Source organism: Leiobunum rupestre, chromosome 2, assembly GCF_980474605.1.
Source record: "Leiobunum rupestre chromosome 2, qqLeiRupe1.1.hap1, whole genome shotgun sequence".
NCBI lineage: Eukaryota > Metazoa > Arthropoda > Arachnida > Opiliones > Sclerosomatidae > Leiobunum > Leiobunum rupestre.
The window spans coordinates 82,684,647-82,793,176 of NC_143385.1; the positions used below are offsets into that span (position 1 = coordinate 82,684,647).

General features: G+C 34.8%; 7 protein-coding genes across 13 annotated transcripts; 3 read left to right on the forward strand and 4 right to left on the reverse strand.

Annotated features, from left to right (window-relative positions):
- Window positions 1-515: 515 nt before the first annotated feature.
- On the reverse strand, window positions 516-9,815 carry LOC149959704 (uncharacterized). 3 transcript variants are annotated; one of them, XM_090166523.1, is made up of 6 exons: window positions 9,544-9,815; window positions 6,700-6,878; window positions 5,274-5,404; window positions 4,212-5,204; window positions 4,017-4,106; window positions 516-1,784 (listed from the first exon to the last, which is right to left on the reverse strand). In XM_090166523.1, exons 2-6 carry the CDS (start codon window positions 6,809-6,811, stop codon window positions 1,440-1,442), a joined length of 1,671 nt encoding a protein of 556 aa, XP_090022649.1. In that variant the 5' UTR covers window positions 6,812-6,878; window positions 9,544-9,815; the 3' UTR covers window positions 516-1,439. The 3 variants fall into 3 exon arrangements, with proteins under 3 accessions (XP_090022649.1, XP_090022647.1, XP_090022648.1); XM_090166521.1 differs by having other exon boundaries at window positions 4,212-5,404; XM_090166522.1 differs by lacking the exon at window positions 9,544-9,815 and adding an exon at window positions 8,866-8,958 and having other exon boundaries at window positions 4,212-5,404.
- A 3,910-nt stretch (window positions 9,816-13,725) lies between these two features.
- Window positions 13,726-33,366, forward strand: LOC149959705 (apolipoprotein D-like). Of its 4 annotated transcripts, XM_090166525.1 has the most exons (5): window positions 13,726-13,946; window positions 28,809-28,939; window positions 29,158-29,243; window positions 31,575-31,682; window positions 32,958-33,366. In XM_090166525.1, the coding sequence occupies exons 1-5, from the start codon at window positions 13,821-13,823 to the stop codon at window positions 33,260-33,262; spliced, it is 756 nt and encodes a 251-aa protein (XP_090022651.1). In that variant the 5' UTR covers window positions 13,726-13,820; the 3' UTR covers window positions 33,263-33,366. The 4 variants fall into 4 exon arrangements, 1 of the variants encoding a protein (XP_090022651.1); XR_016478598.1 differs by lacking the exons at window positions 13,726-13,946; window positions 28,809-28,939; window positions 29,158-29,243; window positions 31,575-31,682; window positions 32,958-33,366 and adding exons at window positions 24,840-25,403; window positions 25,464-26,720; window positions 27,199-27,442; window positions 27,502-27,631; XR_016478599.1 differs by lacking the exons at window positions 13,726-13,946; window positions 28,809-28,939; window positions 29,158-29,243; window positions 31,575-31,682; window positions 32,958-33,366 and adding exons at window positions 24,840-25,403; window positions 25,464-26,720; window positions 27,199-27,442; window positions 27,485-27,517.
- LOC149959706 (uncharacterized) lies at window positions 18,600-19,834 on the reverse strand. The gene is made up of 4 exons (XM_090165175.1): window positions 19,663-19,834; window positions 18,993-19,593; window positions 18,787-18,932; window positions 18,600-18,724 (listed from the first exon to the last, which is right to left on the reverse strand). Exons 1-2 carry the CDS (start codon window positions 19,809-19,811, stop codon window positions 19,344-19,346), a joined length of 399 nt encoding a protein of 132 aa, XP_090021301.1. The 5' UTR covers window positions 19,812-19,834; the 3' UTR covers window positions 18,600-18,724; window positions 18,787-18,932; window positions 18,993-19,343.
- Window positions 19,825-20,627, reverse strand: LOC149959707 (THAP domain-containing protein 5-like). The gene is made up of 3 exons (XM_090165269.1): window positions 20,137-20,627; window positions 19,896-20,075; window positions 19,825-19,854 (listed from the first exon to the last, which is right to left on the reverse strand). The coding sequence occupies exons 1-3, from the start codon at window positions 20,485-20,487 to the stop codon at window positions 19,825-19,827; spliced, it is 561 nt and encodes a 186-aa protein (XP_090021395.1). The 5' UTR covers window positions 20,488-20,627.
- LOC149959708 (transmembrane protein 138) lies at window positions 33,250-39,899 on the reverse strand. Of its 2 annotated transcripts, XM_090166527.1 has the most exons (5): window positions 39,764-39,899; window positions 39,276-39,447; window positions 39,133-39,205; window positions 37,882-37,957; window positions 33,250-33,456 (listed from the first exon to the last, which is right to left on the reverse strand). In XM_090166527.1, exons 3-5 carry the CDS (start codon window positions 39,160-39,162, stop codon window positions 33,314-33,316), a joined length of 249 nt encoding a protein of 82 aa, XP_090022653.1. In that variant the 5' UTR covers window positions 39,163-39,205; window positions 39,276-39,447; window positions 39,764-39,899; the 3' UTR covers window positions 33,250-33,313. The 2 variants fall into 2 exon arrangements, with proteins under 2 accessions (XP_090022653.1, XP_090022652.1); XM_090166526.1 differs by lacking the exon at window positions 39,133-39,205.
- Window positions 39,900-45,193: 5,294 nt separating this feature from the next.
- LOC149959709 (uncharacterized) lies at window positions 45,194-51,338 on the forward strand. The gene is made up of 6 exons (XM_090166528.1): window positions 45,194-50,333; window positions 50,413-50,510; window positions 50,581-50,791; window positions 50,870-50,955; window positions 51,017-51,099; window positions 51,216-51,338. The coding sequence occupies exon 1, from the start codon at window positions 45,194-45,196 to the stop codon at window positions 49,367-49,369; it is 4,176 nt and encodes a 1,391-aa protein (XP_090022654.1). The 3' UTR covers window positions 49,370-50,333; window positions 50,413-50,510; window positions 50,581-50,791; window positions 50,870-50,955; window positions 51,017-51,099; window positions 51,216-51,338.
- Window positions 51,339-63,084: 11,746 nt separating this feature from the next.
- Window positions 63,085-68,927, forward strand: LOC149959710 (uncharacterized). The gene is made up of 8 exons (XM_090167378.1): window positions 63,085-63,219; window positions 63,273-63,533; window positions 63,810-64,118; window positions 64,172-64,381; window positions 64,435-64,545; window positions 64,635-64,777; window positions 64,837-64,978; window positions 68,905-68,927. The coding sequence occupies exons 1-8, from the start codon at window positions 63,174-63,176 to the stop codon at window positions 68,925-68,927; spliced, it is 1,245 nt and encodes a 414-aa protein (XP_090023504.1). The 5' UTR covers window positions 63,085-63,173.
- Window positions 68,928-108,530: the final 39,603 nt, after the last annotated feature.

Here is a 108,530-nt window from a genome sequence, read left to right on the forward strand (position 1 = left end):
AGCATCTATTAAGTATTATAATTATATGATCAGCAAAAATTTTGTTACAGGTATTTAAAAGATGGCTAAATCATTCGGTATTTGTAATTAGGGAGACCATAGTTAGACCATTTATCCAAGATGACCACCAAAACCTACTCTTAAATATTAGATCAGTCTAGAGTGGTAATGTTTTGTGTCAGCACAAGCATATTAAAAACAAAAATTGCACAAACCATGAAGGTAATAGCTCTTAGGTGACCAGTAGACTTAACTAGTATCTATGTAAGATCTAGATTGGTCGTGATGATCCTTGCAATATTTACCAATTATTACTTGTTTTTTCAAAATAATAATAATAATACACTAATTTTGGGTATAGCTTCTTGAATAACTTAAAAACCAAATATATTTACACATCATCTTTTTGTTTAAATTAAGGGAAGCGTCAGTTCCATAAGAGCAAGTCAAATTGTACATTTTTCAAAATGCACCAAAATATCTTGCAAAAATATTAAAAAATGGTTGCACAAAAATATGAAAGAAATAAATCTTAATATAAAATTATTTTTAAGGCCCAATAGTCTTTCAAAATTTCTTTTGTAATTCCATCTTTAGGTGTACTATTTTAGTGCTTGAACCTTATCTATTTAGTACCCCAAAATAAAAATATCTTATTTATCTTCTGAAGCACGAGTAATATTGCTGAAGTGGGCAGTTGCGAGCGAATAGTAGTAGTTATATACTGTAACAGAGAACTCACTTTATAGACAAGCTTTCAATGGATTAATGCGACAGCAGTGCTCCTTTCTGAAACTTCGACGGACCCAAGAATCACCTCAAATCACTAGTATCACCATGCCATTTAGACTCACGTGAGACAACTAATCGTTTATCAAGTATTACTATCAACCCCCTGCTCAAAAATTAAAATGTAGCCCAGATTCTATTTGGTTTAGATTTGTACAAAAAATGGAATCATTTTGAAGCATTTACACTTATTTTAGGTGGTATTACTGAGATATTTAGGCAGGGTGTGATGGGGGAAAAGGAATGACCTCTAGCTTTTCACTATTGGGTGCTTGCTCGTAGCGCCGTAAGCGTATGTCGTAGCTAAGCCCCACCTTGAAACAGCGGCCATGACATTTATTTCACATCACAGATCACTAGATAGGCAAAACACCACACGATCTTGTGAAATAATCACGTGACCAGCAGGGGCGTCTTAATGTCATGGATGACCTATACGCGTTACCATGGCAACGAACACAAGCCACACCCATGAGCCAGCAAGCTACGAATGCTGATAGTCACGAGAATACTCAACATTCTTAATTGGGGTTTTTTAACACACAAATAAGGCAATATATTGATAAATTAGTATCAAATAAAGTAGAGGATTAACAACTCTCCAATCAAACTTTGAAAAGCTATACATATATAAAAGTATATACTTTAAATTAAACAGAAACAGGTGCACTCTCTTTTTTTTCATATTCATCAATATACCACTGTTGATTTAAGTACACAAACCGAACCAGTAATTTGTATATTGTACTACGCGCCTTGACTTCAACATACATTGCAACAAAAAAAGCTAAAAAGAAAAGAACACCACAAACGAGTGTCACTATTTCTGACTCGGTTAGCTCTGTACGGTCTGGGTCTACTTTAGTGCCTCTGTCTTGTTTAAAGCACATAATTGTGATAGTGGCACATCCAATCATTATTAGTACGGAAATGAAGAAAAGTACATGCAACACTTTGTCTCGCCTTGAACAATGAGGAAACTGCCAGTGTCGAACCTACAAATGGAAAATTAAATTAAATAATAGTCAAATAAGCACTATAAAGTTGTTAACAGTCTGTACATAGTGTGAAGTACTCATTCAATAATAGCAAAGTTAACTTTTAATGCAATTTTGAACATAATTAGAACTAACTAAGTACTAAGCAAGAATTTTAAAAATAGACCTGTGACCTGAATAACACTATAGCTACTAATGATATTTCTAACCAATAAGGATAGCACATTACGCGCAAAGTAGTGCATTTGTAGTATTCCGGTCCGCGCTCAAGATGAAAATTTTGAATTTTATTCCCTGGCAACCATGTCACCGCCTCGCGATTTCAAATAGTCTCTCTGTCAAATGCTGACCATTATTTCCTTCGATAACGGTTGATTTTAATTAATAATTACTATATCAATTGTAAAATAAACAAAAATAGCTCGTAGCTAAAGCTATTATTTCAGTTAAACTTGCAAATTGTTAGGCCTTAACATCGTAGATTTACCAATTAGTCCCGATCTCTGCTCTTAGATGGCGCCACGCTCTCCACGATTTGAGTGAGCATAATTCTAGTTACGGTTTATTTATTTTCAAAAGTCGTGTTATTATTTTTAAAATGTCGCATTTTAGTTTCTATCATATATCTACTTTATTTAGGAACTAAATTAACCAAATTATCGAAAGCAAAAGTTTAATATTCACGTATTTCATAGAGAACTATTTTTCATCGTGGCGGAGTACAACCGATACCTTTTTGTCCCTGTAAAGAGGCGAGGGGGAAGTCATTTCCGAAGCCCAAAAACTTTACCCCTCAAATAAGACGTCGTGGGGTTGGACCCAAGTGACAGACTTTCTCCCCCTATTTACTTTTGCTTACAATTAGCCTTTTTTTAGGCTAAATCAAGTCTTTTCCCCAAATATCTTCCCCTTTCTGTATGCTACTTTTGATGATATCAATGGTTCACTAACAAGGAGAGTACCCGAGGTGTTTATTGCCGATTTAGTTCAAAGTCGGCCATAATGTAGACCTATATGAGATATGAAATTCCCCAAAAGATGTTGCACTACCCATTCGATTTGCCATGGCAACCAAAAATGTTTTTGACCACTTACAACCAAAATAAGATTTTTACCTTATTTTACCCAAAATTTCTTACAAATTTACCCTAAAAATGTTGAAATTTACCTAAATGTGTGTATTTTTTATTATTTAATTTTTTAATTTAATTTAAAAAATTTAACATTTTTGGGTATTTTCACATTTTTTTGTTATTATTTTTGTTGTGTCATAGACCTTGTCACGTAGATAGCGTGGGTATTTTTTATTTTGGCCGCAAATGATTACTTAATTTAATTTAAAAAATTGAACTTCTTTGTGTATTTTAACGTTTTTTGTTATTATTTTCGTCGTGTGTTCGCCGACACTTGCAGTTTCGGTAGCCCACACCACGTGTTGTTCACTCCAAATAATTTTCACGTGATATTGCGCTACTTTCTTGTTGTTATTTGCGTTGTTGATTCACATAATCTCCACGTGACATTCCGCGAGTTTCTAATAGCGTTTTCCATTGGGAACCTCCGAGTGTGATCCTGATTTGTTGAATTACGTCACTGCTCTCTGTAGGAGGCGCTCGGGAGGATTCACCCTGGTAACTCCCAATGAAATACGAAACGTTTTCGGAGCACTTTTCTGGTTCCCTCAGACTCTTGAGTTGGGGCAGCTGGGAGCACTCCGGGAGGGAGTACCTTGGTCAATGGAAGACGATCCTCCCTCTCAGAGTTGCCCCTTTTTTACGATTTTGATTTTGGAGCACTCCGGTAGTGCTCGGAGGTTCCCAATGGAAAACGCTATAAGAATCTATTATGTTTCCCACACCCGACAATACTTGGTAGGTTATGCCTAGGTACTGTCCTCACGGTTGCGTTATAGAAGGCCCATCGCTTTTTTAGTATGCGCCCCCAGCACGAGAGCGTAGCGAACGTTCGGCGCCAATACTTATACTAACACGAAAAACTGTTCTTTAGCAATTTTTTAAAACACACGAACACACGACAAAAAGAATTTCAACAAAAAATCTAGGAACTTGCAAAAATTGCCAAAACTTTACAATTGAACTAAAACATTAAATCTTCATTTGTGGCCCTAAAAAAAATACCATCGTAATCTCCGCGTCAAACTCTATCGTATCCGCCGAAAATAATTATAAAACAAGATGGGTTGCTGTAGTTTACTTTTGGCGAACAAACCTTGAATTTCTTGTGCCAGTGATATTGGTACTGACATAATTCACAGCTGGGAGGCTTCCTTGATTTTTTGCTTGATATTTCGAGCCAGTGCTATAAATAATATACATTAAGTACGTAAATTATACTTATTACCAGTAAGTAATATTATATATGACAATATGAGAACTGTATAATTCACGAGATATATTGACATACCATTAAACAGCCACAATGAATAAATTGCATAGTTCCGGAACAACGGCATGGTGATATTAGTGGATCTCCATCTTTGGATGTCATATGACAAATTTTACAAATTGGAGCACCCGCATCAGTAACAGTGCTGGCTAAACTTAATTGAGCAGCAGAAGGTGAAAATGGTAAAGATTTATTGAGCAATGGTGCTGATACTGTTTGAAGAGTTAATTGATAGTCTAAGTTATTCAAACAATTGTTTGAACTAGAATACACATTGCTGTAATCACAGTTGATGTTGCACGTTTCACCTCTATTTACTCCACTAATCACTTCTTCATCACTTGATGATTCAGTTTCAAAAACTGACAAATTTACCCTAGGCGTTAAAGTATAGCTGTTAGGTTGAAGCTCTCCTTCCACTGATGAATCATATTTACCACTTTCCCGAGGAGGCTTACTTCCATTAAACGTTTCAGAGTCAAATACTTGATCTAAACACGAACCAGAATACATGGTTGAAAAATTACAATCGTAATACAAGGTTGGAGTGCTATTTGCATTACAGCACGGTAATTCTAATTCAGTGGAGCTTTGAAGGGTTCTAGGATCCAGAACTCTATCATCTAAGTTTTTAATAGTAGAAAGACAAGACACAATATTATTTTGTAAAGTTGGAAGATTTTTAGCGGTACAGTCCAAACTTCTACATTTAGTTCGAGAAAACTTCCATCTTTTCAGTTCTTTATCCGAACACGTACACATAGTTGACGGATCGTGTGCCAAAGCATCATCCTCTGTAGTTAGTTCGATGAGATCAACAGATTTATCAAGTAACACTGAGCAACCACCACCTTTAGATGATGATGCTCTAGCCTGAGAACCATTATCCGCAGGTACGGATGTTCCTCTGTAAGTCCTATATCTATGATCTACTTCCTTCGGAGTACAGTACGGATAGCTTGACTGCTTAAGACTAGATGAAGAGAGTGCAGAACGATCATCACCAATTGCCTGTAATGGCAATACATGAATGGAAGGCAAATCGCAAGTTGGTGCGTGATAAGAATGCTGATTCTTTACAGTTATGGATATGTTTGCCGAATTTGATGGACAATTTGGTAGCATTGGTGAAGTTTCACTTGAGTAATCTGGCTGATTTTGTCTTGCATCTTCCCAAACATCCATATCACAATTTCTGTGCTTGTAACTGCCTGTAAAAAAACTACATGATAAATGTAATTTTTAGATGGTATTAGTCTAAGCTATTCGGATTAGACACATTTTTGCAACTATAGACAAGTCTGGGGCACCTAAATCTTTTCTACAGAGATGTCTACAGATTTATAGGTTTTTAATTTTAACTGTAAAACGTTACACACTTTTGACTCAAACATCTAAGGATATGGACTAAAATAAATACCCATTAAAATTATACTAAATAAATTCAGTTTATATATGAATATTTTGAAATAAAAAAAATATTAACTCTAACAAAAGTGTATAATATTGTTACTGAGAGCTATTCACGGGCTTCGTCGCCATTTTGCGTCCACTTGCTAACGCGTCACACGTAGCCTTGACAGCGCCTCATAACTTTGCGTTGGAAATAGGACTTCTTACCTAAGGTCAAAGTGCATGGCTTTCCACCCCTTTCAAATAATAATTGACAGCGCCTCGCTAGGGGAAGATTTTCTTCTTGTGATGATGTCACTCCGTTACTAGCTCTCAGTAAAATACTCCCGAAAGTGACAAACTTATGGAACAATATTATAGACTTATGACTCTAATAATAGCTCTAGCAACAAAAGCGGCAACTTGAGTGACAAATCCTGCTCAAAAAGCACCGACATTGCAGCTCAATACATTAAGCATAATATAAGTATTTTATCAGTGGCGTAGCTACGGGGTAGTCCACCCTGGATGGAACTTTTTTCTCAATACAGAAATGTATTGAGAGCAGCAGCATAACTGTATTTAGGGCCGACAAACAGTTGCACACAAAAGTGTGTCTACTATCTTCTCTTCTGCACATTTAATTTTTACTGATGACCATTTTTTGAATGACCAGACATATTTGGTGGACTTCAGAAAAATTCATTAGACATTATTGGGTGCTTGTTCGTAGCGTCGTAGGCATACGTAATAACTAAGCCCCACCTTGAGACAGCTGAAATTACGTTAATTTCACATCACAGATCACGAGGTAAAACGCCTCATGATTCTGTGAAATAATCAGGTGGCCTCCATGGGCATCTTAATTATTGTCATGGCTGACCTATACGCGTTACCATGGAAAAAAACACAAGCTACGAATTTTCACAGTAAGCATTTGCTAAGGCCTAGAATTGATAATTTGATTTAAATTGTATTTCTTAAATCACTCCATACATAGCCATCAGGTACTATTACCACTAATTAACTGACAAACTTATGGAATATAATTAGAGATTTATGTAATAAACCCACACAGTACAGAAATATCAATACAATATTAAGGTACACAAACCACAATTATTAGTGTCTACACTTTTTATTTGATCAGCTGATGTTTCGTGTTTCATGCTACCATCTCCAGTGCATTTTGGCCCTCCATCATTTTCATGTGCTCCAGCTGTCATCTTCCGTGTGATGAAAACTCCTCAATGAATTTGATTCCAATGGTTGTTCATGCATCAATCCAAAAACCTTAAAAAAATTTAAATCAATTAAAACAATATATACTATTACTTATCAATTGTTTAGAAGAACACCATGGCAGTTGAAATCATGGATAAGTTTAACAAAAAATTATAATCAGCTAGACTAACATCCAAGCCATCTAGGGACTTTTAATGCCTTTAAATCATGCAGTTGGGTCGCTATTCCCGTTAACCTCTATGGAACTCCGTAGAAAACCCCTTTAACCAGTGGAGAGATAACTTTCAGACTCAATGCAGGAGTTGTTAGTTTTAACCCAGTGCTACAAGCTGGGATCGAATCCGCCTCCTCTTGCTGCAAGGTGAAAGTGCTAACCACTCTCCCTTAACCCCACATTTCTTTGTTAACTTGAATATACCTCAAAGAGAAAAATATTTGATAAGAAGAAGAAATCTACCAGTAGAGGGATTTCCATGGTGAAATTTTCACACAATATAGCTACGGACTATACTTTTATGTAATTCCACACAAAATAGATCAAGTGATAAGCACATTGTGAAAAAAATAATGAGAGGTAAATAACAGTTTTAAATTGACCCTCATAGGAGGATGGTGGAAAGCCCTTCAAGGCACACAAACCAACAGCTCCATACACTACACTAACTATTAACATTAAACCTCAACAAGTTTTTATAGAAAGTGGAAACTAATTTAACCAGTGGGGAGAGAGCTTGCAAACTCAATGTAGGAAGTGTTGTTTAGAGTTTTCATTGAGTACCCCAAGCTGGAATAGAACCTGTCTCTTCTTGCTGCCAGGTGAAAGACAAAGAATTACCCATTTCAGTTTTATCTATCTGAATTATTACCCCACATCCTTGATTATATCATTGTTTCCCAATAGTGTGCGGATTTAGGCATGGTCTTTATAGGCTGCAGCCCAGGGCCCCTTCACAGTCAAAAAAATAAAACCTTAACAAATTAAAAAATTTAAGAAAAATAAAATTTTTCATTTACCCTGCAAAATGCATATGATATCCCCAAACTTGAGTTAATTGGATAGGCCACAAACAGTGTTAGTCCAGGACCCCCAAATTTAACAGTTCACCCCTGGTTCCAATAACTTTTTTGACCTAGTTCCAAGTAAATCTTTTTTTTAACTAAATTATAATGAGTGGCATGGAGAAAGCTACATGTAAGAACACTGAAACTAGCACCGTTGGTGTTGTACAGCAGCGATACAGGAAGACTTTCTTTGAACTATATCATGCCACCTTTTCCCCCCTTTTGTCATTGTCACGGTGCAGTTTCGACAAATTTAGTTTTCCCCACACCACTTCTGTTGTCTTTAACCTTCTTAATTCTAATTTTCAGGAATATAATACACTTTCCTACAGTGCTTAAGATAGTTTTGCCAATTTTTATATAAAAATTTAATAAGTTATAGCGTATTAAAGCAAACCTCAAGGCACAAAAGATGTGGATTTGCTCAAAACTAGCCTTGAGTTTTAGCTTTGTATCTTATTAGCTAACCAGTTCTGACAACCGAATAATTGGCTATGCGCAAATGTTATCATTTCTGAAAGCGATTACTTTCTTTAGTTTCTATTTTGCTCAATAAAGAATTTGACGCCCTATCACATCAAGACCATATGTATTCGGCATTCAAGTGTCGATTAGATACATATAAAAACTGGGGCTGAACTGTTGTTCATTTCAGCATTACTTACAATTAGCCTTTTTTTTTTTAATTTTATTACTGTCGCTTCATATGTATCTTTTTTTTTGTGAAATTCTGTTTTTTTATTTTCGTTTTTCGGGCACTATCATTGTATCAATTAATATATGTATCTTTTGTATCGCGTATCAGGGCCCAATAAGTATACAGCTTTTTTATCCTGAATTAAAAACATTATTATTATTAAGTAAGTTAAGGTGGGCAGAAAATGCTTTTCGAAATTGGCCACGATAAGGGTTGAGCTTTAAACGCTCAGCGAGGCATTTCCAAGCGTAAATGTGTAGCTGAAGGAAAAAATACTTCTGTAATAAGCGATGAAATCCAGGTAGGCTGAAATGTTTTTTATCCTTCTGCCTTGTGCCAAATTCAGATGCATAACGCCTTTCACACAGGCATTCCTACTATTTTTAATGGTAGACATTTCATTCAAAGATTTTGCTGAACAACTCACTGAGTAACCTTGAGAAAAATATCTATCATAATCCCTGCAATATGCAAAAATGAGGTGTCTGACTCCTTTACACTTAAAATCAAAATATTTTGAAGATAGAAAAAAAAATGTACCAAGTCTAGTCAAGCTGTTTATTGCTATTCTTAAATAGTAGGAAGTTTTAACATTTGTAAAGCAACTGTAACACAAAATTTTTTATTCATTTATACTAAGTATAAATAAAATTAGGTGGAAGGTGTTCATTGTGGAACATTAAAAACTTCGAAGTTCGAACCAATGAAAAGTTTTATTAGGAAATTTTCACACTAACAAAAGACTTAAGTGAAAAATATGTATTTGTACTGCTTTATAAGTTGAAAATGTTCCATATTTTAAAACGAGACCACCAACTACCAATCCTGAAGAGTCAAACTATTATCCAATAATGTACATTAAATTACCGAATCACCTCAGCTTTGATTAAAATCCATAAGACCAAACCAGCTGATCGAACCCCGAATCTAACGTAAAATTCAATATCAACTCACCAACGAAAATCCCAGATTTTTGTTAGTAAGAAATGCACCGTGAAAAATAGTTACGATAAAATACAATTTAAAATTTTAAAAACGTCATTGAGCTAATTATTTCGCAGTGAAACAGGGTCGTGATCACGTCCACCAATATTCACAATCACAACAAAAACAACCAGAAGAGTTACCATGGACCAATATACTGTATAATATGTTTGTCCACGGCCAAGCTGACGAACGTAAAACGCATAAGCATGGCCAGAGCCTAAAGCCCTTAACAACAACGGAGAGCTTTCACCTTATTGGTCGAATGAAAGAGAACTTAAACAAATGTAACCAAGCATTAGGGTCACCAGATCGCGAAAATCGAGTTATTGTACGATTTTTCGATTTCAGAAAGAAATATCGTACGCATGAAAATGGGCGGTATATTTGAATTTTGTCGGATTATATCAACTCAAAGTTATTTCATGAGGAATCAAAACTTTTTATAAACGTTAAATCTATTGTTGGTGTACCGTCACGTAGACGTCACACTTAGCTCGAGATTAGGTCCGAACCTGTCTCTGACGTTATAGATCTCGCCTCAATCGACTAGAGTAAAACCGCAAATGAAACTTCCCATTGTGAGCGCGAATTTTTCATGAATAGGTAAAAGCATGTGTGACGTAGCACTGCCATTACTCTATACCATGAATTTATTCATTTTAACCTTGAATATTGAACTACATTAGGTAGTCTGGCCTCAGTCGCTAGCATAGAAATCTCATAGGTAACTAGAATGCTGCCGTGTAACTGGCAATGGCCCAAAGAGCGGTTCTGCCAAGAATTTAATGTCACCGGAGAGAATGACGTCACCTATCTATAGTAACGGAACCAAGGAGGATTATTATCCTTCTTGGCGGAACCACTCTACGGCCTCTCATTGGCTGAAGGTTCAAGGCGAACTGGCGTCAAGCTCGGCCGTAGGCGGCAGCATTCTAGTTACCTATGAGATTTCTATGGTCGCTAGGATGGGAGGGGCTTAGTTATTATGACGTTGGTCACGCGCCACCACCCAAAAATTGTATTGAAGGGCAAGGATTTGAAACTTGACTAGATTTCAGTGCCAAGGTTTAGCTCAAAATTTAGTTACTAAAATCTTAATTCTTAATAAACATCTTTTTGATTGAACGAAAATAGGTAAGAATATTAATAATAAATTCCTTTAATTATGATTATCAAGTTATTTGGTTAGAGTACAGGAATTTTTCTAAGAACCACGAGTCATTTTCTTCGCCGGTTAAATCCCGTAATACCCGAAACGTTTTGCGGATCGAGTCAACGACAAATGCTTGCGCTTGGTTGTTTTTCGTCTGCTCGTAATTTCAATTTTCGCAATGGCGTTTTCTATTGGGACTGCTCTGAGCGTGATCCGGATTTGCCTTCTACGTCATCGCTCTAACACGGAGAACTCCGCTAGGTGCTCGGAGGACTAGACTTCCAGCCCTCCCAATGGAATACGAATTTTTCTCGGAGTCACTTTGCTTAAAAATTGCTCATTTTTGGTTGCCCCGTCCCTCAAGTTGGGGCAGCTCAGATCAATCCGCGAGGGAGCAACAGTGCCAATGGAAGACGTGCCTCCTTTTTGGAGTTGCCATTTTTGTCCCAATGGAACACGTTTTATATTTAGGAGCGCTCAGAGGACTCCAATGGAAAACGCCATAAAAGGAAGTGAACAGGCAAAGATTTGCTATGATCTCGATCTCGATCCGTTGATCTATGGAAATCGGGAGATCGGCTTAGGTGATCTCGGGGCACCCGAGAGCAGGAAATGGAACACTCGAGCAGATCCGAGCACACAAATGGAACATAAAATGTTGATCAGAGCGATCTAGAGCAGTCAAATGGAAAATGCTATTAGCAAAAGTCTGATAAGACTTCATATGAAGTCTTACCAGACTTTTGATATTAGTGCTTTGAACATTTTCTATCATAAAATGGGGTGATTTTTCAAATAAATCACTGTTTAATCATATTGGCAATAGATTTGGCGATATTAAGAAGAATAAAATATAGATATTTATTTTTAAAAAAGGACTATAGTTTTCAAATATTATTATTTGTTATTTAAATGAACTTGAAATAGACGCTTCAATAAATCATCCTCCAAGGAAATCGCCAAGAAGTAATATTTCAGAGAGCCAGGACTTGGAGGGCACTCTTTATATAGTGCTTGTCAAATTAATTGAAATTTTTCACCCTTAACAAGCGTTCCCCATGGCTTTCTTTTTTTAACCAGGTAGCTTTTTTGACATATTACAGCTTGGCAAAAACACGACGTTCTGTTTACAGGTGAAAAGTTTCCATTATTTCCACAAGCACTATTAAAACAATCCCTTTCTGGTCCTGGCTCTCGGAAATATTCCTTCTTGTCGATTTCCTTGGAGGATGATTTATTTAAGCGCCGCCGCCTATTGACATATTATTATTTTGTTTTAAAAAGTGCGTTTATTTTTATAGTGAGAGCGCATGGTTACAAAAAACACCCGATTTGTTCGGAATTAGTATACAGCTCTGAAATTTGATATACACGTTCCTAGAACTATACTCTCGACTACCTAATTTTTATTTTTCAAAAAAACCTACTGGAGAAAAGTTTATAAGCAAAAAACCGGCTTGTTGCCGAGGGCGCGCGCATCTTCGTTTAACGGTGTTTTTCAAATTCAATTATCTAAGTTTCATGGCCTCTCCACAACTTTGAAAATAAAAAATGCTTAATCGCGTGTAGCTCGGTTGGTGAAGGTTGGAAAGTTGTGAATATTTTTACGGTGATACGAGTCATGGTCATTGTAATACCAAAGAATATAACTTTACCACCTTTACCACCCGAGCTACACGTGATTAACCATTTTTATATGTAAAATTGCGGAGATGCGGTGCAACTTAGATATATTATTTCAAAAAACACACACATACGAAGATGCGCGCGTCCTCGGCAACAAGCGGGTTTTTTGCTTATAAACTTTTCTTCAGTAGGTTTTTTTGAAAAATAAAAATTAGGTAGTCGAGAATATAGTTCAAGCAAAAGCAACATAAGACCCAAAAGTTTGTCAACTCTACCTTGGGGCTCTTTAAAATATTTACTGAGAGCTAGTCTCACAATAGACTACATAACCTACTAGTAGGAATAGTACTAGCAACTTTATATTTAGTGTAGGTCTGGCGCGATTTTATCTCTTCGATTTATTCTCCCGTAGACATACGTTCTAAAACGCCTCACATTATAGTGCTTGTTGAAATATTGGTAAATTTTCACTTGTACGGTATGCAACAAGTGTTTCCTTTTGACCAGCTAGGTAGCTTTTTTGACCTATTAAGGCTTCGCAAAAGCACGACGTTCTATTACAGTTGAAAAGTTTCCATTCATTCAACAAGCATTATGTAAACAGTAACTTGCATGTTCTGGCTCTTGGAAATATTACTTCTTGGCGATTTACTTAAAGATGTTTTAATTAAGCGCCTATTGATCTGATAATATCTTATTTCCTCCAGTCAGATAAAGCGGCAGTAAATTTTTGTCAGAGGTATCGCCACCTGCCAACTGTGTTATAAATTCAAAGTGTGGAAGCTGTCTGCTCTTTCAAAATTATTTCAGTTAAACAACTGAAAGTTTCAGCCTAAAAAATTTAAATCCAGAAATAGTGTACTATAGCCTATATCCTCGCACATTTTGTTGATAACTTGATAGCTATTAAAAACCGTTGGCGCAATTTCGTCTAAGTTTGAACTCTAAAACTCGCCATTTTAATTCAAAAGCGCGTTAATTATTAATAGTTTGAAGTAGTTTTCTGATATTCTTTATGACGTACCACGATTTAACTAAAATACAGACTATTTTGCGGTTTATCAATTAAAAAATATTTGTTACTTTTGATATAAAAAGGCTCTTCAAATTTAAAAACTGTATCAACTCAACCCGTTTTAAAACTTGAACTTGAATTAGGTTCACATGGATACTTTGTATAGTGCTTTATAGCGTTATAGCAATCGTACGGTTCGTACCCCAAAGAGGAAATATTTTATTAAAATATCTCACGTTTTAAAACTAGCCCACTCTAGAATAAAATTTAAAAAAAAGGTAGCTGCAGGGGGTCTTCAATCATCGGTGAACTCTTGGAATTATTTCGCTCGCTCATCTCAAACCCGGAACAAAAAGTTATGTATAATCGTGAATAGAAGCCACCCAATAAATACTATAAATTTAAACTCTTCGATCGTCACCTTCATAAGTTGAGGCGCAACAGTCGGAGATGGGTTTCAGCGCGTTTCTCGTGGTTTTAATAGCTGCCGAATCCTTCCGGTACGTTCACCTTCAAAGCGTTCACGTTGGAAGTTGCCCTACACCAAAGGCCAAGGATGATTTCGATTTTAACAAAGTAAGCAATTAATATATCGATAAATGCCGTCTTTTAATACAGATATTAAGCACCCTCAAAAGTAACATAATAACAAAAAGTAATTAAGTATGACATTTCCTATAGGCGCTTCAATAAATCATCCTCCCAGGAAATCGCCACAAAGTAATATTTCCGAGAGCCAGGACCTGCAAGTGACTGTTTATATAGTGCTTGTTAAAATAATGGAATTTTTCACCTTTACGCCAGCAACAAGCGTTCCCCATGGTGTTTCTTTTTGATATATTAAGGCTTAGCAAAAACACGACGTTCTGTTTACACGTGAAAAGTTTCTATTATTTCCACAAGCACTATATAAACAAAAACCTTGCGGGTCCTGGCGATTTCCTGGAAGGATGATTTATTTAAGCGCCTATGGCTTTAATGCTGATTTCCGGACCGAACGTTTTTTCGACACTGACATTCTCGCCGAGCTCCTACTTGGACTGGCACTTGAACTGATGTTATCGTCTTTGGTAGTAGTATATTTCGGCTTAGGCATAATTAGACACTAGGGAGCTCTGTGACGAGAACTAACCTAAATTTCGCTATAACTCAGAAAATCTGTTTAGTGATAATTTTTACTAATTTCTACTAATTGACCGTGCGCAAGAACAGAAGTTTATCATATCAAGCTAAATTAACTCTGCGCAAAGTCTAATTGAGAGTGCGCAAAAACAGAGATGTCTGGTATTATCTATCGAGGCCTTAAAATGAAACATGCACCTTCCCAGGTGCTAATTTGCGATAATTTCCCATCAAAACGCTGACATATATACGACAACTTAGGTTTCCCTTTGTTGTGACAAGTTTAAGCTGGTTCCTTGGGTATTAGCCTAGCTGATTATTATAGTAATTTATCTGTGGTACCATAGACGAAACGCAAACCACTGAAATTATAATAAAATGCAAATATTAACATTTTATAGCTTCTATCTCATAATGCATCATCATGCGTAATTCCCCACCATGATGAGAGCAGTGCCTGCTAATATGCTACCTATCTAATTTTCTACGGAAACCAAAAGTGGGCGTAGCGATAGTTTTCCTATGCGAATAGGTGCCTCCATAAAATCCCCATCAAAGTCCAACATAAAGTTTGTGCTACCGTGACTGGACTTACAATATGTTTTTCGTTATATACTGCCTAAGCTGTCATCAAAGTTCTAGTAGCAGTGTTCAGCGGAGGGCAAGACAGTTGAATATGATTTTATATAAAGATCTATAGAACGAAATTCACTGAATTTTTAACGAGCAGAAACCTTTGGCACAATTGGTGACCGAAACGAGTCTAGGTGGCGTAACGGCGTTAGCTTCTCCAAGGTAGCGCCTATGATCTAGCGTCTGCTACAGACACATTAAAAAGTCATAAGAACGTTTTGTTTTTAAATAAACTTATCAAAAAATAAGCAAAAGATGCGAAAATTTTATTAAAATGAAAATATCATTATTTATAAAATCAAATTTACCAACAACGATGAGGAAAAACTAATAGTGTCTGCTTTAGCCGCTACCTATCTAGGTTTCAATGGCAAACCAAAGGGGGCGTAGCAATAGGTTTAGGTCGCGAATACTTAAACAAGCCTATGAAAAGTATATAAGTTATAAGGAACCACCTATGGACTGCATTGTAAAGGATGATAAAATTAGCGAATAAGTAGATTAGTCCATTATGAAAAGGGATAATAAAGCTAAACCCTAAACAAATTTGAAGAAATTTAAAACTTACTAATAGCTCGTACCGATAGGTCTTCGAGCAAACAAAAAGACGCGAGCCACGGTACTGACGAGTCCCAAATAGGACGAAACCGGTCTACCGTGGAATTTCTGGCTATTTTATTTAATTTAATTTAGTTTTTCACTCGAAAACCTATTTGGTCCGACTTTCGCGTCTTTTTGTTTGCTCGAAGACCTATCGGTACGAGATATTAGTAAGTTTTTAAATGTCTTCAAATTTGTTTAGGGTTTAGCTTTATTATAACTTTTTATAATGGACTAATCAACTTTTTAACTAATTTATCATCCTATGAAAAGTATTTCGAGGTTTTAAAGCTGAGGATTTGCGTGGAGTACTTCGAGGGAGTATATATTTCATCAAACTAAGTAAAGTCATAACCTTCCTGGAAGTTAGTAGGCATAAAGTACCATCTATGAATTAACCGATAAATTGGTTAAGTTGCTATTCCTCTTCTATATTTTCTATGATCTTAATTCCACAACTAGTGTCCCGTCCCTATCCCCAAATATCCCACAGTTGACTTTCCCTTGTCATATGAAATAAAATAAACCCCCGATTTTACACGGAGCACCGGTACCATTAAGACCTAGCAGTAGTCAGGTAAAAACTGCGTAAAGCGCCTTCTATCTTTAATTTTCTTTATTTATTTTAAAATAATATAATTTACGATTTGTCTACCTTTCATTTTCTAGGAATATATTTATTTGCATAATTAAAATTAAATAGCACCTTCATCAGATTACCAAAAAATCCTTTTCTTGACTCCCGTGACCTTCGTGAAATCACGTGGGATTCTATAATTTCTTATTAACGCTAGTTTTAATAAAATAATCCACGTAAATAAATAGTTTCATTCATGGCTCTCCGCACGCGCTTAAAATAATATTTCGCTGTGAGTAGCGCACAAACGTAAAGTTTTGAAGATAATGAAAAATTCACGCGCTTCGAAAACTGGCATCGGCGCCACTGAAGGGATTGGATCCAAACTCCGGTTGTTGGTCTCAATTGGGATACTATTTGAGCCAAAAGTATGAAATGGTTTAAAGGGGCTCCAAAGTTCGGTGGCAAAAAAAAAGAAAATTGATGCATGCTTTACATTCCCCCCAACCCCTCACTCGGCCTTGGCAGAGGCGGGCAGAGTCAACCGTAATTTTCGCACTTTACTGACTTTACACACATTTTGCCACCGAACTTTTGAGCCCCTTTAAATGAGTCTATTGGTCATTATCACTCCAATTGGAGACCTTTTCATATCGAATTAGTTCCAATTGTGTTGCGCATACTCCCATTGGAATTTTCATTATAACCATTGGTTTCAATTGAGGTCAGATTGGTACCAATTGTAAATTTCATCTCCAAGTGTTCGCTAATTGGCCTCTAACATATCCGAATTGGTGCAAATACGATCCCAATTTGAATTTGATTGGTTTTGAATGTTTTTTTCGTAAGGGAAAAGGACATATATTTTACAAAAACCAGTTCTGCGAACTGAAAAACCTGTGTTTATTCTTGTTAATATTACGGCTAAGAAGGGACATAATATTAAATATTCTTAGAATTTGTTTTTACGAAACAAAATGAAAAATACTTGAAGGCAAATTACATCAGGAAGGGACTAAACGTGACGCGGCTGTGTTAAAGGTTACATTTAATAAAAATAAAAACCTATTTTTTCGTGAAGCTTACAGTATAATATATCCTAAAAACAGTTCATTTATTATTTTGTGACCGTAATTAATTTTTAATTCGCATTAGAAAGTGGATATTTAAGCAGATGACGCGATTCACTCCAAAACGGGAAAACGCTAGTGGTCACGTGTTTATATTAAGGCCGACGTCACAGGCGGGAAACTGCATAAGCGCCTAAGCGGCAATTTAAACCTCGTAGTCGGTAGTCCTAAATTTCGAGTGATTTAATTTTACATTTTAGCGATGCAACAAATAGAACCATATAGATTTGAGCCAGAAAGAAATAGTAGTAGTTCTAGTGAGTCTGATATATCGGAAAATTATAGTTATAATGAATCAAATGATTCTGATGAATCAGATGATTATGGCCACCGCTTAGATGCAGATGTGAATACCTGGTGAGTGTATTTATTTTCAATTATTCAATTATTTAATTGGTTTCAACCATGTGATTAATTTTAAATGAATGCCAATTAGGTGTAGATGTACAAATTGTAAAGTTATGGCAACGGAGGATGAGTGTACGTGCTGTGTAGAGCAGAGAGAAGTTAGAAATAAAATTTAAGAAGTCTCGTGCATTACTCTACACCCTGGATTTGAGGCAGTGTGCCTAAACATTTATGTTTTAAACACAGCGTACCGATTATATGCCCGGAACTTTATAAGAAGGCTTGGGTTACCTAACAATGATCCAAATGCGTATGTATAACCATTGACAAATAATTTGTCAATGTATAAGTTTGGTTTTCATTATTATATTATAAAAATTATTTCATTATTATTTTTGTTTTTAGACGATTCAGATATACAGCCTACAGGCAATTTGTTGGCATGATTTACAAAAATCTGGGTGAGCGATTGAGAGTAGTGATTCCATCATGTGTTATCTCTCGCATTCGTGCAAGATTTCCCTCACCAGATGACACTTACCAAGGATATCTACATGTTTAAATTTTAGTGATTGAGATATAGTCAAATTCTTTAGAAAAGGTTCAGTTATATTTGTCATGAAAAAGTAAATGCTCCAGGAGTTTAATAAACTGGTCTCATTTTTAAAATAATTTACAAGGGTTGTCATTTTTAAAACTTTTTACAAATTTAAAATAAAATTAGAATTTTTTAATCAGTCAGACTGTTAAAGAATCATTAAACTACTTTTTTTGGCAAAATCTACTTGTAAATTTTGTAAGTAATTCTTCTTTCGGTGGGTGATCATATGAATATGAAAGGGGAGGTGGTACAATATCTTTTCCCAAAGACTTATTAGCTTCTTCGTAAGTGGGATAAATCTTTCTCATTTCTAGAACCTTTTGGTATAGCGTTTCGACATAACCTAAAATTAAAATATTTTAATTTTTTTTCTCAAAATATCACAAATAAATTTAATAATCTCACCATACGTACAATCCTCCTTTCGAAATACCAAAGTAGGTTTCCCTTTTTTGGCTTTGGAGAATCGATACGTACACTGGTCTACATCACCAAATTTCTTTATATCTTTTTGACAATTTTCATTGTGATGGAGAGCGGATAAAGCTAGCCTATTTAAATGAAGTGAATAGTAAATCGATTTATAATACATATCAAAATTTAATACTGACCTTGATTGCATTCCTTCGTAAAAAAAATGTGTATTTTTAGGGGCATTGGACAACAAAGTAGCGTGGTACCCCTCAAGCGAACTTGTCCCTCCATATCCGGAAGTTAATTCAACGTCTTTCAATAGCCTTTTCGCTTCGACAATTTTTTCAACTTGAAGGTGAGCCAAGGTTCCCTGTCTTAACCAAGTTTTTTTTCTTTGTTTTTTTTATCCAAAAGTCCATGCAAACATTTTTTAAACGAGCTCCCTGGGTGATTTTTATGTAAATTTGAAATGTGATTTGGAAGACTGAGCCATTTATCTCGTTTCTCCTCTTTAGTGTTACTCGCAGCGCAGAAATACAGATGGTTGGTTATACTTTGGATCCAGTCTGTTTTCCATCGAGAGGTTGACTATACCAGCATTGAGAGTGTCCATTCACACAAAGAGATTCGATGCACACCATTGACCCCTTAATATATTTAATTTTCGCAGCAGTGGCCCCAAAGCAGTGTCGACAGAATGTGAAGAGTTGCATGAGGTTACTCATAAACACTATGAACTTTTTTCCTCCAGCCGGACCTTCGGGTAACTCTTCCTCAATATCAAAGTCAGAATCACTCCTGTTTTTAAATAAAGCATTATTTAAGACACAATTAAATGAAAGGAGATATAAAAATATTTTCCATTACTCTGATTCCGAAGAGGGTTCGTAAAATGAGGTATTAAGGTCATCTGGGTTGCAATCTTCATTTTTAATATCACTTGAGTAGTATTGAGTACTAGAATCAGCATAATCCTTAGATTGACAACTGCAAGAGGGCTTCAATTCCTCTGGCATAGGTAGCTTGTTTTCAGATTGACTTTTCTCGATAGTTTGTGTACTTTTTGAACGGAAATGCTTATTAATCTTAACAGTTTGTACTTTTCTGGATTTGAGCTGTAGATCCATCATAGTAAAAGCATCTTGCATATCAGTCTGGATTGATATAGGATTTGGAGTAGGGTTCAAAGTTAAAACTTCCTCAACTGACATCTCTGCATTTGACACCACTCCAATTGTCTTAGCCTCGGTCTCAGCCTCACCCAGAATGTTTTCTATTTCCTAAATTATTGAACCATGTTTTTAAATCTTTTAAAATAATATAACCCTGGATAATTCTTACTAGTTTCTTTTGCCTTTTTGATATAAGACTCCTTGGACGTTTGGTTTCCTTTTCTTTTTGGTATGCAAAGATAGTCGGAATTGCTCCTTTAACTAACATCCGTTTAGGCCAAAAAGTGCTTTCAACACCAAGACTTTGAAGAAATTCAGCGTTTGTATTTGTTTCAAAACAACTAGTTTCGAAATGTTTTTGACATAATCTCGAGTACTTCGTGGGTTTAAAGTTCTTTCTTTTTACTTTAGACACCCATATTTTTAATAGCGATGAGTTATCCAGAGGAAACTTGAAAAAACTATTCTTTCCCTTGCTATAAGCCGAATTACAACCGTACGCACTGCAGTAAACCACCATAGTCTATACTTTATTTAATTTAAGTACTAGAATATTAAAAAATAACAATAAAAATTAGGCAAGAGTTAACTCAAAGTAAGGCCCTAAAAGGCTAAAGCGCGGAAGTACCGTAGACGATCGCTGTGACGGAGCCTGATAGAGAGAGGAATTCCCTTTTTTGACGTCAGCGCACCAAGCGCCGTTTTCCCCCCTTTTCACCCGTTTTGGGGGACGCCAGAGATATAAGCGTGTATTGCGGCAAAGTACGTCTTTCTTAAATGTAACCTTTAATATTAAAGAGGGATACGTAGTACGTCACTTTCAGTCGAAGTCGGCCAGAAAGAAAGGGCCCAAATAATTTTATTTCCGATGAGTGTAAAAAATAAATTTATTTTGATTTAAAGCCCTTGCTTTTTGGCCGACTTCGACTGAGAGTGACGTACTACACAAGAAGTTTCGTGTCGAAAATAATGTATCCCTCTTTAATTTTAACATAAACGCGTCACGTTTAGTCCCCTCCTGATGTATTTTGCCTACAAGTATTTTTCATTTTGTTTCGCAAAGACAAATTCTAAGAATATTTAATATCTGTCCCTTCTTAGCCGTAATATTAACAAGAATAAACACAGGTTTTTCAGTTCGCCGAACTGGTTTTGATATAATATTTTATTTCATATGTCTATGGCCTTGACAGAGATCTCACCCGTGATTAATCAGTTAGTTAAAAAAAAGCACCTTATGGTCCTTGGAACCTTTCTCCATGTTGGAACCATTGAGTTGGGAATATTAATCTAGAGGTCCAATCGAAACGCCGGATTTTAGTATTTCGCGAAACAAGTTTTTAAAAATAAGAATACTGTCGTCTGCTCCCATCGGCGTCCCAAATGACGAGAAAACGTTATCATTCTACCCGTGGCGCCGTCTATCTCTCAATGATTCGTTCAAATAAGACGCGTTTTCAAGCAAAAATATTTTTTTTCTTCAAAATAATGGATGGCGCCACGGGTCATATGATAACGTTTGCTCGTCATTTTAGAGCAGACGGCACATTCGTATTTTTCAAAAACTTGTTTCGCGGGGAGCAGATTTGATTGGATCTCTAAATTAATATTCCCAACTCAATGGTTGGAACAGAGCATATCCATTCCATATACTACAAATTTCTCTATAAACCTTGGGAAGAGAGACCTTCAATCTCTCCGGACCTCCACGAATGCACTGTCCATAAAATGCGTAGTCTTCATCTTCCTAGATAAAATAAAATTAGCACTTTGGCAAATCGTCTGCTTCTTATGAGATCAGTGTTGCCAGATTGTGTAAAATTTCTCATATTGTGGAAATTATTTTTCAAAAACGTTGATTTTGGGGGAATTTCCATTGCTGCGGGTATTTATCCAAAGTTTTTTAAATTTGACTATCAACAGAAAGTTCAAACTAGGAGGATTCAAGTAAACCTGGAGTGGTCGTCTCCCGTTTTAGGCGGGGCAGTAAAAAATTCACGGACATAACAAGTATCGCCATCTATCGTAGAACCCATAGAAATCGGATAACAAACTAGAACGCTTAATCGAATGGCTGACAAGGTACCGATTAGATTCTTGGCTAAAACGACAGTAACGCCATCTGCGCTGCCTAAAGAGGCCCGCTCGCGCGTAACTTGGTTAAAAGTTTTCCCCCACCCCTTTAAAATTAATGTAAAGTTGGCGATAATTAAACGTTAATTAACCTACCAAATGATATAAGAAATATTCCACTGACAATTTTTCCCGTTTATATGAACTTGAATGTAATATAAAATCGTCTTGAAAAATCGTTTATCGCTTTATAACATTCAAAAATAATATTTTTCCCCTACCATGTAGATAACCGAGCATCTGCTCGTCTAGGTAAAGTTTGTGTTGTCAACGCGCGTATTAAAAAGAAAAATGAGATTTTAGAAAGTAGGTTGTAATTTGGAACGATATTAATACTTTTCACGAATTTTGTCATCAGTGAATTATAAATATGACTTGAAATAAGTTTCAAGGTTTATTTAAAAGCTAGTTTCATAACTTTTCATCCATTGGTTCGTTCAGAATGTATCTTTAAAGTAGACGAAAATTTTAAGGCGCGGAATCTTGCCCAGTCTTAAGCCTCGGTTTAATCACGGCCAACTTTGATTTCTCGCGCATCTCTCGCGCTACAGCGGCCATCTCATTCGTTGACGTTTCTGTGTTAACCTATGAGCAAAAGATGTGTATGACGTCAGCGCCCCTAGCGGATTATTATTTTTAGTATAGTTTTTACATTGGGGACAATATAACCACCGAGCGTGGCGCTGAACTCCTACACATTATAGTACAGTTTATAGGGGGAAAATCCTTGCTCGCGGAATTTCGACGAATGTGTTGGCCGTAGTAGCGCGAACAGCGCGTGATCAAAGTTGGCCGTGGTTTAATCTACTGCGTATTTTGAAACGGAAAAACCCGATTACTATCGTTAAATCTTGGTTAAATGATGGCGAACGCTCCTTGTAATAAGAAACAAATAACGAAATACGTTCTAAGCTTATTTAACGCCAAAAATTCCACGTATTTTGTTATTTGTTTCGTATTAAAAATATCATATTATTAATCCAAGATTTAACAATAGTAATCGGTTTTTACCGTTTCAAAATACGCGCGTTGACAACGCAAACTTATTATAGTATTAATGGTAATAATTTTAATATTATTTTTGAATGTTATAAAGCAATAAACGGTTTTTCAAGACGATTTTATATTACATTTAAGTTCATATAAACGGGAAAATTTGTATGTTGAATATTTCTTATATCATTTGGTAGGTTGATTCGCTCGCGTTCTACATGTCGAACAGTCTCATCGGTGTCGTGTTTTCTTTTCAAAGCATTGATACTGGTCTTTTGGATTTATTCCTTACGGCAGTCAATATGAACTTAAATTGAAGTGACCCATTATTCCGACTTTCCCATCATTTTGTCTCACACAACCTTCACAATAGCTTCATTTTCAGGCGATTTATTGCAAAAATAACAAGAGTTAGCTGGGTGGTAAATTTTAAATGCGGTTACATGAAGAGCGGCGGATGCGTTTTAAGTCAACGAAGGCGCAAAATTGTAAGACGCGTTTCAGGTACAACGTTAAAACCGCGATTACGACACAACGATTGCTCGTATGTAAAATGTTCATTGAATATTTTTTGTAGGAAATAGCCGGATCCTAATGTTCATACTTGGGTTTATAGCCGTACATACAATACTAACGTAGATATTCGCGATAAACCATTACTGTGCACCGGTTTTCCCCATAACCATTGCTCGTAAAACAACTATTTCTAACAGTAACCTGTGAAAAGATATGTTTTTGTTTGAGTAATTACTCCTTAGATATTTAATTACGGAATTTTGAACCATTCTTCATTTTTTATTTAAAAAACTATCTTTCTATGATTTGAAAGAAACGCGTTTTCTAGTGCGTTCTTAGCGATTGGAAATTATGGTAAAAAGAAAACTATTTCTAACACTATCCTGTGAAAAGATATGTTTTCTTTAGAGTATGTACTTTTACACTATTTAATTACTTTAATTAAACATAAGTTACTTTAAAGATGGAAAAAAACCTCGTTAGCGTCGAGCTAAAGTCGGCCATTGAATTTTAGGCGAAATAGAGTGTTAGTTCACCAGTTTGGCACCGATAGCGTAACTTTCGTTGCCAGCCAAACGAAAAGCATTGGCCAAAGGCAGGGTTTTTAAAAGTTCTAATCGGAACCCGCGACAAAATTTCAAAAATCGTTCTAGTTTGTTATCCGATTTCTATGGTAGAACCTTTACACTTTTAATCGGCTTTTCGTCTGCTAGTTTTTCTATTCGCGTATTTCTAGTCCCTTGTTTTTAGTAGGAATAGAGAATGAATTTTAATATTCGAAAACTAGCAGACGATTTTTTTTTAAACATGTAGAAAAGGAGGCGCTAAACTCGTATGTCCGCGATTCTGGCTCGCGCTGCGTTGCCGTAGAGAGATAGGGGAGCTCGTAGTGGGGGAATACACTTTTCTATTCCAGGGTACCTAGTTTTCATATTCCTAGGTTCAAAAGCTGTATTTTCGTGAATCTTGGGATTTTTAAAATAAAATAAAGGAGGAGCCTCCTAATACTTCAATCAAACCAAAATGTTTAAAAATTGTAATTTCAATCAAATTTAATTTTAAAAAGTTCATTTTCCAAAATTTTTAAAAATTATGGCATGTTTTGAGTAGGTTTTTGTTGGGGGCGGGGCTAAATAGGTGTGTGGGAATTAGTGGAAAATTTACTATCCAGCAATGGGAATTTTGGCTTTCGAACATTGGCAACATTGTAAATAATAATGAGGCAAAATGAGCTTCCAAAACCCGCCGCTTGGTGTCAATAGGCCCATTTCGGATGTTAACAAGAAAAACATTCTAGTAAGAAAAAAAAACGCTCCAGTTAACTTTATGATGTGTTTTCATTAAGCCTTACTATGTCAAAAAAGGCTACATGGGTTAAAGGGAACACTTGTTGCATTCCGGAGTGCAATAGTAATACACTTAGCTCTAATGGAATAAGCTTTCATCGATTTCCCAAAGAGGAGCTTGTACGAAATGAGTGGATTCGAAGGATTCGCTTTGTATCAACCAAGATTGTCCATAAGCCAAAGCCAAAATCCAAAAGAAACCTAACACCTATCAAAGACCCTATCAACTGGACTCCAGCCAAAAGTCATGTCGTTTGCGGATTACACTTCCAAAAAGATGGCAGGAAAAGATACAATGATGTGTACCCAATTTTTATTGGAAACTATGTATTTCCTGGTAATTTTTTAACCACTCAAGAACCTGACTCTCGTGTGCCAGACGTAGCCGCATTTATAACTGTAGATACAGAATATTCCGAAACTATAACACTGCAAGAAGAGTTTTCTGGTATACTCTAATGTTTTTTCACCATTATATTGAGGTGCTTCATAGTTTTATTTATTTCAGATCATTCATATTGCACTACCAACAATTTTTCTAGGCATGAACAAATTAGGAGAGAGAATGCTCTCTCAGAAAAAATGTCTCGTGTGGAAGAAGAGCTTACTGAGTTTCAACAGGAAAATAAAAACTTAAAAGAAAAAATTAACGAGTTGGAGAGATTGTTAGCAGAAATACAAAAGGAAACTCTAACAAAACTAGCCAAAAATGCTTCATCTAGCTTTCGTTTTGAAAACATTTCGGATAATAAAAACAAATTAAAATTTTACACTGGTTTTAAATCAGCTGAGGACTTCAATAATTTGTATGAATTTCTTGAAGATGATTTGTCTAGTTTGAACTTCTATAATAGTGCAAAGGCTTATGGACGAATTAAACCAAGAAACCAATCTACGAAAGGTAGACCACTCAGAGTGGATTTTAAAAATCAACTATTCTTAGTTTTATGTCGAATCAAAGTTGGGTTGTTAGAAGAAGATTTGGGTTATCGATTTGGAATTAGCACCCAAACGGTGAGCAATATTTGGATCACATGGGTAGACTTATTATACCAAAGACTGAATCCCATTTCTAGTGATTTAATGCCACAATCTCTCAAACCATTATATCCCACTATTCGTTTAATTAAAGATGCGATAAAAGTTTATAAAGAAAAACAAAATCATGGTCCAAAACAAGCGGATACCTACTCTAAATTTAAAAAGCACAACACTGTAGATAAACTTGCTATTGTGCCCAATGAATTGGTTACATTTGCTCCCAAACTCTCTGCTGGGAGTAGTTCTGACGAAGAGATAACATCAGAAATTAGATTGTCGGAACCTTTGGAGATTGAAGATTCATTTATGTCAGATAGTACGTTCATCAAGAAAGAAGAGTTAGATGTGAGCGATTGAATATGCCACTTTTTTTGGATTAAAACCTAACTTATGAGATGGAGAAAACTAATCAACTCAAGAATTGACGTGTTTCATTTGTGTTATATAAACTTACTAGATACAGAAATGTCGTCCCTAACTCACTGACTGATATAATGAACACATTTTGTTCTCAAATCTCTGTTAGAAGGATTATTTGTAATTTTTAATGTTTTAGAATTTTCATTTTATTAAAAGTTGTAAATGGTTATGAGGAACCAAAATTTATCAGAATCTCCTATTAAATACATGTACCGTCGTAACAAGTTTAAGCAAAATGTTTGCAAATATAGTCCAAAATCAACAACCTTTCAAAAAGCAACCATCTAACAGTACATAATGTGAGGTAACTATACTATCAAATCTAATATAATAATAGTTTAATTTCTGGAAATTTACCAGAACTAACACTAAAAACCTTTTACAAAAATATAAACTTTATGTACAATAAAAAAGTGTTATTAAAACTGGATGATTAGTTTCGCTTCCCATTTGGGAGCTTCCTCAGGTCTGACGTGGGTGGGCGTTGTACGCTAATATATACAGAATCAATACCGCCAATGTGCTTTTTTTATACAATGTAAAAAATATAAACAATAGATTGTAAATATGTATATAAACGGTGGTATAATTTATTTAACATTGGAGATAAAATTTTCTTTTTAACCTAAATGTAATTTATTTTTATTTTTATCCACATTACCACTATGAGACTACTTGGCCCATCCTCTCTATTTAGGACACCCAAATTAGTATTTCGTTTTTTAATAATCTCTAGAGACAGTGATCAGTTATATCGAGTATATTTATTTTATCAAAATTAGGTTTGTGTCCTGTTTTGGAAACATGCTCAGCAAGAGCTGGCTACAAGACTCAATTTAACTGTGGGCAGCTAGTCTGTGCTCATTTGGTTTGTCCTATATAGATGTTATCACAGCTACAGGAGATTTGGTTGATGTCATAACTTTCTGATTGGCCTATTTTGTCTTTAATAGGTAGAAGGTTAGATCAGCTTTATGCCAGTTTTTCTGAATGTGTTCCCAATAGCGCTAGAAATGTTAATAAAAGGTAGTACTATACAATTTGAATTTTAATATCCTTCGTTAATAGTGCATTTTTTCTATTAGTTGTCTATGCGTGATACTTTCTATGCCTCTGTTGTCGCAATGGATTTAATTAAGAGATTTGTTTACGGGCATTTATATAGGAATATATTTTAACCACACAATCAATAAAGGAGTAAAATAAGCTGAGTTTTTTATATTTGGATGATTAGATCGTGGATGTGGGGTCATACAAATAGAAAAAGGTTTACGATATACTGTAGTTGGAATCAAGTTATTGGATTTAATAATTAATACGTCTATAAAAGGGATGGAGTTCTTAATTTCAGTTTCAAAAGTAAATTGTAGAGTGGGGTCAAGATAATTTAAACAAAATCCCAAAATATTTGTATATTCAATCTGCCATGACGCTATAACGTGAAAAATTCATCCACAATAACTAGTAGATGGGAAGCGAAACTAGTCGTCTAGTTTTAATAAAACTTTGCTACTGTACATAAAGTTGTTTTTTACTTTATTTATTTTTCTGTATTCGCATGTAGATTTTAATCAATTTTTAATAAAAACATTTTCACGCATGTGTCATAACAACGAATGAAAAAAACATAATACTTAAGTGACACCATTTCCAAAAGCTGCGAGACCATAACCCTATACCCATAATAGTGTAAAAAGTCTTTAAATAGAATTTCAAAGAGCGTGAATTGAATGCATGGACAAATAGTTCATGAATATGTTAATTTGTTGTGTTAGCAAACAAATTTTTATAGCAAACTACAATTCACAAACCAATAGGACTTGCTTTTTTCCTATTTACAATGATGGTCCCCAATTCCTACCAATAGTTTAGATCAAAATTGTCAAGTAAATTTAAAAAAAAATAGCAAAGAGCGTATTTTTTTAAAGGGCAACACAAGCTCTGTGGCAAAAAAAAAAGAAAAAGCACTGTGCTTTTTAACCCCCTACACCCCCCCTCAGTACTAGGGAGACCACGCAGAGTTTACCGTAAATTTCGCACTTTGCATAGTCACACAAATGCGAGCTCACTTGCGTTGCCCTTTAACCTTGGATAAAGTTGATAATTTCAACCATAATTCCAGCCTATATCACTGTTTACATTTTTCAATAAAGAAACCAGTACAGTAGTAGCAAATTTTAACTTATGCTGCTAGAGCCCCTTTGTCTTAGTTTGTAGGCTTGGTAAAACATGAGTCAAATATGTTTGACACACAATCACTTTAATTGGTGAGACCTTTTTTGTAGAAAAAAAAGTGAGCTTTTAAGAATTAAATTATAGAACTATTAAGGCACCATTAATAATTATATTCCAAAGCAAATGTACTCAATTTAAATAATTTTTATGAACATAGTTTTCGGGGAGATGGTATGACGTGGAAAGAACTTTCAGCTTGTTTGAAGAAGGGCTTCGATGTGTAAGAACTGAATTTGTTATGGATAAAAATGGTGCTGTTAAATACAGCAGGAAAGGCTTAACAGTTGCGTAAGTTTCCAAATTCATAACATTAGTACATGGATTAATTAACGAAAGGATGTTTCACTGGCTAACATCTCAAGACCCCTAGGTGGCGAGGGTACAGGGGTTTTTAGGCAGTGAATCATCCATTAGTTTATTAATCCATGGTTAGTAGTTGGTTCAGACTCATTTTATTAACACACGGCAAAATTCTTGATTCACTAAACTATTTAATTTTATAATAGGAATCAAACCATGTTCTTGCAGAGAGGAAAGATAGTTGATAATCCATTTCACAATGTGGCAAGCTTCAATCTTCACCTTCCAGGATGTGAGTATACAACTATAAATTTCTTGTTAAAATAAAAATAACCGGGTGAAGTGTAGTACAGTGGCCTCATCGAATTTGATATTAATTTTGGTTGCGCCTGATAGACCTTGTCACGTAGATGTCGAGGGTATTTTTTATTTTGGCCGCAAATGATTATTTAATTGTTTAACTTAATTTTTTTAATTTTAAAAATTTCTCATTTTCATTGAATTTAATATTAATTTTGGTTGCGCCTGATAGACCTTGTCACGTAGATGCCGAGGGTAGTTTTTATTTTGGCCGCAAATGAGTATTTAATTGTTTAATTTAATTTTTTTAATTTTAAAAATTTCTCATTTTCATTGAATTTTATATTAATTTTGGTTGCGCCTGATAGACCTTGTCACGTAGATGCCGAGGGTAATTTTTATTTTGGCCGCAAATGATCATTTAATTTTTTAATGTAATTTTAAATTTATAATTTTTGGGCATTTGCACGTGTTTTGTTGTACTTATTTCCGTTGTGTGTTCGCCGGGAACACAGTTTCGGTGTCCTAATGAATTCCACGTGATATTCCCTTTTTGTATAAAACCAGTTACAGTTTTTGTTCATTTTCTCGGCGTTTTGTATTTTTGGGCCACAAAGTGATATTCCCGTACTTTATCAAATCTTTTACAGTTTTTGTTCATTTTCTCGGTGTTTTCTATTATTGGGCCACTTTGTTTCTGGTTGAGATTAAAAGTATATACTTGATGCGTAAGGCTTGGTACTGTCCTCTAGGTCACGTTATAGATGGCCCATCGCTTTTTTTAGTATGGGGTTGGGGAGGCGCTGCCCGCCCCCAGCGCTTGAGCGAAGCGAGTGCGCGGTGCCGTCAGGCGCCAATACGGGGAGTTTAGTAACGTCTTTTGGAAGTAATTATCTTCGTCGGGTTGTCGCCTACACCACGGCTTGTTACTGTTTGTTTAGGTTTCCACTCTACTAACTTTTTAACATAAAGTTAGTTAATTTAATTATCATTTTCGACCCAAAAACAAAAGTTTCGTAATCAACGCGTCAAGTGCTACATTCTCCGCCACCCAAAAATACAAAACCACGGTAATTCCCTAAAATTAGTACATTTTTAACATTAAGTTAATTAATTTAATTATCATTTGCGGCCCAAAAAAATTAGTTTCGTAATCTACGCGTCAAGTGCTACATTCTCCACCAAAAAAAAAACACGAAATTACATGAGGCCGCTGTAGTGCAATTTTGCCAAATAACCCTTAAATTGGAAAAGGGGGCGGCTTTGGAAAATAACTTCGAACAATTAACTCCCATCAACGTGCCCAGCCACTTGTGTTAACCCTTTAACCAATAAAGAACCATTTAACTTTTTAACAGTATTAATATTAAAAAATTGCAATTGACCATAATTAATTAATGTTAATTATCTTGGAGACAAAACCTAGAATTGATGCAATATATTATTTGAATTAACAGTGGAAGGCTAGACTGTGACGTGCATCTTTACCAATTACACACCTTAGAACCATGATAATAATAAAAAAATTATCCCTGACTGTCTTGCTCCCTTTGCTACCATGCTGCAACATCTTTGAAGAGAAAAACTCTTAAGTTTTGGCAATATAAAGAGAAATGATAGACTATTACCAAATTGTACATCCAGTTGTGGTAGCACCATTTCTATATTTAACGTTTACAGAAATGTTATTGAAGCACCTATTTGAGCTGTGTTGATATAACAATAATACTTTGATAGTTAGCTGTTCAAAGGTACAATACCACCCTCCTACGCATTGTAACCCGGCCACCTGAATTAAAGGCTTCAAAAGTCACTTGATGACTTAGGCCTAAGGTGGTGCCTTGGGTATTAGCCTAGCCTAGCTGATTATATTTTTTGTGTTTTCAGATATTTATTTCAAACCAGCTAAAAAATTACACTTTTTTATAGTAGATTCTTGTTTTTAACTGGCCCATTTCTTAACCAAAACACCTGAAATTGTTTTAACTATAGCGATGAAATTCATATAAAGATATACGCATTTTAACCCGGCACCTGAGTTTATGGCTTTAAAAGTCGCTTCATGACTTAGGCCTAAGGTGGTGTCTTGGGTATTAGCCTAGCTGATTATTATTATTATTATTTACCATTTTTTAGAAGTTTTGAAAATTATCATTCAATTTAATTTGAATTTTGTACTTATTTTTCATTTTCAAATCATCTAGAACTAGTTGGTTTCCCCTTTTCAGCTTCAGCTTGAAAATTTGGGAGTCAGTGGTGTCATACATATTTACTGTCACTTATATATTGAAAAAATCTTCTAAGATTATCTCATTTTTTTCAGTAACAATGCCATTGCGATACAGAGTTTTGGACACTGATTATATGAACTATGCAGTGGTATGGACATGTTTTGAAGTTCCTGGATTGGGTGGACGATTAGGACACACTGGTATAATTTATATGCTCTTCCTTATATTTTTCTAAAATAATTTTGACTTGGGGACCTTTTGAAATTTTCCAAGATCCTTGAGAAATATTTTGACGTTAGCCATACCCTCAGTGGGCGGCTAGTGGTAGGCGGGGATAGGCTGTTGCCAAAAGTGCGTCAATATAATAGTTTCAGAAATGAATGTTAAATGTGAAGTAAAAGTTGGGAAGGCGTTCATTGGGGAGGGAATGAAGTTCAAAAGTAGAAACAGTGTGGTTTGGTAAGAGTTTCGAGAACTAAGGAAACACCAAAGAAGGCCAGCGGGCTTATTGATTTCTTGCCATCTTAATTCCAAACACAAAAACCCTTTTATGTAGTCGATCTCGATAGCAGCATTCAGTAAATCTTTATTATTGGAAAGTATATGAACTTGCACACTTTTGGTAATTATGTTACTTTTGCTGAAGCCTATATGGAGATTTTGAGGGCCCTCAAAATATCGTAAAAATGACCTAAAAATACCTGGAAAATAGAATCAAGTTATCCTAAAAATAGCTTTAAATATCTCAAAAATGACCTCAAACTGCAAATTGCTTTAATGTATCCTGAAATTGCCATAAGAAATGCTAAATAATGACCTCAAACTAAGTGTAAAATAGACAAAAATATCCTAAAATGCCGTTAAAAAATGTACTGGTAACTGTGTTTCTTGAATAGTAATAGATTCATCTCAAATTCATAAGTGGGGGAAGCCCTCTTTAAAGTTGATTAAATCAGGTTTTTGCCTTTTGTAGTAAACCTCTGCTTTCTATGTTGAATTTGATTGATGTAGGAGGAGTTAAATTTTTTAACCAACTGGAATATCCAGAGTGCACAGGGATGCACTCTTACACTGTGAAATATATACAACCGCATTTATTTTTAAGAAGTCTGTTAGCTCTAATTGAAGCGTTCTGGTTCCATTAGAGATATCTTTCCAATTGTTGTGCTATTAGTTTTAAAGTTATGTATCACTAATTTAACCGCAAATATGAATGCATTTTCGTGGACTACACTTAATATATACTTTTCCAAAATTGTTAACGGCGCTGAATTTTCGTGACCCCCAACCAACCTCTTCTACTCTTACATCTAAAATTATTAATTTTAGTGGATACATATTTGCATTATACCTAGTAATACTATACATTTATTACTCAAATTTGAAAGAACCAATGAGAAATTTTACTTTCTAGTGGGGGTAAATTTTGCAGTAAAATTATTTGGTTATAGCCACATGTCTTTTATTTTATACAGAAAGCGTAAAAGTACTGTCAAGACATTTGACACTAGCTCATAATCTTCAAAAGAAAGCAGATGGAATTGTAAGTGAAAATGGTCTGGACAGTTTTTTAGTTAGGAAAGTACCAAATAGACGTTGTCCCCCACTGAAAAATGACCATTTACTTGGGGCACCCTTCGAAGAAGCATCAACCAATTCAACAGAGGTTAGAGAAATTGTGTTTGCAAAAGAAGAACCTGAAGAAATAGCTGAAACCATTGAAGAATTAAAAGAGGTTACAAAGGAAAGCACACTTCAAAATACTGGCGCATCACGCTAAATAATTTATTTAAAAATTTCATACATAAAATAGTTTATATATAATGATACATTACTGAAGCCTTTGTGATGTTGCATCATTTTGAACTAAAGATTGTGGTACTTTATTCTGAATCCAATTCCAGTCAGCTTGGTACTCGGGATTAGAAAGGGTTATTAAAGTTCTTTTACTGGTGTAATAATGAACTACTGAAACTATAAAATAGAAGAGTTACTATATGTTGATCAATATTGATAGAAGGAAGTTGAAGTGCTATGCGTGAATTATAAATAAAACTAATTTACAAACACTTAAAGTTTTTTTTACATTTTCACTTATATCCTACAAAAACTGCGTCAAAACTGGCATTTGGGGAAAGTGTGGCATGATCTCATTCAAAGGTAGATTACCTGGCATGCTACTACAGTGTCATAGCACAACAGATTGGATGGAATGGGGCCAACTGAAAAACACCACTTTTGATGGTAGTGTGTGTGTTCACTATTGGTTATTAAACACAGGTACTACTACAAAGATTTAGTTAAATCTGCGATGCACCTATAAGGCCAAGTGCTGTGTGTAAAGCCCAACAGATTGCGGAATAACAAAAATGAATAAAGTTGTAAAAATATTAGAATGTTCACTCAATGTTGTAAGATTTATGATTGTTATTTCCAATGTGCATACATTTTTAATATTTTTATCATAATAATGGAATATTCTGTTTATACCGCCTTATATATTTTTATTATAATAAAATCCAAATCCTTGATCAGCTAGGGCATTCTGCACTAGCCGAGTCTTTGGTTCTGGGAAAGGAAACTTTAAGGTCCACAAAATAGTTTAAAAAATTCAGGTGGAATTTTAGGTAGCCCCCCTTCCATCATGTAACTCAACCGTACCTTCTTGCTTCCCAAAACACATGATTACGTAGATCCAACCTCAAAATTCAGACGAACCCTGAACATTAATTAAATATCCCCAATTCCCAACCCAACTACAATATTCAAGAATGAGTCTAACATAACTCTTACACCCAATTGCATCTTTTCAAAGTTATATTTTTATAATTTGTCAAAATGTTTTGCAGCAAATAAAAGCTACATAAACCGATTATTACACTAGACACTCCTGGGTTCTACGGTTTCCCTTTCCGTAAAAACTTGTTCAGGTTAATGGTAACAATACGTGCCAGGGAGCTTTTGGCACCAGTTTTACCAAAAGTAAATAGGGGGAGAAAGTCTGGCACTTGGGTCCAACCGCACAACGTTTTATTTGAGGGGTAAAATATTTGGGCTTCGGAAATGACTTCCCCCTTGCCTCTTTACAGGGACACAAAGGTACTCCGCCACGATGAAAAATAGTTCTCTATGAAATACGTGAATATTAAACTTTTGCTTTCGATAATTTGGTTAATTTAGTTCCTAAATAAAGTAGATATATGATAGAAACTAAAATGCGACATTTAAAAAATAAATAAACCGTAACTAGAATAACGCTCACTCAAATTGGGGAGAGCGTGGCGCCATCTAAGAGCAGAGATCGGGACTAATTGGTAAATCTACGATGTTAAGGCCTAACAATTTGCAAGTTTAACTGAAATAATAGCTATAGCTACGAGCTTTTTTTTGTTTATTTTACAGTTGATATAGTAATTATTAATTTGTAACTCTCCTCTGTTGGCTGCTCAGCATGCCTTTCAGAAAGGCAGGTCTACTGAGACCGCCCTGCATGGTATCAGCAGCTGCCTGGAAGAGGCAATTGAATACAAGGAATTTGCGCTAGCAGTTTTTCTGGATATTGAGGGAGCCTTTGATAAGGTCTCCAGCGCAGTTATACTTAAGGCTGCGAAAAGATTTGGTATCAATGACACATTATGCCTTTGGATCAAATCTATGTTAACTGACCGGAAAGTGGCATCCTCCTTGCTGGGTGACTCCCTTATGGTCTCCACCAGTCGTGCCTGGTGGTAGATGAGCTTGTTCGGAGGTTGAACAGGGGAGGATGCCGCTGTTTCGGTTACGCTGATGATATTGCTATCATCATTACTGGGAAATTCCCGGTAACAGTGAAGGACGTAATGAGGAGGGCTCTAGCATCAGTTGAGAGCTGGTGCAGGGAGGTCAACCTCATGGTTAATCCTAATAAAACTGTCATGGTTCTTTTTACTCGTAAAAGGATAAAAGGCATGTTCGAGGGTATTTCCCTATTTGGAAAGGACCTAGTGGAGAGCACCGAAGTGAAGTACCTCAGGGTCATCCTGGATAGCAAGCTAACATGGAAGCCACATCTTGACCATATAGTCAAGAAAGGCAAAATGTTATTTTGGAGAACTAGAAGTACAGTTAGCAAGACCTGGGGCCTAAGCCCCAGAGCTGTGTACTGGCTGTACACCATGATCATCAGACCTATCCTGTCTTATGCAGCTGTGGTCTGGTGGAAAAGAGTTACTTTAAGGACTGTGCAGTTTAATCTGCGCACTCTACAAAGGCTGGCTTGTGTCGGCATTACAGGAGCCATGAGAACAGCCCAAAGTGCTTCTCTGGAAATTCTCCTGAATATGCTTCCTCTCCCCCTTTTTATTGAGGAAGCTGCCTTTTTAGGTGCCTATAGGCATAACCAAAATGGCTGGTGGAAGGCTAATAATTGGGAGCATAGCCACACCAAGCTTTATCGGGAAAGTTCCAATCAGATGCCGATTATGACAATGGGTTCTGATATGATGGTTACTAAACTTCAATTTAGTAAACCTTTTGAGGTCAACTTCCCTAGCCGTGCGGAGTGGAGTAACTTGACCTTCGGTACCAGAGGAGAGATCGTCTGGTTCACTGATGGGTCTAAGGCCCACTATGGCACTGGTGCGGGGATGTACTGCCTTACTAATAATTTTGGCTTTTATGAAAGCCTAGGGATACACGCCATTTGCCCCTGTGTTGCTTACTGTTTCCATCAGGGGTATCATGGGAAGCTTATCCAGATTTATTCGGATAGTCAGGCCGCTCTTAGAGCTCTCAGCCAGTATAGTATTCTTTCTAAACTGGTTCTTAGCTGCTTAGATCTCCTCTGTGCTCTTGGGTTGCACAATAAAGTTCAACTTTGTTGGGTACCTGGGCAAGGAAGGTGCTCTCCCCATCTCCTGGGGACTTGTGCACGGCTTGATCTCCAAGCTTATGTCAGATCGTCAACTCAAACAATGGTCTGAGATTGAGGGTCAAAGGCAGGCCAAAGAGTTTACTCTTGGCCCTTCTAGGGAGAGAGCCAGAGAATTACTCTCGCTCTCTAGGGCTAGTATTAGGATTGTTATAGGCCTACTTACAGGCCACTGCCATCTAAACAGACATTTAACTCTCATTGGGGTCAGTGATGACCCGATTTGCAGAGCTTGTCTAGCTGAGGAGGAAACTGCCTCACATGTACTCTGTAGCTGCGATTACTATGCAGCCCAGAGGTTTGAGCATTTGGGTATGCATCGGTTGGAGACGTATGACGTGTCTAACATCACGGCCAGGCAGATTTTAAGCTTTGTGTCAGCAATAGGACTTATTTAAGTCACAATGGACCTTAGGTCGAAGTGTTTTGGCTTGCCACCCCACTCAATAATAATAATAATAATAATAATTAATTAAAATCAACAGTTATCAAAGGAAATAATGGTCAGCATTTGACAGAGAGACTATTTGAAATCACGAGGTGGTGACATGGTTGCCAGGGAATAAAATTCAAAATTTTCATCTTGAGCGCGGACTGGAATACCACAAATGCACTACTTCGCGAGTAATATGCTATCCTTATTGGTTAGAAATATCACGTGATCACTAGCTCTTTAAAAAGATTGTCAAGCATGGTGGAAGGTAAAATCTGAAGGCAGTGATAGACTTTCTCCCCGTATTTACTTTTGGTTTTACCTGGTCACCGGAATTTAAGGCATTAAAAGTTACTAGCTGACTTAGGGGCCTTGGGTATTAGCCTAGCTGGCTATTAATATTACCATAAGCCTATCATAAGGTCCCCATAAGCAAAGGTCTAGGCCAAATTTTTGACAGTCACATACCGGTTAAGAGGTAGGTATTCAAAATCTGCATGTTCTCAACTAGGCATTTCCCCAAATTAATTTAGCTCGTTGCATGATGAATGTGCATAAGGCGTGCGCGTATGTTTTTAAACTTAGAACCATGCGGAAGAAATCTCCGCCACCAGCCCTTAGCACCGTAGCCAAGGCTTATTCGCAATTGTATCACTTTCAAACTTAAAATTAACATTTATCGTTGCAAAATGATTCATCAGAACCTAAAACTGGCTTTTAGAAATAAGAGTTGTTTCTGAAGTTATTTATTTTTCAAATTTGATATTTAGACGCGTTTTGTGTGGCATTTATCAACCCGAGCGTAGCTGCTCTAGCAAGTAAAATAATATTTTAGATGTAGAAATTTTGAAAACTAAGATGGCACTACTGCCCTATCGTCGTAGGTTAATTTTCTTATCTCCAGGACAATGCCATTAACAAGGGCCCCTATGGTAGACCTTTGCTTATGGGGACCTTATGATAGGCTTATGATATTACACAATAATTTATATAAAGTCCTATATTTTTTCGATAAACTGTGCAGAATTTGCTCAATTTTAAAAACTATTTACTTTACCTAAACGTTGAAACACATGAAGTGCTATCATGGGTGGTGTCCAGTAATACTTTAAGGATGCTTCCCACATTTCCCTCTGCAATAGAAATTATATAAGTGTATAAATATAAACGTATGAAGTGGAAGCAAATGTATAAAAAAATTGGCTTGTAAAGATGAGAACCCTTTGGAAGGCACTTTTATTTGTAAGTCAGTTTTGTTGGAATTATTCATTTTTTTGTGTTTCGGTCATTAATTTGTAAAATAACGATATACTTCAACCAAAATAAGGCCTTTAAGGTGAGATAATTAAGAACCAATTGTCATTTGTCTTGAATGCTTATTTTAGTACTAAATAAATTTAAAAAGTCATCCAATTGAAAGTGTATTTTTTTTAAAAACCTGCGTGATGATAAACTTTTGGAAGTCGAGATATTCACGCTCTATTTTTACGTACATTTCAAGTTGAATGTATGAATATAAATTTTTTTATACATTAATCCACTGTCACCTTCTACATTTAAACACAGACGGAGCCACCCCAAGTAGCAGTACTGTTTTGAATATAATACAGGTTTTTTTCTACTGAAATGTCAAATCTATCATTTGGCAAGCGGAACTATGAATACCAATAAAATTGTGGTTTTTAGGCTAGTTTAGTGTTTTGAAGAATGTGGATGATAGCATAAGTAACATAATAACAATAAGTATGGCAATTAACAAGATTTACAACCAAACTGATTTTCATAGTTATTGCACAATCAAGATGTTTTCTCAGCACAGAGCCCTCTAGTGTCTAAAATATGAGAGACTTCAGCTAAGCTGAAATATCTGGTTTCCAATAGATAGAATATAGGCTAAAATGATAAAAATTAAAAAAGTTTTTCTCAGCGACACGAGCTCATGTTTTTTTTATCACGCATGATTCGCACATGGGCTTCAAAATAAAGCCAAAGCCCCTCGCGACTCCAGAACATGCTCTCCGATATTAGGCTTAAATTTTTATAAAAACGTAGTCATCCAAAACGGTAAGTCGCTAGTCCCAAGTCACAGCTTGAAGAGAGTATCAGTGCCGAAAATGGGTTCGGTTAGAAAATTAGCATTAAAGCAATAGGAAGTGTCATACTTATTGTTATTATGTTACTTATGATAATAGCAATAGAAATTTGCTTCAAATAGTAAAACTAGGGTACAGCTGTTGAATCAATGAAGTACGTGTATAGACTAAAAATAAATTTCAATAATAAGGTTAACTTTAATAATTTTTCTAACAATATTAAGTCCAGACTGAGTAGCTCGCATTCTGTGTGGAAACAATGCATTCTAATGTTTGCTGGGAATATACCTGTATCAAATTCAAAACAATATTTTATGTGACTAGTCTGCGATTTGACAAAAAGAATAGCAAAACCTACCAATGTCCAGCAATGCAATGAAATTGATAGACACAAATATAGAGAAGCTGTGATAGATGAAAAATGAAATCTTGAAAAAGTGGAACCAAAAAAGCCCCCTTGACATAAGTATGTTGATGAAAACATCAATAAGATTGAAATTAATGCAAAAACTATGCAAACATCTTGAACTCTGGAATAATAATGTGAAACTTTAAATGAGGGTACAAAAAAGTATTTTCCTGCCAACTTAATAACAACTTATTACCCTTTTAACTATAGTTAAATAAGTTGTTGTTAAGTTGGCAGGAAAATACTTTTTTTGAGTTTGTAACTAGTTGGTTTTTAGTAGTCTAGTTGGTGTAAATTGTTTTTAAATTTGGTCTTAGTTAATATTTGGTTTGTATTTGTCTCAAATACAAACTTAAAACCAGGTTCCTAGACCACTTATTTTTTGGTAAGGGTAGGCTTTGAGTTTAAAATAATTTATCAAAATATAATTGACTTACATAAATAAAAGCATTGTAAAAACTGGGTATTCGATAAAAGTCGCACAAAAAGAGTTAGCAAACACGTCGATAAAGAGAATTCCATGATAAAATATTAAAAGCAATTTATACTGATCTGGTTTCATAAGAATTATTTCTCAAGTAGAAGGCGTATTCCCTAAAAGGCAGAGTTGGCAGAGGTGGCAGAGTTCCGGCAGAGCTCCTCTTCCTACTGCGGTAGTAGCGACTAAAGGTAGTCGAGAGAAAGTAAACCAAGGAGAGGCGCGACCATTTCTAAGGCGGTCAACGTTATTCACGCGATTTCAATTTCTAGATTTTGATTTGGCAGAGCTTCGGGCGTCTTATTCCGTAACTAAGGTCGGCCTACATATTTAATTCCGTAACTAAGGTCGGCCTACATATTTAATAATGTTATTCACTGGATTTCATACTTTAATTTCGTTTCTAGCCCTAATTTTGATTTGGCAGAGCTCGTTACGCAATATGGCAGAGCTCCGCCTAAGTCGCGCTTTCCCTGCATAACCCTATTATTCGGGCGTCTTATTTCGTAACTAAGGTCGGCCTACATATTTAATAATGTTATTAACGGGATTTCATACTTTAATTTCGTTTCTAGCTTTGTTTTTAATTTGGCAGAGCTCGGTTTCGAATATGGCAGAGCTCCGCCTAAGTCGCGCTTTCCCTGCATAACCCTATTATTCGGGCGTCTTATTCCGTAACTAAGGTCGGCCTACATATTTAATAATGTTATTCACGGGATTTCATACTTTAATTTCGTTTCTAGCTTTGTTTTTAATTTGGCAGAGCTCGGTTTCGAATATGGCAGAGCTCCGCCTAAGTCGCGCTTTCCCTGCATAACCCTATTATTCGGGCGTCTTATTCCGTAACTAAGGTCGGCCTACATATTTAATAATGTTATTCACGGGATTTCATACTTTAATTTCGTTTCTAGCTTTGTTTTTAATTTGGCAGAGCTCGGTTTCGAATATGGCAGAGCTCCGCCTAAGTCGCGCTTTCCCTGCATAACCCTATTATTCGGGCGTCTTATTCCGTAACTAAGGTCGGCCTACATATTTAATAATGTTATTCACGGGATTTCATACTTTAATTTCGTTTCTAGCTTTGTTTTTAATTTGGCAGAGCTCGGTTTCGAATATGGCAGAGCTCCGCCTAAGTCGCGCTTTCCCTGCATAACCCTATTATTCGGGCGTCTTATTTCGTAACTAAGGTCGGCCTACATATTTAATAATGTTATTCACGGGATTTCATACTTTAATTTCGTTTCTAGCTTTGTTTTTAATTTGGCAGAGCTCGGTTTCGAATATGGCAGAGCTCCGCCGAAGTCGCGCTTTCCCTGCATAACCCTATTATTCGGGCGTCTTATTCCGTAACAAAGGTCGGCCTACATATTTAATAATGTTATTCACTGGATTTCATACTTTAATTTCGTTTCTAGCTTTGTTTTTAATTTGGCAGAGCTTGTTACGCAATATGGCAGAGCTCCGCCTAAGTCGCGCTTTCCCTGCATAACCCTATTATTCGGGCGTCTTATTCCGTAACAAAGGTCGGCCTACATATTTAATAATGTTATTCACTGGATTTCATACTTTAATTTCGTTTCTAGCTTTGTTTTTAATTTGGCAGAGCTTGTTACGCAATATGGCAGAGCTCCGCCTAAGTCGCGCTTTCCCTGCATAACCCTATTATTCGGGCGTCTTATTCCGTAACTAAGGTCGGCCTACATATTTAATAATGTTATTAACGGGATTTCATACTTTAATTTCGTTTCTAGCTTTGTTTTTAATTTGGCAGAGCTCGGTTTCGAATATGGCAGAGCTCCGCCTATGTCGCGCTTTCCCTGGATAACCCTATTATTCGGGCGTCTTATTCCGTAACAAAGGTCGGCCTACATATTTAATAATGTTATTCACTGGATTTCATACTTTAATTTCGTTTCTAGCTTTGTTTTTAATTTGGCAGAGCTCGTTACGCAATATGGCAGAGCTCCGCCTAAGTCGCGCTTTCCCTGGATAACCCTATTATTCGGGCGTCTTATTTCGTAACTAAGGTCGGCCTACATATTTATTAATGTTCTTAACGGGATTTCATACTTTAATTTCGTTTCTAGCTTTGTTTTTAATTTGGCAGAGCTCGTTACGCAATATGGCAGAGCTTCGCCTAAGTCGCGCTTTCCCTGCATAACCCTATTATTCGGCCTACATATTTAGAATGTTATTCAATTTCATTTTACATTTTTATTTAAATATTTATTCACATTTATACATTTCAATTTTATATTTTAGACATTTATAATTTTAGACATTTAAAATTTTAAATTTTAGACATTTTAAATTTTAAATTTTAGACATTTTAAATTTTAAATTTTAGACATTTTAAATTTTAGACATTTTAGACATTTTAAATTTTAAATTTTAGACATTTTAAATTTTACACATTTGAAATTTTACACATTTTAGACATTTTATATTTTACATTTTAAATTTATTTGGAAATTAATTTATTTTATTAGCTCATTTTCAGCTTCGTCTTCAATGGTGTTGTCGACGTCGTCGACAACACCTGCTGCCATCTCTCTCCTAGGAGAAGTATGCAGGTGAGGGCTATTGGTGGCAGCGGGGGGAGTTCCTCCTGAAGATTGGAGGTGATTGCCGCTACTTTGAGCGGAGGAGTACGGGGAATGTCTACTCCTCCGCCCACGACACTCGAATTGGGCGTGACCTAAACGGCCACAATTTCTACACCTCCAACTCTCCAGGACCATCCTACTCCCCCTTCGATTGAAATTAACCCGGAGATCCCTTAGTGCATCTCGGCCGAGCTGCACTTCGGGCTCTCCGGGTGTTATGTCCCTCACCTGCGCCTCCAATCGGACACGTGGACTGCCGCTTGATCTTAGGCCGACTACATGGAAAATAATATTGAACTTTTATTAGGATTACATTAACATGGAAGCATTTTAAGACTGAATGAGATTAAATAAATAAATTGTACAATAACGTACGGCACGGATTTAAACAATGTAAATCAAAATTGTTCCTAGCACCGTTATCCTAGCTGTTTTCGGGGTCGATTTCAATAAATAATATTTTTTTAAACTTACCAGTGATATCCACGTGTCCGATTAGTTGATTATCCGTTATGTTTCGCCTTCGTCTTAGCTCTTCCAGGTAGAGGGTTCGCCACGCGGAAATCGACATAATAGTGTGATTCCCGGTGGCTTCCCCTACCTGGATTTCCATACCATTTATGAATACACTGAAATCTGTGATTCTACATAGAATTAAACACAAATTATTACCCACTGATGGCTATTGTAAAATCTTTTACGTATTTTATCTATATGCCTACGCGTGCTTTGATTTTCAAACTGCTTGCTAAAGCGCCTAACTTTTAAGAAATTTCTTAAAATATAAAAAAATATAGTTTTAAGTAAATATGATTCTTTAAACAAAAAGGGTGGCGATTGAGATATTTCTTGGAAAAAGCATAAAATGCAGGGTGACCACTGAAAACCCCCATTTATAGGAATATAGGAAATTCAACAGTCGATTTATAGAAAAATAAAATATAAGAGTATTTTCTTTGATAATATAGGACCAAATAGGAAAATTTGCAGAAATGAAATTTAAATTTGTTTTAATATAAAAGGAACTATAATTTTAATAATACTTTAAAAACATCCCAGACTCGCGCATAAAGGACTAGTTAGACACTTTCAATTACTAATTTTTAAACAAGTAATTGAATTGAATTAACTAGGTACGAGGAAAATTCGAAAATATCGCGCGAAATACAAAATCTAATTTTAGGAAAATATAGGAAACAGTTAAATTATAGGGAAATATAGAAAACATAGTTAAATTATAGGAAAATAAAGAAAAGCATTGAAATATAGGATAATTCCAAAGTTGATATGGTAGATATTTACGACCAAGGAAAATCAAGTATATTTACCTCGACATTTTTGCAGTTCTTCGGCAGTTGTGAAGTGAAGCTTGCAGATACGATGGGTTTATATATGCAGGGTTATGAGGGGGGGGGAGTGACCCTGCAGGGACAGTAGACGTAAAAATAGATACTGGGTAATACCATGTTCGCACGGAGAAGCTAGGGTAACCTAGGGGGGTTAGGTCACCCTCCCAGGTGGCGATTGTTCGGACGAGGAATTTTTCTCTCCGTTTTCTTAGAATTTTGTAACTCCGGAAACCGTTCGCACGTTCTTTTTCTTCGTCTACATTGATTTCTACTTGATCAATACCATTGAGAAATAATTAGTTATTACCATTTTATTATAATTACAACGGGTAGGTCACTACTTGTTTGGATGCGTTATATAATCAAAGTAAACTAATTAAATCAAGATGATCGCGATTTAATCATTCAATCAAGTTCGAGATCTAATCAAAATAATCACGATTTAATCATTCAATCAATATCAAGATAATCACGATTGAATTATTCAATCAAGATCAAGATCATATGAAATCGACCAATTAAAAGACCACTGTGTGTAAAATAAAAAGTAAATATATAATAAGTAAAATAATAAAATACACTTTTTATTGTACACACAGTGGTCTTTTAATTTGTCGATTTCATATTACAAATGTACAAGCGCCAATAATTATTAATTTTTAATAATAATCCCTTAAGATCAAGATCTAATAAAAATAATCACGATTTAATCATTCAATTAGAGGTTCGTCTCCGTTTTTTGGTCCGTCTTTTCACCAAGCGTTCGGAGTAGTGATGTTCCAGGCGGTACATTTGTACTTTTTTAATACATTTTTGATTTTGAAGTACCAAAATACATTGAGATTTTTAATACGTTTTTAGTACATTTTGTAAATATATGAAACGAAAATACATTTTCATATTTTTGACATATATTTAGTAAATTTTTTAATTTGGGGGATTGTTTTAAATTTAACCATCACAAATTTTCTGCTTATCTCCGAATTTCCATTGTTAACCCCCGCTCTCCCACCCTCCCCACCTGTTTAGATAGCGAAATTCCGCTCATAGCTCCGACTTACTGGAATACTGGTTTTCCAAGACAGTTAATATTTCGGACTTCTTCTGACCATTTTAGCCTGCAACTGACTATAGACTCGCTACTTCCGTATTGTACTGTCCAATTACATATAGGCTAAAAATATTGTCCCACCAGAAGCAAACCTGGTTTCACGATTTAAACATAGGCAGAATAGTGAGTTAGATACTTTTCCATAATGAACTTTTGGTTATACTGATTTAAACGAGTTAAAAATCGGTTCTATTGTCGTTTTTAATCATTGTAATTAAATTGTTTGATTTTTAAAATCTTTCTTTTGTACTGTAAAAATGGTTTTGATTATTATTGGAATAACTCCGATAGAATTTTGATATATATTTTTTGTTTTAGTAAATATGGATGCTGACAATTCTTTAGATAGAATGATTTCATTTATCCGTCATGAAACCTTGTCATTGATCGAAGCCCAAAATATTTTGACCGACGTCATCACCGAAGGATATCAGGGTCCAGCCTTTCAATATCCATCGAAGGATATAAGAGGAGGTGATGTTTATGTTTATTTAGTCCCTAAGGTTATGGAAAATAATTTTAAATGTGATCGGGTTATTTGGCGAGCTCAACGAAAAGAAACTTCGAATGGCGTAGTTAAATTTTACTTCAGTATGAGTAAGGGTACTATAAATGGGAAACGAGCCTGCGACAATGGATTTAGAAGACGAATTTTTAAATTTGAAAATGAAAGTAAAGTAAACAAGGACGGCAAAGTTGCTATCATTGCTCAGTATTTAGGTAACGAGGCATTGTGGGTTCCACAGGCTCATGGAAACGCGAAAAATCCAAGCTATCCTTATGTAAGAACCCGCGACTCAGTCAAGGACGTTATTAAAGACAAAGTAACTAAAAATGTAGAGCCCTTGAAAGTTTATAAAGATACTCTAGCTGAAACGGAGAAATCCGTAGACGAACAGCGAGTCAGCGATCCGAACGGGCTGGTGCCTACTGTTGTTGAGATAGAAGACACTGGGGTTCGCAATACTAAGCAGGTTGAGAATTTTAAAGCCGCTCATAGACGGAAAAGCGTTATAAGCAGCGATAGCGTACTTAACGTAGCTTCTTTAGGGCATACTTCCTTAAAAGGAATAATAACGAAGGCAGATTATTGCCCCGAATTGAACGTGGTATGGGCTCATCCAGAAGCATTTACCTTAGCTAATCGCCTTCTGAAAGCTTCTTTTTCAGATAGATCGCTTAACCAGTGTATTACGTATGACACTACCTTCAATTTAGGCGATTGCTATATATCAGTAATCATGATGAAAAATACGGAAATTGTTGGAGATCCTTCATTTCCCTTAATTTTTCTTATGCACACCAACAAAAAAGAAGAAGTCCATACGCAGCTGTGGAGGGATCACGTTGTAAAACGTCTGAAAATCGATCAGTGGGGTCATAATTCTCCAGTCATGACGGATAGAGAAAAAGGTTTGTACAACGGCGTTTCTAAGTCCTCCGTAATCTGTAAGAAAAATTTACGCTTTTGTCGGAACCATATTAGATCAGATTTTAAGGTATGGCTGCAAAAGAAAAACGCGGGGTCGTCACAGGTTCAAGCATACAGCGCTTTCCTAGACAAATTATTTGACTGCCAGAGTCCAGAGGAATTTGAAGAATTGTATTCTCAATTTTCTGATGAATGGGATTTAGGTGTTGCCGATTACTTCGATAAAAATCTAAAGGAAGATTTGAAGACCCGCGCGATAGCTTGCACAACGAAGGAATTTTCCGCCTTCGAGAACATAGTACCAACGAATAATATAGGGGAGCGTTTCAACAGAACCCTGAAAGATGAAACCAACAAAAAACCCTTGAATTCGGAGGAAATTGTAATGGTTTTTACGCTAGTTCAAAGCTATTTTTTGAATGAGTTCAATAGAGCTTTTAGAGGGACGGTGGGAAATTACTTGGTGAAGCCCCAATTTCGAACCGTTGCCAAAGAACTACAGTTGAACGAGATGAAGTTTGGTAAAATTGAAGACATTGTCAAAGGTGTTAGAGAGGGTAGAGTCTTTTTCGATCCCCACTCCGAAAAAATTGAAGATAAAGTGACGGTGCAATCTAATCGCGCGGTCGCTGATATATGCCTTAAGAATAAAATGGTTTACTTTCAACATGAAGCGCAGGTTTACATCGTAGGCAACCCATTTGCGAAAGAAGAGTACCACGTCGTAAACGTGAGAAACAAGAAAAAACCTTGTTCTTGCAACACTGGCACGTGCTACCATTTGCTCGCTGTCAGATTGCTGATTGAACAAAAGGTACCGTCGGTTCAGCATTTCCGACTTACCGAAATAATGAAGTCTAGTAGAGGAAAGCGACCTAGCGGCAGAAAAGGGAAAACGCTTCAAACCAAGCGTCCCAAAATTCGCAAAGAGTTTATGGGAAAAAAATCCGATAGAAAGTTTACGTTCGCTGCTGCTCCATCTTCGAGAAGCCGCAATGCTTTAAAGAGAAAACGACCAACTTCAATTCCAAGCGCAAATAACGAAACGAAAAGACCTAAGGTCATCTCGATCCGAAGCAGTCCGGAAGTTTTACCTTTAAATACTACTTCCATATTGGAGGAGGAAGAAAATATTGATGATCCTCCATCAGTTTCTGGAACGGAAACAGAAAGTTTACTCACGCAAGTGTTAATTGAAAAAGAAAATTTGACGCAGAAAGTAATTAAAGAAACTAGTCATTTCCAACCGCAAACCAATTTGGAAGAGGTTACTATTGTAGGTAAAGTAAAAGGGACCAGAGAAACCACTTTTAAGTGGAAGCCATATCGTAAGTTGAAGAAAGGTACCATAGCTTCGACTTATTTTTCTTTCGAAAATAATTTAGTTAAAAATATCGAAAACGATGAGTTTGACAGGTTCGTGGTAACCAGCACATTAAAACCTGGGGAATGGGTCGACTGCTCAATAATAGATGGTTGCGCCAAAGCACTTATCCATTACTTAAGAGCAGAGCACGTTCTTCATATCGACCTGCCTATGTTTGAAAACATATACCGCGCTGTTCACAACAACATTCTTCCAAATGCTCCTAGTCGTGAAGAATTGATTAGTAAAGTATCGAAATTTCTCCAAATGGAGGTCGCCCTAAACAAAGACGTCATTTCGGTATTAATACCACTGCGACCATTCGAAGGCTATCATTGGCTTTTGGGATTGATTCATTTTTCTTCCAAGAGTATCTTAATATTAGACGCATTACATGTAGTACCGGAAAGGCTTTCAAAGTTTTTCAAACCCCTTTTGGCCATAGTGAAATTGGCATTCGATGTGGCGAAACGACCCTTCGATTTAGAAGGATGGAAATTTCAAATTAGTACTGACTGTCCCGAACAAGAGAACGGGTTCGACTGCGGGCCCTATGTTGTATACTACCTTTATGGAGTATTAAATGGCACGCGAACATCTATTCTAGACGAAGACATTAGGAGAAAGTGGTGCCTATTTGTTTATTCTCACAAACCGGAGGAAAAACCGGCAATTAAAGGTACATTCCCGGCACCCTGCAATGTCGCTGATTTCTTTAAGTTTATCGACCAATTAAAATTCGTCCAAGTTCAAAAAACTACAACAGAAGTTATAACGAGTGCTTGGCTGGAAAATTATGACGTACAAAATCTCACAATTTGCTCGTATGGTGAAAAATGTGATGGAGGAGAAACTCAAATAAAATGCGTTTGGTGCCACCAATGGGTGCACACTAGCTGCGAGGGGAAAAAGGTCCAAAAGTTAAAAAGTTATTACCAATGTAATAATTGTCAGATTTCGAGCGCAAAAACTTCCTTCAATTCAGTCAAAGAAATCAACAAAAATCGTAAATTAAATGAAACCACCGAAAAACTAGACCTAGGTTTGAAACAACCTAATCTAGATATTACCGACGAAAAACAAGACCAAGGTCTGAAACAACCAATTATAGAACTATACTGCACGAGCGAGAAGAGGAAAAAAATTGTTTCGCAAATAATGGAAGTTATTGGGTTAAATTTAAATCAAGTATTTCAGGTGTTTTTGGAAAAAATGAATAAACATCTAGACGAAAAGGTCGACTTTTCGGACTTTGAAATAATTTCATTATTAGAATCAGACATTAGGAATGCTTTTAGAAAACTGGGAAAGAAATATTTGCCACAGGAATTGATAGATCTCTTAGAACGTCCTAATCATGTAGATTTCATGTGGGCCCAAGAACAATTCAACCGTTGGTTAACAACTGGAGAATTCTGTCCCTTGGTGCCTAACCCAACAGGAAATGAAATATGTCATTACAGAAACGTGCAAACTGATGATGAAAGATCGAGCCGTATTAATCGCTATAAATTTGAGAAGGAAATATTATTAGATAAGAAACGACTAAAATTACATGTTAACAACTTGATTGAACAAGAACAGAGGTGGAATCCTAACTTATCACGCAAAGAAGCTTACGAAATATTAGAGCTTCCAGAAAGTTATAGACAATACGTGTTATTCCATAATGTTATTATTGAAAATGATCCTAAAACATAGAAATCAATGAACTTGGGCATTAGCCTAGCTGATTATTATTATTAATTAGCCTCTCGAAGGCGGTGAACCAATTAGCCTCTCGAAGGCGGTGAATCAATTAGCCTCTCGAAGGCGGTGAATCAATTAGCCTCTCGAAGGCGGTGAATCAATTAGCCTCTCGAAGGCGGTGAATCAATTATCCTCTTGAAGGTGGTGTACAAAAATATGCCTTATGATTTAGAAAATACCAAAATGAAAGAAAATGTACAAAAACATTTAGGGTGGTAATACTAAATGTATAATGCCGATTGGTGAAAGCGCATAATCAAACCAGTAGTCGAAGGCTGAACGCCGAAGAGTGTAGGATGAGAACTACGGCTTCTAACGACTACCTGAATAAGGCAAACTGGTTACCTTTCTCATATCAGATATATTCCCGATAAACTACCTGATTTATCTGGAAACCTGCCCCCCATTGTTATCTGACCAACGGCTATCTGTTTTGATTATCTGGTTTCGGTAACTGACGTGGCCACGGATATAGAAAGTCTTTATACTGACAAAATTCAAACACCTAATTAAATGCTACAATTAAAAAGTGATAAACACGATGGATACTTCATGGTTTAAAACATTTTTATTATGTAAAAAATTTAAAAACGCTAGCTTTCGAGTCGAAACCCCTCTTCGGGCGTCAGGTTTACAATTAATATTAATTAATATTAAATATTTATGATTACCTAATCAAATGTTTTTTATCCTTTTAAATATGTTAGTACGATAAGAAAAATTGGCTCTGTTCAACCAAGTCAATATAAAACTACACTAAAATAGGATATCTTCAGTTATCGCGGTTAAAGATATAATTTAAAAATTAGATAATCCGTAAAAGCCAAAGGTATCGGAGTAAAAATAACCCAGTTCATCTCTGAAAGCGACAGATAACAGATGACAGTTAGAAGCCCTAATGAGATCTCTCTACCAGGTAAATATTCCGAGTCTAATCAGGAGGCCATAATTTTAGTGATAATCTTATTATATCAATTATATTTATTCTATTGCAGATTTAAATTTACTTATTCTAATTGCTTATTTGATGGACGCAAAGAGATCAGTTCCGCTATTCAAGATTGATCAACATTGTGAAGCCAAAAGCTAACAAGTAGGTAGTATTAGCAAAGCGTACTTAAATACCAGAAATAACCTCTCTCCAATCTAATTACAATTACCAGTTTGCCAACAGCGACCCGAAGGGCCGTAAGGGATATCAGTAGCTGAATTATCACCATCTTCCTCTTCCACAGTCTCACAGACACTGAAAAACTATCCCAGGTGAACCCACTCCGAAGAACTTGGTCACCCCATCACACTGTCCATAAGTAAAATGTAAAATGAAAGTTTACATTTGAGAGTTGTTAGGAGAGTGTTAGGACTTTCAACCAGGTATTTTATAAGAAGTCTAATAGGCATGCCATAATTTTAGATTATTTATATTATTTATATTTATTATTTTAATATTAGATTATTTCATTTCACTTAGACTAACTTATACTAACATTTTATCCAGCGAAGACTGCATTAGTGAAATGACCCCAAAATTTACAAAGGTAGGTTTCATTTAATAGAAATTTAATATAAAATGAAATGAAAAAAGAATTATTATTATAGACGTGAAAAATCATGCCAATTCATTTATAATCTAGAACTTCACAGTTAAGAGCTCGATCCTGTATGGTTTCTTGAATATTTTTGTAAGACGTTTATATTATAGCATATGTAATATCGCATATGTAATGATGTTACATGATTATAATTATACTGTATTGAAAAATGTCGTTAATTAAAAGTGTGATTACTATCATTTCAGTTTCTGGGTATTTAAAATTAAAAATATTGTGCCTTTCACCCCAAAGATGAAAACATTCATTGGAATACATGAAACCGAAAGTTCTGGAAAATTACCCATTGGATTGACGAAAAATAAAAATTATCGACTAATTATAGTTAGTATTAACGAAATGCACTTCTGGAAATAAACCTACCTCTAATATTATTTCAATTACCAGTTTGCCACCAGAAATCAGATCAGTCCGATTTACATCAATGAAAGGAGATAAAGGAGATAAAGGAGATCACAGATCAATCTGAAATTATCATTACCCGCAAAGATATTTAAAAAAAATTGCTCCCTTTATACAATAAAAGAAAATCATATTCAGATAATGTTACTGGTAAAATTTGAAAATAAAAAATAATTAAATTAAACTAATGTAGTTGTTAATTATGTAGGCCGACCTTAGTTACGAAATAAGACGCCCGAATAATAGGGTTATCCAGGGAAAGTGCGACTTAGGCGGAGCTCTGCCATATTGCGTAACGAGCTCTGCCAAATCAAAATTAGGGCTAGAAATTAAAATAAAGTATGAAATCCCGTGAATAACATTATTAAATATGTAGGCCGACCTTAGTTACGGAATAAGACGCCCTAATAATAGGGTTATGCAGGGAAAGCGCGACATAGGCGGAGCTCTGCCATATTCGAAACCGAGCTCTGCCAAATTAAAAACAAAGCTAGAAACGAAATTAAAGTATGAAATCCCGTTAATAACATTATTAAATATGTAGGCCGACCTTTGTTACGAAATAAGACGCCCGAATAATAGGGTTATCCAGGGAAAGCGCGACATAGGCGGAGCTCTGCCATATTGCGTAACGAGCTCTGCCAAATCAAAATTAGGGCTAGAAACGAAATTAAAGTATGAAATCCAGTGAATAACATTATTAAATATGTAGGCCGACCTTTGTTACGGAATAAGACGCCCGAATAATAGGGTTATGCAGGGAAAGCGCGACTTAGGCGGAGCTCTGCCATATTCGAAACCGAGCTCTGCCAAATTAAAAACAAAGCTAGAAACGAAATTAAAGTATGAAATCCCGTTAATAACATTATTAAATATGTAGGCCGACCTTAGTTACGAAATAAGACGCCCGAATAATAGGGTTATCCAGGGAAAGCGCGACATAGGCGGAGCTCTGCCATATTCGAAACCGAGCTCTACCAAATTAAAAACAAAGCTAGAAACGAAATTAAAGTATGAAATCCCGTTAATAACATTATTAAATATGTAGGCCGACCTTAGTTACGAAATAAGACGCCCGAATAATAGGGTTATCCAGGGAAAGCGCGACATAGGCGGAGCTCTGCCATATTGCGTAACGAGCTCTGCCAAATCAAAATTAGGGCTAGAAATTAAAATAAAGTATGAAATCCAGTGAATAACATTATTAAATATGTAGGCCGACCTTAGTTACGAAATAAGACGCCCGAATAATAGGGTTATCCAGGGAAAGCGCGACTTAGGCGGAGCTCTGCCATATTGCGTAACGAGCTCTGCCAAATCAAAATTAGGGCTAGAAATTAAAATAAAGTATGAAATCCAGTGAATAACATTATTAAATATGTAGGCCGACCTTAGTTACGAAATAAGACGCCCGAATAATAGGGTTACGCAGGGAAAGCGCGACTTAGGCGGAGCTCTGCCATATTGCGTAACGAGCTCTGCCAAATCAAAATTAGGGCTAGAAACGAAATTAAAGTATGAAATCCAGTGAATAACATTATTAAATATGTAGGCCGACCTTTGTTACGGAATAAGACGCCCGAATAATAGGGTTATGCAGGGAAAGCGCGACTTAGGCGGAGCTCTGCCATATTCGAAACCGAGCTCTGCCAAATTAAAAACAAAGCTAGAAACGAAATTAAAGTATGAAATCCCGTTAATAACATTATTAAATATGTAGGCCGACCTTAGTTACGAAATAAGACGCCCGAATAATAGGATTATCCAGGGAAAGCGCGACATAGGCGGAGCTCTGCCATATTCGAAACCGAGCTCTGCCAAATTAAAAACAAAGCTAGAAACGAAATTAAAGTATGAAATCCCGTTAATAACATTATTAAATATGTAGGCCGACCTTAGTTACGGAATAAGACGCCCGAATAATAGGGTTATGCAGGGAAAGCGCGACTTAGGCGGAGCTCTGCCATATTGCGTAACAAGCTCTGCCAAATTAAAAACAAAGCTAGAAACGAAATTAAAGTATGAAATCCAGTGAATAACATTATTAAATATGTAGGCCGACCTTTGTTACGGAATAAGACGCCCGAATAATAGGGTTATCCAGGGAAAGCGCGACATAGGCGGAGCTCTGCCATATTCGAAACCGAGCTCTGCCAAATTAAAAACAAAGCTAGAAACGAAATTAAAGTATGAAATCCCGTTAATAACATTATTAAATATGTAGGCCGACCTTAGTTACGGAATAAGACGCCCGAATAATAGGGTTATGCAGGGAAAGCGCGACTTAGGCGGAGCTCTGCCATATTGCGTAACAAGCTCTGCCAAATTAAAAACAAAGCTAGAAACGAAATTAAAGTATGAAATCCAGTGAATAACATTATTAAATATGTAGGCCGACCTTTGTTACGGAATAAGACGCCCGAATAATAGGGTTATGCAGGGTAAGCGCGACATAGGCGGAGCTCTGCCATATTCGAAACCGAGCTCTGCCAAATTAAAAACAAAGCTAGAAACGAAATTAAAGTATGAAATCCCGTTAATAACATTATTAAATATGTAGGCCGACCTTAGTTACGAAATAAGACGCCCGAATAATAGGGTTATCCAGGGAAAGCGCGACTTAGGCGGAGCTCTGCCATATTGCGTAACGAGCTCTGCCAAATCAAAATTAGGGCTAGAAATTAAAATAAAGTATGAAATCCCGTGAATAACATTATTAAATATGTAGGCCGACCTTAGTTACGGAATAAGACGCCCGAATAATAGGGTTATGCAGGGAAAGCGCGACTTCGGCGGAGCTCTGCCATATTCGAAACCGAGCTCTGCCAAATTAAAAACAAAGCTAGAAACGAAATTAAAGTATGAAATCCCGTGAATAACATTATTAAATATGTAGGCCGACCTTAGTTACGAAATAAGACGCCCGAATAATAGGGTTATGCAGGGAAAGCGCGACTTAGGCGGAGCTCTGCCATATTCGAAACCGAGCTCTGCCAAATTAAAAACAAAGCTAGAAACGAAATTAAAGTATGAAATCCCGTGAATAACATTATTAAATATGTAGGCCGACCTTAGTTACGGAATAAGACGCCCGAATAATAGGGTTATGCAGGGAAAGCGCGACTTAGGCGGAGCTCTGCCATATTCGAAACCGAGCTCTGCCAAATTAAAAACAAAGCTAGAAACGAAATTAAAGTATGAAATCCCGTGAATAACATTATTAAATATGTAGGCCGACCTTAGTTACGGAATAAGACGCCCGAATAATAGGGTTATGCAGGGAAAGCGCGACTTAGGCGGAGCTCTGCCATATTCGAAACCGAGCTCTGCCAAATTAAAAACAAAGCTAGAAACGAAATTAAAGTATGAAATCCCGTGAATAACATTATTAAATATGTAGGCCGACCTTAGTTACGGAATAAGACGCCCGAATAATAGGGTTATGCAGGGAAAGCGCGACTTAGGCGGAGCTCTGCCATATTCGAAACCGAGCTCTGCCAAATTAAAAACAAAGCTAGAAACGAAATTAAAGTATGAAATCCCGTTAATAACATTATTAAATATGTAGGCCGACCTTAGTTACGAAATAAGACGCCCGAATAATAGGGTTATGCAGGGAAAGCGCGACTTAGGCGGAGCTCTGCCATATTGCGTAACGAGCTCTGCCAAATCAAAATTAGGGCTAGAAACGAAATTAAAGTATGAAATCCAGTGAATAACATTATTAAATATGTAGGCCGACCTTAGTTACGAAATAAGACGCCCGAATAATAGGGTTATCCAGGGAAAGCGCGACTTAGGCGGAGCTCTGCCATATTCGAAACCGAGCTCTGCCAAATCAAAATTAGGGCTAGAAATTAAAATAAAGTATGAAATCCAGTGAATAACATTATTAAATATGTAGGCCGACCTTAGTTACGAAATAAGACGCCCGAATAATAGGGTTATGCAGGGAAAGCGCGACTTAGGCGGAGCTCTGCCATATTGCGTAACGAGCTCTGCCAAATCAAAATTAGGGCTAGAAACGAAATTAAAGTATGAAATCCAGTGAATAACATTATTAAATATGTAGGCCGACCTTTGTTACGAAATAAGACGCCCGAATAATAGGGTTATCCAGGGAAAGCGCGACATAGGCGGAGCTCTGCCATATTGCGTAACGAGCTCTGCCAAATCAAAATTAGGGCTAGAAACGAAATTAAAGTATGAAATCCAGTGAATAACATTATTAAATATGTAGGCCGACCTTTGTTACGGAATAAGACGCCCGAATAATAGGGTTATGCAGGGAAAGCGCGACTTAGGCGGAGCTCTGCCATATTGCGTAACGAGCTCTGCCAAATTAAAAACAAAGCTAGAAACGAAATTAAAGTATGAAATCCCGTGAATAACATTATTAAATATGTAGGCCGACCTTAGTTACGGAATTAAATATGTAGGCCGACCTTAGTTACGGAATAAGACGCCCGAAGCTCTGCCAAATCAAAATCTAGAAATTGAAATCGCGTGAATAACGTTGACCGCCTTAGGAATGGTCGCGCCTCTCCTTGGTTTACTTTCTCTCGACTACCTTTAGTCGCTACTACCGCAGTAGGAAGAGGAGCTCTGCCGGAACTCTGCCGGAACTCTGCCACCTCTGCCAACTCTGCCTTTTAGGGACTATCAGTAGAAGGCTTTAGATGCTGCTAAACTCATAGAAATAGAAATGATACTAGAACCACTGCGCTTTGCGCCAATCCCAAAGGGAACGGGCAAGCTAGTAGGCTACCATTAGGGTGGAATGATGGAATCCGGCTATCCGCGCCATCTGACAAGCGCATTAATCATTGTCGCCATAGTTACGGCGGGAATTTTGAAGGCGGCAAGCCACTGCGCATCGCGTCGTGCGCATTGCCGGTAATTTTGTGTTTGCGTTTTGCTTGATTCCACTCTAATGGCGGCCTTCAAGCTGGTACATCTCCCCAAAATCCGATCGTAGTTCTAGTCTCATTTCTATGAATAAACTAGAACCCCCTAGGGGTCCGCCACTTAAAAAAAAGCGTACAGGATTCGGAGCAAGGAATCTTAGAGTTGATTCTCGTTGATTCCATTCTGATTCTTTCGTAATCCTAATAGACGCTTCAATAAATCATCCTCCAAGGAAATCGCCCAGAAGTAATATTTATATAGTGCTTGTTAAAATAATGGAAATATTTCACCATAGACATAATAAAGAAATAGACACCTTACGCGGTGTTTGATCTGCCAAAAATATACGGGAGCGACAACTAGCAGGCAGCCGGCAGTTGTTCCGTATTCCTGGGGTACTACGTGTAAAGCACCACTAAAGTTACGTGGCGCTTTAGGCTAGGCGCCGACTGGCTCTCCGATTCGTATATGTCCTGCCTTCCACAAGGCATTGTCTCCGTTACGAAGCAAAGGCTTGTGAAAGGTAGGACGGAGACGTTATGAAGAGCAGTACCAAAAGTAGCATAAGACCCAAAAGTGTGTCAGAACGGTATAGAAGTTAATGAGAGTTTGTCGCAAAGTAAAAAAGGGAAACGAAGGGGGGTCGGAAAATACGTCATCAAAATTGACGTACTCCAGTGCTGCCGAGTGAGTCGTTTTAGAACGTAAGCCTACGGGCGAGTAAATCGAAGAGATAAAATCGCGCCAGACTATAGACTAAATATAGTGTTGCTAGTATTTTTCCAACTAGTAGGTTATGTAGTCTATAGTGTGACTAGGTCTCACTAGAATATTTAATAGGCGCGAAAGTACAGCTGACACACTTTTGGGTCTTATGCTACTTTTGGTAGTACCTAATATTTATCGGGTTTAAATTCAGACGCAAAGACTTTAGCGGTGAATTTGGATAAATATCTAATTCTGGGTAAATATCTAATTTTGGGTAAATATCTAATTTTGGGTAATTATCTAATTTTGGGTAAATATCTATTTTGGGTAAATATCTAATTTTTAGATTTGGATAAAAATTAGTCTTAAGGGTTATTCTGGTCGATAAAGCCGAATAAATTTGGGTAAAAATCTAAATTAAAATGGGAAAATTTGGTAAATTTACTATAAATATCTAAATTCAGGTAAATTGGTAAAATTCATATCAAATGTCTAAATTTGGGTAGATTGATCAGGTACTGTAGATTGGGTAAATTCATATCTAATGTCTAAATTTGTTTAGATTTATCAGGTACGGTAAATTATATAAAATTTTATCAGCTACTGTGAATTGGATGAAATTTTATCAGCTACTGTGAATTGGATGAAATTTTATCAAGTTTCTAAATTGAATAAAATTTGAGAAGGTTATGTAAATTTAATTCGAAAAGTTTTATTAAGTACGTGTAAAATTCAAAGAATTTAGATAGTGAAACCATTTTTTAAACAAATAGTATATTTAAAGTTAAACAATATTGTTAATATTATAATTTTTAATTTAAATGAAATATTTAATGTATTTATTATTATATAGAAACAAATTTAGACATTTACCCAAAATTATATATTTACGCAAAATTAGATATTTACCCAAAATTAGATATTTACCCAAAATTAGATATTTACCCAAAATTAGATATTTACCTAAAATTGGATATTTACCCAAAATTGGATATTTTCTCAAAATTGGATATTTACGCAAAATTAGATATTTACCCAAAATTAGATATTTACGCAAAATTATATATTTACCCAAAATTAGATATTTACCCAAAATTGGATATTTACCCAAAATTAGATATTTACCTAAAATTAGATATTTACCCAAAATTGGATATTTACCCAAAATTGGATATTTACCCAAAATTAGATATTTACCCAAAATTGGATATTTACCCAAAATTGGATATTTAACCAAAATTAGATATTTCCCAAAAATTAGATATTTACCCAAAATTGGATATTTACCCAAAATTGCCATGTTAATTTACATAGAGAAATATAATATTTTAGTTGTCAAAAAACGTTTTCGGTTGCCATGGTAAAACTAAAGCCCATCGCATTTTTACCCTTTGGGGTTTTTTAAGTTACATGAAGGTCTTCTTAATCCCTGAATTTGAACAAAATCGATGAGTTACACCTCGGGTAGTGTCCTTGTTAGTGAACTTTAACCTAAATTATATATCACATATAAAATATATTGTAAACAATTACTATAATTGAAGTTATTGACAAATTTACAAACGAGCCAATCAACGTGAAGCATACTTTTATGTCCCGCCTTTTGGGTCAAAATGTAGCTTCAGCGTCTTGTTTTGATTTCGACGCTAGTGACATCTGTGGAAAAAAGAGCTACTTCACCTAGAACCGACACTAGCTTTAAATAAAGGTTTTATTTATATTATCGCCTCGTCGGAACAATTTTATTTACAAACATCGACAAAAAAATTAAAAATAAAAGTGATATCGGTCAATCAATGGCTGGTTCTATAGTGACGTAATTTATAAAGTAATATATTATTAAGATGTCACACGTTAACGGCGGTAGTCGATCTTTGAAACGGCGGTAGTCGATCTTTGAGTCCGGATTGGTTGATATTGGTCGATTGTCCGCCACGGCTGTTTGGCTATTTCTCAGTTACGCGGCAGCATTCTAGGTAGATTTCTATGGTCTAAAATGAAATGAACGCCTCCCGAAAACTTGCATTAGTGCATATCTCCCTTAGCTTAGCTTGGTTTAACCCATAGCAATCTTCTACTCCTACCTAGAAAGCTCCAGTCTACGGGAGAACCTGACGCCAAGACATTTTGTAGCAACGACTAATGATTATATAGTCTTTGCTTAAGCTTCAGCCAATCAGCGGCCATTCATTGACTACGGCAAGCCGCTAGCGCCATAACATGGCGGTTAAAAATAGAAGAAGCTCAGACGATTTTTACAGGATCCATCCGATCCAAGAATTCCCATAAGTTTTTGCTGGAATTTTTCGCATGAACCACTTCAACGTTTTTGGATTTTTATTTAAAGGGCAACGCAAGTGACCATGCAGGGGGGTAAATTATCTTATAGATAAAAAGAACGACTGCGCATGCGCTATCTACCAAGCCTTTCCCTCTGTAAAAAAAGTAGAACCATATTTGCCGAATTTATTTTGTATAAATGAGCCTCTCGCGGTTTTTACGCAAAATCCATGCATTAGTGTTAGGATTTTTTGAACTTTTAGTTATGTTTTCATATTTACTTATTATAAGGAATATTTAAATGCCATTGTGAGGAAGATAAATAAGATTTCGTTTTAAAATAGCAGGCATGCAATGTCAATGGCAGTTTTGGGAGCAGTGACTGAAGGTCCTTAGTATTAACCTTTGTATTTTAAGGTTATTTCACATTTAAAGTAAGTAATATTATATTTATTATTATGTTTGTAGAAACTTAGATAAACAAAAACCTTATGAAAGAGTAATTATATCCCAGAACAAGTTCGCAAGCCAAAATATACCTCTCCTCGGAAGAATTGTCCCTAGTGGTATTAATTTCTCGAGACGTCCCTTAAAGATATCTCCGCAATTCAGAGTTATTTACTAAAAACGTAATCCCGGTTCAATCCCGCCCGGTATAAAATTTTAATTTTAATTAAAATAATTGAGACGAAACAACCGAGTTTAATTTATTCAGAATAATATAAATTAAGTAGCTACAACAGCGAGTTAGACGTACTAAAACAATGCACAATTGAATTAAACCCTTTTTACAGAACAAGTTTATCAGTTGAATATAATACGAAGCAAATTTTAATGAAAGAAATATCTACAGCGGGTATTTGTATTTTTCTCACTTACGACATACTTGCCGCATCTTTAACGCTCATTTTATTTCCACACTGGCCCTTGATGAAGATACCGTAGAATAGCTATATTCGTCATCTGGTAGTGGACGACTCGTAGACTTCCTGTTGACGTTGTGACACATACCGCATGAAAAAGACCAATACCGTCCAATTTCCAATAATAATAATAATAATAATAATAATAATCAGCTAGGCTAATACCCAAGGCACCACCTTAGGCCTAAGTCATCAAGCGACTTTTGAAGCCTTTTTAATTCAGGTGGCCGGGTTATCATATAATGACTCGCACACCCAGGAAATCAATGACTGCATAAGGAATCGTAGATGTCCAAATATCCACACCAATAAAAAATGAATTAACAAGAAGCGAAAACCTTACCATTCACAAAGCACAGAAAGCCACTTGACTAAACGACAGCTCGTATATCAATAAATGACCGTAGACGGAATAGTTAGGGCTCTTTATAAATAAAACAAACGAACCCAATTGATGAACTGCATTAAACATCTTAATCAGTCAAGAAAACGTTTAAAATAAATTACGAAGTAATGACGACCCAGTTAAAAACCCAGACCAACATACGTGTAAGAGCACGATGTAAACAACTCAATATTTTCTTCGTAAATGAACTATTACCCTTGAAAACTAGTAGAAGGAAAGTGAGGGTGTGGCATCGATCCCGGGGTCGGGGTCAGGTTCGGGATCGGGGTCCGGGATTTAAGGGGTGAAATGAGGGTAAAATCGTCGAAAAGTCAATGTATTTAAGGTATTTCTCGCGACGATTTGTTTTTTCGTATATCAACATATTGTGTCCAGGCCAACTTGTTCATTTATCTCCGCTTATCTTGAAAGACACTTGAACGTATATCTTATCACGTTTTATCGTACGGAATAAGTTGAAATGATGTAAAAAGTGATAACCTAGGCGGCGCGTGCGCAGATTACCCCGGGGGACGCGGTTAATTTGAATTTAAGAGTGTTTTGACGTCATTGAATATTCGTTGTTAAAGTAGAATGGAAATATTTTTAAACTTTATTTTAATATCATTGTAGTGGATTTGAGTGTTTTGACGTCATGGAATATTTTTTTTTGTTAAAGTAGAATGGAAATATTTTTAAACTTCATTTTAATATCATTGTAGTACTTAAATACACTTGACACTTGAATCTATATCACGACTATTTCAAACGAATATTTTAAGTATGAGAAACGTATCGTTCTCAAATGATACTTGAATATACTATAAAAGGGGTTGTATAGGGTTGTGGGAGGTCATTCCACGGTTAACTGCTGTAGCTATATTCAAGATGCCTAAAGCCCAACATATTTGCCCTACATGCGCGAAAAGTTTTTCTACCAAGTCCCACTTAAATCGGCATGTTAGAGAAGTACACGGTGATAGACATAATTTTGTCTGTGAAGTATGTGGTAAGAATGTGGCTAGATTGGAACATTTCAAGAGCCATCAACGAACTCATGACTTGAACGCACCTGGCCCTTCCGAACCCATGAACCTGTCTCGCACACAATCACCAATGCAACGTTCGCCATCACCAACCCGTCCACCATCACCTAGTCTACTTCAAGACATTCAACTGGAATCTATCCAACCATCTGCATCAGCTTTACCCAACAGCCCAACACCATCACCTGTTCCCGCCTCACCAATACTTGATGAAACACCACCAGCATCTCCAAGTATGGTCCAGGCCCTAAATGATACGCTAGCGTCTATCCGTTACAATGCCGAGGACTATGATATTGATGTGGCTATGTTTATCGGACGTTACCGAGCCGCTTTCCGTAAATTTTTAGTAGAAAGACTGGCTAGTAAACGTGGAATTAAATGGTTCTTACTCGTAAGATCTGTTTATATGAGACTTTTGGGGGGTGCGGAACAAAGTGCGGAAGTGAGACCCTATTTCCGGAGCATTATGCAGACAACATTAACGGTCGATGTAATTGAAGACCAGCTAAATGACTGCATTGAAACAATACAGTCAGCGGCGGAAAACTTTGAAGCGACAGGTATGTACTAAAATTTATAAGTTATATTTTGAACTAAAACATTATATTTTTGATAGGATCGGGTTGGGTAATTGACCGTGTTCTGTATGTAGAATTAAATGTAGCATCTTACCAACCGTTGCGAGGGTCATCGTATATGGAACTACCTGAAAAACTATCTCGACGTCACGCGATTCTTAATATTAGAAACGAAAATGACGAGAAATGTTTTCTCTGGTCAATTCTCGCTAAACTTCACCCAGTTCCTCGGACTCAAAACGCTAATCGTGTTTCCAAATATACACCTTATGAAAATGAACTTGATACCAGTGATATATCTTTTCCTTTCAAATTAAACGCTACGGAACTTAAAAAATTTGAATTAATGAATAATTTATCAATATCTGTGTTCGGCTTTTCGGGAGACATATTCCCCCTTTACGTAAGCGCCAACAAGTGTTGTAAGGAAAGGGAGGTTGATTTGCTATACATCACCGACGAAACTAAAGATATTGACGATGGGAATAGACATTACTGTCTTATACGAGACCTAGGAAAACTGCTACAGCATCTAACAAAACACAGAAGTACAAGTTATTACTGCAGGTAATTTAGTTTCCAATATATTAGTGTGCAATCTACTAATTATTTTCTTTATTAGAATGTGTCTTCACCGATTCAGTGGAAACAACGCGGAACAGCGACGTGATGCGCATATCGAAGAATGCGCCACCCACGGCGTCCAAAAAACAGTTTTCCCTACCAAGAAGAAGACGCTTTATTTTGATAAATATGAGTGGACAGAAAAGGTAAAAATAAAAATTATTTAATTTAACTCTTAATGAAATGAAATTATTAGGTGCAGTATGTATTTTACGCCGATTTTGAAGCAATCCTACCGAGAGTTCAAGGATGTGATCTAGATCCCGATTTAAATACCAGCAAAGTAAACATGCACATCAGCTGCGCGTATTCGTGGGTGCTTGTTGGGCCTAACGGTAAGTTATTTGACAAAATTCCCTTTAGGTATATTACAATAGGATACTTATAGGTGTACCTGTTCGAACCGATTGCTATCGAGGACAAGATGCAACTCGAAGATTTCTGGAGTCTATTCTGGAATTAGAGAAGGAGTTGATGGAACTCATTGAGACAAATGTACCAATGATTATTACCCCGGAGGAGGAGGAACAGTTTCAAGCTGCTACGCATTGCTACATTTGTCAGAAGCAGCTAAATCAGGGAAATATGCCCGCTGTTCGAGATCATTGTCATTTCAGCGGCAAATATAGGGGGCCAACGCATAACGTCTGTAATCTTCAAAAGAAAGTTCCAGAATTTATCCCTATTTTCCTTCATAACCTTAGCAGGTTAATTTATTAAGTTAATTAACCAGGAAATAAACCTAATAATAATAAATCTTCATAGGTACGATTTACATCTTATATGTCAGGAGATTGGTCATTTTAAGGAACAGACTCTTGACTGTATTCCTTCCACTAGTGAAAATTATATTTCGCTGAAACTAGGTAAAATATATTTAATTATGAATCTAGCCTTAACATTAATTTATTATTATTATTTTTAGGGAGATTTCGGTTTTTAGACTCTTATCGATTTCTAAGTGATAGCCTCGATGCTCTAGTATCTAATCTCGTTTTGGAAGGAGCCAGTAAATTTCAGATTGTTAAGAAATATTTTGAAAGTGATAAAGTTGAACTCCTCCTGCGGAAGGGGGTCTACCCGTACGAGTATATGGACGATGAAAAGAAATTTGACGAGACGATGCTGCCATCTAGAGAAGCGTTTTTCAGTTCATTGAAAAATCAAAATATTTTAGAATCCGATTATTTACACGCCCAAAATGTTTGGACAGCGTTTAATATTCAAACATTAGGTAAAATTACTATAGTATAAATATTTCAAATCTCTTAACCTCGGTTTTCGTAGGGGAATACACCGACCTCTATGTGAAAAGCGATGCGTTGCTCTTAGCCGACGTTTTTGAAAATTTTAGAACATTATCTATAACTCATTATAAATTAGATCCCGCTCACGCTTACACCGCACCAGGTTTAGCCTGGCAAGCAGCTTTGAAGATGACCGATGTTCGCCTCGATCTCATACTTGATATAGATCAACACTTATTTATTGAAAAGGGTAACGCTTTTTGTGATATTTTAAATATTATTGTATTTACATTGAATTTTTAGGAATTCGAGGCGGTGTTTCAATGATCTCAACTCGTTATTCTGAAGCGAATAACAAATATATGCCCGACACATATGATTCGTCTAAAGAGAGCAGTTATATATGCTATTTAGGTAATTTACATTTTTTAATTTTTTTTTTTAATTTTTTTAATTATTTTAATTTTAATTATATTAATTAACTTAATTTAACTTAATTGAAGATGCTAATAATTTGTACGGTGCTGTTATGTGTGAACCACTACCGCTAGGCGACTTCCAGTGGGTTCAGGAGGATGATTTGCAAACACTCTGTGAAAATATTCTGAGCATTCCCAATAACGTTGAAAACGGATACATTTTAGAGGTAAATAACAAGTGTTATAATTATTGAATTATATTTTTAAAGAATTGTTTCCTTTGCAGGTGGATCTTGAATATCCTCCAGAGTTGCATGACTTACATAACGATCTCCCAGTAGCGGCGGAATCTAAAGTTATTACACATGATATGCTATCTCCATACTCTAAAGATCTCTTAGGAAAATTAAATATTAAGGAGAATCAAAGTCTACCAAAACTTCTTCCTAATTTAAATAATAAAGAGAAATACATAGTACATTACCGCAATTTAAAATATTATGTAGAATTAGGTTTGAAAATAACCAAGGTTCATCGAGCTCTAACCTTCACTCAAGGAAAATGGTTAGAAAAATATGTTAGATTCAACACTGAAAAGAGGAAATTATCCAAGAGCTCATTTGAAAAGAATTTCTGGAACCTAATGGTTAACTCTGTTTTCGGGTAAATCAATTTAAATAATTTATTGCTGTTTTTTCCCTTACTTCATTTAATTCTTTAGAAAAACAATGGAAAATTTACGGAAGCATATAAATTTCGAGTTGATTCATAAACCAGAAAGAATGTTAAAAGTTACAAGTTCCCCGCAGTTTGAACACTTTACCATCTTTAATGAAGAGTTAGCCGGCGCTCATAAGAAGAGAGCTAAAATTGTTCTTAACCGGCCTATATTTACCGGATTCACCATTCTAGATTTATCCAAGGAGCTCATGTATCGGTTCCATTATGGATTCATAAAAAATACGTACGGGGACAAAGCATCACTATTATTTACAGACACTGGTAATTTAATTTAATATGCATTTTTTATTTAAATAGTACTAATATATAAAATATTTACAGACAGTTTAACGTACAACATTAAGACGGATGATGTTTATAAAGACTTTGAAGTTCATAAAAACCGCTTTGACTTCTCTGATTATCCACCTTCGCATTTCCTTCATTCTAATCAGAATAAAAAAGCTCTCGGTTATTTTAAAGACGAGACAAATTCGCAGTTAATTCAAAGCTTTGTAGGACTTCGTTCAAAGCTTTATTCTATTAAATTGTACGGGGAGTCTAAGACCGCTGAAGAGATAGAAAAGGAGTTGCGATTGGGGAAATCTTTAGAGTCAATTTTAAACCATAAAAAGGTTTGTAAGGGCGTTGCCATGAACGTTATTAGAAACGTCATCCGCCACGAAGACTATGAACGTTGTCTTTTTAATCAAGAAACCATGTCAGCCGAGATGATGCGTATAGCTAGTTTCAAGCATGAACTATTTACTATAAATACTAGAAAACTTTGTTTATCACCAAATGATGATAAGAGATACATTCTACCCTGCGGGGTTCGTACATTAGCGCACGGTCATAAAGATATTGAAAAATTATAATGAATGCTTGTATTTATGTATATATAAAAAAAACTGCTATTGCTATAAATTGTAAAAAATTATTTTATTGAATACATTTTGCATATAAACTCTTTAATCATTTTATCGTTTACATATTTATCTTTCTTAAACCTAGACACAATGTTATACATTTCTATTCCTTTACACCTGTTTATAGCAAAATAGATACAGAATGCTCCACACGTATTACTAGAATTACTCTGTAATTGATTAGAATTAAAAGTTACAGTTTTACTGTTTCGTTCAATAAAGTCATTAAATTTAAAATAATCTGGCGGGTTTCCAAAGGAATCCATGAATTCACAATTTTTATGTTTAGAAAAATATATTAGAACCCAGTGTTCTCCAGGTTCAGCACTCGTATCGGTATTTACAATAAATAGAGAAGGGAATATTTTTACGTATTTAGGTAGCTTGTCAGCCGCGAACACGCCTTGAAATATACTTTTAGTACTTAAATCTTTTTCAAGTATTTTAGTTATCTGTAGCGAATCCATTAATTACTGTAATCGAAAATCACGGTTCGATTTTTATCAATTTCAATAAAATTTTGAAACTCGGCGTAAATTAGAATGGAAATCGTCTCCGGTAACGGTTTTGCAAATTTTAATTCTAATCTCAGGTTACTGTTTTTTACAAGATGCAAGTGATTAGCGTTGTTATTAAGATCCGAGGTTAAATTGTACGCGAATAAACAATTTCCGTTAGGGTAATCTTCCCGACTTATCTGATTCCCTTCATCTACGTTCCACTGATTAGTTTGAATGAAAAGATTGCAATACGCTTGAATATATTGATTCTCCTCAAAGTTTAGAGATAACGCCTTATGAGGGACGCTGCTACCGTCAATGTACAATCCAATGCTTGATAAATCGAAATGTTGAAAGTTGTACGGGGATTTTTTCAAATCTCCTAGAAACGCTTTTTGTTCCACAAACCCGATAACAACTTTCTTGGGTGCTTGTCCGGTAAATAAATGATCTTGCACACTAGCCATAAGACCAGCGGGTATAGAAAATGAGGTGCACTCCGAACGAGTTACAGGATATTTAGCGGTTCCATATTGTAGCGCCTTGGCTTGAGCGAGCGATAGTTCCGGTATCACTTTAACTTTCCTCAGATAAAGGGAAGCTGATAAAATCTCCACTTTACATTTTACGTCGGAATGAACGCAAAAAGCTGCTCTATTTTTATCGAATTTAAATTTCAAATCAACCATATTTAATAAAAAGCGTGGTTGTTGACATAAATCAGTATGGACTACGCCTAACAAGTCAATCGCCCCTTTTTGCGCTAAACTCGCTCGTTTAGAGAAACCATCGTTATCGAAAAATGAATCGAACTTTCCAGGTGTATCCCGATAGAAAAGTGAACTCGTTAAATAACTTTTTTTCGCAGAATCTCCGAACGTTAATAAAGTTTGTATCATACTTTTATAAGCGTAATTTTGACTGGAAGGTGTTACTGATCTTTCATTAAGAAATACGTGGACGTCGCTAAAAAGCGAATGAAGAAACAAATTCTCGGGGGCGATATTGTCGGCTGGAGTTCCGGCGGCCCCACCCGCAACACCTGGAACCGCGGGTTGCGGTAGTTGACCATTATCTTTAGTTACCTTAACTCGAACGTGCAGCAAAGTTTGTGAAAGGTCTATATACGTTTCAGAGTTACCGTTGATAGAAAATGTAATTGATGCGTTATCAACTATATTTGATATTGGATTATACTCAACCCATTCTCCACCAATAATCGAAGATTGTGTCATAGGTACTTGAAACAAATCTAGATCGGAATTTATACACTCAACTGTGTGCGGGTGTAAAAGGGACATTATGAGAATATATCGGAACGTTTAGGGAACCGTCCTTTCGCTATCCTGCCTGCTGTTGAAATGACGCTTTTCGACTGAGTTCGTTTCCTTTTATTTCCGGAACCCGTCATTCTTTTAATATGATCCGTAGCTGAAGATGTTAGTCTCATGGCTTCATCAGCTGCTGAAGCTAAAGTTTCCCTTCCAGCGTTAATAGAATGCGATTTAAGCGCTGTTTTAATTGGGACTCCGCTAACAACATCGGTCGCTACTTTCGCTCCGGTACTTAAAAGTTTTTTTCCCAAGTAAGTAGCGCCTTTCTTCAGTAAAGGTACCGCGAATCTAAACGCTGAAGATAATATATTTCCTAGTCCATGTCCTCTTTGCACGGCTAAACCTCTATATACAGGTATTCCACCGAAACCAACCTGGTTTAAATAGTAACTTTCATAATCAGTTCTTGAAGGTGAATATTCAGACCTCATGATGTTAACTGTTCGCTCTCTTAAGCTAGAATGAAGGTGTGTCCTGAATGATTAAAGGTTTATAGTTAAGTCCACATTTTACGGGGTTTAAAATGTAATACAACGTGAGCTTTTCCACTATGAAACTGTATTGGCTCACCTAAATCATCTGTTATATTAATCTCTATAGTCTTAATATTATTACACACGACTGGTAGGTAATGAGGTTGTGAAAATATTTTTGTAGTTGTTTTCCCATTAGACTCGGCTTTCTCTTCAACGCTTATGATTCTTAATAGAGGTGCTAAACTATCCCCAACAACGCTATTTTCAACCAGATCAGAATAAACGAATAAGGAATGTAACCCAGCGTTCATATCAACTGGGTAGGGGGTTATCATTGAATTTAAAATGGTGAAATCATTATCTCTTCTATCCTTAAAACCTAGTAAAATCGATAGATCGGGGCCAATTGCAGCTCTGATTTTCAGTTGCAATTTAACTTTAATTCGATTAGAATAATTTAAATAAGCGAATGTAACTTGTTCTTCTTCTTGGTTGTGGACGTTCATAACATGTAATAGTTCTTCCGGAGTTTTATAAAAACCCGCGGGAACTTCAATTATTTTATCATCAGAGAGTGTTAAGTCGCTTCGCTACAGAGAGGCGCCTCTTCCTATCCCCGTAATGTTAAAATTTCGTGGTACTTTTTTCCCCATGAGAGCGTTGAAGAAGCAGACGACGGTGTTTGCAATTCCCGGACACACGATGGCACTGTAAAATTGCTTATCAAAGAAAAATAAAATTTGCTTTCAGTAGGTTAAAGTTGAATTCAGCTCAGTCAGCTGTGATGTTGAATTATTTTAACTATTTAAGTAAAACAGTTGATTTCGTAAGAAATATAAAAGTAAGTACAAGAAAAATCCCTCCCTATTTCATTTCATTATTATCAACTGTACTTTTTTAATATATCAAAAGAAATTCGTGGAATCTAAAGTGGAATATTTTATGGGCTGGCCAAATCTTAATTAAATATAATCTTTGTCAGTGAATTGTCCTTTACCTTGCAAAACCCAATGGTTATCATATTTGGACAATTCTTCATCATGGTCCAGGAGCTGGTACGTTAAACGAGTCTGTTTAAAATAAAGTCATCCAAATTGTCAATTCAATATGAATCTGATGGTTTTAAGAGGCTATTGACTGATGCAGCTCTGTACGCTGCCTGGTATTGTTGAGGATTTGGATGATCTCAATTGTCTCCTTATTGGCCAATGGAACCAAAGTAGTTTTCTAAAAATCTTGACTAATTCTTCCAGTTACTAAGAACTTAAAACCAAAATTATCCTTTATATCATTCCATAGGAGTAGCAAAGACTGAATTGATAGTTTCCACCCTTCAATACAAGGTAAGGTTTTATACCTACAGTTCTGAAGCTACCATGTATTAAACCTTTCCAATTTTTCTTTCAGCATTGGTATGTGGATGGATTGATCAGTCCTTGCTCTCTTACAGTGTGTTTCATTGTTTAATGTCCTGCTATTGCAGCAATCAAAAAGGCCGTTCATGTGTAAGAGGAACTCTGCTGTGTATGTGCTTTCAATTGTTAAAACTCTCCTAATCCCATTGAACAGGCCATTTGAATTAGAAACACTTTGACTGCAAATTTGGGCAGCTAAACTGACTTTCATGTTAGAAAATGCTGGTAACTTGATATGTTTACGTTTCAGCATATGTGTGCTTTGAAACTTACCAATTTCTTGGTCTATTTTGAAAAACTGTTCTAGGACTGCCCAAGAAACTAGATTGCCTTCCACTATTATGGGATACCGTTTGAAATTGTTCCTCACACTTTTCAAGAGATGTGGAGGATCAATTTCAATGAATGGCTTTTCCACTGATATCCCCATACTTTTGAACAAATTTTGATTGCCTGTTCCTTGGTCACAGACTACAGCTTTGACAATAAGGCCAATACGTTTTGGGTGAGTTACGCAATCATGAAGCAATATCTTCAAAGTCTGTTCGTGACAAGCATCTTTTGTGAGGAAGTAACCAATTGGTGGTTTGAATTTCAGTTTTATGTCATTCACCATGAACACTAGGGCCTGATTTGCGTACTATTTTGACCTTCCATATGGACCGAAGTCTATGAAACCCGAGGGGGTAGCCACTTAAGAAATATGGTGTACAAATAGCGAGAAATAAAAATAAACATTCCTAGAAATCCACAAGAAATATTGGAAATATCAGAAATATTTGGAAATCTGGTGTACAATTTTTTTCCAAGTGCCTACCCCCTCGACGAAACCTTCAATGTTATCGTTTTCATTATTGTCAAAATGTTTAGTTGAATGGCTATAATTATGTTCAGTACAAATATATTTAAATGGAATAGAATTCAATATATAGTTCTGGGTTTAAATTCATAGGAATTGACTTCATCCAGTAAAAAAAAATTCATTTAAAGCTAGTGTTCATCATTGTGAATATTTTATATAAATTATCATTTTCTTCGTTGAATTGATTTTGGAGGGCATAATTTGGCATTTGTAGTGCTGCGTTTACCTTACACAAGATTGTAGTTGTAATATGATCTTCAGGTGCATTTATATTTGCTACTATTTGAATTAATTATAAATGAACATAAGGCAGTAAGAGACCATGGCGGGATATGTTTTTGCCTTCAGTTTACCTAGGGAAAACTGTGGTTTCATTGGAATTTTCCAAAAAAAATAGTAGGTGTAGCTAATGGTGTAAGCCGGTTTTTGGTTTTGATATTCATAAAACAATCGTCAGTGAAATGAAGACCGCAAAATACGTGGTTAAAGTGCAAGTAATCTGTAGTTTTATTTTGGAGCTTTTCACTGTTTACATTTTGCAGCCACTGCAGAACTATTAAGTTTTAAGAAATGTTAATGCTTATTAAATTAAAACGCGTATTCACCGGTCTTTATCCCTTGGAAACTTGAAAAAAAAAAAAAGACAGACGCGTGGTTACCTTTTTATTCGATTTACAATTTTTAGCCGAACAAGACATTTCAAAATAAATTAAACTTGCAAAAATACCTAAAACACTTCCTTTTTTGCGTCTTCTCAAACTCTAATTTAGCACGCGCCGGAGATACTACTAGCGCCATCAAACGCCCGGGAATTGTGGACATTCTCGGCGAATAAAATCGTACCACGGATTTTTTAAAGAGAGGCGCCTCTCTGTAGCGAAGCGACTTTACACTCTCTGTTATCATATTCGAGAGGGTCTTTAACTAGAGGGTTATCAGTCATTTTATCATATTCGAGAGGGTCTTTAATAACCAATAGATTAGGTTTTCGAACGTTATGCCATGTCCGAGGATAGCTTATTTCCGCTAACCCAACTTCGTACTGTTCCTCAAATCTTAACGGTTCAGCTAAATACGTTCGAAATTTACCAACGCTATTATCTTGGTAATATAATGACGAGGAATCTGAAGGTAGCGTTACGTAAAAACTCATTTTAAATCCACTTCTTGTATCCAAGAATTAAATGTAGGGTCGTAATCTTGCCACTTGACATACAGTTCTACGCGGCCGTCCGATTTTTTCCTCTTTTTTATTACTTTTTCGATTATGAAGTAACAGTCTTTTAAATCTCGACCAACAATCTGAACCTCCTCTCGATAGAATACTCCTAAAATGGGGTTAGAATTTAAATCCATCAGCTTATATACAGGTGGGTCACGTGGTAGTCTCTCAGCTATTTTAAACAATTCTGTAGTAAAATTCGGGTTATATTTCTTATCGAAAATTGATAAATTTCTACTTATTCTACAAATATCTCCAATTTCAAACGCGTATGTTAACGGAGGAGAAAAATTTACCGAACCGTAAAGATTTTTCCATATTTTAGCAGAGTTATCTAGAGTAACTTCCGCGGGTTTACATTTAATTGATCTGTGATAACTATTGTTATAAGCGTTTATAATATCATCTAAAACGTCGATATATTTAAGGGTGTTATTCTGCGTGAAATAGCGATATAAACGAGATTTAAAACTTCTAATGAATCTTTCAATAATGGACGCTTTCATTTCTGATCGGGTAGCGAAAAATTTAATGTTCCTTCGTTGTAATTCACTCTGCACTTCTTGACAGACAAATTCGTTTCCATGATCACTTTGAATTCTTTTCGGTTGACAACCTTTTTCAAAAACGTTACGTAACGCTTCTAAAATTGTTACACCTTTCTTATTTTTAACCGCTACAGCCATAGCGTATTTGCTAAATATGTCGATAATACATAATACGTAGCGAGATCCTGAATTATATTTAGACAGCTTCTGAAAATCTGCCAAGTCCGCTTGCCACTGTTCGTCAATTCCATAAACAATAGTTCGATTTCGTTTGAATCGTCTTCTAGCAGGTTTATGCAGCGTATATGTATCCTGCTTTATTAGAAATTGTTTTACTTTTTCCAATGAAACCTTTAAACCTTTATGTCGAGCTGAATTATAGAGCGCTCGAACTCCAGCGAATGACCCTGGGTCTGCGGGGTTAGTATAGATCTGCTCAAGTTCTTTCTCCATATTGGGTAATATTTTGATGTAATGGCATGTAACGCCAAAAAAGGAAATTAAATAATTCTAATATTATAATAACTATGATAATTAATACAGCTGTGATAATTTTCGGTGATTTTGAAAATGATTGTGATAAATAGGCTAAAAGTCCTAAAGAGACCGTTTCTGTACAAAATTCCATTGTAGGCTTATACTATGAAATGAGAACAAAATTATCAGGTTAATATATTTTATTTAGTATGTATCCAAGATCTTAGAGGACTAGGTGAAGATGATGATAACATTGAACTACTTGGTGGTGTATTAAATACAGCGAATGTTTTTAACAGTGTCAATCTTACAGGATTTTTAATTAAACGTTTTGAAATATTTGACTTATGAATGCCCTCGTAAAACTCTGTAACTCCTATAGGATCAATCGCTGTTCCAGGCGTTTTTCTCACAGCGTCATACAAAAGATCGATTATATTAGATCCTCCAATCACTTGTCCTCGAATAGAAAGCTCTCCTGAGTTAGCCCATCTAATATATCTCGGATCTTCCGTAGTCGCTCGGTATAATGAAATCGCGTCACTAACATAAGTTGCAGGTAGAGAATAAGATATTTGCGCGAACCAGGTTTTAGGCCGTTCAGAGTTTTCAATAACGGGAGAGATTTGCTCTTTACGTACGTAAGTTAACCGTCGTTGGAGAGTTTGATTGTATAATGCTAATTTCTCTGATTCGTTTAAATCTGGATTATCTAGAATAGATTTCATTTCATCATCGAGTGTCTTCTCTTTTTGAAGTTCAGGTGTTTCTTCTGTTTTGGAAGGTGGAGTGTTTTTTAATCTCTCCATTACATCTTCAGGTACTAGAAGCATTTTTCGAGCCATCATCGGTTTATAGCTCGGCTAATTGCACTTCCGGCGACTGAGCTAACGATAGATAGCAGTGGCGCTAATAAAAATGGAAGAAAACCACCTTTTTGTACCAGTATCTTTCGTCGTTTTGATATAGGGTTCTTCTTCGACACGTTTCGTATAACCGCGCTATGTTTCTTTAACCGCTTACGATGACGTTCTGACAGTTCAATTGTTCCGTGTAATACATTTATACAACATTCAACGAGAGCCAGTATAGCTTCCTTGCTAGCGTATTTAATAGCTGTCTTTCTTTGATTTAGATTACAGGATGTTAGGAAACGTAGAAAGTCTAGGTTTTCCTTTACTCGTTTTGAGACATCCATTTAGAGATTTTCTTAGCCTTTCTTAAAGCGCAATGAACAGTTTCGGAATGAAAAGGGCAGTTTAATTCAACGTCTTCTAGTTCTGATAATTTAGGACAGCCGGTATCTTCGATGTTAGTTACTGGAACACCGACGAGTGTCGATAATACTGCAGCTTTTTCTAAACCTTTGGTGAAAAACGAAGTAGCTTTTTCCGCTATCTGATTGCAAATGTCACGTCTCGTTCTGTAAGGACGTTCGCCGTCATCCCATCGAAGATGACAAATGTTATGAGATATCCATCTGCATTGTCTTTTATCTTCGTTTGAAAGCTCTTTGAAAGGGCATGGAGATTTGAAAGTAAACACTTCCGATTCTTCAGTTTCTAATACTACGTAAGCTAATTCTTTAATAATCCACTCTCGATTAACCCTAAAAAAATTCCCTTCTATAATACACTTCATTTTGGAATAAAGACAGCCGATTCTTCACCCGGTATTAAACCTGTTCGTAGTAAATACTGATCTCGGGTGTGAGGTTTCAAGTCAACTAATAAATACCCAAATTTCCGTGACGTAGCTTGTTGAAACGCATCAATAACGTATTTGCTATTGGTTGGAGATATCTGCCTCGCGAGATGATAAATTGTTGATTTATCTCGTGGTGATTTAAAAATAAATAGATAATGAGCATTTAAATTTAAAGTTCTTATTTCTTTTCCGGGGTAATAAAGGTTTTGCATTAAAATTAGTACGGAGGTGTTTCTGTGATGAGATCCACGAATAAATAAATTAGTTACATCTTTATTATTAGATATCTCGCATAACAAATCGTCTAAAATAACTAAATTCCTAATTTGCGGGTTTAATATATTAACATCGAGTAACCCTTCGTGAAACTCGACTGAAGGTGTGTGTTCTAATATTGATTGAAATAGTTTCGGCTGATACTCGGTATAACACCATATTATCCTCTCCGGAGGAGGGGATATGCAGGTCTTCTTATGTTGAATCAACCGTCCCACCAGGAATGACTTTCCGCATTGGGTGGACCCGGCTACAAGCCCATTCATTGGATGTTGTAAGCTTAAATCCATAATGGTTAATGAGAATCGGAACATTAGTGCAATCAATTTTATTAATTTTTTAACAAGTTTTTAGCATTGCAAATTATTAGTGACATTATATTATTTAAAATTTCTTTCGACAATTCACAGCGAATAGTAAACATTTCAATAATATTTTCACAATCTACCGACATAATTATTTCATAAAAATGCAAATCTACACGCTTAGAATAATCTGTCATGATACAATCATGCTGGAGTTGAGATGGATGATCAATTTGGCAGCCATTGCACGCTTTCTTAAGAGATCCGTGTAATTGTTTAATTACAACGTTAGTCATCGCCTCCTTTATTTCCTTGATTTGCTTTAAACACTTCTGAATAGACTCGTACTGGTCGAGGAAATTCAACCAAGAAGATTGAGCGAAAGCTACCCCCTCTTTAGTCGGTAACAGTTTTCCATAGTTTACCCCATAACCATGGTACATTTGTCTAACATCTAAAACCTTTTGTTCGGCAAATCTATGAACCGAAAACCGTTTGGTTTCAGAACCTTGGAAAACCCATGAAGTTTCAGCTTCGTTATTGAAATAAGCTTCAATGGCATCTTTCTTTGTCCATAGCTCTTGCAGTTCCGCTTCTGTTAGTTTAATGCCCTTTGTTAAATCTAATAGACCGCAGTAGATGGTTTCATCTGCATAAACGATTAACCCTTTATCACCAGACACAGGAAATGAACAATTCCTATAAAATAAATACATTAAGACAAGTTAAGAATTATCACTGAGTATTCTTACTTACATTTTAAGGTTCCTCGGAGTCACTTCCAATACAATTCAGATGGTGAACTTTCTAAATATGGTCTTACTATTATACGGTTTTCCCTTTTTATACTCTGAAATTATTTATCTTCGATATCTTATTTATTAAAATGGAGTTTAAAATTAATTCCATTCTACTTATACGCATTTTGAAGTGTATCGCGTTACGTATATAGGGATTTACCCGGTCCTCATACGGAATCACGTGTACAATTACAATACTTGAGAACGATACGTTTCTCATACTTAAAATATTCGTTTGAAATAGTCGTGATATAGATTCAAGTGTCAAGTGTATTTAAGTACTACAATGATATTAAAATGAAGTTTAAAAATATTTCCATTCTACTTTAACAACAAATATTCCATGACGTCAAAACACTCAAATCCACTACAATGATATTAAAATAAAGTTAAAAAATATTTCCATCTACTTTAACAACGAATATTCAATGACGTCAAAACACTCTAAAATTCAAATTAACCGCGTCCCCCGGGGTAATCTGCGCACGCGTCCCCTAGGTTATCACTTTTTACATCATTTCAACTTATTCCGTACGATAAAACGTGATAAGATATACGTTCAAGTGTCTTTCAAGATAAGCGGAGATAAATGAACAAGCTGGCCTGGACACAATATGTTGATATACGAAAAAACAAATCGTCGCGAGAAATACCTTAAATACATTGACTTTTCGACGATTTTACCCTCATTTCACCCCTTAAATCCCGGACCCCGATCCCGAACCTGACCCCGACCCCGGGATCGATGCCACACCCTCACTTTCCTTCTACTAAAACTAATAAGCTAAAACACAATAGATAAAAAAGACTGAAAAAAAAACCGAAATAAATTACAAAAAACTACCCTTTAACCATCTTATCTGCTGACTGCGCTAAAACAAGATTTGACCTTTAAATTTTCATACGTAAAAAATTTAGACTTTAACAAGTTCACAAAATTCATAAGTAAAAAATTTAGACTTTAACAAGTTCACAAAAATTAAAAAACAAAGTTCAATAAACAATATCCACAGATATTGTATTCATACGTTTAGTAAAAAAACCCGCCTTTTCATAATGGTTCCTTTACTTAAATATTTTCCCTAAGGAAGTCAATGGCTCGGCGGTGAACTATCCGCATGGTATAATTTATAAATATTTAATTAAATATAAGATTAATATAATTTATAAATATTTAATTAAATATAAGATTAATATAATTTATAAATATTTAATTAAATATAAGATTAATATAATTTATAAATATTTAATTAAATATAAGATTAGTATAATTTATAAATATTTAATTAAATATAAGATTAATATAATTTAAAATATTTAATTAAATATAAGATTAATATAATTTATAAATATTTAATTAAATGTAAGATTAATATAATTTATAAATATTTAATTAAATATAAGATTAATATAATTTATAAATATTTAATTAAATATAAGATTAATATAATTTATAAATATTTAATTAAATATAAGATTAATATAATTTATAAATATTTAATTAAATATAAGATTAATATAATTTATAAATATTTAATTAAATATAAGATTAATATAATTTATAAATATTTAATTAAATATAAGATTAATATAATTTATAAATATTTAATTAAATATAAGATTAATATAATTTATAAATATTTAATTAAATATAAGATTAATATAATTTATAAATATTTAATTAAATATAAGATAAATATAATTTATAAATATTTAATTAAATATAAGATTAATATAATTTATAAATATTTAATTAAATATAAGATTAATATAATTTATTAATATTTAATTAAATAAGAATAATATAATTTATAAATATTTAATTAAATATAAGATTAATATAATTTATAAATATTTAATTAAATATAAGATTAATATAATTTATAAATATTTAATTAAATATAAGATTAATATAATTTATAAATATTTAATTAAATATAAGATTAATATAATTTATAAATATTTAATTAAATATAAGATTAATATAATTTATAAATATTTAATTAAATATAAGATTAATATAATTTATAAATATTTAATTAAATATAAGATTAATATAATTTATAAATATTTAATTAAATATAAGATTAATATAATTTATAAATATTTAATTAAATATAAGATTAATATAATTTATAAATATTTAATTAAATATAAGATTAATATAATTTATAAATATTTAATTAAATATAAGATTAATATAATTTATAAATATTTAATTAAATATAAGATTAAAATAATTTATAAATATTTAATTAAATATAAGATTAATATAATTTATAAATATTTAATTAAATATAAGATAAATATAATTTATAAATATTTAATTAAATATAAGATTAATATAATTTATAAATATTTAATTAAATATAAGATTAATATAATTTATAAATATTTAATTAAATAAGATTAATATAATTTATAAATATTTACTTAAATATAAGATTAATATAATTTATAAATATTTAATTAAATATAAGATTAATATAATTTATAAATATTTAATTAAATATAAGATTAATATAATTTATAAATATTTAATTAAATATAAGATTAATATAATTTATAAATATTTAATTAAATATAAGATTAATATAATTTATAAATATTTAATTAAATATAAGATTAATATAATCTATAAATATTTAATTAAATATAAGATTAATATAATTTATAAATATTTAATTAAATATAAGATTAATATAATTTATAAATATTTAATTAAATATAAGATTAATATAATTTATAAATATTTAATTAAATATAAGATTAATATAATTTATAAATATTTAATTAAATATAAGATTAATATAATTTATAAATATTTAATTAAATATAAGATTAATATAATTTATAAATATTTAATTAAATATAAGATAAATATAATTTATAAATATTTAATTAAATATAAGATTAATATAATTTATAAATATTTAATTAAATATAAGATTAATATAATTTATAAATATTTAATTAAATAAGATTAATATAATTTATAAATATTTACTTAAATATAAGATTAATATAATTTATAAATATTTAATTAAATATAAGATTAATATAATTTATAAATATTTAATTAAATATAAGATTAATATAATTTATAAATATTTAATTAAATATAAGATTAATATAATTTATAAATATTTAATTAAATATAAGATTAATATAATTTATAAATATTTAATTAAATATAAGATTAATATAATTTATAAATATTTAATTAAATATAAGATTAATATAATTTATAAATATTTAATTAAATATAAGATTAATATAATTTATAAATATTTAATTAAATATAAGATTAATATAATTTATAAATATTTAATTAAATATAAGATAAATATAATTTATAAATATTTAATTAAATATAAGATTAATATAAGTTATAAATAATTAATTAAATATAAGATTAATATAAGTTATAAATATTTAATTAAATATAAGATTAATATAATTTATAAATATTTAATTAAATATAAGATTAATATAATTTATAAATATTTAATTAAATAAGATTAATATAATTTATAAATATTTAATTAAATAAGATTAATATAATTTATAAATATTTAATTAAATATAAGATTAATATAATTTATAAATATTTAATTAAATATAAGATTAATATAATTTATAAATATTTAATTAAATATAAGATTAATATAATTTATAAATATTTAATTAAATATAAGATTAATATAATTTATAAATATTTAATTAAATATAAGATTAATATAATTTATAAATATTTAATTAAATATAAGATTAATATAATTTATAAATATTTAATTAAATATAAGATTAATATAATTTATAAATATTTAATTAAATATAAGATTAATATAATTTATAAATATTTAATTGAATGAATGAATGAACGTGGGGTTTATTGTGTAACAAAACAATCCTGGTTACAAGATCAGCTAGTTGATACACATTTTAACAAATGAGAAAAATATACAATGGTGAAACTAATGACATAAATGCATTTTTATGAAAATGTACAGCAATAGATAAATAGTATGGAAGTAAAAGTTATAAATTTTTTATGTCTGACAAAAAAAAAAAAATTGGTCAGATTCCAATGTTATATTCAGTAGGAAAATTTCCATTTTGTGTTGCTAAAACATTTTTGGTTGCCATGGCAAAACGGTTGCCTATGGAGACATTTCCCTTCAGAGTTTTTCAAGTTACATGAAGGTCCATATGTGCCGCTTGTAAGAACCTTGATGAAGGTCTACCAAACATCCGAGTTTGATCAAAATCGGTGTTACACCTCGGGTAGTCTCCTTGTGAGTTAAAACCGTCGCGACGGTGAGCGTTAACGAAAAAAAAACAACCAAACCTAACCGCAAATTAATCCGTTAACGCTCACAGTCGCACGGTGGTTTTGCAAACCCTTCGACAGTCCTAGCAACTGCCAACGCAGAGATTTCGAGAGACTACGTACGCAATGATTACCTTTGCACGGAAAATGCGAACGCGTTCGCAGGACAGACAGACACGGTGATTGTATAAAAAATACATTACACTAAATAATGACACACAACAATCATACTGATAATTGTCTTATTTTTCAAAACTTTACCTTCTATTTAATAATATGCTTTTTCTCTTAGAAGCATAGCCAAGATAAATGTCCCGCACTCTGCTTAAATTCAGGGGGAAAGACAAAACAGCACCGGCGTTTGATTTCCATCGCGTTAGGTGACGTAAATTTTAAGCAGCCAATGAAATACCGGGACTATTCGTTTTATTTTAAGCGGAGGAGCGTACTGGGGGGACCAACGGGTGGATTGAGAGAAAAGCTAAAAACCGTCTCGACATGGACATTCTCCCTAGGTATAAATAAATACATTCTTGGTTAAACAACATAAGAGATAGTACTCAACAAAGAACGATATTTACAATCAGGCCCGTAGCCAGGATTTTTCAGTTAAGGGGGCCTGAAAAATTCCTAAGGGGGCACACTCAGTGGCGTACCGAGGGATTGTGGCGCCCGGTTAAAAATGAGTTTGGCGCCCCCAATTAAAGTAAATTAGGCTCTAGTTGAGTTTCGTTTTGGCTCGACAGTTGTCGCCACCGTGCAAATTTAAACAAGTTGATTAGGCACATTACCCAACATAATTTACCCTTGGATTATTATTATTTACCTGGATATATCACTCTAGCGTTCCGCGTGCATTTCCTAAGTGTTTGTTACGGGTTCTGCCTTGTAGAAGGCTACGTGTTACGGGAGTTTCGGAAATTCTCCGCTAACGTCGCCGAAGCGGCACTGCTTTCTCAAAAGTCATTTGCTTGTCAGGTTTTTTCCAAGTGATATATCCAGGTAGGCACTTAATCCAAGATTTACCTATATGGTGTGGCCCAAAAGCATGCTTTTAGGTCATTGGGTATTCGTAATCACGTATCAGAAAAGACTATTTGTAATCACGTGCTCAGTCGACACCTCGCTTGGATTGGCTTTTCGGCAAACACGTAATTGTCGACTTGAAAATAAACGATAAATCGTTTTTGAAAGTCGATACTAGGTGGAAGCACCTTCCCGGCGATCTGAGCAACCATAGCCATCTTCGATACATAGACCCAATCCAAAATAACGTAGGTAATGATAGAGACGACACTTTCTTTAATTATGTTGAAATATAAATGATTTAAACACGATGAATTTACTGGATTTAGAAGCCTCAACATCGGAATCTCTTTTCCTTTTCCGATAATAATCGCCATTCGCTTTACTTTTTTTTTATAAATAGGACTATTACTGACACTGTTCCTAACTTTTACCGTTTGTTGTATTTTACCAAAAGTAACGTGAAAGGCTTAGTTTTTTTAATTACTAATATGTTAGGCACATTGAACAGTTCTGCTATCATAACTTTTATAATATAATAATAAACGATTATCATGTAACAATAGCACAAATATAAACTTACTTTTCAATCGATTGCCCCAATTTGGGTTTTGTTTTGATTGTTTGTTACGAACTTTAAAAATATTAAGTAACAGAAACTGACACCTAATAGATTAGTACCTATAATTATCTGCTGAATTCTTGATAAAATTATTTTTAAAAATAAGAGACTCCTTCTGTTAAAGTCTGTTAAACAACTAGAAATCTCCATAATGGCCTTTCGATATAGACTACATTCTAAATTGACGATTTGGAGTTTTTGGACTAATTTAACAACAAACAAGTCGCTTTTCTTCCTTACTTCTTACGTCGTTGGTTCTGTTCTACCGGTAATTTAATATATTGCCAACGAGATCGAATAAAGATAAGTCCATTCTTCGCGCTCGATTCTTCGACAGGGTTTTTTTTTAAAGCCGTTGTAAACTGAGAACTACGCAGAGGGAATAAAGTGAAATACGCCGCCATTAATAGTTGGATAACTTCGATACAACTGAATACACGACGACGACGACCATTAGCAGTTAGACTACAGTGCTACGGGAAATTAACCTAAGTTAGTATAGTCAAATCAATATTTGTACCAGATTACGACCCATATTATTGTTTCTGCTACAGCCTAAACTTTCAACTTGGCGCACGTGGAATTGAACTAATATAGTAAAGCGAGGTACACGAAATGTAATAATAGAATTTTGTACAGTTGGACTGAACTAAATATAATATGTAAATAGGAAATATTTTATTGATTTTGTTTACTTTGAAATTTTTCTAGGGGCACAATAATATTTTAAAGGGGGCACCGAGACTTTTTGAGGGGGCACCACGGGGCACTCTCAGATTTTTTTGAGGGGGCCAGGCCCCCTCAGGCCCCCTCGCTGGCTACGGGCCTGTTTACAATGTTAAATAAAGTGTTTTAAAAAAACGGATATTGCTGTAATTATTTATAGTCCTGAGTTGTTGTTCCACTGTAGGCTCACTGAACTTCCTGAAGCAACTTTTACCAAAAATATATATATTTTTGCTTTTACCAAATCATCAATTTGAGAGCCCGCCGTTTGTTAACATTTCAAATTGCCCCGAGGCTTAAGGAAGACCAAACTTTTACCTGTACAACGACACTGCAAATCGTTTTCTACATGTGGAAATGAATCATCGGTGAGCCATAACAACAAACAAAGCAATAGTTATCCAAAACGTTTGCATATAAGAGAAAAATCTTAACGAGTAAAGAAACAGTCTACCATGTTTAAAAACTACATTAAACTCGATCACGGCCCCCTGCACGCGCGTGCAGGGGGCCGTGATTCGATTGACGTGGGCCAATCAAATGCGGGTTCTTAAGGTGACGTAATCTAAAATCGAATTATTATTTTCAGCTCAAACTAGATGGCAACGAGTCGTTGCCGTAGTCACTCTTTGAATCGTGATTGGCTGATAATGACGAAACCTCCGAAAATGTAATTGGCCCATTTTGTATCTATACGGAATCATTCTATCTTGGAGTAGATAAACATGGAGGGGAAAATTCCGTATCTCTAACGTTGAGTGTCTTCCCCCATCATTACTACCAAAGGACTACCATAATTCCTAGCAGTTTTGGTAGGGTCCTACGTTTCGGCGACACCTATATTCGAAAAAACGTATACTTATCGTCTGCTCGTATTCAAACTTGACAACAATAAAAGTTTGCTGCTTGAATTAAATTTTATGAATTATTATAGTTTTAATTAATTGCTGCTATTATAACAAAAGTTAGTTGTCTTTGCAATGAAAAAATACTGTGGTTTTCAAAACTGTAAAAGTGATTCAAGTTATTTTTCTCAGGTAATCCATATTTTCACGAAAAAAAGTACCCTTTGAAGGCTTTAATGCTCCTTTTATTTGTTTAGATAAAATACTATACGTATGATCTCCAAAGTTAAATCTTTTAAACGACATTTTAAAAAACAATCGCGAAAAAAATTCTATTATCACAGGCTTAACAGCTGATACTCATCCGAGCTACTCCAAGGCGACACGTACGCGCCCCTACCAAAACCGCAAGGGCTTCTGGGTACCGTACAGCCGTATAGATGACGCGCTCTAATTTCCTCTCCATGTTTAGCTACTCCAAGATTCTATGTTATAAGATTTCTATAGTTAACCCATTGAGTTGGGAATATAAAACTAGAGATACAATTACGGCTTCAGAAATCGGGATTTCGCGGGACAAATTTTTCACTGATCGTAAACTTTATCATTCGGCGGTTTCCAAAAAAAACTATATTTTTATATACTTTTTTTGCACGTGTTCACGTGGTAATTTGTATTTAGATATTTAAATTACTGGGAAGAAACTCAAAATAACTTTTAATATTATGATTATAATAAAAAGTATATATTGTATTAGGCCCTATTCTAACATAACTCCAAACTGTTACAATGAAAATAACTTTTGACCTTTGAACAATATCAATTTAGTATTTTCCTAAATTGCATTCCCTTTTCCCCTTCTCATTAATATTCTTCGCTATTTTACTGAGTCTTAAGTCGGTGTAAAAGATATTACTATAGGGACGAGGAAATTTAAATGATATAGTTCAAACCAACCTCTTGGTCAAACATATGATCATTCGAATCTGGGAGAAGTGTTTCATCATGGTCAAATATGATCATGGTTGAAGCACCTTCGAACCAGCAACTCAATTTTTAAAGGGAATATAACCCGCAACGTCATCTTTACGGAAGACCCCTTCAATTTTTAAAATTTCCCTGTACAGTGGCGCCAAACCCTTTTAAAGCCAAAGGCAAGAGTGGCCAGAACTGTAAACGTTGGTGTTCCACACTAAATACCTGAGGTTATATTCCCTTTAAGGTAAGGCGTTGATTTGAGGCCCCTTGATTTTCCAGTTTAATGCCTCTTATGAACTTTTCCTTTATTTGAAGAATTTTAACAACACTCTCAGATGGATAATCATGTTGGCGATATTTATCCTTTCTTCCTGCACCAGCTCAAGCAACATTACCAATGACCAAAGTATATCCTTAAATATAAGCTTAATTTAGAAATTTTCCATTTAATTTTATTTTAATTTTTTCCCAGGTTTTGTAATTTGGTTTATATTTTAATTGTATTTGCGGATTCATTTGCCCCGTGCTTTACTTTTTTTTAAATCTACTTTGCATTTTTAGTTGCAATTTTCATGTATCAACATTATTTTTCTTTCAGTTTGATTTCATTTATGAATGTATTATTATGTTTGATCTTTTTGTTATGTTTGTTCTGAAGCCGGGAACGTCTTAACATTAAATAGATAAAATTTCAAACTTGGCACTGCATTTTACCTGAGACTACTCTTATTTTCGCGTGTTCACGATAAGCAGACTGATCAAAATAAACCCCGCAAATCGCGTCTTCGTGTTGTGGACCAGGTGTCGCATCAAGTTGCCTTATAGCCTCAAGCCAAAAGTAAATAGGGGGAGAAAGTCTATCACTGACTTCAGATTTTACCTTCCACCATGCTTGACACCCTTTTTAAAGAGCTAGTGATCACGTGATATTTCTAACCAATAAGGATAGCACATTACGCGCAAAGTAGTGCATTTGTGGTATTCCGGTCCGCGCTCAAGATGAAAATTTTGAATTTTATTCCCTGGCAACCATGTCACCGCCTCGCGATTTCAAATAGTTTCTCTGCCGAATGCTGATCATTATTTCCTTCGATAACGGTTGATTTTAATTAATAATTACTATATCAATTGTAAAATAAACAAAAAAGGTCGTAGCTATAGCTATTATTTCAGTTAAACTCGCAAATTGTTAGGCCTTAACATCGTAGATTTACCAATTAGTCCCGATCTCTGCTCTTAGATGGCGCCACGCTCTCCACGATTGAAGTGAGCGTTATTCTAGTTACGGTTTATTTCTTTTCAAAAGTCGTGTTATTATTTTTTAAATGTCGCATTTTAGTTTCTATCATATATCTACTTTATTTAGGAACTAAATTAACCAAATTATCGAAAGCAAAAGTTTAATATTCACGTATTTTATAGAGAATTATTTTTCATCGTGGCGGAGTACAACCGATACCTTTTTGTCCCTGTAAAGAGGCGAGGGGGAAGTCATTTCCGAAGCCCAAAAAATTTAGAAATCAAATAAAACGTCGTGCGGTTGGACAGACTTTCTCCCCCTATTTACTTTAGCCTCAAGCTATTTCTTTATTAAAGTCGGTCTTTAATTGGGAATCTAAATATAAAATCATTGCTTCAGATAAATCCCTTCTATTCCTCATTTCGTATTATCAAAAGTAAATAGGGGGAGAAAGTCTATCACTGCCTTCAGATTTTACCTTCCACCATGCTTGACACCTTTTTTAAAGAGCTAGTGATCATGTGATATTTCTAACCAATAAGGAGAGCACATTACGCGTGAAGTAGTGCATTTGTGGTATTCCGGTCCGCGCTCAAGATGAAAATTTTGAATTTTATTCCCTGGCAAACATGTCACCGCCTCGCGATTTCAAATAGTCTCTCTGTCAAATGCTGACCATTATGTCCTTCGTTAACGGTTGATTTTAATTAATAAGTACTATATCAATTGTAAAATAAACAAAAAAAGCTCGTAGCATATACCTATTATTTCAGTTAAACTTGCAAATTGTTAGGCCTTAACATCGTAGATATACCAATAAGTCCCGATCTCTGCTCTTAGATGGCGCCACGCTCTCCACGATTGAAGTGAGCGTTATTCTAGTGACGTTTTATTTCTTTTAGAAAGTCGTGTTATTATTTTTTAAATGTCGCATTTTAGTTTCTATCATATATCTACTTTATTTAGGAACTAAATTAACCAAATTATCGAAAGCAAAAGTTTAATATTCACGTATTTTATAGAGAACTATTTTTCATCGTGGCGGAGTACAACCGATACCTTTGTGTCCCTGTAAAGAGGCGAGGGGGAAGTAATTTCCGAAGCCCAAAAATTTTACCCCTCAAATAAGACGTCGTGTGGTTGGACCCAAGTGCCAGACTTTCTCCCCCTATTTACTTTTGGTATTATATACTTACTTATGCATTGAACATTTTTGTTTCTACCGGAATAAAAACAACCTTTAACTAAAACGTTTCGACCCATTATGGTGTTTATTAAACAATTACAATAGCTTACTTTTAAACAATTACAATAGCTTATTAAACAATTACAATAGCTTATTATTAAACAATTACAATAGCTTATTAAACAATTACAATAGCTTATTTAACAATTACAATAGCTTATTAAACAATTACAATAGCTTATTAAACAATTACAATAGCTTATTAAACAATTACAATAGCCTATTAAAAATAATTTTTTACATTAATTTACTTTGTCATTTTGTCTAATAAATCACTGTAACTTCGAGACGCGTTTAGTTTGCTAAGCCTAATTCACCGTTTAAAATTTTGCGTCAATTTCGCCATGAAGGAATAGTATTAGTACTATTCCTTCATGATTTCGCGTGAAACAACGTCGTCTGAAAGTAAAATCCACGTAACTAACTACAGAAATCAGAATGATATACGTGGATTTTGCTTTCCGGTTTTAATGATTTCCACCGCTAGAGATAGATGGCAACATCGTCGAGTGATAACGTTTCAGATTTGAAGCTAAATTTTTGTCCGGTGACTACCACATTTCAATTGTACCTCTATTAATTCCCAACTCAATGGTTTAACCCATTGAGTTGGGAATATTAATCTAGAGATCCAATCAAATCTGCTCCCCGCGAAACAAGTTTTTGAAAATTAGGAATGTGTCATCTCCCAGACTTGTAAATAGTGTATATTTTTAAGAGAGTCCACTGGACCCGGACCCCTCCGCCGATCTATTTTTTCGACGAGTCCAGGACTCTTCCCTCTTTCTTCGCCCACCCCCCTCGTTTGAATTTATATGTTCTTTAATCTCTCTTTATTCCTCCATATTATATTCTAAAATAAATGGCACCTAACCAGGCAAAGCCCATAAAATTTTTATGGTAATTATAAAAGAGACAGTCAGTAATCGAACTACAGCATCAAAGTTTACATATTTTCATATGTAATCGTGATCGGGTAAATTAAAATGCTCGTAAATATTATCACAATTAATTTAACCATTAAAGTCTTCATTCCAAACCCATAGAGCTTAATTTTCTTTCTACCTCTATTCATTTTAATAAAGCCAAATTTTGGTCTTCAATGGCACCGTTACAATTACTGTGCCTAATGGAATAAGCCTATTTCAATTTTATTTGGAGCATGCGCAAAACAATGTTTGTTTCATGAAAGGTGACCAAATTATTTCGCCGTAGCGGTTCACAGCTTTTCACAATGGATCTCAATGCTTAAAATCATACTTAAGAAAAATATATCAATAAAACAAGACTGATACTTTGTTTTTAAAACATTTTATTATAATATTAACAGTAATATAAAAGAAAACTAACGCTAGCTTTCGGGTCGAAACCCCTCTTCAGGCTTTTGTAAACCAGACGCCCGAAGAGGGGTTTCAACCCAAAAGCTATTGTTTGTTTTATTTTAATATTATAATAAAATGTTTTTAAATTATGAAGTATCCGTCGTTTTTTACTGCTATTTTTTTTCTTTAGAAATGGATTATACGTGATAAACTAGAAGTTCCTAACTTTGACAAGTTCCCAAAATAAAAATGTTACTAAATTTAAACTAATGGTTCATAAATGTTAGTTAAATACGAACACACTGCAAAAACGTCATTAGTTAGTTTTGCGAAAGTTATAGGTACAGTTCCATCAAAAAAATGAAACTTTTTAATCCTAGCTATAGCTCGTTCCACGTGAATTCTTAGTTCTGCAATTCGTCGAGTTGCAATAACTTCACTCTCTGAAAACTGAGGATTATCTTTAAGAAAAAGTGGTATATTTAACCTACACTACTCATTCAATAAATCCTCTATCAAAAAACCTTTGTCAGCCATAACGTTATCACCCTCATCTAGCAGTAATATTACATTTGAATCCCTGGTTATTACTTTATCTGATACTCTACCACCCCAGCCTTCGGACACGAAAGATACTACACCTCCAGGGGTTATTCCAACTAAAAATTTAATAGTGTTATGGCTTTTATAATTAGAGAAAGTTAGATTTTGCGTTTCTAGTGATTTAGGCCGTTCCAAAAATATCTCCGAACAATCGATCACGATGCGCGTGTTGGGGTATTTTAAAAAGCACTGGGGCATATATTTGTCTACCAAAGCTCTTGTTGGAAAAGGAAAAAGATCTGCTAATTCCAATTTCATAAGTTTTACCCATGTAGCAAATATACGAGAGAATGTTGTTGCCGAAATTTCAAATCGATCTGCAATATCTTGATGGAAAAGTCCAACTTTCAACCTCATCATTACAGCGAGAAATTGGTCCAAGAGAGGAAGTTTCTTCTTTTTACTACTTAAGCTGGTTTTTTTCACTCCCCAATATGCCATTCTTTCAGCTTTTGGTTGTAAAAAGTGGAAAAGCCACATAAAAACAGCAAATGTTGGAAGACCAGTGTAAAACTTTGTCATTTCATCGTTTCCTCTGATTTTTCTGCGCTCCAAGTTTTTTTCTTCATTTCCTCTTTAAGCGATTTAATTTCTGCACGTAGAGTTCGGTTTTCAACTTCATGATCAGTATAGTCAGTTTGAGTTCCCTTAGATACAAATCTTGTAGGCTGAAGAACTGGGCACGTTTCATTTTTACCATTAACCACTTGCGTTGAAGTATCAATTTCTCCGTTATACATTGGCTTTTCAGTGAAAATTTCATTTGTTTCTAAGCTATCAATGCTGGAAGTTAACGTAGATTCTGGCAAACTTGAACGCGAAACTTCAGCTTCATGTTTTGATGAATTAACAATGCTATCTCGCAGGCTAAGGCTATCATTCACAATTTCTTCTTTACTTATCCCTGTACTAGCGTAACTATGAAACTGTAGTGAAAGTTCAAGTCTTTGCTGCTGAATTAATCCATTTAAAAACCTTGGTGGTTTTCTTCCTGTTAATAAATAGAAATACACAATAGTTACTATAGCATCAATTTTACAATACATTCACTTCGCTACTAGGTAACATGCGCCCGTATTTGGCTTATAATTTATCTACTATTTCGACAGGGAAACCCTTACACGAAACAAATATGATAGAATTCAAATGTAGGGACGAAGAGTTATAGCGTATTCCATTGGGATGCTCGGAGTGCTCGACGAGTGCTCGGGATTTAATTTCGTTTTCCATTGGGAAAAATCGAGCAGCTCGGAGGCCGAGTTACGTCCTCCATTGACAACGCCACTCGCTCGCAGATCGGAAAAAATCGCTCGGTCTTTCAAGACCGAGCGATTTTTTCCGAGCGCTCGGATCACCAATGGAATACGAACTTCATACACTTTAGCTTGACTTTCGGAAAATAGCAGACGATACGCCACTCTCTTAAAAATTCGTATTTCATTGAGAGCTGCTCTGGCGAGGAGTTTTGTCACATCGGAGCTCAAGTAGTGACGTCACCGTATAATCCAGATCACTCGAAAAGCGGTCCCAGTGGAATACGCCATTAGACGCGCTAATAATACCTTTGGTTTTACACTATACACTCTTTTACGCGCGTCTTTCCCCCCATCAAGGACCCTCCCACGATTTTCTCCACAGGCAGCTGCCATAGACGTACTGCACGTAGCTCTACCGTGGAAAGTTCTTTCCCCCAAAACCCGTTATCTCGCGTGTAGCACGGTAATGGCGACTCCCATGAAATACGCGCGTAAAATAATCTATATTTTTAAGTATAGATTATGTTTTATTCTGCCTGTACCCCTGCAAATAAACTGGCGAAGGTTTCTTCGTTTGAAGCGTGTTTTTTAATTATAAAACACTTGTTTTTGTTATACCGGAGGATACTACTTACAAAATAAATTTGGACGGTTTTGTTCTTATAAAATGACTTTCTGATATGCCTGATGAAAATGATTTACAATAATTTTCGTCTTTGAAACCCAGTTTATTAAAGGCCTAGTTTCACTTCGAATCCCGAAAAAAGGGTTTAGGCGGGTATGTTCCTAACCCTTCCGACCCCTCTATTCATGTTGGGCTCAAGCTGACCGTCCCGCTCTCGCCACTAATCGGATTATCTCTCCCGCACTTCTCCGCGTCAATCAAGCTACACGACAACTTGGTAGCGCCAGTAGTGGATAACTAAATTTGAACATGTAAATCCAAGATGGCCGCCAAGATGTCCGCCAAAATAACCCCCAAATTTTTTCAAAAAAACGGTTTTAACCCTAAATTTGACCTTGAAGATGATCTTTGACCTCGACGCTTGACCACTGTCCACAATCCCTAAGCCTCGGTCTATCACCCCAACAAGTTTGGACACAATCGGACAAGCTCGGACCGAGATATCGGCGGTAATGTTTTTTATTTTTTTTTCGTTTTCTAGCCATTTAAAATGCTAATTAGTCAATTGCGAGATAGGGAAACCTTCGCTTTATAGCCTTGGCAACGTTTGGACACACCCAATTATCAACATTAAAAAACCAAAACACGGCGCCAAAAAAATTAAAACATAATTGGGCGCCCCCTTCGAGTTGCGCCCATGGCACGCGCCATGTCTGCCATACCCTAGATACGCCTCTGGGAATAGAGCTTAGAATATAATTTGAATTTATTTTGTTACACATTTTAATTTTATCATAGAAAACAGGAGGAAAAAAACCTCTAAACCCCCTGAAGTTCTTTCCAAGAACGATCCAAGCTGTTTACATGTATTTCTAAGATCGTTGTAAGTGCGCTGGACTACCTCGTTTTATCGTTTTTGCCAATCACGATCCAACTATCGTTCCAACCTGTTTACATGCTGCTAGATCGTTCTTGCGAAGAACGTTCTACTTAAGATCGTTCTATCGGCCTGCGTGTAAACGTAGTGGGTGGGCTAGTTATTTGGTGGCCCCTTACAACTTTAGTGACCCCTTATAAATTTTCCAGGAAGCGAGAAGAGCAAGGTCGTTTTATTGTTTGGAAATAAAACTCCGAAAAACTACAGCTGAAACAATTCGATATATTTATAACATTAGCTTTTTAATATGGCCTTGTGTGGTATTTCAAATGCCGGTACAAATTGTGTGTGGAAAAGGCTCTCGGATGGAAGTGTTAAAACCTACAAGTATCAAACTAAAGCCAGAAAAACTCTATCGATATATTTTGCTAACCAATTTAGAAAGAAATGTTTTGAAGAAAAATGGCACAAAGCAAAAATAAAATAAAACAAGTCCTCGGCTGAAATCATTGACAAATCGATAGATTTGATTATTGAAAAGGAAAATTGCGATTCTGAAAATCAACACCTTCCAAAAGTAGGAAACAGCAGAATTCAAAAAATAAAACCTCAATCCAAAATCCAAATACGCTAAAATACAGGCTGTCCCTGCTGACTATTGACGCGAGTTAGGCAATTAAATATCTATAAATTAGTCAATGGCACTTTGCAAAACGCAAAGGTAGTATTACTCCCCGCCATTACCTGCGGGGAGGGGGGGGGACTAGGCTCGGCCAAAACGGCGGCGCCCAGCGAAATACCTCAGAAAAGAGTGAGCAAGCGATCTCCTTGAAAGCCAGCGGGATGCCAACAGTCCGACAGAAAATGTCCGAGTGACGTCACTCGACGCTCTCCAAAAAAACTGTTTTGAGGAAAGCGTAAATGCAAGGGAAAGTGTTGAGGGTAAGATAATTTCAAGGGGGACAGGCTGAAGAAAAAATCTTTACCTGCCCAGTTGATGACAACGCTAGTAGTGGATAACTAAATTTGAACATGTAAATCCAATATGGCCGCCAAGATGGCCGCCAAAATAACCCCCAAATTTTTTCAAAAAAAAACAGTTTTTGACCTTGGAAAAAGTCAACAAAATATTTTGGTTTTCAATCTCAAATTTGACCTTGAAGATGATCCTTGACCTCGACGCTTGACCCCTGTCCACAACCCCTAAGCTTCGGTCTATCACCCCAACAAGTTTGGACACGATCGGACAAGCTCGGACCGAGATATCGGCGGTAATATTTGACCTCCCGACCACTTCAACTTAGTTACTTTTGGTGTAACTTTTTTCGATTTTTCGTTTTTTAGTCATTTAAAATGGTAATTAGTTAATTTCGAGATGGGGAAACGAATTCACGACCTTCGCTTTATAGCCTTGGCAACTTTTGGACACACCCAATCACGTGATATCCAACTTACCCCTGTTGAAAATTAAACTTTATTTACTTTTTGGAAATAAATAAATAAACAATCAATACACATTTTAAAACAAATTATAATGGGGCTGGTCAATATCCGCCCGAGATATACTTATGTATAACCCCGGTCGAAATAAAATACAATTTATTTACTTTTGAAGATACAATGTTTTTACATTTGCAATACAAGGTATAATTTTCCCCAAACAGGAAATTGGTTTTCAATAGTACACTAATACATTCTAAAATAATATAATCAAATAAAAAATCCGAAAAACAATTATTTTAAAATAATAAATTAATTACATAAACATTCAATAAACATTTTAAAACATTATAATGAACTTAATAGGGCGATATCCGCCAGAGATAAAGTCACTAATGTATTATGAAAAAATTCAATTTATTTACTTTTAAAGATACAATGTTTTAGCAATTCAAAAGTATAATGATATCCACCTACAATAAAACGTATTACTTTACCATTATAAAAATAATTCTTACATTTTTAAAGATACAATGTTGTTTTTATTTGAATAAAAGCGGTATTTATTTAAGTAATTGTTTGTTTTTATTTAAATAATAGGCTTATTCACTTTCAATTATTTAAACATTTTGCAATTTTTATTAAACTATTGGTTATTTAAATAAATATTGAAATATAGCCGAGCTTATTTTATTCATGGATAAAAATTAATCGACTGCCGAGCACTAACTTTTGCAACTCAAAAGATTATAATTTTACACAAATGGATGTCTGGTTAATTTTTAATAGTAAAATAATATATTCTAAAGTTGGAAAAACATTTTTAAGTTACGTAATCAATAAAAATTCCAAAACCCATTTATTTAAAATAAATAAAAAATAATTAACTTTTTTTAAATTAAAAATAGCAAAATTGTTAATACCTTAACACGTAGATAGAATTTTCTCTGACTATACACAGTAAACGAACGGGTATTTATTTGTGGCTAAATTAAAAACCAACTTAAGTTTAATAATTTTAATTATTTTCAAAATTAAACATTACTTACTTTGATTTATAATTTTAACTTTCTGTTGAACAGCGTTACCAGAAGCACGCTCTATGAAATTCTGCCTGATTGCGAGCGATATCTTTAAATTCATAAATTAAAATTACCTCTAGGATAGAACTGGTTCAACATTCAATTGCATTTTTCAACCTTGTAGAAGTAATTTGATACCCACCCCTTAATTATCGTCACGTGTAAACGTTATCAACTACAATTACAGCCTTGAAAAACTAGTTTGGATTTTTCAACAATTTACTAACGATATCACACTTTCAAAAGCAAAAAATGTTTATTATCATCTGGCATCATTGATCCTACTCTATTTTTACTCACTTTCGCATCTCCGCGCCAGATTGAATTAATCAATAAATTATAAACGCAGATCACGTTACGCCAGGAGACATTCCACAGAGCCCCGTTATAAAGAGAAAAAAAACTGGTTGCTCTAATAAACGTTGTATATATTTGATGTGAATCAAAAAACTGATTTTTTACAAAAAATTAAATTTTATTTTGTATTGCTCTGTTGTTTATGTAACTTTTCTCTATATAATACAAGAAATATTTATAAAAAAAAAAGATTTATTTCATTTTATACACAGTGTTTTTTTTAGATTGAGGATAAATACATACCGAGCTATATTCGGATTCTTTACAATCTGTATCTCTTGAACGACTTCTATTTCCTCTAACACCACATATTATACAAATTAAATGTTGAGGAAAGATTAATAATGCATCCGATGGAATTCTTATTGATGAACAATTGCCTTGTCTAAAAACAACAGGTTGGTAGTAAAATCGACATTGTTTATTCCAACAATAATATAGGAGTCCACCATAGGTTTCTAACGACTCAGTATATCCAAAACAATAAGGACAACAAATAAAACCATCTTTTTGTACTTTAACAGAACCTCTTTCCAACAAAATTTTGCAAGAAGTTTCATTCACTATATAAAATAAAGTAATAATTAAAAAAATATAATTACAGAATATTAAAATTACTAAATAACATACTTTTATCTCCAAAATTGAAGAAAAACTGTATTTCTTAATATTCAACTCGCTCGTTTAGACGGCGAATATATTTCTAATGATTAAAGGTAAAATTCGAGTTTTTATACAAATGCTGTATGTGTAGATATTAGTATTAACTTAAATTAAAAACCCCGAAGATTTTAAGTTAAATAAAAATAAGTCAAGGTAAAATCTTTTTTCGTAATATAGTATATTTAAAATAACCTTTAAAAATAATTAATCAAATAATTATGTTTCAAAAATAATTTATATTTTGTAATTATTTTCAACCTTATTAAACGTTAATTATAATACAAATTTATCGTAAATACATGTACTTTTTACCTCTCCGAGGGGACAAAGTCCCCTAGGAGGGGTTATTACCTCTCCGAGGGGACAAAGTCCCCTAGGAGGGGTTATACAACGACCGTGTCTGTCTGTGGGTGGGTCTGTGGGTGGGTCTGTGGGTGGGTCTGTGGGTGTGTCTGTCTGTCAGGACTGCGAACGCGTTCGCATTTTCGGTGCAAAGTGTAATCACTGCGTACGCAGTTTCTCAAAGGGTTGGCAAAACCACCGTGTGACGGTGAGCGTTAACGGATGCATTTGCGGTTTGGTTTGGATGGTGTTTTTTCGCTCACCGTCGTGACGGTTTGGTGTATTACGGTTTTTGTAATGTTTATGCGTAGGTTGTGAGTGTTGAATTTCTTGTGTTTGTGTTCTGATGGTTGTGCATGTTGAGTCTGTTGTGTTTATATGGGCGTTTTCTCTCCAACTTCTTCTTAATGACTTTGGGACGGACCGAGTGCTGAGTGTAATGCTACCTCTCAACGTCCAATGGCAGGGTTTCCACCAGTTGTACACGGTATTCGTCTTAGTATCAATTTGCGATCGCATCGGGCGGGATTTGAACCCGAGACCTCCTGATTGACAGGCGGACGTTCTACCACAGAACCACCGACACTTGTTACGCCTTATTGAAAATTAGACCTTCAGCTTTATCGGAAGCGTATTTAATAGAGTACGAAATTTTGGTTTAATTGAAATAGAATTGAAATTGAAATTATTGCATCGAAGAAATTCTAATTTAGCGTTTCTCTATTGATTAAAAACAAATGCGCCACCCAGGTTTCGAACCCAGACCATTCGGCTTGGCAGTCGAGCGCTCTACCACAGAACCACCGATAGCTGCTTAGATTCACTGAAATTAAGACAGGCATCGTAAGCATAATAGGTAATAAAGTCTTTTTTTATTAATGAATTTATGAAGGCCTAATCTGGTATTTTTTAAAGGTTAAATCTTGTTTTAGCGCAGTCAGCCGAGATTAGAGGGTTAAAGGGTAGACCCTGTGGGTGGTACACTTTCTTAACGACCTATATATAGTTCTGTTAATTCAAAGGAGATAATTTAACGTTAATTGCTTTAAAAGCTGGCGGTTAGTCAAGTGGCTCTCTGTGCTTTGTTGATGGTAAGGTTTTTGCTTCTTGTAAATACATTTGGTGTGGATATTTGGATATCTACGATTTCTAACGCAGTCAATGATTTCTTGGGTGTGCGAGTCATTATATGATATTGGAAATTGGACGGCATTGGTCTTTTTCATGTGGTATGCGTCACAACGTCAACAGGAAGTGAACGAGTCGTCCACTACCAGATATCTACGGTATCTTCATCAAGGGCGAGTGTTGAAATAAAATGAGCGTTAAAGATGCGGCAAGTATTTCGTAAGCGAGTAATTCCAAAAAGCCTCTGTAGATATTTATTTCATTAAAATTTGCTTCGTATTATATTTAACTGATAAACTTGTTCTGTAAAAGGGTTTAATTCAATTGTGCATTGTTATAGTACGTCTAACTTACTGTTGTAACTACTTAACTTATGATATTCTGAATAAATTAAAATTGGTCGTTTCGTCTCAATTATTTTAATTATAATAAAAATTTTATACCGGGCGGGATAGAAATGGGTTAATATTTTTAACAAATAACTCTAAATTGCGGAGATATATCTTTAAGGGTTATCTCGAGAAATTAATACCACTAGGGACAATTCTTCCGAGGAGAGGTATATTTTGGCTTGCCAACTTGTTATATATTAAAAGGGGTGTTCGTATTGTTGGAATGTGCTTTCCCCCATCAATACACAAACCTGCTAACCTTGAGGAATTTAATCTTTTTTTCAAAATTTAAAAAAGTTATAGATTCTTAAACGCGCCTCCCCAATCGACCGCCATTACCTTACAGTCTACGGGGAGGGTGATGAAAAAACCGGTTGTGGGGGGATGAAATTTCTGCGGTAGAGGGCTGGCTCGTTGGTTGTCTGTACGATAATGGCGGCGCCCAGTAAACGTTTCTAAAAAGAGTGTAGTTGTTGATCTTGTTTTTTCAACGGGTAGGGGGGCCCGATTGAGTTGTATAATGTAACTGTAAAACCTAATTGCGAGTAATTTTTTTTATTTTATCACAGTTGAAATGGGAAAACGCAAGATGTCTCAAAAATCGCCCCCTTTAAAAGTTAAAAAAATGAAGTTATTTATGGGGAAACCAGAATTTAAATGCGACTCACTCGTTCATAATTCGTGTTATTTTGACCCGCCATGTCGAAAACACGCGTTTAAAAGTATGGAGGGATTTACCTTTAAGGAAAAATGTTGGATTTGTCAAGATCTATTTCTAGACAGGATACTTTTTAAGCAACATTTAATGAACCATTTAACATGTAGTTTTTCGAATAAAACACTCACTAATAAAAGAGTGTGTCATTGTTTAAATTCAAAACACCAGAAATACACACTCGAAGATGAACTATTAGACGATCAAATTATTGATTATTTGAACGAGTTTAACGTAAAAAATCAAGAATGGTAAGATGATCTAGTAATCGACGGTAAGATTCAACCTTCGAACTCAAATGTTGAACCAACTACTAACGAAGAAGAAAGTATAGATTCGAATATTCTTTACATGACTGAAGAAACGTTGAATTCTTTAATTGAGTCTAACCCTGTACTTACAAACGATTTGAAAATGGCGAGCGATAATCAGCTGGAAGCACTTATTTATTTTAAAGAATATTGTAAAAATAATCAAATTTTAATTCCCAACAATGCGGAAACACCCATTGAAGTATTGCAAAATTTTGAAAAAACTTGTAAAATTATTTTAAAACATGTAAATAAATCTTTTTTCTATTGAATCCACTGTTATTATTTTCCTATGAATGATTTATTTCAAAACAAAACGTCAATAACAATTTACTTTTTATAATATGTATTTTGCCTTAGACAAAATTTGTAGTCGACCACAGAAAGTCTATATGTAACGGATACCATCCTAGTACAAACACTTAATTAGATTAAATTTTACACCAATAAATATTTTTTTTGCGAAGAATTACAAATTAAATTATAAAATTCATAAAGATTTTAAAAATAAAACAATTCCAAAATCTGTACAAAATAAAACATACAATAAAGATATTATTAGGAATATGAAAAAAAATAATGGTTGTAAAAAACTAGAAATATTATAACGATATAATTCAAAATATTTATAATTACATTATTTCGTAGAAGTTTTTCTTCTTAACTAAAAAATGAGGTATTATGTTTAAAATTTAGGCTAAAATTTGTAATAGTTAATTAGTATAATTATAAGAATATATTGTAAAATATAAACCTAAAATTTATTTAATTTTATACTCTTTCTCTAGTTCCTATACATTAAATATCTATAAATCCTTTTATTAAAATTTATGCACAGTGTTTTGAGATCAAGGATGATTACATACCAAGCTTAATTCGACTTCTACACAAGTTGTATTTTTTTATATACTACATATCTTAATCTATCTATTTACTTATAACTGTTTTAACCAAAAATATCTTGCTATTAAATATTTAAAGATAAATTCTCAAGTTTTTATTTATTTTGTGAGATAAATATAAATATATAAATTAGTAAAGATTTTAAATTAGAACGCTGAGAGTTAAAAATATTGATCAAATTTGTGTCAAGGTGCAGTTTTTTAATACTATCACATATTTAAAAACATTTCTAGAAATGATTAATCAAATAATTATGTCTCAAAAATAATTAATTTCTTATAATTTTAAATAATAGGTGTAACCTTCGGTCTTAATATCAAACGTAAATTATAATACATCATTCTCGTTAATACGTATCTTTTAAACACATTAAAAGGGTGATTTCAAATTTAAAACAAAAAAGAACTATACTTATTTTTTAAATTATAAACCTAACCTTGGATATATTATACATAAAGTATAGTGAAATGTTGATTTTCTTTTTTAGATATGTGTATCTTTTTGTATAAAAAATAGGGCGTTGTCAGATTAAAAAAATTACGGTTAATAGTATTATACATACATTCACATTCTGTATAAAAAGGTGAAATTTCCATGGTAGGAAAGCACATTGACTGACAAATTTTTTTTTCGTTCCGGGGACGTAGTTCAAATAAGACAAGTGTTTGAACATTTTTTCTTACATAAAAAGTAAATAAAATTTAAATGGAAATAAAATTTGTGAAAATATCAAAGTATGCTTTCGATCCAGTTCGCGCAACAAAATTTTCAGCAGGCTTAGATTTAAAATCTGCATATGATTATATATTGGTTTCTGGAGAAAGATTGTTAATAGAAACAGATTTAAAAATTTTACTTCCCGAAAACACCTACGGTCGTATTGGTAAAATTTTTCATAATGTTGTAAAAATTTAAGAAATCAGTTCGTAATTTACCATGTTTAAAAAGCTCCTCGCAGTGGTTTGGCCCTTCATTACGGAATTGATGTTTTAGCCGGAGTTATTGACATAGACTATACTGGACCAATTGGTATTGTTTTAATCAATCATGGGAAAGCTGATTATAAAATTTTAAGAGGTGATAAAATAGCGCAATTGATTTGTGAGAGAATATTTTATCCATCAGTAGTAGAGTGTGAAGTATGTTTAACCAAGACTTTACCTAAAGTTTTTACGTAATATACTATTTCTTGTTATTAAACAGAAATTTAAAGAAACGGAAAGAGGATGTCATGGGTTCGGTTCAACCAACTAACACAACTTAATGTTTAAATTTAATTTATGTAAAATAATTAAATAAATATTTAACCAACAGTTAAAAATGTTTTATTTTTTTAATTTTTATATAAACAAATATTGGTATATATGATTATATATAGAATTTGTTAAAATAGAGTTAATATAATTTTATTACAAGAAAACAACAATGTATAAATACAATTCCGATAAAAAAATTAACTAGGTATATATGATCAATTCTTTCTAAATCAGATCATCCCTACTATGATTGTTTGATGAATATAATTATTGATAAAATAAGAGTAGTCTCTCCAAGTTTAGTAATAAAAACTCAATAACGCATAATTTTTATTAACAATTGATAGCATCGACCTTAAACTAAATTTATATTGCCACACAAAATTATTTAAAAGCTTTAAAAATTATAAATGTGAAGCATGAAATATTTCACTGAGTTTGTAAAAAACTGGATTTTCAACTAATGTTAAACATGTTAGGAATTCTATTTATAAAAATATTTTAAAAATTAATTTAAATTTTATTTTTAATATTTGTTAAAAAAAATTCAAAACAACCATTTACTTTCATTGAAGATATTCAATAATAATTATAATTTATATTAACCAAAACAAACTTTGCAGATAAAAAAAGGATTTTTATATATGTTGGTAAACAAGACAGCACAAACAAATATACTAAATTAATATTGAGTTAATTAAAAAATAAAATTAAATTAAACCAAAAACAAAAATAAGAATAATAATTTAATAGAAAAAATAATCAAAAGAAGTTTGAGCTATATTAAAAGAAAAATTAATTAGTTTATAACAATTTAAATAACAATGTTATAAATTCCTCTATCCGTAAATAATATTTGTATCTGTTGTCAAGTAGTTGAGATTTAAATTTAAAAAAAATAAGTTTGATATTTTGAAACAAATGTTAGTTTGATGTTCTAAATAAAATAGCCTTTGTTGAATATTTCAATTTGAATTGATTATGATTTTGTTGTTTTTGATGTATAAAAATCATTGAACAATCGCTTATAAACCCAATATCATTTTTCTTTATATGTGCACGGTAACTTTCCACCAACTATTTAAATTTCTATTACAAACATTGAAGATTTAAACAACATTAGCAATTGGTGGCTCAAGGTTTTAACATATATTACATTACAACCATTTTCGTTCCGAATACAAGATCTTTACGACGTTCTAGTTCTATAATAAAGAAAATCTACAATTAACGTGGAAATTGTAGATATCCTTTCCAATACCAAGATCCACATTTGGAAAAATTATAATTTTATTTAAAAATCTATTTTTTTGGACAAAGATTTCCGTCATACTCCTACAAACTGTTAAATGTACACATAAGACAAGAAAATTTACACTTATACGAAATGTTTAGTATATTTTCTACAAAATCATGTTTGGATGTATTATGCAATAACCGTATGAATAAATCTTATAAGAATTAATGTCGTTATCGCGATGTTTAGTGTTATTTAAAACTTTGAATGCTTGAATTAGTAAAATATTTCAAACAAGGCAAGAATAAGTTCCACTTAACCGAGAGAAGAGTATATGAATCGCAAAACACATTCTAGCCGGGGCCCACACTATTAATGGATAGGTAATTAACTTCTAGTCGTTTTACCTGTGGGTAAAATGTAGTCAATCGAACCTGTGGTAAAACTGGGGTGTTATCATGTTGCCGAGCTTGTTCACCTTGGTATTAGGTATTATTTTTACGGTCTGTTATTGAACGTTCACAATTCACTTCTCTGTGATTCAATAGGATTTATGTATGTTACAATTATTACAATAAGTTTAATTTATTTATTCCGATAGTTGGATTTACCACATAGTATACAAATAATCCTTTAAAGTTGATCATAGCAAATTTAACATATTAATAATGGTGTCCTAGGTAAAATATTTACATGCCAAAAGAACATTATTAGATAAATAGACCCAGCTTAAAGACCATTTTCAATATAATAATATATCAAATGGGCTTTGAATTTTAAAATATAAAATATATTATAACAGAATTGACATACTATGAAATACATTATTTTTGCGGTATTTATGAAGATTATAGTAGAATATCGCATTAGGAAACATTTCCATAATGTTAGTTTTAATGTAGTATGCAATTGTCAATTTAAAAGTAACAGTCCATCAGTTTGATATTTAAGAACATGTTGCAAATTATGTGATTATTAAATTTTAGAGTCATTCCAGGTGAGATAATATTAAATTATTTTAGAATAAAGTCTTTATCTTTCAAGATTTACTGGTTCTATTAAATAACATGGAACAATGACAACATTTTTATCATCAAAGTAAATCAATCCTATTTCTTTTGAAAGAAATTGTGCACCGTTTTGCAAAATAGCGCAAATTAATGTATCTTTTGTTGCGATAAATTCTATATTATTAGTGATTTGAAGAAAAAACCCATGGGCAATTTCATATAAAATGGGTAAATTTGAATACATTTCGGCTAAATCAAATTAAATTGGGTAAGTTCTTATATTATTGGATTAACTGAAATTATTATGATTGACTTGATAATAAATTGAAAACTTTCGAATACATTTTGGTAAATTCTTGTATCTTGGGTTAATTGAAATAAATAAATTTAGTAGAAACAACATTGTCTACATTTATATAAATTTGAAGAAAATCAAATGTTATTTTTTATTTGAATAATTTTTGGTAAATTCCAATGATATTGCGTAATTAATATCATTTTGTTTAGTTTTTAATTTTGACTAAGTTCAATTGTTTTTCGGATTTTTTATTTGATTATATTATTTTAGAATGTATTAGTGTACTATTGAAAACCAATTTCCTGTTTGGGGAAAATTATACCTTGTATTGCAAATGTAAAAACATTGTATCTTCAAAAGTAAATAAATTGTATTTTATTTCGACCGGGGTTATACATAAGTGGCTATATCTCGGGCGGATATTGACCATCCCCATTATAATTTGTTTTAAAATGTGTATTGATTGTTTATTTATTTATTTCCAAAAAGTAAATAAAGTTTAATTTTCAACAGGGGTAAGTTGGATATCACGTGATTGGGTGTGTCCAAAAGTTGCCAAGGCTATAAAGCGAAGGTAGCGAATTCGTTTCCCCATCTCGCAATTAACTAATTACCATTTTAAATGGCTAAAAAACGAAAAAACGAAAAAAGTGACACCAAAAGTAAATAAGTTGAAGTGGTCGGGGAGTCAAATATTACCGCCGATATCTCGGTCCGAGCTTGTCCGATCGTGTCCAAACTTGTTGGGGTGATAGACCGAAGCTTAGGGGTTGTGGACAGGGGTCGAGGTCAAGGATCATCTTCAAGGTCAAATTTGAGATTTAAAACCAAAATATTTTGTTGACTTTTTCCAAGGTCAAAAACTGGTTTTTTTGAAAAATTTTGGGGGTTATTTTGTCGGCCAGACTTGGAATTAGCGGGAGTCTTGGTGCCAATGGCTCTTAATAAAAATCAGTGGGCTCTTAAAATAAATCATTCGAACGGGGGTTGCGGGCCACCAGGGCTCCCAATTTAATAAAAAAATATTTATTAAACATTTTACGAAAATTTATGGAACATGATTTGTACGCCGTTTATGTAAGTAACGTAAATCATGGACAAACTACTAGCACGTGGCGCCATCTAAGTAAACTGACCGTTATATTTCGGGAATAAAAGCTAGACAAAATGGTTGTTTAACTGTAAATTTACCTATAACTTGAATTCTTTAAATTAAAATTATTAACTGAGATCAATCGTAAAAGACGTGAAAAACTGTTGAAATTATTTCAGTGACAATTAAAGTCGCGAAGCGGGGAGGGTGGCAGCCATGCTGTCACGAAACGTTTCCCCTTTTTTCGTACCCCCAAATTCAAAAACCCTTCAGAGGCCGGGAAGCCCCGCGTGCTGTGACGTCATGATTCCGTTTAACAACGAAGAAACCGGCTGAAAGACCAGGTTCAAATGTTTCAGCAACGCTACGTCACACCGGAAATGGAAAAAAGCGTACAGTAGAAAACCGGTTCCGAAATACTGCAACGTTTAATTTGTTGCAAGCTACTGAACGTAGCCCATGTTCGAATTTTCCCCCGGCACGTCAGATTTAGCTAACCAATAAAAACTTGTTTAGTTTAACGGTAATAATTTAATATGTACCATCTTTACGTTACTGACCTCCAATATTAATTAAAGCTTATAGTATTAAATGTATGAGCTTTAAAAAATACAATCAATTCTAAAAAACAGATATCAATATGAAACGTTTTATAAAGTAAATCAGAAATATATATTTTTGTTGTTTATATTCAAATTTGGCTGACATATCCATTCAGTGGAAGCTCTGCAGGTGGAAGTTGTTTTTTTATTCCTTTCCACCTGCGCCGTAGATATAACAAACAGACTTGGAATTAGCGGGAGTCTTGGGGCCAATGGCTCTTAATAAAAATCAGTGGGCTCTTAAAATAAATCATTCGAACGGGGGTTGCGGGCCACCGGGGCTCTCAATTTAATTAAAAATATGTATTAAACATTTTACGGAAATTTCTGGAACATGATTTGTACGCCGTTTTCCTACCCTATACGAGAGCGGGATCTAAAGTTACAAATGATTATGTGTGATATTATAATATACTTGCTTGTTTTAAAGTTAATAAATGTTATGTAAGTAACGTAACCAATTTTTATTTTCCTATTTTCCCTACCTAATTTTAAATTTTATCCCCCAATTCCCCCCTCGCTTGGGCCAGTGGCTCTCAATAAAAATAAACTTAAGGGGGGTCGGGGGCCCGCAGGGCGCCCTTAAAAAATATAACTATTTCCAAGTCTGTTGGCGGCCATCTTGGATTTACGTGTTCAAATTTAGTTATCCACTACTAGCGCCGTCATCAACTGGGCAGGTAAAGATTTTTTCTTCAGCCTGTCCCCCTTGAAATTATCTTACCCTCAACACTTTCCCTTGCATTTACGCTTTCCTCAAAAGGGAGAGTTTCGTTTGGCCGACTTCTCATTTGGCCGACCACAAAATACACGTTACGCCGACTGTCCATTTGGCCGACTGCACATTTGTCCGACTGAGAAGTCGGTCATATGGACAGTCGGCCAAATGGACTACTCATTTGACCGACTGGACATTTGTCCGACTGTCCATTTGGCCGACTGAGAATTCGGCCAAATGGGCAGTCGGCCAAATGGACAGTGCATTAGACCGACTGCTCATTTTTCCGACTACTCATTTAGCCGACTGCTCGTTTGGCCGACTGCTCGTTTGGCCGACTGCTCGTTTGGCCGACTACTCGTTTGGCCGACTACTCGTTTGGCCGACTACTCATTTCGCCGACTGCTCATATGTCATTTAGACGATACTAGGTGCGTTTGGCTAGGTACTGTCCTCTAGGTCGCGTTTTAGAAAGCCCAGCTTGGTTATAAAGAGCGGGGCTGGGGGGGGCGCCGGTCCGGCCCCCCCAGCGCTCGAGCGAAGTGAGTGCGCGGCGCCGTCAGGCGCCAATACTTAGAATACATTGCCCGTTCTATAAGTCAACCTAACACTAAATACATAGATAAGGACAGGCTATAGTATAAGAGTCAGTGAAATGAGCAGTCGGTCAAATGAGCAGTCATTCAAATGAGCAGTCGTTCAAATGAGCAGTCGGCCAAACGAGCAGTCGGTCAAACGAGCAGTTGGCCAAACGAGCAGTTGGCCAAACGAGCAGTCGGTCAAATGAGTAGTCGGACAAATGAGCAGTCGGTCAAACGGGCTGCTCATTTGGCCGACCAGAATTTCAGCTAAAAGAGTAGTCGGCCAAATGAGTAGTCGGCCTAATGAGTAGTCGGCCTAATGAGTAGTCGGCCATATGGTCTGCTCATTTGGCCGACCGAAAAGTCGACCAAATGAGCTGTCGGCCAAATGGGCATTCGGACATATGAGCAGTCGGCCAAATGAAAAGTCGGTCAAATGAGGAGTCGGCCAAATGCGGAGTCGGCCAAATGCACCCCACCCCCTCAAAACAGTTTTTTTGGAGAGCGTCGAGTGACGTCACTCGGACATTTTCTGTCGGACTGTTGGCATCCCGCTGGCTTTCAAGGAGATCGCTTGCTCACTCTCTTCTGAGGAATTTCGCTGGGCGCCGCCGTTTTGGCCGAGCCTGTTCCCCCCCCTCCCCGCAGGTAATGGCGGGGAGTAATACTACCTTTGCGTTTTGCAAAGTGCCATTGACTAATTTATACATATTTAATTGCCTAACTCGCGTCAATAGTCAGCAGGGACAGCCTGTATTTTAGCGTATTTGGATTTTGGATTGAGGTTTTATTTTTTGAATTCTGCTGTTTCCTACTTTTGGAAGGTGTTGATTTTCAGAATCGCAATTTTCCTTTTCAATAATCAAATCTATCGATTTGTCAATGATTTCAGCCGAGGACTTGTTTTATTTTATTTTTGCTTTGTTCCATTTTTCTTCAAAACATTTCTTTCTAAATTGGTTAGCAAAATATATCGATAGAGTTTTTCTGGCTTTAGTTTGATACTTGTAGGTTTTAACACTTCCATCCGAGAGCCTTTTCCACACACAATTTGTACCGGCATTTGAAATACCACACAAGGCCATATTAAAAAGCTAATGTTATAAGTATATCGAATTGTTTCAGCTGTAGTTTTTCGGAGTTTTATTTCCAAACAATAAAACGACCTTGCTCTTCTCGCTTCCTGGAAAATTTATAAGGGGTCACTAAAGTTGTAAGGGGCCACCAAATAACTAGCCCACCTGTGAAAAAAACCTTAGCGCAGCTACTGCAAAAGGCGAGGGTAGTGAAGCTTTATCCCATTGTGACAGGAGGTACGAGTTCAGTAACTCAAATTCTACGAATTCGGTGTTTTACACTTGGCAGTAAGGCGAAGGTAGTAGTATTATAATGGCCGGCTGTCCGGCGAAGAGCGAGAGGTTGAAAAGAATAGACAAGCGAGCCCCCGAGCAACCCCGTCCCAAACTCAGCGGGGTGCCAACAGGCAGGAAGAAAATGTCCTGGTGGCAGAAGCAGGCACGACGCTCAATCTTCGCCAAAATCATGTATTGCGGGAAGTATAAATGCAAGGGGAGTGTTGCAGGTAAGAAAACTTCAAGGCGGACAGGCAGAAGAAAAACTGGGCCTTTAAGGGGGAAGTCTGAGGTTTTGTGTTTCGAGAAAAAATACTAGATGGCGCTGAAACTCGTCTCTTGGCAGTGTTGCCGGTAAATATTTTCGGCTGAGCTTTACGGGTGAATTTAAAACTGAAAGCATTGATTGACAGCGAGTAACAATAGAGCTTCTACCGGAGTATCGGACCGGCGACAACGCGCAGCGAGGGGTCGTTGCTGATTATAAACAGACGAAAGCCCTGCTTGCCAACATGAGGCACCAGCGTAGGAGTATGGGGTGAGGGGGAGGGTAGGTAATGCAAGGTCAAACGCTCCCCCCCTCCCAAAGTTTCCTACGCTGCGATGCCGTCTTTCAGAAAGTAAAATGGACCTTAGACCACGTGCTTAGACCAAGAAACACGGTCTAAGTATGGACCAAAACAAATTCTGTTGTGAAATACTTTTATTTTTTAAAATGCGGCGATGAATGTCTTATATGCGTTTAACTAACAAGGAGACTACCCGAGGGGTAACTCATCGATTTTGTTTAAATTCAGGGATTATGTAGACCTTCATGTAACTTCAACCCCAAATGGAAAAAATGCGAGGGGCTTAGTTTTACCATGGCAACCGAAAACGTTTTTGACAACTAAAGTAATATATTTATCTATGTAAATTAATAATGATCTAAGACGGTTACTTACGTATAAGGTAAATAAAGAAAAATTAAAAACCACTTTGTTTACGTAATACAAATTTTAATTAAAAACAAATTAAAATCGACGACTAGTTTCGCTCTCTATACACAGGCATCATCAGGTCTGGACAGGAGAATACAAATTCCAAATGAAGTAAACTACGTTTCGCGATAAAAACATACAAAAGAGGGGGGAAATAAATATACATAGAAATGATCACGTGTCAAGTGTAGAGTTATATAGATTTTTAAACCAGAAATCAGCTAATAGAGACAACGACCCGGGTTTCCTA

Bases quoted from the DNA above. Each gene is read 5' to 3' on its own strand.
- LOC149959704 (XM_090166521.1), bottom strand. From the start codon at position 6,811: ATGACAGCTGGAGCACATGAAAATGATGGAGGGCCAAAATGCACTGGA. The intron at 5,405-6,699 runs GTTTGTGTACCT...GTTTTTTTACAG, and splicing joins TGTAGACACTAATAATTGTG to GCAGTTACAAGCACAGAAAT. The intron at 4,107-4,211 runs GTATGTCAATAT...TATTATTTATAG, and splicing joins TTCATTGTGGCTGTTTAATG to CACTGGCTCGAAATATCAAG.
- LOC149959705 (XM_090166525.1), top strand. From the start codon at position 13,821: ATGGGTTTCAGCGCGTTTCTCGTGGTTTTAATAGCTGCCGAATCCTTC. The intron at 13,947-28,808 runs GTAAGCAATTAA...TTATGAACATAG, and splicing joins ATGATTTCGATTTTAACAAA to TTTTCGGGGAGATGGTATGA. The intron at 29,244-31,574 runs GTGAGTATACAA...CATTTTTTTCAG, and splicing joins CAATCTTCACCTTCCAGGAT to TAACAATGCCATTGCGATAC.
- LOC149959706 (XM_090165175.1), bottom strand. From the start codon at position 19,811: ATGCCAGAGGAATTGAAGCCCTCTTGCAGTTGTCAATCTAAGGATTAT. The intron at 19,594-19,662 runs GTAATGGAAAAT...ATTTAAAAACAG, and splicing joins GAACCCTCTTCGGAATCAGA to GAGTGATTCTGACTTTGATA.
- LOC149959707 (XM_090165269.1), bottom strand. From the start codon at position 20,487: ATGGTGGTTTACTGCAGTGCGTACGGTTGTAATTCGGCTTATAGCAAG. The intron at 20,076-20,136 runs GTAAGAATTATC...TCAATAATTTAG, and splicing joins CAAAAAGGCAAAAGAAACTA to GAAATAGAAAACATTCTGGG. The intron at 19,855-19,895 runs GTACAAACTGTT...CCGTTCAAAAAG, and splicing joins TACAGCTCAAATCCAGAAAA to TACACAAACTATCGAGAAAA.
- LOC149959708 (XM_090166526.1), bottom strand. From the start codon at position 39,888: ATGAAACCAGATCAGTATAAATTGCTTTTAATATTTTATCATGGAATT. The intron at 39,448-39,763 runs GTAAGTCAATTA...TTATTATTCCAG, and splicing joins TTTACAATGCTTTTATTTAT to AGTTCAAGATGTTTGCATAG. The intron at 37,958-39,275 runs GTAGGTTTTGCT...TTTCTATTGCAG, and splicing joins CATTGCATTGCTGGACATTG to AGGGAAATGTGGGAAGCATC.
- LOC149959709 (XM_090166528.1), top strand. From the start codon at position 45,194: ATGGATGCTGACAATTCTTTAGATAGAATGATTTCATTTATCCGTCAT.
- LOC149959710 (XM_090167378.1), top strand. From the start codon at position 63,174: ATGCACATCAGCTGCGCGTATTCGTGGGTGCTTGTTGGGCCTAACG. The intron at 64,382-64,434 runs GTAACGCTTTTT...TTGAATTTTTAG, and splicing joins ACACTTATTTATTGAAAAGG to GAATTCGAGGCGGTGTTTCA. The intron at 64,979-68,904 runs GTCTACCAAAAC...TAAAATCGATAG, and splicing joins AAATATTAAGGAGAATCAAA to ATCGGGGCCAATTGCAGCTC.